The 121,896-nt window shown below is 38.2% G+C and overlaps 7 protein-coding genes across 11 annotated transcripts; 2 read left to right on the forward strand and 5 right to left on the reverse strand.

Annotated features, from left to right (window-relative positions):
• Nucleotides 1-8,895: 8,895 nt before the first annotated feature.
• Nucleotides 8,896-40,047, reverse strand: ahnak (AHNAK nucleoprotein). 4 transcript variants are annotated; one of them, XM_078954100.1, is made up of 7 exons: nucleotides 39,761-40,047; nucleotides 32,747-32,804; nucleotides 29,912-29,972; nucleotides 29,657-29,813; nucleotides 27,735-27,961; nucleotides 21,940-27,613; nucleotides 8,896-21,381 (listed from the first exon to the last, which is right to left on the reverse strand). In XM_078954100.1, exons 4-7 carry the CDS (start codon nucleotides 29,811-29,813, stop codon nucleotides 9,830-9,832), a joined length of 17,610 nt encoding a protein of 5,869 aa, XP_078810226.1. In that variant the 5' UTR covers nucleotides 29,912-29,972; nucleotides 32,747-32,804; nucleotides 39,761-40,047; the 3' UTR covers nucleotides 8,896-9,829. The 4 variants fall into 4 exon arrangements, with proteins under 4 accessions (XP_078810226.1, XP_078810225.1, XP_078810224.1 ...); XM_078954099.1 differs by having other exon boundaries at nucleotides 8,896-19,858; nucleotides 20,417-27,613; XM_078954098.1 differs by having other exon boundaries at nucleotides 8,896-18,004; nucleotides 18,563-27,613.
• A 12,313-nt stretch (nucleotides 40,048-52,360) lies between these two features.
• eef1g (eukaryotic translation elongation factor 1 gamma) lies at nucleotides 52,361-58,449 on the reverse strand. The gene is made up of 10 exons (XM_004073228.5): nucleotides 58,308-58,449; nucleotides 57,394-57,552; nucleotides 57,243-57,306; nucleotides 56,798-56,940; nucleotides 56,543-56,686; nucleotides 56,312-56,441; nucleotides 55,778-55,982; nucleotides 55,067-55,239; nucleotides 53,535-53,659; nucleotides 52,361-52,732 (listed from the first exon to the last, which is right to left on the reverse strand). The coding sequence occupies exons 1-10, from the start codon at nucleotides 58,317-58,319 to the stop codon at nucleotides 52,574-52,576; spliced, it is 1,314 nt and encodes a 437-aa protein (XP_004073276.1). The 5' UTR covers nucleotides 58,320-58,449; the 3' UTR covers nucleotides 52,361-52,573.
• A 47-nt stretch (nucleotides 58,450-58,496) lies between these two features.
• On the reverse strand, nucleotides 58,497-62,066 carry polr2g (RNA polymerase II subunit G). The gene is made up of 8 exons (XM_023959102.2): nucleotides 61,913-62,066; nucleotides 61,555-61,664; nucleotides 61,225-61,384; nucleotides 60,996-61,046; nucleotides 60,821-60,886; nucleotides 60,612-60,683; nucleotides 59,955-59,988; nucleotides 58,497-58,787 (listed from the first exon to the last, which is right to left on the reverse strand). Exons 1-8 carry the CDS (start codon nucleotides 61,922-61,924, stop codon nucleotides 58,774-58,776), a joined length of 519 nt encoding a protein of 172 aa, XP_023814870.1. The 5' UTR covers nucleotides 61,925-62,066; the 3' UTR covers nucleotides 58,497-58,773.
• Nucleotides 62,067-62,298: 232 nt separating this feature from the next.
• Nucleotides 62,299-66,842, forward strand: LOC101155778 (uncharacterized). The gene is made up of 5 exons (XM_004073229.4): nucleotides 62,299-62,630; nucleotides 62,704-62,871; nucleotides 62,963-63,062; nucleotides 65,851-65,981; nucleotides 66,070-66,842. The coding sequence occupies exons 1-5, from the start codon at nucleotides 62,562-62,564 to the stop codon at nucleotides 66,355-66,357; spliced, it is 756 nt and encodes a 251-aa protein (XP_004073277.1). The 5' UTR covers nucleotides 62,299-62,561; the 3' UTR covers nucleotides 66,358-66,842.
• A 5,363-nt stretch (nucleotides 66,843-72,205) lies between these two features.
• Nucleotides 72,206-105,188, reverse strand: LOC101162456 (neuronal acetylcholine receptor subunit alpha-7). Of its 2 annotated transcripts, XM_011480074.4 has the most exons (9): nucleotides 104,903-105,188; nucleotides 91,600-91,739; nucleotides 86,772-86,816; nucleotides 85,429-85,538; nucleotides 79,816-80,063; nucleotides 76,694-76,888; nucleotides 75,854-75,940; nucleotides 74,483-74,592; nucleotides 72,206-74,381 (listed from the first exon to the last, which is right to left on the reverse strand). In XM_011480074.4, exons 1-9 carry the CDS (start codon nucleotides 104,970-104,972, stop codon nucleotides 73,776-73,778), a joined length of 1,611 nt encoding a protein of 536 aa, XP_011478376.1. In that variant the 5' UTR covers nucleotides 104,973-105,188; the 3' UTR covers nucleotides 72,206-73,775. The 2 variants fall into 2 exon arrangements, with proteins under 2 accessions (XP_011478376.1, XP_078810227.1); XM_078954101.1 differs by lacking the exon at nucleotides 91,600-91,739 and having other exon boundaries at nucleotides 104,903-105,142.
• Nucleotides 105,189-113,353: 8,165 nt separating this feature from the next.
• LOC144994868 (uncharacterized protein C3orf85-like) lies at nucleotides 113,354-114,731 on the forward strand. Its single transcript, XM_078954102.1, has 4 exons — nucleotides 113,354-113,549; nucleotides 113,988-114,112; nucleotides 114,210-114,295; nucleotides 114,507-114,731. The coding sequence occupies exons 1-4, from the start codon at nucleotides 113,516-113,518 to the stop codon at nucleotides 114,583-114,585; spliced, it is 324 nt and encodes a 107-aa protein (XP_078810228.1). The 5' UTR covers nucleotides 113,354-113,515; the 3' UTR covers nucleotides 114,586-114,731.
• Nucleotides 114,732-115,172: 441 nt separating this feature from the next.
• Nucleotides 115,173-120,967, reverse strand: LOC101162690 (neuronal acetylcholine receptor subunit non-alpha-2). The gene is made up of 6 exons (XM_004073257.5): nucleotides 120,707-120,967; nucleotides 119,791-119,942; nucleotides 117,859-117,903; nucleotides 117,579-117,688; nucleotides 116,186-117,098; nucleotides 115,173-116,098 (listed from the first exon to the last, which is right to left on the reverse strand). Exons 1-6 carry the CDS (start codon nucleotides 120,771-120,773, stop codon nucleotides 115,931-115,933), a joined length of 1,455 nt encoding a protein of 484 aa, XP_004073305.1. The 5' UTR covers nucleotides 120,774-120,967; the 3' UTR covers nucleotides 115,173-115,930.
• Nucleotides 120,968-121,896: the final 929 nt, after the last annotated feature.

Consider the following 121,896-nt stretch of genomic DNA (forward strand, 5'->3'; position numbering starts at 1 on the left):
CTGGCCTGGGTGGCGGTCTTGGTCGCCCGGGGGGCGGTTGTTCCCTGCCTGTTCCCGTGTGGCGTTGGGGGAATTCCGGCTGCCGCTGCTGCTGCGGCGGGGGTCTGGGTGTGGGGGTGGCTGGGCGCTCCTCCTCCTTCTTTTCACATTCCACCATCCATTTTAGAAAAACATAAACACTCACCTGAGCACAGGTGTTAGCTCACCTTTGCACTTATAGTTTGCATGATTGAATGAATGAAAGATTTCACACTAGTTGGTTTAAAGGCATAGGTTGTTTTGTGTGTTTTGTGTTTTGTGTACATGTTGACATGTGAACATTTTTTGCAGCTAGCAGGTGTGTTGATAATATTTGAGTGTGTGTGAACAGGCCCCGCCCTTTTTGTACTACATTTGAACTGTACCGTAACGATAAACAACCAGTAAACCTGTCTGCTCTATGCTGCTTCATGGTCTTACCCCCCCCCCCCTTTCACTATCACCCCCCCCCCCCCCCCCCTCTGACATCCCTCCCTCTTCTTCCCTTCTTTCCTTTTCCGTCCGGTCCAACACCAAAGATTTTCAATCATGGTTGAAATGAGTAAAGTTTGGCCTCAATTACAAAAGGGGTTTGTTCAGTCACACCTTTGGTTTGTATGAAGATTAATAACCCCTCTTGTTAAAGTAAAATATGTCCAACACAAGAGGCCCTCAGCTCTCATCTGCCTGCCTAGCTGTTGGACAGGACAAGTTAAAAAAAATAAAAATAAAAAAAAAAATAAATAAATAAATAAAATGTCCACATGAAGAAAACAGTAATTAATAACATTTAAAAAATCATACACAATTAGTTTTATATAACGTCCATTTCTGTTAGAAGCCATGTCTCCGCTTTAATTGTTGTATTTCTGGTTTTGGTCATTTGTAACAGGGTTATTTTTTTGTAATTCGGTATTTATTTCAGGACTTGATTTGCTGTTGTGTTTCAGTATTTGCTGTTGTGTTTCAGTATTTGCTGTTGTGTTTCATGATTTGCTGTTGTGTTTCATGATTTGCTGTTGTGTTTCATGATTTGCTGTTGTGTTTCAGTATTTGCTGTTGTGTTTCAGTATTTGCTGTTGTGTTTTGTGATTTGCTGTTGTGTTTCATGATTTGTTGTTGTGTTTCATGGTTTGTTATTGTTTCATGATTTGCTGTTGTGTTTCAGTATTTGCTGTTGTGTTTCGTGATTTGCTGTTGTGTTTCAGTTCTTGCTGTTGTGTTTCGTGATTTGCTGTTGTGTTTCGTGATTTGCTGTTGTGTTTTGTGATTTGCTGTTGTGTTTCGTGATTTGCTGTTGTGTTTCATGATTTGCTGTTGTGTTTTAGTATATTTGCTGTTGTGTTTCGTGATTTGCTGTTGTGTTTCATGATTTGCTGTTGTGTTTTGTGATTTGCTGTTGTGTTTTGTGATTTGCTGTTGTGTTTCGTGATTTGTTCATTTGTACTGGGATTTGCTGTTGCTGTATCATACAGTAAATGTAAGCGTGTCTTGCACCTCTCGGCCACCGTAAATTACGGTTTGATTATATACTTTAGTTGGTTTTGGTATAATTGATAGTTTATTTCAAGTTTGTGTTTTCTCCAAAGTCTTTTAGCAGATCTACAACGTCTCTTCAATTGTTTAATTTCCTCAGTTCTCCAAGGGGGTGTGGCTTTGGTTCTTATCTTTTTAGATTTTAGAGGAGCAACTGAGTCGAGACTGGGTTTTAATTTACTGTTAAAATTTTCAACGAGTAGATCACAGGGGGCCGGCAAGACAGTTGGAGAGTGGGAGCGAACAGATGTAATAAATTTTTCGACCACTTCAAGAGTCAAGCAGCGTTTCTTCACCGTTCTCACAGAGGTCTCCTGCTTTACAATAATTAATAATTACTCATAGATGAGACGGAAGATGACGCGTTTCACAGCCTTTACTTGTTTTTTCTTTCTTTCTTTCTTTATTTGTTTTTTTTTTCTTTCTTTCTTTCTTTCTTTCTTATTTTTAAATCGTTATCTTCGTTTGTTCCTTGTAGATCACCGTGGATGTTAGATCACCTAACATTAGTGTTGAGTGACTGACAACGGAAATATGTCTTTTGGAAAACCGAGAAAACAAGAGGAGCAACTCATCGATAAAGGTATTTAGGCTGCTGTCTAAAATTAAAGTTTAAACCACTCTTTTGCGTAGAAGCTAGCAAGGTAGCTTCATTATTTACCATTTCTGTAGCAAATAGGGCTAAAATGTAAAACATGACTTATCATTCATTTTTAGGTCTTTTTTTTTATAAACCCCTCTGTGTGTAAATCAAAAGAAAAACAAGATAAAAAATGCTGTCAACCTTATACTGATTTTTCTTGGTTACATTTTACCCCCCATATTGTTGCTTACATAGAGAGAAAATGCAAAACTAAACCAAAATATTTTAGAGACAGCTCTTCTCCCCAACTCTAGGCTGGATCAGACTTTGATCCCACATCATGCCTCTTAAAAGGCCAGTACATTACTCACTCCAACTCTGCCCAGGTGAGTGATTTACATGTAAAAGGTTTTTGGGTTTATGATCCGAGGATGGAATGAACTCTCCAACTACACACCTGCCTCAATACCTGAATTCACTGATAACAATTAAATGTTACTGCAGGAAACCCAACAGAACTTTTAAAAATGATGACATTTGTCAAATTTAATTAAGCCCAATTTGACAGTGATACCTCACAGTGTAGATTAATTGGAATGATAGATTAAAATAAATGTAGATTATAATGACAGCCAGTATTCTGTAGTGTAGATCCAGGCAGGCAGCATAAAAAAAATGTATAAAAAAATAAAGGCTAGCCGCGCCCCCCGAGCTTGGCCAGCGTGAAGCTCACTGCTCCCCCCAGGGGATGGGTCAAATGCGGAGAATAAAATTTCCCAATTGTGGTATAAATAACGTAAAGTAAAAAAATAAAAATAAAAAAAAAGATAGCATCCAGCTCAGCACTTACCTTCTCCAGTGAAATGCGGCATGAAGCAGGTGAGTTCTGTTTATTGCTTTATGTGCTTGGGAACATTTTTAGTTAAGAAGGTTTTTTTTTAAATAAAGGACCATGTGAAATAATAATGCAGCTTTCTTTTTTTAATATTCATAATAGTAATAATTAAGATTACTACCATAATTTCCAGGTTATAGAGCGCACCCGATTACAAGCCGTACCCATTCATTTTCACAAATTAAGCTTCCTTCTTACATTCAATAGCCGCATCAGTATACAAACCGCATGGATTAAGCACTGCGGCCAATCTGACAATGCATTTCCTGACTCCCAGACTGGATGCAACTTTCAACCTCTCTGTGGGTGGAGTCATCAAAGTGTCATCTCATGTATTTGAACACACCCACATCTGCCAAACAGCATGCAGCTCACTTCTGTTCACAAGTTCCTCAGTTATGTTTTTTTTGTTTGTTTTTTTGTTTTTTTTTACTTATTGACAATTGAGGTATCATACATAAAATTACAAACAGTAACCATATAATCAACATTACATCCCACAGTTATGATGAGGAAATTTACACCCGCGATTCCCCATTTCCCATAAGTCTTAGGGGCTTAAGGTGGGGCTAACCTCCGGGTCGCCACACTGTTGTCAGTGTTTAAAGAATGAGCAAGGAGCAGCAGTGGATGGAGGGGAGAACGGGAGAGCAGCTCTCCTTCCGCTTGTGGGGCAGCAGCATTATGGTAGTAACGGGGGCTGGTTAAAAAAACACACCAGTAAAATAAAGCAGCCACGACTGAAAAGCGCGCGCCTCACCGCGATACACGCGCCTCTGCGCGGCGCGTGCGCCAGAAGTTTCCTTCCACAACAGTGACACACTGTTGCTCCGCCCCGCGGGCTCCTTGTCTTCCCTTCCTATCTTCTCCGACACCCCTCACGAGGGCGGCTCCAGAGAGGAGCGCTTCGTCCCCATTGTGCCCCGTCGCTGCGTGCGGCTGGTGGTGGACGGAGCAAATCGTGTCTGTGCAGAGCAATCGGACTTAATACTGTAAGTTTTGTGGATGAGGGGCGGATGAGTTGTTACGTGTGGGAGCCTTCAGACTGCCATCTGTCCCGCAGCTCTATGTGAACGAGCAGCCGAATTCAGGAAAACAATTCTCCATCCACACAGCAGCTTTGGGGCGGCGTGAGCCTTTCAAAGCAAAATTCCGCTCAGTCCTTATAAACTGTTCAAACAATCACGTGGATTTGTGTTTCCAGTCGTGTCCTGACAAAATAAAGGCTGATGTTATTCCCACATATTCACGTTTAGCCAAGCTGCAGATTGCAGCTTTTCCCGCATCGATTCATATTCATCCAGGCTAAATGTTGTTAGCGCCTGTTAGCCTTCACCTAACCGTTCTTCCGGCTTCGTTCTGCCACAAAAAAAGCACTGACCACACAGAAAAATAAAATGAGCGAACAGGTGCTTCATAATAACATAACAATAATAAAAGTACGTTTAAAAGATCATCTCGTATCTTATAGAGCTGCTAAATAGATGGGCTAGTGTCACTGTGACTCTGAGGTAAATTCACTCCATGCGCTGTTCTCTCCGTTGCGCAGCAGACCGGCTTTTCCAAACCCGTTGGTGATGGTGGATTTTTCACGCTGCTTTTAACGATTGCTTTTAACTTGAAAGCTGCGTCATATTGTAGTGGCGATCACGTGCACATTGGGTCTAATGGCACCAAAGGATTCTGGGATGCGGCTGGGCATGGGTGTTTTTTTTTTTGTTGGACCATGACTGAAGTGTCTAAGACCTGAAGTGAGGTCCATGCTGTTTGGCTGCCTAGAGGTGTATTGAAAGATAATTGGCTTGTTGCATGGAGTTGGATTACGCAGTCAGCCTCCGCTTTGAGAACGAAGTTTCGTTCAAGGCAGCTGCCAAATAAATGCATAAATTTGCAGCGTCACTGAATAAGCCGCAGAGCTGTAAGCGCATGACAAAAATAGCAGATTATAGTCTGGACTATTTTCAGTTAAACCCAGAGTTTCCTCATATCATAATCAGATCTTAACATATGCATATCAATAACATCCAGTAGCTGAATTCTTTGTCTCTCACCTCAGGGCCACAAAGTCATTCATCTTCTGCCGTTTTATCCCTTTTGGGGTCACAGGGCTGCAGAGTACACCCTGGACAGTTCGCCAGTCTGTCGCAGGGACACAATCACACCCATTCACACTCACACTCACATCTAGGGACAGTTTAGATTACCAAATAACCTATGAAGCATGTTTTTGGACGGTCAGAGGAAGCCGAAGACCCTGGAGAGAACCCATGCACGGGGAGAACATGCAAACTCCACACAGAAAGGTCTTAATAAATTCTCTTTTTAAAATAAGTGTTTAAAATGCAAACAACAACTTTATCACCCCTTGGTTTACTATAATTAATGGGACATTAAAATAGGTAATAAAGTTACACGCTTCAGGATTATTGGCTATTGTGTCAGGGTTAAAGACTCACTCCAATGAAAATCACGTTTCTGGTGTTTTTACCATGTTCTTGTGGCCTTTTCTCATGATGTTGGACATACAGTATATAAAGAAAATGAAGCTTAAAATCGCATTCTAAATATTTCTTTTTCAAATCTTTGTAAATCAGGAACTGATGAAAAAATTATGTCAGAAAAAGCCTTTAGCAGTGACATACACTATATTACCAAAATTATTCACTCAGCCATCCAAATGATCGAAATCAGGTGTCTTAATTACTTGGTCTGGCCACAGATGTATAAAATCTAGAAATGTGGGTTCTGGTCCTTGCCCCTGAGCGCTGGGCCTCACCAAATTTCCAACTATGGCCGAGCCTGGTCGGGCCATGTTTACAACACTTCTTGTGGACCGCCTCTTCCCCTGAGTGTACTCCTCCTGGGCGTGGGCGGCTGGCCCCTGCCTTGCTCCTTCCTGGACCAACCATGGGCCGGGTGGGTGGCTGGCTGGAGCGGGGGGCGGGTCTCCCTTGGGAGGTCCTGGCTCGTACCTGGGGTTGGGGCGGGGGATGCCCAGAACTCTTGGGTGGTGAAAAGGTGCTCGTCTTGGGCTATGGGCGCTCTTCTGGGGAGGGGGCCCCACGGTGGGTCCTCCCTGCGCAGCGGGGGGGGCTGCTCTCCTAGTTGGGCCGGAGCTGCACTCTATGTCCCCCCATGACTCCCTGCTCTCTGGCTCTGGGGGCCCCGTGACGGTCCTGTTGGCCCTGGCCTGGGTGGGGATGTGATCGCCTGGGGGGCGGTTGCACTCTATCTGCTACCATGTTCATCTCAGAACTGTTGGGGGGTTCTGGCTGCCGCTGCTGCTGCGGCGGGGGTCTTGGAGTGGGGATGACTGGGCACACTTCCTTCTACCCCCCCCCCCCCCCCCTCTCTAACATCCCTCTCTCTTCTTCCCTCCTTTCCTTTTCCGTCAGGTCCAACACCGAAGATTTTCAAATACTATTAAAATGAATAAAGTTTGGCCTCAATTACAAAAGGGGTTTATTCAGACATACTTCTGGTTTGTCTGAAGATTCATAACCCCTGTTGTCAAAGTAAAATATGTCCAACACAAGAGGCCCTCAGCTCTCATCTGTTTGCCCAGCTGTTGGACAGGACCAGTTAAAATAAATAAATAAATAAATAAATAAATAAATAAATAAATAAATAAATAAATAAAATCTAGAACTCAGGCATGCACGCTTAGAGCTGTGACAGTGTGGGATCTTTTATCTTTGATGAACCAGCAGGGGGCACGGTGAATACAATGGAAATTAATAATAAGAACGCAGTAAATTTGTCGTATTTCCTCGCGAGACAGAAACTTCTGTTGTAGAATGAGGATGTGTATGTGCTTCTGAAACCACGTGCGTGTGTGTAAGTAGAGGGAATGCGCCTCATGCAGTGCTGAGGGAGTGAGAGGCACGGCGCATGGAGTGAAGGAGAACAGTAATAAAAGGTTTCCCCCAGAAACCCTTGAAGTGTGAATACAGGACTAGCAGAAAAAGTAAATTATCAGCAAAGATGAATTTGTTTAATGTGTTTATTATAGTTCCTATGTCGCACCATATGCAGACCTTTAAAAAAAACTTTAAAAAAAAAAGTGTGGTGATGCGGTTATCGTCACACCACTATGTACACTGTTTTTATAAACATTTGTGAAAGAATGGGCCACTCTCAGGAGCTCAGTGAACTCCAGTGTGGAACTTTCATGATGTCCCCTGGGCAACAAATCCAGTGGTAAAATTTCCTCATTCCATAGTCAACTGTCAGCTCCATCATAACAAAATTCCAGCCAGCAAGGCCAAGTGGCCCCCATATAAGTGGGCAGAAAATGTGGGCTCTGAATGGGTTTGTCGTGGAGGCCCCATCTGTGTTTGCCCACATTAGCTTAAGTGGGCACTCGGTGGGCTGGCTCGCCATGCTAGACAGCTGCCCGGTGGACAGCTGTCCACCTCACCAACGCGCTTTTGGAAGAATGGTCAAAAATGGTAAAAAAGTCCTGTAACACACTCCTCAACCTTGTGGACAGCCTAGGAATGGGATGGCACTTCAGGTCATATGTGAGTCAAGGCAGGTAAGTGAATACTTTTAGTAATATATAGCAGGTGCTGCATTCGAATCTGAAAGCCACAAGTTCCCTGCGTTATTCCATTCTGATACAGCCACTTGTAGATGAATACATCCATGTACGACTTTGTCTTCCTCGTTCGAGCTGACATCTGGCTCCAAACTGTATGGCTGGATTCCTCCAACATTGCTTGCCATTTTTGTTGCACTGCTAATGTTAGCTTGGGTTTGTGAAGGGCTAGAGGATAGTGGGGAGAAGAGTGGAAACAAAGGGATGAGGGGAAACGAGGGAAGGCTTACAACTGTCATGCTGCACAAACTATGTCCTAGAAAACGATGCAGGTTATTTTATTTGCCTAAAAACAGCATAATCATAATTCATTTTAATCTGAATTTTCTTTATATATGTCCTACGTCATGAGTAAAATGCTACAAGTGCATGTTAAAAACACTAAAAACACTTTTTTCTTTGGAGTGCATCTTCTATATTGATTTTCTCACCAATTACTTGACAAAATTTCCAATTGTTTACTAAAAGATTAGACATTCTTGCACTGTAGTAGTATATACACTTTATCCTTATCCCCCAAGACCTGTTTCAACTCCTCCCTTGAAGCCAAAAAGCAGTTTTCCCTTTTCAACTTCCACACCTCTGTCCTCTTTTTTGCTTTTGTTCTTTTTATTTTCCTCATAACCACAGTTCTCAGAGACACCACCATCCTATGATTTCTTACTACTCTATTCCCAGGCTTGACTTCAGTCACTAATATCTTTCAGATTACATTTTTGGAAAACTCCTCCTTCAGGTCCACTCCTACTTCGTTCCTCTTTTCATCCCCACCACGATAAAACAGGTTGAACCTGCTCCAAATCTATAAGACTTGCTTCCATTTTCATCTGGTCTCTTGTGCAACAGGGTATCAAACCTTTTTCTTTCCATCGTGTCAGCCAACTCTCTAATTTTCCCTGTCAAAGTACTGAAATTAAAAATTCCTGCTCTATGTCCCAGACCTTTGTCTTTCCATTTGTCTCTGTCAACAAACACACTTTCCTTCTTTACTTCTTTGAAGGCTGTTGTTAATCAGGGGCACAACCCATATGAATTTTTGCCAAACCATCTGTGCGATCAGCAAAAAATCTGATTTGCTGTGGCGACCCCTGACGAGATGTGCCTAAAGGTAAACAACTACAGCTGAAGATATTGTTTGCACTTCTATGCTGTCAGTGGTGAACAAATTACATGTCTCACAAAATAGTATTTTAAGTGAATGATTCAGAAAAATATGTTAAAATCCTACTTGAGTATGAAGTAAGGCAGATAAGTCAAAGAAAATTGTACAGTTGTATAAATCTCTTTATTTAGTATGTTTAGCAAAATGCACACAAAAGAAATAACCCAAGAAAATCCGGATTTTCATTGTATTGAATCATTAATTCATCAATGTCCAACATTCTATCAACATCAAAATGCACTTGTTTTGTCATTTTTTATTTGTAAGTAACGTGAGTGTACATAAACAGCCTTAAAAAAAGATAAAATGCAGAGCAACATAAAACGTCAAGAAAGCCAGGAAAAAAATGTCTCTTTACAAGAACAAGGCTAATTCTTTTTTTTTTAGTTTTGGTGACGAGCATTGAAACTTGAAAAAACTTGAAAAGTACATAATCTTTTGAATCAACACAAAAAAGTACATAGCACATAAAAAGCATCCAAACAGGGATCATATTGCATTTGTTTTATGTACAAAATATTTACTCTTTAGAATGTGTTTAAAAATGACCTGCTCTGTGTTGTGGAAGTATATTTTTGCAGTGGATATATCATATGAAAGCTAAAATAACTCCATACATTAAAAAAATAGTTTTTAAAATGTTTTTGAATGTATAAAGAATATTTTCCTTCAAACTAACAAGTCTAAGTATACTGTATGTTATGTTTAGTAAACCCTTGAAAACATATATATCCCACCAAAACAGCCGGAAGCAGCGGAAACAACCCCTGCAACATTTAATCTGTGATCATTTGATAAGATGGCATCTGGTCAATAAATCTGGAATATTTACAGAAAATCTTCAATATCAATAAAATACAAATTAATCTTATTTACATGCTGAAAGGATTATAAACAATTTGACAATCTCATGTTCTCCAGTCTAATTTCTTAAAAAAACATATTTGTGCATGCTATCCCAGGTTTCAAAAAGCCTATAGTAAAGAATTCACACTTATGGGAGAATGTATTTAAGTGTAAGAATGCTTGACTGAATCACTTTTTGGGTGAAACAGAAAGCTCAAGTTTTGGGAATTTAAGGCCTGCTCTTGAACCACTGTCACTACTTGAGGATGAAGATAGTCTTGATTTTTTTGAGGGTGTGGAAACACTTGAGCTTCCCTCCATCCCTGCCTCATTTTCTCCTCCAAGTGTTACTTCATATGAGCCCTTTGACTTTGAACCAAAACCTCCAAATGTACCAAACTTTAACTTGCTTTTTTTCCCTTTAACCTTGTTTACTCCTAGGTCAAGGGAAACATCACAAGCCTCAGCTTCTAGGGTAGGAGAACTAGTTGCTGGTGACCCTTCATCGCTGTGGGACGAAGACCGATGTCTTGGGTTTTTAAATAAATCCAATGAAGCTGACTTGCTTTTAGATGACAAGGTGAGTCCAGTAGTGCCTTCCATTTCCAAGTTTCCACCATCATAAGAAGGTGCACATAGCTCTGTTGAAGCCTTATGCACTTGTCCACTTGCTCCTAATTCTACATCTGTGCCACGAAGATCATCTGTACTTCCTTTTACTTTCGATTTGCCAAAAAATTTTGGCATCTTTAACTTTATTTTGCCTTCACTATGACTCAGTTCAGGGCTTTGAATCGCAATATTATGTGAGCTGACTTTGTGACTGGCAGATTGGGACTGTGTGTTTATGTCTCCACCGGATAAAACTTCTGATTCAACTTTATTGTCACTATCCAGGCCTTCAAAATCAGCCTTTACAATACCGAACTTAGGCACCCTGATTTTGGAAAATGTTAATTTCCCTTCAGGATAGCGAAGACCACCACCTGACCCACTTGTTGCTGAAGAACTTACTTTCACATCTGGCCCTTCCAAACCAACATTTGCACCAGCAGTTCCAGAACAATCAAAAGAAGTATTTAAGCCAGCAGACACCAAATCTGTTTTAGATGATTTAACACCTTCAGCTAAAGTTCCATCTCCTTTCATTTTTGGGGATTTCATATCTAATTCAACATCTGGGAAGTGAATCTTACCAAACAAAGACTTCTTAGTCTTTGTCTCTTTGACATGAATGTGGGATGTGTCCTCACCAAGATCAGTGGCCAGTACTTTAGTGTCAGCTTTCTTTGCCTTTCCTTTTACTTTAGCAATTTTAAACTTTCCCTTTTTCCCTTTCACATTTATATCTGTGTCAGGGGTGTCAACACTGACTTCAGATTGTTGAAAACCAACATCTGTTGTAGACCCTTTTGCTCCCACACTTACTGCAGGGGTCTTAATTTTTGGTTCTGGCCCTTCCAATTCTAGAGATTTATTTACAAACTTGCTCATGCTAGCATTTGCACTAATATCATCAATATTCCCTCCTATTTTAGATCTACTTTTGGACATTTCTAAATTAACCTCTGGGGCTGTTATTTTCCCTTCCAACTTTGGAACTGGCATGTCACCTTCAAATTCACTTTTAGGACTTTTTAGATTTAAATCCAAATCGTGCATGGAAACTTTAGATTCTGATAAATCTGGCATACTGAATTTGGGTCTTTGAATTTTACCACTGGGGCTAATGTCAATGCCTATTCCTTTTATGTCCTTCTCGTTGTGTTCAATGTCAATGCGGGACTTCGGAAGGTTGACATCCACTTCAGACTCCTCAAATTGTAGACCTTTTTCCTCAAATGATGGCATTTTAAATTTTGGCATTTTTAACCTTTCGTTGCGCCCCTTAAGGTCAACTGAACTGTCAACTTCAATGTCTGATTTTAAATTACTTTCTGAAACTTTTGTCTTTGAACCCTTGAAACCAATCTTTGGCATTTTGAACTTCATTTTCTTTGTACTGATTTCTGGAATTTCAGATGACACCTCTGATCCCTTAATGTCAATGTTTGGAAACTGACATGATCCCTTAAAATCAGCCTGTGTTTCTGGAACTTTTCTTCCGACATCAACATCTGGCAAAGATACATTGGATCCAGAAACTCCTGCTGCTTTTATGTCTCCTTCGATCTTTGGAATTTTAACATCCAAATCTCCTCCAACTTTTGGGCCTTTTAGTTTAAGGTCAAACTCTGGCTTTTCCATTTTTGGACCTTTGATGTTGAGTGATGGCATTTTTACTTTAGGCATTTCAAATCCAGCCTTTGTCCCATCAATGTTGACATCTGGACCCTTGATATCAAGATCAGGAGTATTCATGTCTCCTTCTATCTTTGGTAAGGATGCGTCTATGTCTCCTTTGACCTTGGGACCTTTCAAGTTGAAATCCACATCTGGCATGGAGACATTCATTCCTGGCATTTTTGGCATGTTAAATTTAGGTCCTTTGAATTTGGCATCTGGACCCTTTATGTCAAAATCTGGTGCTGTGATGTCCACTTCTGGTGCTTTTACTTCAATGTCTGTAGAAGGCAGATTAACATCAACATCTGGGCCTTCCAATTTGTGACCTTTACTGCCAAAAGTTGGCATTTTGAATTTAGGCATTTTGAAACCTCCTTTTGCCCCTTCAATGTCCAACTCAGCTCCTCCAATGTCCACATCCGGAGCTTTTATGTCTCCTTCAATCTTTGGAACTTTAACATCCAAATCTCCTCCAACTTTTGGGCCTTTTAGATTAATGTCAAACTCTGGCTTTTCCATTTTTGGACCTTTGATGTTGAGTGTTGGCATTTTTACTTTAGGCATTTCAAATCCAGCCTTTGTCCCATCAATGTTGACATCTGGACCCTTGATATCAAGATCAGGAGTTTTCATGTCTCCTTCTATCTTTGGTAAGGATGCATCTATGTCTCCTTTGACCTTGGGACCTTTCAAGTTGAAATCCACATCTGGCATGGAGACATTCATTCCTGGCATTTTTGGCATGTTAAATTTAGGTCCTTTTAATTTGGCATCTGGACCTTTTATGTCAACATCTGGTGCTGCGATGTCCACATCTGGTGCTTTTACTTCAATGTCTGTAGAGGGCAAATTCAAATCAACATCTGGGCCTTCCCATTTGTGACCTTTACTGCCAAAAGTTGGCATTTTGAATTTAGGCATTTTAAAACCTCCTTTTGGCCCTTCAATGTCCAACTCAGCTCCTCCAATGTCCAAATCAGGTGTTTTTATGTCTCCTTCAATATTTGGAGCTTTAACATCCAAATCTCCTCCAATCTTTGGGCCTTTTAGTTTAAGGTCAAACTCTGGCTTTTCCATTTTTGGACCTTTGATGTTGAGTGATGGCATTTTTACTTTAGGCATTTCAAATCCAGCCTTTGTCCCATCAATGTTGACATCTGGACCCTTGATATCAAGATCAGGAGTTTTCATGTCTCCTTCTATCTTTGGTAAGGATGCATCTATGTCTCCTTTGACCTTGGGACCTTTCAAGTTGAAATCCACATCTGGCATGGAGACATTCATTCCTGGCATTTTTGGCATGTTAAATTTAGGTCCTTTGAATTTGGCATCTGGACCCTTTATGTCAAAATCTGGTGCTGTGATGTCCACTTCTGGTGCTTTTACTTCAATGTCTGTAGAGGGCAAATTAACATCAACATCTGGGCCTTCCAATTTGTGACCTTTACTGCCAAAAGTTGGCATTTTGAATTTAGGCATTTTGAAACCTCCTTTTGGCCCTTCAATGTCCAAGTCAGCTCCTCCAATGTCCACATCCGGAGCTTTTATGTCTCCTTCAATCTTTGGAACTTTAACATCCAAATCTCCTCCAACTTTTGGGCCTTTTAGTTTAAGGTCAAACTCTGGCTTTTCCATTTTTGGACCTTTGATGTTGAGTGATGGCATTTTTACTTTAGGCATTTCAAATCCAGCCTTTGTCCCATCAATGTTGACATCTGGACCCTTGATATCAAGATCAGGAGTTTTCATGTCTCCTTCTATCTTTGGTAAGGATGCATCTATGTCTCCTTTGACCTTGGGACCTTTCAAGTTGAAATCAACATCTGGCATGGAGACATTCATTCCTTGCATTTTTGGCATGTTAAATTTAGGTCCTTTTAATTTGGCATCTGGACCTTTTATGTCAACATCTGGTGCTGCGATGTCCACTTCTGGTGCTTTTACTTCAATGTCTGGAGAGGGCAAATTAACATCAACATCTGGGCCTTCCCATTTGTGACCTTTACTGCCAAAAGTTGGCATTTTGAATTTAGGCATTTTAAAACCTCCTTTTGGCCCTTCAATGTCCAACTCAGCTCCTCCAATGTCCAAATCAGGTGTTTTTATGTCTCCTTCAATATTTGGAGCTTTAACATCCAAATCTCCTCCAATCTTTGGGCCTTTTAGTTTAAGGTCAAACTCTGGCTTTTCCATTTTTGGACCTTTGATGTTGAGTGATGGCATTTTTACTTTAGGCATTTCAAATCCAGCCTTTGTCCCATCAATGTTGACATCTGGAACCTTGATATCAAGATCAGGAGTTTTCATGTCTCCTTCTATCTTTGGTAAGGATGCATCTATGTCTCCTTTGACCTTGGGACCTTTCAAGTTGAAATCCACATCTGGCATGGAGACATTCATTCCTGGCATTTTTGGCACGTTAAATTTAGGTCCTTTGAATTTGGCATCTGGACCCTTTATGTCAAAATCTGGTGCTGTGATGTCCACATCTGGTGCTTTTACTTCAATGTCTGTAGAGGGCAAATTAACATCAACATCTGGGCCTTCCAATTTGTGACCTTTACTGCCAAAAGTTGGCATTTTGAATTTAGGCATTTTGAAACCTCCTTTTGGCCCTTCAATGTCCAACTCAGCTCCTCCAATGTCCAAATCAGGTGTTTTTATGTCTCCTTCAATATTTGGAGCTTTAACATCCAAATCTCCTCCAACCTTTGGGCCTTTTAGTTTAAGGTCAAACTCTGGCTTTTCCATTTTTGGACCTTTGATGTTGAGTGATGGCATTTTTACTTTAGGCATTTCAAATCCAGCCTTTGTCCCATCAATGTTGACGTCTGGACCCTTGATATCAAGGTCAGGGGCTTTTATGTCTCCCTCGATCTTTGGTAAGGATGCATTTATGTCTCCTTTGAGCTTGGGACCTTTCAAGTTGAAATCCACATCTGGCATGGAGACATTCATTCCTGGCATTTTTGGCATGTTAAATTTAGGTCCTTTGAATTTGGAATCTGGACCCTCAATGCCAACATCTGGTAGTGCGATGTCCATATCTGGTGTTTTTACTTCAATGTTTTTAGAGGGTAGATTAACATCAACATCTGGGCCTTCCAATTTGTGACTTTTACTGCCAAAAGTTGGCATTTTGAATTTAGGCATTTTAAAACCTCCCTTTGACCCTTTAATTCCAACAGTAGCTCCTCCAATTTTTCCATCAAGTGCTTTAATGTCTCCGTCAATATTTGGAGTTTTAACATCCAAATCTCCTCCAACCTTTGGGCCTTTTAGTTTAATGTCAACGTCTGGCTTTTCCATTTTTGGACTTTTGATGTTGAGTGATGGCATTTTTACTTTAGGCATTTCAAATCCAGCCTTTGTCCCATCAATGTTTACATCTGGACCCTTGATATCAAGATCAGGAGTTTTCATGTCTCCTTCTATCTTTGGTAAGGATGCATCTATGTCTCCTTTGACCTTGGGACCTTTCAAGTTGAAATCCACATCTGGCATGGAAACATTCATTCCTGGCATTTTTGGCATGTTAAATTTAGGTCCTTTGAATTTGGCATCTGAACCCTTAATGTCGACATCTGGTGCTGTGATGTCCACATCTGGAACTTTTACGTCAATGTCTGTAGAGGGCAGATTAACATCAACATCTGGGCCTTCCAATTTGTGACCTTTACTGCCAAAAGTTGGCATTTTGAATTTAGGCATTCTGAAACCTCCTTTTTGCCCTTCAATGTCCAACTCAGCTCCTCCAATGTCCACAACCGGAGCTTTTATGTCTCCTTCAATCTTTGGAGCTTTAACATCCAAATCTCCTCCAACTTTTGGGCCTTTTAGTTTAAGGTCAAACTCTGGCTTTTCCATTTTTGGACCTTTGATGTTGAGTGATGGCATTTTTACTTTAGGCATTTCAAATCCAGCCTTTGTCCCATCAATGTTGACATCTGGACCCTTGATATCAAGATCAGGAGTTTTCATGTCTCCCTCTATCTTTGGTAAGGATGCATCTATGTCTCCTTTGACCTTGGGACCTTTCAAGTTGAAATCCACATCTGGCATGGAGACATTCATTCCTGGCATTTTTGGCATGTTAAATTTAGGTCCTTTGAATTTGGCATCTGAACCCTTAATGTCGACATCTGGTGCTGTGATGTCCACATCTGGAACTTTTACGTCAATGTCTGTAGAGGGCAGATTAACATCAACATCTGGGCCTTCCAATTTGTGACCTTTACTGCCAAAAGTTGGCATTTTGAATTTAGGCATTCTGAAACCTCCTTTTTGCCCTTCAATGTCCAACTCAGCTCCTCCAATGTCCACATCCGGAGTTTTTAAGTCTCCTTCAATATTTGGAACTTTAACATCCAAATCTCCTCCAACTTTTGGGCCTTTAAATTTAAGGTCAAACTCTGGCTTTTCCATTTTTGGACCTTTGATGTTGAGTGATGGCATTTTTACTTTAGGCATTTCAAATCCAGCCTTTGTCCCATCAATGTTGACATCTGGACCCTTGATATCAAGATCAGGAGTTTTCATGTCTCCTTCTATCTTTGGTAAGGATGCATCTATGTCTCCTTTGACCTTGGGACCTTTCAAGTTGAAATCCACATCTGGCATGGAGACATTCATTCCTGGCATTTTTGGCATGTTAAATTTAGGTCCTTTGAATTTGGCATCTGGACCCTTTATGTCAAAATCTGGTGCTGTGATGTCCACATCTGGTGCTTTTACTTCAATGTCTGTAGAGGGCAAATTAACATCAACATCTGGGCCTTCCAATTTGTGACCTTTACTGCCAAAAGTTGGCATTTTGAATTTAGGCATTTTGAAACCTCCTTTTGGCCCTTCAATGTCCAACTCAGCTCCTCCAATGTCCACATCCGGAGCTTTTATGTCTCCTTCGATCTTTGGAATTTTAACATCCAAATCTCCTCCAACTTTTGGGCCTTTTAGTTTAAGGTCAAACTCTGGCTTTTCCATTTTTGGACCTTTGATGTTGAGTGATGGCATTTTTACTTTAGGCATTTCAAATCCAGCCTTTGTCCCATCAATGTTGACATCTGGACCCTTGATATCAAGATCAGGAGTTTTCATGTCTCCTTCTATCTTTGGTAAGGATGCATCTATGTCTCCTTTGACCTTGGGACCTTTCAAGTTGAAATCCACATCTGGCATGGAGACATTCATTCCTGGCATTTTTGGCATGTTAAATTTAGGTCCTTTGAATTTGGCATCTGGACCCTTTATGTCAAAATCTGGTGCTGTGATGTCCACATCTGGTGCTTTTACTTCAATGTCTGTAGAGGGCAAATTAACATCAACATCTGGGCCTTCCAATTTGTGACCTGTACTGCCAAAAGTTGGCATTTTGAATTTAGGCATTTTGAAACCTCCTTTTGGCCCTTCAATGTCCAACTCAGCTCCTCCAATGTCCACATCCGGAGCTTTTAAGTCTCCTTCAATCTTCGGAACTTTAACATCCAAATCTCCTCCAACTTTCGGGCCTTTTAGTTTAAGGTCAAACTCTGGCTTTTCCATTTTTGGACCTTTGATGTTGAGTGATGGCATTTTTACTTTAGGCATTTCAAATCCAGCCTTTGTCCCATCAATGTTGACATCTGGACCCTTGATATCAAGATCAGGAGTTTTCATGTCTCCTTCTATCTTTGGTAAGGATGCATCTATGTCTCCTTTGACCTTGGGACCTTTCAAGTTGAAATCCACATCTGGCATAGAGACATTCATTCCTGGCATTTTTGGCATGTTAAATTTAGGTCCTTTGAATTTGGCATCTGGACCCTTTATGTCAAAATCTGGTGCTGTGATGTCCACTTCTGGTGCTTTTACTTCAATGTCTGTGGAGGGCAAATTAACATCAACATCTGGGCCTTCCAATTTGTGACCTTTACTGCCAAAAGTTGGCATTTTGAATTTAGGCATTTTGAAACCTCCTTTTGGCCCTTCAATGTCCAACTCAGCTCCTCCAATGTCCACATCCGGAGCTTTTATGTCTCCTTCAATCTTTGGAGCTTTAACATCCAAATCTCCTCCAACTTTTGGGCCTTTTAGTTTAAGGTCAAACTGTGGCTTTTCCATTTTTGGACCTTTGATGTTGAGTGATGGCATTTTTACTTTAGGCATTTCAAATCCAGCCTTTGTCCCATCAATGTTGACATCTGGACCCTTGATATCAAGATCAGGAGTTTTCATGTCTCCTTCTATCTTTGGTAAGGATGCATCTATGTCTCCTTTGACCTTGGGACCTTTCAAGTTGAAATCCACATCTGGCATGGAGACATTCATTCCTGGCATTTTTGGCATGTTAAATTTAGGTCCTTTGAATTTGGCATCTGGACCCTTTATGTCAAAATCTGGTGCTGTGATGTCCACATCTGGTGCTTTTACTTCAATGTCTGTAGAGGGCAAATTAACATCAACATCTGGGCCTTCCAATTTGTGACCTTTACTGCCAAAAGTTGGCATTTTGAATTTAGGCATTTTGAAACCTCCTTTTGGCCCTTCAATGTCCAACTCAGCTTCTCCAATGTCCACATCCGGAGCTTTTATGTCTCCTTCAATCTTTGGAGCTTTAACATCCAAATCTCCTCCAACTTTTGGGCCTTTTAATTTAAGGTCAAACTCTGGCTTTTCCATTTTTGGACCTTTGATGTTGAGTGATGGCATTTTTACTTTAGGCATTTCAAATCCAGCCTTTGTCCCATCAATGTTGACATCTGGACGCTTGATATCAAGATCAGGAGTTTTCATGTCTCCTTCTATCTTTGGTAAGGATGCATCTATGTCTCCTTTGACCTTGGGACCTTTCAAGTTGAAATCCACATCTGGCATGGAGACATTCATTCCTGGCATTTTTGGCATGTTGAATTTAGGTCCTTTGAATTTGGAATCTGGACCCTTTATGTCAAAATCTGGTGCTGTGATGTCCACTTCTGGTGCTTTTACTTCAATGTCTGTAGAGGGCAAATTAACATCAACATCTGGGCCTTCCAATTTGTGACCTTTACTACCAAAAGTTGGCATTTTGAATTTAGGCATTTTGAAACCTCCTTTTGGCCCTTCAATGTCCAACTCAGCTCGTCCAATGTCCACATCCGGAGCTTTTATGTCTCCTTCAATATTTGGAGCTTTAACATCCAAATCTCCTCCAACTTTTGGGCCTTTTAGTTTAAGGTCAAACTCTGGCTTTTCCATTTTTGGACCTTTGATGTTGAGTGATGGCATTTTTACTTTAGGCATTTCAAATCCAGCCTTTGTCCCATCAATGTTGACATCTGGACCCTTGATATCAAGATCAGAAGTTTTCATGTCTCCCTCTATCTTTGGTAAGGATGCATCTATGTCTCCTTTGACCTTGGGACCTTTCAAGTTGAAATCCACATCTGGCATGGAGACATTCATTCCTGGCATTTTTGGCATGTTAAATTTAGGTCCTTTGAATTTGGCATCTGGACCCTTTATGTCAAAATCTGGTGCTGTGATGTCCACTTCTGGTGCTTTTACTTCAATGTCTGTAGAGGGCAAATTAACATCAACATCTGGGCCTTCCAATTTGTGACCTTTACTGCCAAAAGTTGGCATTTTGAATTTAGGCATTTTGAAACCTCCTTTTGGCCCTTCAATGTCCAACTCAGCTTCTCCAATGTCCACATCCGGAGCTTTTATGTCTCCTTCAATCTTTGGAGCTTTAACATCCAAATCTCCTCCAACTTTTGGGCCTTTTAATTTAAGGTCAAACTCTGGCTTTTCCATTTTTGGACCTTTGATGTTGAGTGATGGCATTTTTACTTTAGGCATTTCAAATCCAGCCTTTGTCCCATCAATGTTGACATCTGGACGCTTGATATCAAGATCAGGAGTTTTCATGTCTCCTTCTATCTTTGGTAAGGATGCATCTATGTCTCCTTTGACCTTGGGACCTTTCAAGTTGAAATCCACATCTGGCATGGAGACATTCATTCCTGGCATTTTTGGCATGTTGAATTTAGGTCCTTTGAATTTGGAATCTGGACCCTTTATGTCAAAATCTGGTGCTGTGATGTCCACTTCTGGTGCTTTTACTTCAATGTCTGTAGAGGGCAAATTAACATCAACATCTGGGCCTTCCAATTTGTGACCTTTACTACCAAAAGTTGGCATTTTGAATTTAGGCATTTTGAAACCTCCTTTTGGCCCTTCAATGTCCAACTCAGCTCGTCCAATGTCCACATCCGGAGCTTTTATGTCTCCTTCAATATTTGGAGCTTTAACATCCAAATCTCCTCCAACTTTTGGGCCTTTTAGTTTAAGGTCAAACTCTGGCTTTTCCATTTTTGGACCTTTGATGTTGAGTGATGGCATTTTTACTTTAGGCATTTCAAATCCAGCCTTTGTCCCATCAATGTTGACATCTGGACCCTTGATATCAAGATCAGAAGTTTTCATGTCTCCCTCTATTTTTGGTAAGGATGCATCTATGTCTCCTTTGACCTTGGGACCTTTCAAGTTGAAATCCACATCTGGCATGGAGACATTCATTCCTGGCATTTTTGGCATGTTAAATTTAGGTCCTTTGAATTTGGCATCTGGACCCTTTATGTCAAAATCTGGTGCTGTGATGTCCACTTCTGGTGCTTTTACTTCAATGTCTGTAGAGGGCAAATTAACATCAACATCTGGGCCTTCCAATTTGTGACCTTTACTGCCAAAAGTTGGCATTTTGAATTTAGGCATTTTGAAACCTCCTTTTGGCCCTTCAATGTCCAACTCAGCTCCTCCAATGTCCACATCTGGAGCTTTTATGTCTCCTTCAATCTTTGGAACTTTAACATCCAAATCTCCTCCAACTTTTGGGCCTTTTAGTTTAAGGTCAAACTCTGGCTTTTCCATTTTTGGACCTTTGATGTTGAGTGATGGCATTTTTACTTTAGGCATTTCAAATCCAGCCTTTGTCCCATCAATGTTGACATCTGGACCCTTGATATCAAGATCAGGAGTTTTCATGTCTCCTTCTATCTTTGGTAAGGATGCATCTATGTCTCCTTTGACCTTGGGACCTTTCAAGTTGAAATCCACATCTGGCATGGAGACATTCATTCCTGGCATTTTTGGCATGTTAAATTTAGGTCCTTTGAATTTGGCATCTGGACCCTTTATGTCAAAATCTGGTGCTGTGATGTCCACTTCTGGTGCTTTTACTTCAATGTCTGTAGAGGGCAAATTAACATCAACATCTGGGCCTTCCAATTTGTGACCTTTACTGCCAAAAGTTGGCATTTTGAATTTAGGCATTTTAAAACCTGCTTTTTGGCCTTCAATATCCATCTCAGCTTCTCCAATGTCCACATCCGGAGCTTTTATGTCTCCTTCAATCTTTGGAGCTTTAACATCCAAATCTCCTCCAATTTTTGGGCCTTTTAGTTTAAGGTCAAACTCTGGCTTTTCCATTTTTGGACCTTTGATGTTGAGTGATGGCATTTTTACTTTAGGCATTTCAAATCCAGCCTTTGTCCCATCAATGTTGACATCTGGACCTTTGATATCAAGATCAGGAGTTTTCATGTCTCCTTCTATCTTTGGTAAGGATGCATCTATGTCTCCTTTGACCTTGGGACCTTTCAAGTTCAAATCCACATCTGGCATGGAGACATTCATTCCTGGCATTTTTGGCATGTTAAATTTAGGTCCTTTTAATTTGGCATCTGGACCTTTTATGTCAACATCTGGTGCTGCGATGTCCACTTCTGGTGCTTTTACTTCAATGTCTGGAGAGGGCAAATTAACATCAACATCTGGGCCTTCCCATTTGTGACCTTTACTGCCAAAAGTTGGCATTTTGAATTTAGGCATTTTAAAACCTCCTTTTGGCCCTTCAATGTCCAACTCAGCTCCTCCAATGTCCACATCCGGAGCTTTTATGTCTCCTTCAATCTTTGGAACTTTAACATCCAAATCTCCTCCAACCTTTGGGCCTTTTAGTTTAAGGTCAAGCTCTGGCTTTTCCATTTTTGGACCTTTGATGTTGAGTGATGGCATTTTTACTTTAGGCATTTCAAATCCAGCCTTTGTCCCATCAATGTTGACATCTGGACCCTTGATATCAAGATCAGGAGTTTTCATGTCTCCTTCTATCTTTGGTAAGGATGCATCTATGTCTCCTTTGACCTTGGGACCTTTCAAGTTGAAATCCACATCTGGCATGGAGACATTCATTCCTGGCATTTTTGGCATGTTGAATTTAGGTCCTTTGAATTTGGAATCTGGACCCTTTATGTCAAAATCTGGTGCTGTGATGTCCACTTCTGGTGCTTTTACTTCAATGTCTGTAGAGGGCAAATTAACATCAACATCTGGGCCTTCCAATTTGTGACCTTTACTACCAAAAGTTGGCATTTTGAATTTAGGCATTTTGAAACCTCCTTTTGGCCCTTCAATGTCCAACTCAGCTCGTCCAATGTCCACATCCGGAGCTTTTATGTCTCCTTCAATCTTTGGAGCTTTAACATCCAAATCTCCTCCAACTTTTGGGCCTTTTAGTTTAAGGTCAAACTCTGGCTTTTCCATTTTTGGACCTTTGATGTTGAGTGATGGCATTTTTACTTTAGGCATTTCAAATCCAGCCTTTGTCCCACCAATGTTGACATCTGGACCCTCGATATCAAGGTCAGGGGCTTTTATGTCTCCCTCGATCTTTGGTAAGGATGCATCTATGTCTCCTTTGACCTTGGGACCTTTCAAGTTGAAATCCACATCTGGCATGGAGACATTCATTCCTGGCATTTTTGGCATGTTGAATTTAGTTCCTTTGAATTTGGAATCTGGACCCTTTATGTCAACATGTGGTGCTGCGATGTCGACATCTGGTGCTTTTACTTCAATGTCTGTAGAGGGCAAATTAATATCAACATCTGGGCCTTCCAATTTGTGACCTTTACTGCCAAAAGTAGGCATTTTGAATGTAGGCATTTTAAAACCTCCTTTTGGCCCTTCAGTGTCCAACTCAGCTCCTCCAATGTCCACATCCGGAGCTTTTATGTCTCCTTCAATCTTTGGAGCTTTAACATCCAAATCTCCTCCAACTTTTGGTCCTTTTAGTTTAATGTCAACGTCTGGCATTTCCATTTTTGGACCTTTGATGTTGAGGGTTGGCATTTTTACTTTAGGCATTTCAAATCCAGCTTTCGTCCCATCAATGTTGACGTCTGGACCCTTGGTAGCCACGCTAGGAGTTTTAATGTCTCCCTCTATCTTTGGTAAGGATGCATCTATGTCTCCTTTGACCTTGGGACCTTTCAAGTTGAAATCCACATCTGGCATGGAGACATTCATTCCTGGCATTTTTGGCATGTTAAATTTAGGTCCTTTGAATTTGGTATCTGGACCCTTCATGTCAACATCTGGTGCTGTGATGTCCACATCTGGTGCTTTTACTTCAATGTCTGTAGAGGGTAAATTAATATCAACATCTGGGCCTTCCAATTTGTGACCTTTACTGCCAAAAGTTGGCATTTTGAATGTAGGCATTTTAAAACCTCCTTTTGGCCCTTCAATGTCCAACTCAGCTCCTCCAATGTCCACATCAGGTGCTTTTATGTCTCCTTCGATCTTTGGAGCTTTAACATCCAAATCTCCTCCAACTTTTGGGCCTTTTAGTCTAATGTCAACTTCTGGCTTTTCCATTTTTGGACCTTTGATGTTGATTGATGGCATTTTTACTTTAGGCATTTCAAATCCAGCTTTTGTCCCATCAATGTTGACGTCTGGACCCTTGATATCAAGGTCAGGAGTTTTAATGTCACCCTTTATATTTGGTAAAGATGCTTCTTTGTCTCCTTTGACCTTGGGACCTTTCAAGTTGAAATCCACATCTGGCATGGAGACATTCATTCCTGGCATTTTTGGCATGTTGAATTTAGTTCCTTTGAATTTGGTATCTGGACCCTTCATGTCAACATCTGGTGCTGTGATGTCCACATCTGGTGCTTTTACTTCAATGTCTGTAGAGGGCAAATTAATATCAACATCTGGGCCTTCCAATTTGTGACCTTTACTGCCAAAAGTAGGCATTTTGAATTTAGGCATTTTAAAACCTCCTTTTGGCCCTTCAGTGTCCAACTCAGCTCCTCCAATGTCCACATCCGGAGCTTTTATGTCTCCTTCAATCTTTGGAGCTTTAACATCCAAATCTCCTCCAACTTTTGGTCCTTTTAGTTTAATGTCAACGTCTGGCATTTCCATTTTTGGACCTTTGATGTTGAGGGTTGGCATTTTTACTTTAGGCATTTCAAATCCAGCTTTCGTCCCATCAATGTTGACGTCTGGACCCTTGGTAGCCACGCTAGGAGTTTTTATGTCTCCCTCTATCTTTGGTAAGGATGCATCTATGTCTCCTTTGACCTTGGGACCTTTCAAGTTGAAATCCACATCTGGCATGGAGACATTCATTCCTGGCATTTTTGGCATGTTAAATTTAGGTCCTTTGAATTTGGTATCTGGACCCTTCATGTCAACATCTGGTGCTGTGATGTCCACATCTGGTGCTTTTACTTCAATGTCTGTAGAGGGCAGATTAACATCAACATCTGGGCCTTCCAATTTGTGACCTTTACTGCCAAAAGTTGGCATTTTGAATGTAGGCATTTTGAAACCTCCTTTTGGCCCTTCAATGTCCAACTCAGCTCCTCCAATGTCCACATCAGGTGTTTTTATTTCGCCTTCGATCTTTGGAGCTTTAACATCCAAATCTCCTCCAACTTTTGGGCCTTTTAGTTTAAGGTCAAGCTCTGGCTTTTCCATTTTTGGACCTTTGATGTTGAGTGATGGCATTTTTACTTTAGGCATTTCAAATCCAGCCTTTGTCCCATCAATGTTGACATCTGGACCCTTGATATCAAGATCAGGAGTTTTCATGTCTCCTTCTATCTTTGGTAAAGATGCATCTATGTCTCCTTTGACCTTGGGACCTTTCAAGTTGAAATCCACATCTGGCATGGAGACATTCATTCCTGGCATTTTTGGCATGTTAAATTTAGGTCCTTTGAATTTGGCATCTGAACCCTTTATGTCAAAATCTGGTGCTGTGATGTCCACTTCTGGTGCTTTTACTTCAATGTCTGTAGAGGGCAAATTAACATCAACATCTGGGCCTTCCAATTTGTGACCTTTACTGCCAAAAGTTGGCATTTTGAATGTAGGCATTTTGAAACCACCTTTGGGCCCTTCAATGTCCAACTCAGCTCCTCCAATGTCCACATCCGGTGCTTCTATGTCTTCTTCAATCTTTGGACCTTTGACATCCAAATCTCCTACAGCTTTTGGGCCTTTTAGTTTAATGTCAAACTCTGGTTTTTCCATTTTTGGACCTTTGATGTTGAGTGATGGCATTTTTACTTTAGGCATTTCAAATCCAGCCTTTGTCCCATCAATGTTGACGTCTGGACCCTTGATATCAAGGTTAGGAGTTTTTATGTCTCCCTCTATCTTTGGTAAGGATGTCTCTATGTCTCCTTTGACCTTGGGACCTTTCAAGTTGAAATCCACATCTGGCATGGAGACATTCATTCCTGGCATTTTTGGCATGTTAAATTTAGGTCCTTTGAATTTGGCATCTGGACCCTCAATATCAACATCTGGTGCTGCGATGTCAACCTCTGGCGCTTTGACTTTCATGTCTGCAGAGGGCAGATTAACATCAACATCTGGGCCTTCCAATTTGTGACCTTTACTACCAAAAGTTGGCATTTTGAATTTAGGCATTTTAAAACCTCCTTTTGCCCCTTCAATGTCCAACTCAGCTCCTCCAATGCCCAAATCCGGTGTTTCTGGTGTTTTAACACAAACACCCCCACCTATACCTTCAATGTTATGTGCCTGTCTTTTTTTGTTTTCTTCTTTAAGGGTCACTTCAACATTTAGCTCTTGGTTACCTGGGAGGCTTTTGCTAAATGATGGGATTTTGAACTTAGGGCCTTTGGGTTCTTTATTTGTTACTTCACTACCTTTAGTAGAAGCTTTTATGTTTTCTTTTCCTTTTGCAACTCCGCCATTTAAATCCTCAACAATTTTTGGCTGTTTTAGTTGGATGTCAAATTCTGACATTTTGACTTCAGAAGTCTTAACATTGAATGATTCCTTCGTCTTTTTCTGCATTTCATTGGGTACCTTGGTTGATGTTTCTTTCTCAACCTGTAAATTCGAAGCTTTTAGGTTTGATTCTATGTCTGACACTAAACTTTGTTTTCCTGAACTTTTTGTCACATTAAATTCTTTACTTGTTTTCTTAGTGTCTTCATTCTCCCTTTCCAGATCAGATTTCATTATGTTGACACCTGCGTCTTTCACATTAATGTTTGCTACTGGAATTTGTACACAACTGTCTTTTTCTTCTTCTTTTTGGCTTTTTGTGCCAAATGATGGAATTTTAAATCTAGGAATGTCAGTGTCAGTTCTTTTATTCAAATCCTTGTTTGATTTTTCATGTATTTCAATGTCTTTATAAGGAATGTTAATATCCCCTTCTTTCATTTCAGTGTTTACATGTTTACCTGAAACCTCTACCTTTACCCCGGGCTTTGACACATCTGCCTCACCTCCTAATTTTCCTTCCAACATTTTTTCATCTTTCCTGATTTCTTTCATTCCTACTGAAGTTACCTTGATTGTTGTGCTTTTTGTACCACTCACAGTTTTGTCAGTTTCAGTATCCCAAATATTAGTGACATTTCCAGATACTTTCCTTTCTTCCTGTGCGCTTGGTAGGTTTACTGTTTGGTTGTAGCTTTTAAAATCTATGTTCTTCCCAGTGTCGGAAATTGTGCCTGACTTTGAGGAATATTCTAAATGAATAGTGTTCAGGTCAGTACCTGACCTGAGTAATCTCAGGTCTGTACCATTTCCAGATGTCCCACCAAGTTTTACATCAGATGTGCCTGCTTGCTTGCTCTCTGTGTTACTGATAACATTTTCAGATGTGCTTACTTTTGTTTTTTCATCAAAAATGCCTTTAAAACCTCCCATATTTGTTTTTCCTTTGGTTGAAATCCCAATTTGCATGTCTTTTTCTCGGATTGACCAACTACCTGATGCTCCGTTTTTGGCACCTAAGGTTGTTTCTGCTACTTCCGACCTTCCTATTGTCATATGGCTATTACCAGTCATTGTACTGTCTGATTGTGTCATGCTCTTTTTTGAAATCAAAATGCTTTCTCCCTCTTGCTCTGCACTCACTCTAAAAATTTCAGGGATTTCGCTGTCTGTAACTCTTGATGCAAGTCCTTTATATCCGACATCTGAACATTTCTGTTTTCCATCTCTTATAACTGTTCTTGTTTCAACTTCCCCTGGACCAGTGTAACTAAGATCGCTTGAATCAAATACTCCTTCCTCTGCTCCCACTCTACTTGAGAGGTTGCCACGCAAGATTGTGATACTTGGAGAGGAATCTCCAGACTCATGTTGTAGCCTTTTGAGGTCTGGGCTTGAAAGTTCAAGTTTCTCACTGATGTCACTTGGTACATCTACCGTGTAAGTAGTGATGCGACGAGTAATGGTGGTAATTGTGCTGCCATCGCTACTCGTGCTGCTGTGTCGCTCTGTGCGGACATCCACTCCTTCTGCAAGGTCTTCAGACTTCAGCCTTGGTTTTATCTTTTTTGTGTATATTCTCCTGTAGTCCTCATCATCTCCACTCTGTTAATCATATCACACAAATAAACATACAATAAATAAAAAATGTATACATATATATTATTCTATGATGCCTTAATTCAGAAGCCATCAAGCTATGACTTCTTTAAAAAAGTGTACTTACAAGGACTATGTCTGGACTAGAGCCTCCAAAGCTTGTCCTCCCTTCCCATGTGAGCGTGCCCATTGGTGAACGACATGGGGTGCTCAAAGGTGAGTAGCATGGGGATTTGTCTGCTTTATTTTGCAGTTTCAGTCCAACTTTGTGCCGAGCCAGTACTTTCATTAGATCTGTCTTCTCTTCTGTGCTCATGTTATCAAAGTAGATAGTGGCACCTACAATTTGGTCACCTAAGAATTAAGAAAAAGATAGCAAAAACAGAGTCAGTCATATGGGTTATTAGCCTTGTGTTATATTTTAGGCAGTTTATAAGTGTACTTATCATTTCAATTTAAGTGAAGTAAGTAAAGACCCTTTTATAGCCTGCTCAACAGTCTTCCCTTCCCTCTGTCCCCCTTTCCTTACTTAAAAGAAAATCGTCATTGCCATTGAACTTTAATGAAACATACATTATTCTATTACTTCAGGCTATTTACCAAGTGCCTTTAAATATGCCTATGAAAAGGTTCTGCTCTAAAAAAAACGTTATCTTGTATTTTCTGATGTCCAGTTGTTTTCACCAACTGTAGACAAACTTGAGTATAAATGGAATTTCAGTTTTAAGTTTAAAACTAGTATAAGATTATTTCTCAGGCAAAGAACAATGACACCACTTATGCTGGATTCACATCGGACGGGATTTGCACGTCAGGGGCATTGAGTTTTAACGTTAAGTCAATGTACGGACAGGTTGCCAGCTACAACGGGCAGATCCTGGGCGTCTGCTAGCTCCAGCTCCAGCTCCATGGGATCTGTGACAGGCTGGCAACCTGTCCAGGGTGTGTCCTGCTTTCGCCCAACAGTAACAGGGACCAGCAACTCCAACAAGCAGAGGAAGAGGATCTAGCGAGCGTCACTGCCCACGTGCGGTTGACTACCCGGCAGACGGAGAGCGGCCACGGGTGCCGTTGTAACAGCCGCAATTGCTCCAGCTCCATGGGCTAATGATCTTTATCTTATTTTGAGTGAGACAATAATAAAAGGATCCTCCAGTTTGGTTTTGTTTTATTCCCCTCTCGGGTCAATACTCAAACAGGACCACAGACAGACTGAAGTAACATTTAAAATGGCTCTAATCCAGGCGCAGCTCCGGCTGCAGGAGTGAAGTGCACCAGGAAAGACAGGATAATCTGGTGAACCCAGTTACGCCGATGTGCTTGCTGGCACCTCTATAGAGCTCTTCAAAACTTATAAACCCGAGGTACTCGCTCAACATCATCCATTTTCCCTAATGCGGCAACTTGATGATCTGGCAAGTCCAACAAAAAGTTGCTGATTTCTCCGCGCCCAGGGCGTGAAGGCTTCTAGGCGTCAAGGGCAGGCGTTGAGCAATAAATTTGACTTGCCCCAAAAGAGAGGCGGCAGACGCGAATTAGATGCTCCCGTCTGGTGTTAATGCAGCATTAGGAGTTTGTATAATCTTTCTGTACAGGGAAAAGTAATTTACTCCTCATTTACTCCTAAAGAGTAATTAACTCCTAAATTCTTGAATTTTTACCTTTTCTTGGGGATATATAATAAAACTTATTTTTTTATTTAATGGAACCAAATTTATTTTATGAATTTATTTATTTTTTAGAATTGACCTTTTGTGCCCTACTTTTTATGTTCAGTGTATCAATATTAATTTTCTACACAACTGTCAACTGTCAAGCCCTCCGTCTTTTGCCTTTCCTGCTGATCCAGAAAGCATTTTTAGTTAATTGTGACACCATGCGTCACTAATATTGAACTTTTTTTATATTGATATATTTGATACCAATAGTTGACAAAAAAGTTGAAATGTGTCAGTCTGCGTGTAATATTAATGTGTCAATTTTTTTGTTTCATTATCTTACTTCATTTTTGACAAAAATGAGAGTGAAACCGTAAGAACTTAAATTTACCTTCATGTACTTGTCCTGATCGTGCTGCAGGGGACTCCCCTTTCACCTCCTTGACAAACATTTCGCCTGTACTTGCATGTTCAATGGTCAAGCCAGTTTTGTCTGGACCCTCCCAGTCGGGGAAGAGCACCTCCCTGGTCACGTCTTCATCAGCCATCTATAGGCACAATCACAGACAATAGGTTAAGTAGGATAAGCACAACACAGTTAAAGTATTTTCTGTAGAACATACACATAAACTGTACATGAAAATACCTTGATTTTTTTTCTCCTTTTCTGCAACCTTGCAGTAATGGAAAAGCCTTTATTGTATTTCCTGTTGAGGGGAACATTAAAAAGAGGCAACAAAATCAGTAAATGAGGATTTTTGTTCAGTATTTTTTTAAATGTTTCCAATGTCAGTTTTTTCCCTCAATTTCTATGACTAACATTAGCATTCCAGGTTTTGATACTCAAAGGTGACCACTAGAGGGGGGTAAAACTCTTCAAAACAACACAGCACTCTTCCCTCGAAGCTTTAATTTTAAATTCTCTTCATCTGTGTTTTAACTTAAATCTGACAATACAGTACAATACAATAATTTTGTGCCACCTCATTCAAGGCAAATAAATTTTATGGTTGGTGATCTCCCAGAACAGGTCTGCATATTCTTGCAATGCATTTCATCACGTTTGGTTAAGGTATATGTTGATGACAGATATTTCTGTTACCAATTTAACAATCAGTTATCCAAGAATAAACAAATTGTGCACATAAATGAAGGAAATTAATCCAAAATTTCGTAAAACTATACTTTTTTCATATTTTAATATTATATAATGTTCATGTAGTTATATCCACTTCCTGCCACACCCAGTACACGTTTTAGCAAAAACAGTCTGTGGTTCAGAAATAATCATAGAGCATTTCAAAAGGAATGGTGGTGATGAGATGCATGTTCGATCATGGGTATAAAAGAAAGAACACCTTTGAAAGGAAAAGCTATCCCAGAGACCTGGTAAGGTATATGAGATGTAAATTCTAAAAATCCCTACTTAAATATGAACACAATATATTGTGTAATTATCAAAAACTAATAATAATTTATAATAACAATTTTTTTAGTTCTCTTTTGCATCAAAATTACATCATATAAAAGTTTTACAAATTATGCAGCAAACTTTTTTTTGTTTCTAACTTTTCCGGATGACAAATTATATTATTATAAGCCTGAAAAAGTGTCATTTTATTAAAACATTAAATTCAATCTTTTTTATTTTATATTATTATTATTTAGCTTTTAAAAACTGCCAGTAGAAATAAATCTAAAGAAATAAACAATTACAAATAAATTATAGGTAAGGTAAAAAGGACAAATGCTGTCAAATTGCTGCTTTTTTTTGGCAGATCAACAATTTTAGTCTGTTGTTTAAAGAAAGCAATAATACATCTACACATCTGAATGGTGAAGGATTAGCTGTCTCATCTTTCAAGTTTGTCGGATTTAGACTAGGGGCACATAACAGGCAAGACACAAATTAACACAAGTCAATAAATAGACTGTTTTCATTTGGTTGGGAATACTGGAGACTGCTTGCAATGCCTTGAAGCATGATTCTATTCTCTAAATAGCTTGTACACAGTGTTCAAAATAACATTTTGTAAAGTTTCTGGATCAAATATCAAGTGCTGGGGACACTACAAAACGTAATAGAATGATACAGCAGCATCTGGTGCAGACATTTACACCCTAATTTTCATTCTTTTTGTTTCTCCTTCCTTATTCCTCGCATCATTGTTGTGTCTGTTATTGCGACCCAACAGAGCCTGAAACGAGTTATCAAAAAAATCAGGCTCCAACATTTTATACCCAACTTATCTCCACCTGCTGAACTCTAAGTAGCATGAAATGGCAGTGGCGAAACAAAAAGAAAAATTCAAAAAATGTAGTTTGCATTGCCATAACAGAAAATAGGAGAAAGACATAGAATGACAAAAAACACCATGGAGAATAAAGGAAATGCTCATGAAACTATGCAAAAAAATTGGCTTACTGGCTAACAGTGAAGAAAAAAAATACACTAAAAAATTCAAATGTTGGATTCATAGAAAATAATTTATATGAAGGTCTTCTTAGCTGAAATAAGGTTTGACACCATAAACTATTCTTGCAGAAACAGCAATGAATAATTTACTCTGTCTAGAAAGATCATATGACCTGCCATGAACTGTGATGCATAAACAGGGACTGAATACTTTTCCTTTTGTTCTTAGAGTCATAAGGCAATTTTGCATTCTGTGACTCAGAGTAAACAAAGGAATATGTCAATGATATAGACCTCTATTCTTTTGCGTTTCTTTCTCAAAGAACTTCATGTAACCATTACTGCAGATCTTGCTGTATCTGCAACCTTGACTAGTGAGCCCTTGAGAAGAACATTTAGACAAAACTAACAACAAAATCTGACTTTTGCTTGAAGATTAAAACTTTGAAGGAAACCAGTAATGGTTTGCAGAACATAGAAGGGAAAGTGCACAGATCAGCTCATTTGTCTGTCATATTTTATTATGGCCTGTTGGGAATAAGAGGCGTGGGGACAGAAGGCTTGACAAAAGCTTATGCTACTAGGGAGCGACCGCAGAACAATCTCTGGGTTGCCAAGACTTGTCATTGACATAAAGAAGCTGTGCACAGTTTTATAATGCAATTTGTACTTGCCTTTTTTTCTTGTGCCAAAATATATAAATAATGTGCAGTTGCTGACAGCAAATACTGAAGAACATTGTGAGTCTGTGAGGCCTTCGACAAGGTTTCCTCATAAGAAGGTTTTGAGAGAAACAGGTGGTCTTTAGGGGTGAGAAGAGGAGTGCAGTAAAAAAAGCACAAGGGGGAAAGCCACTAAGTGCCAGGTTCTCACATAAAGGTGATTCACAGCTGAAAAATAAAGGAGCAACAGTACTGTGCTGTTTGACAGTATACTAAGTTAAATGCTCTGGGGCAGCAGGTATATGGTCCAGATTTGGGGTAATGTGCAGCTATTGGGATAGTCCTTGCAATTTATTTTGACACTAACATATTTGTTTCTATGGGTCCAAAATGTGACACTTACCTTGGATTGCTCAAGCAAAGCCAAGGGCTTCAATTTTTGCTTTTCTTCTTGGTTTTCTCTGTTGAGAGAAAAAAGCAGAACAAGATTTGAGTTAGTCTTTCACAACTAATAATGTCTTTGAAAATATTTAAAGTCAATACTCTGACAATGTTCTTGAAGTAGTCATGCCTTTTTCTCTAACAACCGAGAACATTTCAACAACCAAGAACATTTCTTACAAATGAGTCATCCTTTGAGAGATTTTTTGATTTATTAAGTGTGTACACATGTTTCTCACAAAGTCAAGAATACCTTTTACTTTATAGATATACAAAATCACCTCTACCAACCTTCAAAGGCTTTGGTAATTAACCAACTACCAGTAGCAGTGCTGACCCAGGTCAGTAACTATGCAAAACTCCCCCAAAGTAAACACATCCAGAAACATCTATTATGTTTCCTCTGCAGAAGATGAATAGACATGTTCCCAGTAGATAAGATCAGATGTAAGGGAAACTTGAAATGAAGAAGCTGAAGAAAAACCTAGAAACCCATTGCAACTGCATTCATTATTTGCGTTGTAAAACTTTGTCTTTATGCCAACGTGTTCTCATTTCAACCCAATTTTACAGGCTCAACCCCTTGTGAGTCTTAGAAGGATTACTGTGTCGACGAAGTGACACAATGTGAAACAAAGCACTCTGTTTGTCAGTAAAAGTACAATCAGAGCCAGAACCAATGTGTGTGCAGACAGGCATCTACCGGTGGAAACATGTCCTCCAAAAAATATTCTTCTGACGCAGCCTTTCCAACCGTATCATTAACTTCCTCTTGCACAAAACCCTCTATTTAATAAGCCAAGGTGTTCATTACCTTAATAACAAATATCCACTAGATAGAAGCTATAACAGTCAGACTCAAACAAATGTAGAGCTATAAAAAAGGAAATCTGTCAATATTTTTAGTAACAACCAGCTGTTGTTGATTGCACCATGGTTTCATATTAATTTAGCTGAGATAAAAAGCAGCTTGAACATGGCTGTCATTATGTTTGTGTTGAGAGGCTTGAAACAGAGCAGCTGTGTACACTCTTCAACACTTTGTTACAAAGAAGTGCACATACTGATCAGACTACAATGCCATGAGGCATTCAGGTACCAACTGACTCTACTTTATTTAAAGGTACGAGCAACAAGCTTGAAGTGTAACGTGAGCCAAGATGTGCTTTGAACAGGGGTGCTGAAAATTAAATAACAAAAAAGACCACAGTCTGTTAATGATTACAATTTCCCAAATGCAATGCATGCATCTTAATTTTTGTTTTTCTTGAATTGAAGAATATGTTAAATTATTTGAAAATATAACAAATAACGCACAAGTGCACTCATAGGTATTTTGGCAAAGGATCTGTGATAATTTAGAGGGGGTAAAAAAAATTAAAAACACATGCTGCAGACAGAATGACTGCATGTGCCCCCACTGCACAGACTAATGTTTTGCCCCAGTGCCTTGCTGAAAGGGGAAGCAGCCCTCTGAACTACCCCACCCAGGCCTCCAGTCAAACACATTCCTTGATAGAGCTGTCAGACCAGCTGGAAGGGAGCCCAGCCTCTCCCCACGGTGACTAACTCCAAAGAAATGTCCTCTTTCTGTCTCCCACTGACTTCAGATTGATTCTTTTTCGCATACCCTGCACCCCACCTCAATACCATTACTCCACACTCTCTCAAACTCACATTCTGTACTCTAACAACCATGCCCCCAAAACCACCAGGTTCTCCTCAAAAAAAGCAGACACCACATTAAGACATTTAACAACAACCCGAAACATGTCCAAACTGAGAAGGATAAAGGGATTTCACTGTCCATGTTGCTGTGGTTACCATCGCCCATGGTTGTGGTTGATACAACAAACAAAATTGACTGTTTTTGGTTGCATCCCATCGCAGGGCAAGGTATTTACTTTGACTTTTTGGATGTCAAGCTTTGTACTCAAGTAGGTCACAATGAGCTGAAAAACTGAACTGTCAAAGGGGCTAAAGTTGGTCCACCAAGTTGATTGCCAAATCCAATCAATTTGGTGCAGAGAAAAGAGGAGCAGTGTGACAGTTATTAAATCTCACCACTAAAGCACACCAAGCACAGTGGTGCTGGTGAGTGATAAGATTTGATTATGAGCAAATAAGAAGGCCTCAGTGCAGCAATGCACAGTGGGAGGGAGTAGTGGACTCTGTCTTGTCAAAATAGAATAGACGTGCTGTTCTCCTCACCGCTTTGCAGCTTCACACAGCGAGGACAACACATAGAAAAAGAGATACAGCGGGCCTCAGTCCTCCCTCAAAAACGCAGATAGGCCTTTCATGTCTGACGCATGCAGAAGGAATGAGCGTCAAAATAAACGGCTCTTTTTTGTGTCCACATAGTCTCGAACCAAACCGCAAGTCCTCCATAAGACCAGAGTCAGCCCACTGACGCCAACTTAGCCTGCTTCTGATTAAACGATTGTGACTTTGGCAGGAATCAGGCAACAAATGGAAAAGCGAAGGAAAAATACTCTTGGTTTTACGAGAACACAAACAAGACCAAGAGTTATACTCTGTAAGCACTTTAACTCCCTTTTAAGGAACTGCATCACGAACGGACAGAAACCTATGAAATAATGTGTTGTTAGCACAGTAAAAAAATTTATCTGAAATGACTCACATCAAAAATAATTCTTCTGAAGGGAGAAGTGATCTTGGGCTGTTGCCAACCTCCTGCTTCAAAACTTTACAAATTAGGTTGCATGCAGCATTATAAATCAAAGAAGCACTCACATGTTTGCCCGAAATGTGAAGAAAGAGGATTAAGTTTTGAAATTACATAACTAGTTACACCCAAAAAAGGAAAAAAACTCCCTTTAATCCCATCTAAAGGTAAAGGGGAGTATGAGGCTTAAAAAAGGCATGATAAGTAACGTAAAATGGCATAATGTGTTTGTTACCAAACCTCAAGAGAATATCTGCAAAGATTTAACTCAAATTGGTTTTTAAAGTTGTTGTTTTTTTTGCCTATTTGATCAAGAATCTATGTTAAGGAGCTGCAGAATGAAGGGCTCTGACTGAGTTAAATAATAACGTTAATAAAATCCAAATTTATCTAAGACTGTTGTTGGACATTAGCATTTTTTTGAGTTTTAGAGATCTTTAGGAGTACCATACTTGAGCATCATGTTCAAGATAAATAACACCTAAACAAAGCTGCACGTATTTCCACGTTTGCATTCCTGGCTCTGCTGCCTGACATTCTGGGCCCCCACTCCACATAGTTTTGGTAACATACATTCCTTGCATGGGGCAACATTGCAGGGCAAACATTGAGAGCCAGGTAGATTGTGCAAGTTATTACAGTTGCACAAGATTTATTGTTTTTGAATAGTTCTGTCTAACAGATGCTTGAAAAAAACAGTGAAAAAATGTGTTTGCTTATCAGAAAAAAATGACACACCCTTTTTTTTCATCCCTGTGCCTGCAAAAGCTCCCCTAAACATAAAGTGAGTTTTACATTGCATGCACATGCATGGGTGTAACTCAAAGGGCATCATTGCACTTTTCAAATCTCTATTCTTTTTTAAATCAAATAAAGCATGCAACAGTAAACACAGAAACCCCATTAGCAGAAGTGAAATGCAACCAGTACTTAAAGGAACTGGCTTCAGGTGCTAGAAAGGATTGTGTAAAATGATGATTTTTTTGTTGTTTTTTAGTTAAACAAGCTTCAAAACTGAGTGAATTCTAGTTTATGTTATTTGCAATGATTTAAAATAGAGTTGGCTAAAAGGCTGGATGTTTTGAGATCCTACGTGAGTTGTAAACTCAAAAATGTGACGAAAAAAAAGGATAAAAGTCTCCATATTTCCCCAGTTAGAGTTGCATGTTCAGTCAAACTTCTGTAACAACAAATACAACCGTGTTTCTGTTTGGTCATCTTAGACAGGAGGATTGCCTCTACATTTTGAGTCTTAGTTGTTTAAGCAAAAGCAAGCGAAAATAATACCCGACAACAGCTTCCTCACATAGCTGCTTTCATGTGACATTTAAGTATTGGTGTTACACAAGTGGTGCACAATTATAGGGATTACGCCGATTTAGCTGTGAATTTTTGCTTTATAGAGGAAAATGATGGTGCTTTGAAATTCTTTGATCACATAATGTGAAACTTTGTTATTTATGACTTTCTCATTTAGGTCTTCTTGCTACCTTAAAATATAGTTTAATTACATAATGAGCTACTAAATAGAGTTAATCCATTTTTCAGCCGCAGGTTTCCAAAAGTAAAACATAACACATCAGCTCACATCTTCCCACATTTTTCCATGTTTCTGGTCCCTTCATCATTGTTGTAATTTTTTTTTTTCATGTTTGTATTTACTCTTTCAGTCTCCAGTATCAAAACTATTGAATGAATCCAAGTCAATCCCCTTTAGTTAGCTCTACTTCCTTTGGTTGGACTCTAAAGATGTCCGTTTTGCAACACGTTCTTTCAATTTGTTATGAATTGATTGTGATCGTTTCTTCTTTCAGGCCTCTGAGAACATCCACAGCCCTCTTTTGTCAACCCCCTCCTTCCATCCACCCACTCAAACTCACGAGGAAACGGTGGAGGAAGTCTGTTAGAGCACAGTTTCCTTGAGTTTTACTCTGGCACGCCTAAGTTAACACCACAGCCTTCGTTCGCACTGTCAATCATCAGAGAGAGATTATGCAGCTTGCTCTGATGGTTGACAAATATGTTCACACAAGTCAACTCTTCAACAAGCAATGAGTCATAGCTTTCTCATCAGTCTTATAATTTGCTGCTTGCCACACAGGCGGAAAGTGCAACGACGCAAGCTCTAGGGGCAAAGTGAAGTGCCAACAGTCATTTACGACCACCAAAAGTCTTTAAAACTCAAAGTACGCTCAAAAGGCTCATATAAGTTTAGGCAATATCACCGAGTCGACTTGGTTCTGCTCTACCTGAAAAACCCAACGGTTGAAAGAAAATATGTTGTCTGCCTCAGGGTAGTTAACTGAAATTTCAAGAAGTGACAGGAACAAATCATTCATAAAAAAAACAACAATAACTTACAATGGACGGTAATAAAAGAAAGTGAGGTACCTAAATGCCAACTATGGCATGGATATAGGAAATTTCAAGAACGCTTGGAGCATAAATACCTTTTACGTCTTTGTGACAATGTCTATTTAGGCAGCTATCAAATAAATTGCCTTGACGAGAGTAATTTGAGATGTGCCAGGCATTTACAGCTGCAGGGCTCTAAAAGTAGTTTAAGTGCGCATTGTGAAAAGACAGAGTACCGTAGACCAAAACACAGCTCATAGTTTTGGGTGTGGCAGGAGGGAGCCGCAAGGCAGGCAACTGAATTCAGCAAAATCGGACTTGAGTCCCCAAAGACTGCGTCTGATCTTTTTGAGAGCTTTTTTCACAACTTAAACACACACTTTGTGTCGCACAAACCCCACAATAGTATATAAAACTCCTTAAATTCAACAAAGTGACAAAACTTTTCTGAACGTTTTTGTTTTTAAAATGTGTATTTTTCTTTTTTGTCTAGAAGTGAAAAACTCTAAACTCCCCCGTTCAATGCATCAAACCTGGTTTCAATTAGCTCGTCTTTCCAAACCACTACATTCCATAACTCCCCTCCTCACGCCAGTCCCGCCCATCCCCCCCTCGCTCCCTCACTCTTTTCCCTGTCTTTCTCCCATCTTCTGCCCCCACACACCCTGGCAGTGAGCCCAGGTTGAGAAACCCAAGGTAAAAAGAGAGACAGGGAGATCGGCCTCCGTTCAAGACTGTAAAAAAAAGTACGTCATAACAGAAAAACATGCCTCAGGGCCAAGCAACCACGATTACCTTCAACGTTCTACTAAGTAGACCAAATGAAAAAACAAACTTTTATCATCTCGTAGAACCCACTTTTCACATATTACAAAGGTATGCCCACTTAAAGAGAGCATTGGAGTGTTACCAGAAGCACAAAAGAATACCACACACTATATGGGCAAAGAGAACTTCTGAAGTTTTCATTTGGCATTCTTGCCCTTACTGAGTTGGGACTTTTGAAGGTATACACGGGGTGTACAGAAACTGCTTGCAGTGCGTATGTTTCTTTTCCCTGCTGTAAAGGGTGTGCCTCTGTGAGGAGGCAGCAAAGCAAGGAGTGAGGGAGGAAAGAGAAGTAGGGGGAGGGAAATGAAGGAGAGGGATCCACACCCAAACTTGTAGCTGCAGGCTCTTTAAGGGAAGTACCTTCACTTTTTAAACTCCCAAGCCTTACCAAAAGGGCGTTGGGCTGATAAAAAAACATCATCCATGACATGATCACATAACCCAGTTTCTTTATCCTCCTTTTAATTCTTCCATTTGTCTTAAAAATGAGGATGATAAAAAAAGTTTGCTTTCTTTACTTAGGACTGCTGATTATGTTTTACCAACCCTTGAAACCCTATTATTACTTTTCTAAATGCTGCCTTGTGTTTTACAAACAAATTTTGAAACATAAATCTATTCGAAAACACTTATTCACTAGTTTCATGCGTGTTTGAGAACCTTTGTTGCAGCTGAATTGAAGTGCGCAACATCAGTCAGGTCCGCTGCATTTATGTGGCTGTGGGAACACACCCACTTCTCATGCAGCGCACTGGTTCGTTTCAGCATTCAAATGATGTCCACACAAAGTGACAGCTGACCCTCAGAAAAATAGAATCCCAAAAAACACATCAACTGTCTAAACACAAAAATTTCATTTAGAAAACCTTCGCTTCAGTAAAGTCTAAAGAAAGTATAGCAGATACCTGCAATAAAGTAGGACAAGATAAATGAACCTTGCAACCAACTCAAAGTTTGTTTCACTAAAAAAAATGTGAACACTTCTGTGTTTTTCAGCCCATTCTATTCTGATTTGACTTTCCAGAAATCTTTTGCAGATAAGAGCTGTTTGACCATGAAAAACTCCTTTTTTTTTAACTGAAAACAATTTGTCATATTTACCTGTGCGCAAGCCTTGCGCGCGAGGAGCCTCACACCAGCTTGAGCATCCTGGAAATCGTGGCTTCTCCCCTGCCCTAGAAGAGCACTTCAACTCTGCCACAACTTTTCAGTCTGGTAGGAGTCTGTCACTCTTTTCCTATTTCTTGGTCAACCAGATTTCCAGGGCGTTTTCTTCCCCTCCTCCTGCCCCCTCCCTTCTCTGTTCTGGGTTGATCTGAAGCTCTTTTTTTTGTGTGTGTAGTTGCTCCAGTGGGCTGTGTAGAGTGCTTGCTTAGGGATCTGAGTTGGGCTCCTAGTTTACAGAGGGGAGGGAAGAAACAAGGGAGGAGACCGGCATGAGGGGAGTGGTCCCTGACAGTGGGACCACCCACTGCTCCACGTAGATGGATGAGAAAGCTGGCTCAAGAAAACTGAGCTTTACTTGAATAAACTCAGAGTAAACTAGTTGTGGCTATTTTTTCCATTTAAATCATGTTAAATAAATAGCGGAAGGAGACATTTCTTTGTGCTATTTAACACAGCAAAATTAATTGAAAAGATTTCTTGTTGTTTTTGACTCTTACTTCAGAACAAGAAGAAGCTGCCATATACTGTGCATCATGTAATAGCAAACAAGAATGATATGATACTATAGCATTTAAGATTCTGCAAGCAAATCAGAAAGTCTTTAACAAAATGACTGTAACAATCAAAAAAGTTTTTACTAAAGGCTATGTTATTTCTCTCTTTTAGGTTGATTTTTTAAAGTTCTCTTATTTTTCAACTAAATAATTAACAATAAAATGCAGCATTTCTATTGGATGTTTCTACAAAAGTCTGTGGAAATTATAATTTTATGCTATGATCTTGCAGTTCTTTCGAAGATGATCGCTTTGCTTTATACATTTTTGTTGCACAACAGGAAAACACTATCTAGCTTAAACCTACTTTTTTTTTTTTACATGTTCTAGCAAACAGTGCTTCAGTGTGATGGAAAAACAAGAAAAAGATACAGTGTGATAGCTTGTTTAAAGTGAGTCATGCTGGGTGGTGTCTGAGACAGATTCAGCCTGGAGTTAAGGGTTTAGCTGGGCCTGTGGTTTGATCACAGATGGAATTGTCGGATAAAAATCTTAACGCAGCAGCTAAAAGAATGCGGCACTGTTAAATCCTTGCTTTTCGTTTTACCCGCAGACATGTCAGATGACCTGAGGTGTCCTGATGTTTACTGCATCGACCTTCAATATGTGTTGATTTGAACTAACAAAGGTAGATATTGCTATTATCTTTTAGTTTAATGAGGCTACAACAACAAATACTAATATTTTTGCATTTGCACTTGTTGATACGGTTTTTGTTATTGATTTTTTTTTACATTTGTGTCGTCTGTTTACCCTTGACTGCATTTTTACGCACTGGTCTGAATATCCCTAATCAAACAGTCACATCTTTTCTGATTAACAAATTGATTCTTGGTCACTTAAGCAGTTCTTTCCACATACTTTCTGGCCTTTGGTCAATAATCATTGATGTGGTCTTACGCATGCATCCGGCTTTACTAAAGCAACATCATGTGGGTTAAATTTGTGCATGTGTTTATGTGTCACTCTCATGTGCTTCCCTATTTCTATTACAAGTTTTTTGCATCTTTAGAATGGCTCTTTTAGCTGAGTTCTTCTATCACACCCTCGCTCATTGAAGTGCAGCAACAATCAGCACGAAGGGAACAGGAGCACAGGAACTCAATGTGTTGCTTTGTGCAAAGGGAACAGGGAGTGGCACATCCCTGTTCCCATGTGTGCACATATTTTAATATTGCAACATTACACAAGCCTGTTCACAATCAAAACCGCTTGGATTTTGTTTTATTCAAAAAAAAAAGGGTGCAGCTCTGCCACAACTGTTTTTTGTTTGTTTGTGTTTAGTGAGCACATGTTGAGTTGAAAAGCAAAATGGAATATCAGTGAGAACGCTGTGTGACGAATGATATTTCTTTGCTCTTTTGTGTTTTGAATAAAAAAAAACATGTGCAAGGCTCGAGGTTTGGAAACTGGTGTTCAGGTGAAAACATAATGCATGCTATCTTAATAATAAGTGGTTTACTTTGTAGAATGTTAGGCAAAACTTCCATTTTAGCCACAGCCTTGGTAATACATCTGTTGGGGCTTCTCTATGCAAACTCAGGCAAGGCACTGGCTTCACATTCATTCATTCATCTTCTTCCATTTATTCCTTTTCGAGGTCACGGGGCTGCTGGAGCCTATCCCAGCCACTTACGGGCGAAGGCAGGGGCACCCTGGACAGGTCGCCAGTCTGTCGCAGAGCCAAGCTCTGGTTCACTGTTCTGAAAAACATTTGTAGACAGACTGCAATATTTCAACATGTAAGCAGCAGATTTCTTGTCCCAACGACTTTTCAATAACAGCTGAATATTTGTGGTTTTGTAACAACCAAACTGAAAGCAGGTATCATGGAGTTCAAACTATCTTAATACCGTTTTCCTCAAAAACCTGTTTTAAAACCAACGAGGTGACTTCTTAAGTTGCAATGTTTTTAGAATTGTTAGATAAAAAAATTACATTAGGGAGGATAAACATAACTTTAGTTTTCCATTAAAGTTTACACGATGCATAAAAATAAGAAAATCAAATGGAGCAAACAGAACTCTTTGGGCCTGCCGCTTTGTGGTGGCTCACTTCAGTTGAATGCAAGGATATGTGGGAATGGGTGTGTTTCCTGGTCCTAGGTGTGTCAGCTAGTGTGAACCAGAGCAAACAGCTTGGATCAGACGTTAGATGAGTCACAGCCGATGACTACAATGAAAACAGGGGTGCTCAGACTGCAGAGGACTAAAATCAGAGGATTAGATGGGCATTGACGGTTGAATGCAAGATTGCACGAGTGCATGACTTTGTGATTAATGTCTTCTGCTAAATGAAATAAATCACAAGGCACTAGCCAGAGAAAAACTGTAACTTGTTATATGGTAGCAGAAAAAAAAAAATTCAATATCTACTGCAAGATTTTTAACCGGTGACACAACGGCAGGGATTTTATTTTCATGAAATCACCCCTGGAAGACTGTTGCCATTCCATTCCAAAAAGGCAGAAATACAAAAGGGTGTGTTGCACATTTGACTGTGTAAAACAGGTTAAATGGGACATGAAGAACCACATCCTAGTCCTTGAACCACAAAAATTAGAAGTCTTTTAACATTAAAAGCAAAGTTTTATATACAGCTAAAGAGACAGAAAAAAACTATTAGGCTAACACACTGTATTGGGTTAAGAAGATCAGTTGCATGATTTACTGAGATAATCCAAATAGTTGTTTAATCTAGCTAAAGTTTAATCCTGTAATAGTTTCAACATTTTTACTCTTTTTGTTGTTTTTGTTGTTTGGTCTTTGACTGCCACTACAAAAAAAAAGGTATCATTAATATGGTTTTATTGTAACAACCTTTGCTGCTCTACACATGTTTACGAAACTATGATATCTGGACTAGAAACTCTGCACACAATGCAAACATTGTTGATTTTGTCAGGTGTTTAGCCAGCATCTGCTGAAGCTCCAGTCATATGAGGATTGTCGAAGAGGCACTGTCAACTTTTGAAATATGCCGAAGCGGACAAATAACTCTGCTCATGCTTTGGGTGAATAAGTGCAGGCGATGGATTTCTTTTTTTTTTTTTTTTTTTTAAAGGCTGTAACTTGAGATGGCACAAACAAGCAATCTCTGTATATTCTCCCACTACCCTTTCAGTGTAGGTAACACTAGAATCCTTTGATGTTTACTTGGCCTCCTTTTTGTTTCTTTCAGATTTTATTTTTCTGATACTTGCAAAAAGATTAAACCAAAAACTCATTAAAATCTGAACTGTGTTTAAAGAGAATCCTATGTTTAACCATGTAAAAATAATACATGTGAATGAAAATGCTGTTTTAATGGACACAAAACAAATACACAAATTGAGGGAAAAAAAATTACAAACACCTGCAATGAAAAAAAGGGTTTGGCCTGACTTAAATTTTTTACATTTTTTTGCACTGGTATTATTGGGGTTGGGGGTGTGAGGCGCTGTAAGCTAGCGGGAGAGAGTGTAAACAGAGTTATGGGTGGGGTTGCTCCATGCCAACAATACCGTCCACAACTGTGCGGCAAATTTCTAATGAACTACTGCTTCTCTGCAGAAACGATGTCCTAGAAAACGACAGATTTTTTGAGATTGGCTAAAAACTGCATAATAATAATTAAAAGATCACTGAGAAGGCTTTTAAAGTAGCTCAAAAGATGATCTGAGCAGATCTTTAAGACTAGAAAACAACTCTTGCTCAAAATAAATTTTGGGACTATTTTTTTCTCCATATATACATCATTTGAAATGCACGACATTAATGATGACAACAGAGGACAAATGATTTAATGTTGTGAAAGCTCTGTTTTTGTTGTGCACTGCCTGAGAATGCTTTATCAATGTTTAAATTCTCTAAAATAGATTTACATTTTGCTTTCTAACTGGAAAAGTGATTGTTTTCTTACAATTTACTGACACAGAATTGCTCTACTCACACATCATTCACACAGTTGAGAAACTTGTTTTTTTTGTTGTTAGTTAGACCTTAGTTTTGCTTGGTTTCAGAGGGTTTTTTTCTCTGAAAAGAAGAAAAATGGCCACTTGTTCATCAGGGAATGTAATTGAGTTACCTGTAATTGTTTAATTAAGAGCTATATGTAATAAATGAGATTTGTTTAACCAGCAAGGCCTTAAATAACCATCCATTGACATTTTATTGCTCTCACTTACTGTTTGCTTTAACAGTAGTGAGTTATTTCTTGATGCTGTTTTAAAATCGCAAAAAACTCATAAAAACGTCAAATTAAGTAAGAACCCTTATTTTTTCGTCTTCACATTTTTATGTTGTTGTTGTTTTTTATTTTTTTAAGACCTTCTAACATCGGTTTACCTCAGTGTTTCCCAACCCTGGTCCTCGGGGAACACTGTCTGGCATTTCTTCAAGTCTACCCTGCTCAAACACTCCTCCCTTTAATGGTTTCCATTGTCAGGCTTGTGCAGAGCCTGATGATGAGCTGAATCAGGTGTGCTAGAGCACGGCAACATGGAAAACATACAGGACAGTGTACCCTGGTTAAGCTAACAGAAGTTCATTATGTTTTTATATTTTTCTTCACACATTTGGTCAAATTAAAGGTGTTAAATTGAAAGACATTATGACTTGACAGATCCTTGATCTTATGCGTTATCTTCAAATACTTTGATGAACCAAAGTATTTGTTTTATTTATATTCCTTCTGTGAAGAAACAAAGGGAGAACACTCTGAGCACATAACCATTCCTTCACAGGCTTCCAATTTCAGTTACCAAAATTTGATCAGTAAGTTATAACTGAATTTTATTCATCTCGTCAAAACTATGTAGCTAGCGGACTTGACCTCAGACTTACAATGTCCCATGATCACCATGTCATCCTGTTCCTTGAAGATTCTTGAACTGCACATTTGTGATGTTATCCTTGAATGGCCCTAAAAGCCCAGCGGGTGTGCAGACCAAAGAACGGTGACGTGTCAGTGGATCAAACGCAACCACAGAAAAAACAGGGTATCCATGAAAAAAGCACGACTACAAAGAATCCCAGTCAGTTAATGACAGCATGTAGTGCTTTTGATAAACTATCTTGCAAAACATAGGTCACTTGGCCTGGTATTTGAAATCACCATGGTAACTCATCATTATTTATCTTCTCAGAATCCCCCAAACCACATGCTTCCTTGCATACTCAGAAGTACATATCATGCAACAAACAAACTTATCCTGATGATTCAGATAGCCACATTAAAAAAATGTAGGTGGAAAAAAGAGAATGACCGGCAGACTGAAATGCGGTTTCCACAGCAAGCTATGAGTCATGAACACGAAGGAGGGGCCAAAAGGGAAAAAAGGACTATTCTGGGATGGTTACTGTAGCAACATAATAAGCAAGAGGGCATAAATGTTTCCATAGCAATGCCCTGCGTGTGTATGGATAAATATCACATGCCACAAGGCATTTGGTAATTTAGATAGGAACCCTGTTTTACTTTTTGTGCACAAAGTTTGTTGAATCTGTTTTTTAAGAGGATTACCCCACACAAGCACACCCACAAGTACACACACATCCAGAGTTTTCCTGTTTTTAGTGTGTGTACACAACAGTCCAGACTGGAATGCTTTTCACTGGTTAGATCTTGCCTTGGTTGCTAAATTGTTCAGCCAGTGATTACCTTCAGGGGTATAAATGTTAGCCAATTGTTTTAACCGCCCTAGTCTGATGAAACACAGATGAATAACACATCCCTCTGTACTTAGAAAACAGCATGCAAAGGTGCCTGAGGAGCCCCTCTAGTTCCAGGCTGTGTTTCGACAGAAATGGACATGACCCTACAGACTCCCACAACTGAATACCATTGGGTGTTGTTTGAAGGTGATTTTTTTGTTTTTTTCAATCACTGAGTGTCAATTGAATGATAAGATGTCTCTCCTTCATGTGACCTCCCATCTGCGGTGCCTCAACATACACAGCCTGTGCATTCCAGTCATAGCTATAAATGTGTTAACACTGCAGCTCTTTCTTTGAGTGGATGTCCTACCGCAGCAAGTCAATACATGAAAACCAGGTCGGGGTCTACGCTTGTTTACTCCTTCTGGCTTAAACTGCTTCTCTCTTAACAGAACATTTAAGGCCACTCATAAATTTGTAATAAAGAAGCAAAATGCAGTAAAATGAGTTTTATGAAAACAATAAAAGACTGCTTTGGGGCGTTCATACAATGTGAATCAGTAAAAACTTAAATTATTTCAATATTTATGGTAACATTTTTCACTTTTTCATTTTTAAGATCAGATCAATGTTTCATTAAGTAAATGATTATCTTTTTTTAAAGGTATTGTAGTCAATATCTCTGCTCCTGGTCGTCATGGAAATGGAATTTTTACTGTTTTGCTGTAGTTTGACAACATGCCCCACCTCTTGATTCTGGCACTGTAACATGAGCCGCAAGCTGCTCTGGGGTTTCAGGCCCAAATGTGCAGGGGTTGTCTGTTTTCCCCTTCAAGCTGTGCTCTCCTTCTCGTGCCTGGCTTCATGCATTTCCCCAACACTCATTTGTTTCTACCAGCACAGCTGACCAATAAATAACCAGGAAACGGTCACTTCTCGTGACATTTCAGATGTCACAGCCAGTTGCTTCTGCGCAGGCACGTCTGAATGGTATTACTAATTCTACTCCATCTCTTCTTTCCCTGCCTTCTTCAGCTATTTCCCTTCAGTAGGCTCACCTTTGACCTCCTTCATTCCATTCCAGTGCTGAATTACTTTGCTGTTTCTGTGCCGGTGAAAAATGTGGAGCGCACACCCTTTAAGTACACTGATGGCAAGACATGTTTCTGGTCATTTTCTTTACTGAAGTACCAAGACACCCAGAATGTGAACACTTGTTGTTAAAGTCATTTGAAAGTTTCACAACTCCTCTGCATTTCAAACATGTGATGCTGAAAAGGTTTGGCTTTCTCATCTCTGGCTGTACACCAAATGATCCATAACACATTAGGTGGAGTAGATGTTGATTTGAACATCTGGTTGACTTGAAGTTTCAGATGTTAGCTGGAAGAATCTATTTCTTAAGATTTTGCGCGTGTCTGTGTGTGCACATGTATTAACATACTTGTGAGGAATAACTCCTGAGCCACAAAGAACATTGAAGACACCCGTAGCTGAGAGGACATCTGGCTTTGTCCAAACAATGTAAAGGTCATTGTTTGAGACTTCATTTTGGAGTGGCGTTAGGGCTCACCAGTCAGTTGGGATCGTTTAAGTTAGGATAAGAGGCTAGGAAATTCATCATGTCAATGGAAACCCCCATATAGATACGAAAATTTCTGCAAGTGCATTTGTCTGGCAGAGGGAGGTTAACTCCCATAAAAATTGGAGGGTGGGACTGTACATGTGTGGTTTTGAGAATGCTGTTTGTATTTACCAAACCCAACGATAACATAGATCCCCTCTTATTTTGATCTGTGTGTCTACTATTGTAATAGCTCTGTTAAAGCGAACAAGATTACTAGCAGTTCAGTCATCCCTATGGGATTTTCTAAAAGTTTAAAGTCCAGATGAAATTGATGCTAGTGTGTCATTTGGTGATTGACAGATAAATAGTTTCCCCGGGTTTCTTTGCTGTAATTTACTTTGTTTGTTTTTAATAAACAAAATCCTTCAAGTTCACAGATATGAGTGTCAGTTAACAATTGTGCCTAGTTGATTGATAGCAGTAGTATACATTTTACATATATGCTTCATTTAACATCATACTTTTCTAAAACAATTACAGGCCTGACTCCCTATTTATCTCTATTCTACTTTGTGTGCATGTTACTTGTAACTTAATAAAAGAAACTAAAAACTTTGAGGTTGGCTATAGTGGTTAGCACTGCCACTTCACAGTGAGAAGGCCTTGGTCAAATTCAGACTTGGTCCTTTTGTGTGAGTTTGCATGTTCTCCTTGTGCATGCAAAGGTTTTCTTTGGATACTTAATCCAACAGTCCAAAAACATGTTTGACAGGTTGATTGGTGACCCTGACTTGTCCCTTAGGTGAGAATGTGATTGTGAGTGGTTGCTTGTGTCTGTGTGAACCAGAGGTAGACTGTCCAACATTCCAGGGTGCACCAGGTCTTTACATGAAAGTAGCTGGGCAGGCTCCAGCAACCCAATGACCCTGAACAAGAATAACTAGGTATAGAAAATGGATGGATACAATTTTTTACCTAAAAAAACAAAGAAGCTTTGTTCCCTCCAAAGCTCCAATATCAGAGCAGCATCATATATAAATGTTTTGGAGAACTTTTCTTGACCACCTTTAATGACATGCTGATTTTAACACCAAAAATTTATTTAAGAACAATGCGTTCCCTATGATTGACCAGCAAAAATCATTTAAACAAAACATCATAGAAAATCAGTGCGATCCAACAAAGTAAAAGGTGCAAGATCTGAGCCCACAAAGCAGAATCAATGGTCATCATCAGTACTACAGACAGCCTCCATGCAACACCACATTTCCTAAACTAGGCCTTGAAATTGAGCAGTTACATCCACATTGACCATAAAAACGTGTATTGCAATGCAAAATGATAGATGTGGATGTAGTCTCTTTCAATACAGTCCATAATTTTCGTAACATGGGATTGATACAGAACAATTTATCAATCTTTACCTCCTGCTTAACAAAGTTATACCAACAGTCTGCTGGAGCTTCTCCTAGCTGCTTTAAGGTAGGATTCACCCTGGACAGATTCCACATCCATTACTGTGCCACATGAAGAACAAACAGCCACTCACACCCAGTTCACAGACTCTAATCATCTTAATCTGCTTTTGTGCTGTGGAAAAAATCTGGAGTTGTGTGCCAGATACTGTTTCAGCTATGTGCGTTCATAGCACATTGTTTTGCTTTTAGTTTTGCTTTAACAGGGAAACATGCTATGAGTTGTGGTTGTTTACGGTAACATTTTTTATTAGTTTTGGATCATCAACCAACAAAGACGTTTGTGCAGAGCAGGTCAGGCTAGTTTGAGTTGCGTCATGTACACATTGCAGGGATGTGCGTTCAAGGTAAGCAGCTGAGGCCCTGCTTCAACAGTCATTATTCTAATGGTAAAATAAATATTTGCCCATTGATCTGTGCTGCAAATGCAATTTCTGTGGGATTTTATTGATATTTTATAATCAAATTCTTATTTTGCGTATTTCAAGTTCAGTTACGGCACAGGCAGTAATGTTAGCTTGCACCAAGCTCTACCTAATGTTAGATGGCACAATTCTTTACAAACTGGGTTGAGCTTTGCTAACTTAGTGTATGCTACCAATGCTTCATCAAAATAATTATATGCATTGGAGACATTTTTATTGCATACTCCCACTTTCCATTTAATAGGTAATGAATTTCATTCATTTCCATCATTTATTTAATGTTTTGTTCTGATAGGAACAATTTGGCTGCATTAACTGAATGTTTACTCAACAAAGGGAACCTTGGTTTACTGCAGTGTGGGTTTGGATTTGTAGGTCTTTTATACAAACTAACAAATTAACGTAGCTTTTTTTCAAATGACTTGTCAACAAAATTGACTGTAGCTGAGCAGAAGCCAGGCTTAAATTGAAGCAACATGCAAGACACATCATGGATAATCAAAAAAACTCCAAGACATAAAAATGAATAAATCAGCACATTCCATCATAACCTCAAGTCTCCCCATAGAGCCACAGAAAAATGAAAGTTAGAGAAGAGGAAGTTAACGAGTTTCATTCTGCAATGTGCCACAGTTCTTTAGAACATTTTGATATGTGACATCTCACTTTTTACCAGCGTGCACCAAGCCCTGCGCTGTGCCTGCATCCCTTTCCCTCACATGTGCATGCTGCTGGAGCAGATGCTCTGCACATGCATACCATGCCTAAAGCCTCCACTGAGGGCTGACAGCTACACACACTCCATATGTGGACAAACAGTACAGCCTGTCTTTGTGTTTGACCCTTACCAGTGCTCCCCAAACACTCATCATGGAGGAACGTACTAGAAACGCATGGAGACTAAGGATTCGAGGAAGGAAGGAAAAGCCACCGAGTGTGTGGTCAACAAAGAAATAAAGACCAGAGTTGGAAGGTTGGCAAGGCTGGAATAGAAAATGTTGCTGTTGGCAATTGTCAGCTTATTGTTCTTGTGTCTTACTAAAGTTTTGCATTTTAACTCCTGATTTCCAAATTGCAAACATGGAAAAGAAGAAGTACTCTAAGTAAGTATACATGACATTTACACATCGAGATATTTTAATCTACTTTTTTTCAATAAAACTGAGCACATTTTCATTAAGCATTTGCTTTATGGCAAGAAGAGTTTTGTAACTGCTCTCCTTCAGCATTTGAAGGGTTATCCAACTGCTGTGTTGTAACAGCAGCAGTCCTGTGGGACAAGTCGAAGTTATTTGCTCGAGTTACAACCCTCTTCCACCGTGATCCGCAGGATGGGTGGGTGAGTCCTGCGTTCAAGGACTGGAGAGCCTCACTGTTGTGGGAACATTTTCTGATTTCCATGAGACCACAAAAAAAAACTGAAATGGCTTCCCTGACTCAACACTATGGTGGGAGATGATTGTACCAATATGACCTTGACTCACTTGTTAGAACGGAAAATATTGCACATCTGAGTCACTGGGAAATGAGAGTTCCGCCATCTCTGTGGATCGGATAATAAACCTCAAAACACATTTGGAAACTTTTAATCTGAAAAAAAAATAAACAAAATTACTAAACTAACTACAATCAGCTGTAATCCAATGCACTACGCACATTTATTCATTTAATTCGTCAAGGATTCTGAGAATTCATAAAAGTCTTTGCGTGTGCTTTCCAGGTGTTCTGTTTTTCCTGCAGCACTGTTCAGCAAACATTGAAGCACCAGGTACCGGTTGTGGGAACGACTAATAAAAGATCAAATGTATCATATGGACTTTCGTAGAAAGTTGGGTGTGTCAAGTAAAAGTACAATCTTTATCCTCACAGCACAGAGATCCTAACTTTAATATACAATAAAATCAGAAGGTTTTTTTTTCTTTACTGCAAGCCTTTGCTTGTCAAAAAATGCTGGAATGATTGTCAAACACACAGAATATAATAAAACTCTTTTCTTCTTGCAGAAGGCTCTGAAACTACTCATTTCAGCATCTCAGTAGGGTGTGGTCAAGCCAGTCACATCATGCCTGTGCTTTAAGTATAGTGGAAATAGATATCCTACACGTTTTGAACATTCAAGAGTTTAGGACTGAACGAACTTTGAAATTTTAAGCTCTGCTCTAACGAACAGAACGACTAAATTACCCTGCAGTTGCTGAATAAGACACGAGTTAAGTTTTCTGCACCGGAAGATTTTATGAAACCAAATTTCAAATCGATAACTTAAAAAAAAAAAAAAAAAAAAATCTGTTTTTTTTATTTTATTTTTTTATAAAAAGAACATCCAGGAATTATAGTTTGAAACTGATTCGATTTTACTCTACAACCTGCTCTTTCAAGATCAAAAAGTCCTCCTCACCTCACTGGTAAGTCTTCTTCTGCCCCCTGCAGGTATAATAGAAAAATGCAACACTGGCATTTTAATTGTTCCACACAATTTTAGGTGAAAAAGCCGATTGTTTTAAATTGTAAATTTGTCTAAAAGTTCAAAACTACTTGAAAACCTTAATGGCATTCGCTTCTCCATGTTTTTCTCTTTGAATGAGAAATAGAATATTAGCTCACATTACAATAGATCTGTTGAATCCATTCTTAATGTCAAAATTTTTAATTTGATTTAATATGCAGATGGACACTTAAAAGCTCAATAATTCACATCTGATGTCAACATAATGTCCATTTATCAATATGAAGCTTTTTTTTATGTTGTCAAACTCTAGAAGCCCATTTAAATTAAATTGCAATTTAAAAGTTGTTGCAATACCACACAGAAGTATTGACAACCAAAGGACAATCCTTAAACGGCTCACTAAGGATCAAAAACATACAACACAGAAGTGAAGTTGTCTCAATAGCATTGAGGAAAATGCTTTATTTCACAGGTCAGAAAAAACAGAAAACCAGTTTTGGAGGGCCCATTGAGAAAAAAAAAAGTCTTTGTTTTCAAACACGGTTATTCAAAGTCATTTCTGCTGCAAAGTAAGCACATGTGGCTGAAAGTCCATAGTTTTGATGGGGGGGCACAGAATTCCTCTAAATGTCAGCATCCTCTCACTTGAAGATCTTCCCCTGGTTGAAGGATTTCCCCACATGTTTGAATTCTCCCTCCCAGGCAAAATACTCTTTGACCATGGTCTTGCACTCATCGCTATCTGGATCCAACTTGCGCCAGTCGTAGGATTCGTAGTCAATCTGCCAGTCTTCAGAAAGCTAAGAATGACAGGAAGCACATGTTTATCCAGAACCCCAGCATCTAATCTCTGAATCAATAAACCATTTGTCAGATTTTAATAGTCTCCTTTAGCCACACATCTCTGTACCTTCAATGCATTAAAGGGCTTATTTCATACAAACTCAACTTTTTTTTAACTTTTAAGGGCATTATAATCTTCATTCCTCACGAAAAGAAATCCTAAAGTGGTACTTTGATAAGTTCAAGCATTTCTGAGTATTCCTCTAAAAACGAGCGGGTCTTCACGATCTGACATACATAAGTGATCAACAGCACTTTCTAGGAGGAGTCTGCGCTGCCAGCTCCGCCTCCAGGCTAACACACACACACACAGTGGAGCTAGCATTGGTCGGCAAAAACGCTTTCCCATTACATGCACATATAATAATTTGTTCTTTATGATCATACCCATATCTATGGATATAGTTTACCCTGAAAGGCCTAAGAAAAAGTAGAATTACAGACCCTTTAGTGCAGATATAGGTTGAACAGATTCCACTTGTAGCAACAGCATGAACCAGTCTAACTCACTGAATCAGAGATGACTGGGATGAATGGAGCTATTATTTCTTTTCCCCAGTCAGATTAAGACTTAGTGCCATATCTGGACACCGCCTTGCCCAATGACAGGGGAAATACAACTCATCTCGTTTTTGCCTTAAACATTCAAAGGAATTTCAAAGGCATCCGTTTCCCTCCATACATGTATGCAGCATGCAAAATGAATATTTTCTGGAAGCTTTCAAATCACAATTCTGAAGTCTATATTTCTGCACTTACGGTGAAAGCCAGCTCCTGTCCTCTGAACACCCAGATGCCTGAGATGGAGCTGTCATTGTTGGTGCCAAACAAGATGACACTGGCAAAGGCATTCTTTCTCAGTTTGTCCAGGCGTTGGAACATACCTATGAACACAGAGTTTTTAGACATTGTGGCAGCGTTTTCACAGAACAAAGTCATAGCAGAGTAACTGCAGCTGTGGGTTTAAGAGTAACGTCTGCAGTAATCTACACAGACTTGATCAACACCAGAATATTGTACAGAAAATAAACGGTACAATGTGACCACAGCATGAACCAGCTTGTTTCTCACTGAACCAGAGATGACTGGGATGAATATGGTCTTCATTTCTCTTCCCCTGACAGATTAAGGCTGAATGCCAAAACAGGACACTGCCTTGCCCATTGACAGGGGACATTTTTTCATCATTAAACATGAACCAATGCAATACATGAAATATGTACAAATGCATTACATTTCAAAAATTCACTGTATTGATTTATATATAAAAAAAGACGTTTGAAACTATACCTTTTTTTATTTCAGGGATGTGTTTACAGCATTTAAGCAAATGAAATAAAAGATTAAGATCTGTTGTAAAAAGTACATATTCATTCTGTAAAGAGTAAAAAATCTTTAAAAAAAATGTATGCAGGTATTTTCAAACTAAAATAGATCATGATATTTACAAGGTTAACAGTGAAACTACTGCTATTGTTTAAAGCTGAGGACTTGCAAAACTGTGTTAAACTTACAGTTCTACATTTAAAGAGCAAAAGAGAGGGTTCACACACACATCCATTCCAGGGTGAGGTGTGTACAAATATTTAAGTGATTTGGCAGGTCTTGAAGTCCCGTTTAAAACCAACACACCCATGGCTTTCCCAGTACATCACTAGACTCACCGGTCATTGTTTTTAGACAAACATGCAGGATTTCAACACTAAAAGAAAAGTGGTAAAGGTGTGTGTAGATATCCATTTGGCAGGCAAACATATTTGAGAATACAGGAAGTGATAGGAAATGGGGCCAAAATACAATTAAAAACATTTCTGATCTTACTTTTTCAACAAAATAAACTTTACTATCAGTTATAACACATAATCCAGAAACCGTTTGAAGGGTGCAGCTCCTTTGTGTTGATCAAATAGATATACAGAATAAGCCTACTAAACTTATCCCTGCATTTGATCCACCCTTTGGACAAACCAGTTTTAAAAACCAAAACTGCAACACATTCACTTCAAGGGATGAGTCTAAAAACTAAAGGGTTGGTGCCATAGCAACATCACCATTTAAGTTAAAAATTGATTTGAAAATAAATGAAGAAATCACCAAAAATATCAATGCTTAGAACAAGTTCTTAAGCGAAGAGTGTTATGCACAAATTTCTAATTAAAATGTTACACTAAAATCCCCTACATGGTCTCCTTTATCTTCGTGTTACTGACTAAACAAACATTCCACTACTTTTATGGAAGATGCAAAAAGTAATGAATTGACAATACACCAGCCAACCCCTTTGGTCTCACCTGTAATAAGGTTGCAGCTCTTGAAGGTAAGTGTGAGTTCTTCTGGGTATTTGTACTGACTGTACCAGATGGAGTAGCCCTCGCGGTCAAAGTGCTCCCAGAAGTGAGGAATTGCTACAGTCAAGGTGTCCTCGTTGGAGTACTTTCTCTTGAACTCGTCAAAGACAAATGTGCTTTTAAAACAGAAACAAACAACACGGAGATCATTGTTCTGCTCTTAACTAAAGCAGAATTAAGACAGCAGACCATAAATGCAATTACAAAAACATCAAAACGAAGCCCAACATGATGAATGTCTACCATTGTTTTACATTTACAACAAACAAATGTCAAAATAAATGTACCATGTTTCAGCATGACTTTACCGTTATCCCAACACCATTTCACATTAACCAGATTTTGTCCCATCAATGCAAAATGTGAGGATGTGAAAGTAAAATAAAATCAGAGGTAATCTCAGGTTTAATGCACTGAATGCTTTTGATATACAACATGTGGCCACAGCATGAACCAGCCTTATACCCACTGAAATAGAGATGACTGGGATGAATGTGGTCTTTTCTTTCTTTTCCCCCGTCTGATTAAGACGTAATGCCATGATTGGACACAGTCTTGCCCAATCACAGGGGATAGAGTACTCCAATTACACGTTTGAAACCATCTATAACTACTGGTACAAAGTGATTGAATGCAACACTGGACACTGGGTACCTTTTTGGCAGGTGAGCAAAGGGATCCTTTGCTTTAGGCTCTGCAGCCAAAACAGCATCACAGTCATCCATTTCTTCTTCTGGGTCAGGCTTGCTCTCCTCCTTTTTCTTTTCCTTCTTCTCCTGGGGCTTGGCTGCCTCTTTTCCTCCCTTCTCTTTTTTGGCAGGTGCTTCCTTCTTAGGTTGCATTTCAGCAAACTTCTTTGCTAGAAGAAAAGCACGGCATGGATTATTCTATGAAGAAGATGCTTGAGTCAGATTATTAAAAAAAGTTGGAAAATGAAAAGATATCTTCATGTTATGTTTGGATTAACCAGTGACGAGCATGCACCCTGCATGACCAGATGTTTCTGCTTTATTCAAACTTTAGTAACCATGTTAAAAGTTTAAACAATAAAGCTTTCCGGGGGGAACATAAGAGATGTCAGTTCACCTTTGAAGCCAAATGTTGTGCAATAAAACTTATTGGTATACAAAGGGAAAATAGTTTTTAAATGAATCCAGGGTTCTAACAAGTACATTCTTGTTGACTCACCATCAAACTGTGCCATCTTTTCACACAGCTTGACATCCCCGAGGACGGCCTTGAACTGGGGCTGGTTGACACAGGTGACAAACCAGCGGGTCACGTTAACATAGGGCTGGCGGAAGGAAGGCTCCAAGACCTACAAAAGATAAAACAGGTCAGCTCATTTATGGAAAACACACCAGCTCAAATAATGCTGGAGGTTCCACTTAACACAGTGAAAAGTGTCAAGCTGCATACTTGTTTGTAGAGCCAGAGCAGGGAGCAGGCCACCGTGATGTCCGCAAGGCTGATTCTCTCACCCACAAGGAAAGTGCGAGTGTTCAGGTGTTGGTTCAGGACGGTCAGGATCTTCTTTACATCTTCTTTGGCCTGCTCTGTGGCCTACACACCAAAAAAAAAAAAAAAAAAAATAGTTTAAAACTTAACAGTTAGCCAGTGATTTAGAATCATGTCACAATAACCAAATAATCCAGAAAATAAAGACTTGCATACCTGCTTGTTGAACTGCATAATTCCCAAAGTAGGGAAGACCCATGTGCTTGCTGGAGGGATGATCTCAGAGTCAGCAAAGCTCACCCACTGCAGCACTTGCGCTGCTGCCTGAGGCGTGGCACCGCGCAGGGCATCATTGCTCACTGTAGGCCACAAGCCAGAAAAACAACCGGTTGATCTTTGAAAACCAAAAGCCTCATACAAATTCAAGACAAATGAGTTTCCATGGAATGAACAAAGCAGTTAGTGGATTTATGAAAACACGAAATTTAAACAATTCATAAAACCATACTGCAAAACCCCCAAATTTAGCAACATTTGCTAACAAGGCTTCACTATCGTTTTGCCTCAACTCAATAGAATTGATTTAGAGAATCTGGATAACAATTAAAGCAACCTGTTCTGACCGTTTAGAGAGACTAAGAAGTAAAAAAATGTGACTTACAGTAGTGAGCAATGGCATTACTCTCAAACAGACAGAAGCCGTCATCTCCCTGGTAGGCAGGTACCTAGAACCACAGGATTTGATGCTGTGTGAAACCCAACTAGTTAATGAGGAAAAGAACAAGACTTGAATGTGACTGAGCTGCCCTCACCTTGCCCAACGGGAAGTTATTAATAAAGGCAGGGGTACGGTTCGTCTGTCCGAAGGTGAAGGCAGGGGGGGTGCTGGCGATTTTGATGCGAGCACCACTGTACTGGGCAGCGATCTGGGCTTTGAAGGCCCGCCAGTTCTCCGGGTATGTGTAGATAGTCTGAAATACAGGAAAACTTCTATCAGCTTGTGACTAAATGTATTGAATCCATCTAGTTATGCAATCTCTGTGCACGTTTCTATGATTAAACTGCTTTAATGCAGGTCCAAACCTAATTTAAACTGTATTGTTTCATATGAGAAAAGGTTTAGACTGAGGTAATGTGATAACGATGCCAGCTGTAGCTAATCCTGGCTAATGAATGAGCATATCAGAAACGGAGCACTTTTAAAAAAGATTTTACCAAAAGTAAATACATATGGAATACCAATAGGCTGAAACGCCTCTTAAACTTAAGTGGCATGGTTACATTGTTTTAGAAACAAACTAGAAGTAAGCTAGCTTAGCGCGACTTGTGCTTTTTGTAAGACTAGCAAACCACATCTGATCTGTTCACTTATTTGATTGGTTCGATCAAAAGAATAAAGAGGATCTGGGGATTTTTGTTTTAATCATTCTAAAAAATGCGTCGGTCATAAAGTGGCATGGCCACGGAAAATTTAGGAGCATCATCCCCAGTCTCACGAAATATTGTAACGTGGCACAACCGAGTTAGCCATTAAACAGGCAGGATTGTTAGCGTCTTCTTAAATATAAATGACAAATAAACCCTCTACCAACTAAAAAACAGCAACATGGTCTAATGTGTCTATTAAACGACACAATAACAGAGCAGATGACATAGATACGAGACGGATTGTGACGAAAAGGTTGAAAGAAAACTCCATTGTTGGCCTCCTCTCCATCTTACTCACCCCTGCCGCCATCTTCAGGACGAGAGAAAGAAAGAACGACGGCGCACATCAGTGACGTATTTACGACCGTGACACGTGCCCATCCATTTTGCTGCGCACGTGACTGAGTTTTCAAGTGTTAGAAGATAAATATTGGACACTCCAACAAATACTTTGTCGACGTATGTGATTAAAAAAATGATACAAAGATAAACGAAAAAGTTAAATCTTTTATTACAAAGTACAAAAATGATACAACTAAATTTGAAGGTATGTATTCCACTTAAACCAAATTTATATATATATAAAAACACAAAACTGCAGAATTAATCTCTTGACACCAATTCAACTAACTAAAATAAAGAATGTTAATTTATTGGAAAAAAAACAGCAAGGCTTTGACTAAATCCTACCATAACATGAATATAAATCATGAAGTTATTACTACATAAATTGTCCCAGGTGGTGAGCACTCAGCTGAAAGAAATCAGCTCACGAGACCTTAAAAAAAAGAAAAAGCCAGGGTTAGTTTGATATAGAATCTGTAAACGGCATAATATATATATATATATATATATATATATATATATATATATATATACACACTTCATTATGTGCATTATTCTGTAACCGTGTGGACGGCCTGAGGATGACTAATTTGAACATTGTTTATGACTGACAACATCAGCACAATCTCCACCCGAGTTAGACAACAATTAAAATAATCAATTATAAATCGAACAGTGCTTCTGGTGTTCGACATTTTGACTGAGAAAATGCTTCAGGTTATAGAATTTTTTATTTTTTTTTAATTGTAGATGAACGAGTTGGGCTGGGTGGCAGTTTGGGTTACGCTAAGTTTGCCTTCAAACTTAAGTTAAAATTATATTTTTTATTCAGCAAAGCATTTGTGTTACCAACGTGTGAAAAGTGTTTTAAAAAATAATTTGATTTATGACCTATATCACTTAAGCATGATTATGCATATTCAATGAGTTTTGGTCCGTTTTATTTAACAAGAAGAGCAGCCTCTTTCGTGAAATTTATTTTGAATTCTTCTCTTACATTTGGACAATATTTTATTGCTTATTAATGCCATTTATATGCAATTTACAAACTGAAATCTGACAGATTTACTTTCTGAGTAATACCTTTTCAAATAATAATCACTGTGATTTAAAAATATGAAAATATTATTGACCAAATGTTACCATTAAATCATAATACTGCATTGAAAACTGTACTAAAACAAATGACAATTGTATACTGTGAGGTATCAATTGCGTTGAAAATGTACTGTTTATGGTAAAGAATCACTGAATATTTGGAAGAATTAATAAGTTATCTATTTTGTGAGATAAAGGAAGTTGAAGATCATTTTAAGAAGGTCCTTCATGTAAAACTAAATCCTAAACTTCAGTGTATAAAATGTTGTACGTATGTTTGAATATTAGAATTTCCAAATGCTGGCACTGAATGAATTTGATGACAGTTAAGAAAAATAATACAACACGAATGAAAATAAATTTTAATTTAAAATAGTAACCAAACATATTTTAGATTCTAAAGTATGTGTTCTTTTTATATAAAGATCATCATCGTCTAGTTATGTTGTTGTTTGATTGAAAAAAAAAAAAAAATAATTCTGACTTGACATTTAATACTCACCCAAATAATCATCCATCAGAGATCCGATGGCAAACTAGAAAACAAAGAGGAAACTTGTTTCAATGAATAGTTTTGCACAATTCTTTACATGGGTATTTCGACAAGCAGATGTTTTAGTGAGGTTGCTTTTATTGTAATCAGGCTTTTGACTAACTGTCAAACCAGATCCTGCTGTATTCAAACTAAGCTTGTTGTTCTTCTTTTAAATGGTTTGAAAAAACACCAGAAAGTCAAAGAAAGGAACATTACAAGAATCCATATGGACCTAAAGTCCCAATCCAATCATCTTTTGATCTATTGTTAAATTGTTCCCAGTGGTCTTTTCATTAGGATTGTGCTGCTTTTGGCCAAAAAAAACAACAAAAAACTGTGATGTTCTCTGGGACATAGTTTCTGCCGAATGGTAGGAACCTTCATCAGAGATTCACCTCTGAGTTGTCAGCGGGACTATTGGTGCAAAGTAATCCTGCGCTAATTTCGTATCAATCCTCCGTCTACACTCTTTCCCACTAGCTTACAGCCCCAAGATGACAATAGTGCGAGGAATTTTTGGAGCTATCCAGTCCTGGCAGCTCAGTCAAGGAAAATGAAGATGTTAATGGATCTGTGTCGCTACTGGTCAAAAGATCAAAAATAATATTTATGGAAAAAACTTACAATGTCATTCTTGTCCACTCGTGTTCCCACAATCTTCAGTCGAATCTCATCATCTTGCTGGATTACAATGTCCTAATAAACACAATAAGAAATGTTCATTAAAATCAAATGTATCACAAGGATTAAAAACTGAAAGAGAAAAGTAGCCTTCAATGTCTCTGCATGCTAAATCTACTATTGCATAAAACAGACAGAGTAATGACACATACCTCGTCAACTGTTTTATAGCAAGGTGGATTGGAGTTGGGATCAAATTCCATTTCTGAAGGGATCGACTGGGAGAATAAAAAAACAATAAAATACACAAACAATAATATAAAAACATACCTACATATTAGGTCAAGATATATATATAGTAAAGTGTTAAATGTTACATAAACTTACATGGCGAGAAATGAAGCAGGACATGGGACCAATTTCTGTGAACAAGCCAACCTGCAAAGAACCCAAATTTTGTTAAAGGAGGATAGAAAATGTATTTAAAGAGACTGGAATTCAGAAAAACAATTCATGAATCTACGTTTTCCATGTGAAAAACAAGCGTTCAACAAAAGGATCTATTCCATGGCAAACATCTTAGAAAGGCCTACAACAGGTACTTATGGGTCCTTACCTTGTTAACCTGCGTGACCACAGCATCCACCACTTCTCCTTTGAATGGGCGGAACACAATGGCCTTGTACTTGACTGGATAGAGTACAAAACCTCTACCTGGCTGGATCACACCTGCCCCAATGTTGTCAATAGTAGTGACAGCAATGACAAAACCATACCTGGGAGAAGGGACACAAGCAGGAAATACTGTAGGGATGCAGTTCTAAGCTTTTTTATACAAACCAGCATTACAGAAAAGTGAATGCAAATGCTTGTTATTTTCAGGACAGACTAGAAACTTACAAAGTAATCACACTTATGCACTTATTTATGATTAGCTGTTACTCACTTGCCAGTGCAGGTACCTTCCACTTCCGTGAAGAGTTTCTGTTTCACTGTGTTGAGCAGATTTGGACCAAAATACCGTGGATGTAGTAAGATTTCATGTTCCAAAGAAATCTGTAAACACATCATGATCATGGCGTGGTTATGATCGTGCTAACTTAAGAGGAAAAACTTTCCAAATAACATTGCTGTTACAAGCCGATCCAAACAATGGAAGATAAAACTTCGCTGATATATTTGGTAAAAGGGATTTGAAAAAAGTTGTGTGAAGCCGCCTCATTATCGCGCAAAAACCGAAGACGAAAACCTCCCTTCATATCTATTAATACTCTCATAAGGGGTGGAAAAGTTCAAGTACTTACATGATAAAACATATTGTTGTATATAGATGTAGATTCTTTCTTTGATTGTTTTGCACTGTTTTGTCCAAATTGTGTTTCCCTTATGCTAAAACAGCTAGCATGAAGGCATCGGTGTGTCAAAACGATCTCTTCCGGGTCACATGAGATAGTTGCCCTTTCATTGTTTTAAAAGAGAAGAAATGGCACCCTTGTATTGTTAATATATAAAACCCACAGAATGTAAAATGTATATCGTGAAAATCAAATGTGTGGTTATAACTTTGAATTTGTATTTTTAAGAAAGGTTACCTCAGACCATGTTCAGCACTCATGACTGCTGCCCCCTACTGGCGAGGAGGAGCCGACGCAACAGGGCGTACTAAAGAACAGGCGTCACTCAGCGGAGCTTATTCATTGGATGATTTCAACCGATTTAAGATCTGACAAACACAAAGCTAAATAGCGTCTGTGTGGCCACACGCGACGGGAAATCACCCCAAACAAGGCTCATGTTTGGACGGCATTCAACTGTAGCTTTTTCGAATTATAATATCTGTAGATAGTAATGTGTGAGATTTTTATTTTTTAAAGTAAATAATTTTAGGAAAGCCCTGGAGTATTTGAGGCGACTAAAAAGCGTAAACCAACCACAAAAAAGCGGTCTGCATTGATGTGGAGTGACATGGCAGGCAAACTCGTCTCCAAGTTGTTGTTTCGGTCGTCCTTACTAACTCAAGCTGTGAGTAGTTGAAAAGTCTTGTGTGGTGTTTGTTGAGTCGTGCTTGTTGCTGATTCCTTCGGTGTCCACTAAGGCTCCGCCCGCGTCAAGCCTCTTACTCCAGGGGAGATCTGGCGGATCAGCGGCGACCAGACAATCCTCCAGCGGCGGTCCACCGGAGAAAATAAGTCGTTACCCGATTCCCTACAGAAAAAACCTCCCTTATGACATAGTGGAGCTTATGGAAGAGGTTGAGGCAAAGGTAAACGCTCACAAATAACGAATTCGACGTTTAAATTAAGGTTTACACTGTGAAAATGTACATCTTTCTTTCTATGTTTTGCTTCTCACAGGGAGGTTTTTTGCCCAATGTCTTCAAAGTCCTGTCTCATAGACCAGCTGAGTTCAGAGCCTTCTTCGCCTACTACAATGAGTTAATGAATAAAGATACAGGTGGGTGTTGCCTTTAAATTACCCCTTATTTTGGAAGGACGTGAAGATGAATTCAGAGACTCTGACACACACACACACACACACACACACACACACGTTCAAACTGCAGTTCCTGCTCCGCTCCGTTCACTTGCAGACAGATCCATGTCCGTCTCTGTTTTCCTCATCCCAGCTGGTATTTGGCTCAAAACTGTACGGCTGGATAGCTCGCCGTTTTAGTTGCACCACTTATGTTAGGTTGGGCTTGTGAGGGGCTGTAGGCTAGTGTAAACAGATTGGTGACGGGAAGTGGGGGCGGGCTTACTCCGTGCCTAGAATCCCGCCAACAACCCAGATGAATTTCTCATGAGCTGCTGCCGATGTGCAGAACATATGTCCTAGAAAACGACACAGGTTTTTGATTTTGGCTAAAAATGACATAATCATAATAAAAAGACCAGCGGTAACACTTTAAAATTGGATCAAAAGATGGTTGGAGTGAGATTTAACCCAGAGGTGTCAAACTCATTTTCACTGAGGGCCACTTCAGCATAGTGGTTGTCCTCAAAGGGCCAGATATAACTTATACATGTAACTAAATGTAATGAAAAATAAATGTAACTACTCCTTAATGTTAAATAACTCATTATTTATTTGTTATAACTTTTTAAAATTACAGTTGCATAGAAAACATGTTTGCTTGTTACTCTAGCACAAATACTTTAGAATTTTGTCCGCTTATTAAAACCCATGATCAAACTGTCCAAATAAATGAAGAAAAATAACATGAACTGAGCTAGAAAGAACATGTATTACACATGTAACATTTTACAAAGAAAGGCTGCACACAGCTTTGCATCCAACTGATGGTTTGATGACAACAATTTGTCTGCACACACATAAGACCTGCAAACGTTGAATAATTACAACAAAAATAAATTATTTTAAGGAATTAAAAACTTTTATTCTCTCCCGGGCCACATAAAGTGACATGGCGGGCCACATTTGGCCCCCGGCCTTGAGTTTGACACGTGTGCTTTAACCATTCACAGTGGGTTTGGTTGGATGTGGTTCTAAGTAGTAGTCTAATGTTTGTTGTAGTGGATGTATTTTCAATCTTTACTGGAAAAGATTTATATTTCCTACTATGTTAAGCTGACCCGCTACGTAATTGATACACAAGTTATGTAGCTTAAAAACATTCAAACAAGCTAATTTGGCCTCTGTCACTCGAAGCCGACTTCTCCTCTGTTGCATTACACAGGCCCCGCCCCTTTCTCTCAAGGCTGGCTCCGCCCTTGTCAAAATAAAAAGGCCTGTCCCTGCTACCCAAGGCTGGTTCCATCTCTGTCACACCAACCCAAATATCCTGTTGATGCATATGGATGGCTCCACCCCTTTGACTGGATGTGAGAACTGGTCAGAGCAAGTGTGACATCATCCATTAAAAAAAATGGCTTACTTCAACGAAATGAAGTCAATTCAGTCACCATTATCTTGGGATTTGGACGCCGCCATGTTGGAGCCAGATGACGTTAGGAAACAGTGATTGGTTTGAGTTGGTCTGAATCATCGTTTCCACTCTCACCAATCAGCACTGAGCCTATTGGAAGGCCACACCCCCACCAATTGAAAGCAGGCTCTGGAGAATCTGTCACACGTTTCTAACTTTCGATGTGAGACCAGAAAAAAAAAATAATGGGGAAAAATATAGGATTAGCAAGAGGAGAGAAAAAGTAGGATAGAAGAATGATTACAGCTGTTTCTCTATAGAAGTCTATGGGATTTTAGCCTCTTTGAGCCGACAGGTACTTCTTGTTTAGAACGCGAGGGAGGAGGGGTCACAGTTCTCATACATAGTCAATGCTCCACCCCCTGGCGCATGAGAAAGGCTCCGCCCCTGCCACACAGAGCTGGCTAACCCCTTGTGTTGCTTCTTGGTTTGTTTGAGTTTGGTTAGAGGACTTTATCAAAGTTACCACCATGATAAGATATCTTTACAATCACAGTTGCTCAAAGATTTGCTGACAGAAATGAATCAATATATTTTAGACAGCTGGCCAAACACAAAAACAATTCATTCTGTTTATATTGTATTACATTTTTGGTGTGCAAACAAATCAATTTACTGTAAAAAATGAAGAAGAAAAAAAAGGTATCTCTCTACCAGTCCGGGGACTCCATGAGTGAATGTAGACGTGCATGTATTTAAATGTGATGTCATGACTGTCATGATGTATTGTGATTTTAATGCATTTTTCTGTTTTGTGAAGCACCTTGAATTACTTTGTGTACGAATTGTGCTATACAAATAAACTTGCCTTGCCTTGCCTTGCCTATTGCTCATGCTAGCTCCTGGTTCAGCAATCATTTCTGAGACTGTTTGTCCGTCTGGTGATCCTTTAATGTCTGCACTGGGGAGGTTGCTCTGATTTATTCATTCTGTCTTCTGTGATTGGATAATCTCTTTTTGGAAAAACATTTGTTCAAATCTGGGATCAGAAGTGATGCATAAACCAACAAAACTGTGACTTTGTCAGGTTTGGCTACAGTGATGAAAAGAAAACAAACTCTATGTTTTTTTTTTTTTTTTTTTGCTCCTTTCAATGATTGGGAAACAGTAAAAAGTTTGAGGCTAGCTGAGGATTCATACGACCTTTTATGGAAAACCTTTTTTATTTAGAGAAAAATGTATTTCATGTCTACCTAAATCAACAACCCATAAGAACAAACACTTTAAAATAATGTTTTTCTTCTTTTATGTTATTTAACTTGATCATAAGTGTGATCTTTTAAATTTTCTTTCCAGGCAACATAACCAAGGCAGAGCGTGAGCTAATAGTAGTGGCCACCAGCATTCACAACAGGTGTCTTTACTGTGTGGTGTCTCACAGTGCTCTGCATCGAATCTATTCCAAGAAACCAACTGTTGCTGATCAGGTATACATATCTCATACTTAAAAAAAAAAGGTGTGAAGGTTTTTAACTAACTTGTTCCAAAACTGCTACACTGTTCTGTTCTTTGTAGGTGGTAGTCAACTATAAAAACGCAGAGCTTTCCCCTCGGGAGCTGGCGATGCTGGACTTTGCGATGGCCGTGTGTCGCTGTGACACCATCACAGAGGAACATTTCCAGTCCCTGGAGGAAGTCGGCTTTGACCGTGAGGACGCCTGGGACATCGCGGCCATTGCTGCTTTTTTCGCCATGTCTAACAGACTCGCCCACTTAACTGACATGAGGCCCAACCTTGAATTCTATAATATGGGCCGTGTGCCGCGGGACAAACACAAGGACGAGGCCAAAGATGGTCATTAAGGAGGGAAGGTTACATGATTGTCTGAAAGCACAAGATAAATGGGAGATTGGTAGTTTCCAAAAACACCAAAAACAAAAAGAAGTTCTGTTTGACTTCCACTCTTTTGTAATAAGTTGTATTATGTATTCTCTCAGACCTGCTGGGAGCCATCAAGGCTGGATTTTAACAATGTGTTATGCATATTTAAAACTAGAAAGTTTCCCATATTTAGCAGCTCCAGTAAAAAGTTAAGCAGGAAAAAAAATGTTTTGCAGAAAATATGATTATTTTTTTTCCAGCACAAAATCAAAGGAGGATGAATGAAAAACATAATGATGAGATTTGGATTATGTTGGGCTCATTTGCACTTGATGACATTTTAGTTTTGCTGTTCATTTTCTTTCCTCACATTAGAATTTATAAGTTTATGGATGTACTAAACTGCAATCATTGCTTTGAGCCAATCTTATGATGTTTAACCTTTAAATAAAATGAATATCTTATACTCAGAGACTCAAAATGTCATTTCAAATGCATAATTTCCTTGCTTTTTATAAATGTATTATCCAATAAAAGTGTTACTGCTGCCAGTTACTGCTGTTAAAAATGAGTGAAGAAGGTAATTGTGTTATAGTTGTTGCTGTTGAAAGATTGCATTTACGAAGATCAGAAGAGTCTTCTCACCACCAGGTGGCGCCACATTCAAACATCTCAGAATTTAAAGAGACGAAACTACTGACTACAGTCCACAAAGAGCTGCAAAACAGAAACAACCCAGCTGCCACTCATGTGAAAGTGGAAGAATTGCATTAAAAAAATGGAATAGATTTTTCTTTGAGGGTTTTCTTTTTGCATTTTACCCATAATTCTCAGCAATGTTTACTGGTTACCACTTCTGCGGGCATCTTGGTGCAGGGATATTCCATCAGCCACCCCAGCAGAACATAAACACTCACTCGAGCACAGGTGTCAGCTCACATTTGCACAAATAGTATATGTGACAACTGAAAATGCTTTACATGTGATGGTTTGCATGTTCAAGTATGCGTGCGTGAGCTGTAGTTGGATTCTGTGCATGTTGACATGTTTGTATGTGAACATTTTTGGTGTCGACAAGTATGTTTGTGACATTTGAGTGTGTGGACAGGCTCCGCCCCTTTAGACTAACATTTACACTTGACAGTTATAAACTACCAGCAATTTGTTGCTTGTTGCTTTATGATTCTATCCCCCTTTCTATGATCATCCTTCTATTTCCTTAACCCACTTTTTTCTCTAAGTAAAGTTTAGCTTAAATTACAAAATGGGTTTATACAAATATACACCTTGTGTGTCAGAAGATTCATGACCCCATGTTGTAACAGTAAAATATGTCCAAAACAACTCTTACCTGTTAGCTCAGCTGTTTGACTGGACAAGTTTAAAAATAAATAAATAAATAAAGCTGTCTCTTCTTTCTGGAGGAGTAACTTCTCTCACTGGGCCTGACCTGTTCTTAATGCTTTGAAAAAGTGTCACATAAAGCTGCTTCGATTATACTACAGCTCCCTGTTAAGCACCAACTTCCAGGACCTCCACGTCTCTAGCCACCTGCAAAAAAGACAAACCTACGATCTGCAGCTGACCTCCATCACTCAGGTGATAACTCTTCTTCAGCAGAATCACATTAGAAAGCAAAGAAAATGGTTTTGAAATACTGTTAGTGAAAGAAGAAACTTGCAGGTAACAGCTTTCATATTGTGGCTTTCATTCACGTTTGTTTTGATGGAGGAATCAATAAAGTTTTATGTCCAGTTGTTGCTGGAGGGGAAGTCTCAGGTTTGTCAGCGTCTTTACTCTTCTGCTAGAACTGATTTAGAAAACCATAGAAGAAACACGACTTTAAAAAAAGACAGACAAGAGGAAAGCAGGCATCATTTATTACGGTAAGATTTGGAAAAGACGACTATATAAAAAAAAAGTGAAATAAATGTCTTCATTAACACACATTGTGATCTGAGAGGGGAAGGTAAAAAATACTCATAAAAGTAAAAGAAATAAGCATTTTAAGAATTTGTGCTTAGCTCTTTTTCCCTTAGCTCCTACTGCTTTGCTAGTGTTGGTGCAACTCATAATTTATAATTTAAAGCCAGAACAAATCTATAACAACATCTACAGTGAATCTCACTGTCCTGCAACGGTACACTGCACCACAGCACACCAGCATATCAGGTCATCTCCATCAAACACTCATCCAAATGTACTTCTAGAGAATCCTTTTGAACATTTACTCTGGAAATAGTACAGTACTGCCTGCTGCATGAGAAAAATACACTAACAATCGAACGTTTTGTGTCTAATGTTTTAGAAACATGCAATTTTCAACTAAATTTCTCCAGTTTTAAGTTTGACCTGAAGTTTCAAGACTTTGACTACTTCTTAAAAACGTGCACACCTTTTAATGGATTTTAATGCATGGAGGTATGATTTTAATAGCTATACTTTTTAAGAATGTTTATTTTGTCTTTAACTGGAAACATCTTTCGTAAGCAGAAGGGATGCACTGCCACTTTGACTCACTGAAGGCAGCAGGAGGGTTCTAACCAAGAGAGCAAATGATGGAATGTTTGCAAATCGAAACAAAGGAGTAAACATTTAGCTCCCTGTGTGTCACTTTATGGGAAATCAACGTCAGAAAGTTCCTGTTTTCTTGCATTTCAGATCTGTGGTCGAATATGGAGATCCATTAGTTTATCATCCATAAAAATACTTAAACTCATCCAAGATGCTAAACACACACAAAAATACACATTTGTCTGAAAGAGATCACAGAAAACAAAAGTGTGCCAAGTTTTCGACAAAAGGAAAAAAAAGGTGTTTTAAAATATTTAAACTACAGTCAAACCATGACATTTAAATCACTTCGGTTCAATCTAATCCAATCCTCAATGGAAATGAATGTTACATTTTCAAAATGTATATATATAAGCTTAAAATGCAAACATTTGAAGGAAATCAGTACCCACGTTTTCTCAACAAGAGGTTAAAAATGTGACATTTAAAATGTACTAGTAATGGTTAAAATCTGCGATTGTGTGTCCAGAATTTAGAATAATAAATGTCTTAACATTTGTTGTAACTTAAAACTGCAATTCTGCATGTCAGAATTGAGGCTTTTCCTGATCGTTTTACATATGATCACTACATTCTGCCAGGTTATTTCATGTCTGTGAAAACAACTTTAGCAGAAAGTAGTACACTAGAAGTGTAATTCAGTATGAGTATATACTATCGACATGTACAGCATGTGTAGTGTAGGAAGTATACTAACTGAATACTTCTTCAGCATAAATTGGAACATTTTAAGTTTGCTATAGATGGTTATATAAAGTAAACTTCAAGCATCCAGCCTCATTTTTAACATTCTCTTAAAAAGACTACTTTTTGTTAGAGAAAGATATGTATCATCTCATGTTTGGTGCTAAATTGGAAGGATTTGTGCTTTCATCCACTGAAGTTTTTGAAAAATTTGGATGCCCTTGCAGTTTAAAGGACCAGCTTCTACAGCTGTCTCATGCAGTGTTTTTCCAAAACCTTGAATGTGCTGAAACAAAAGGCTACAATGTTAAATAGAGGACTATTCAGAGACTGGTTTGTTTTATGGGTTTGGTCTCTAAAACTTGGCAAAATCATCATTTGGCAGCTTGTTTTACTCTGCTGTAAAAGCTGAGCTCATGTGTTTGTGTGTGCCATGAATCTGAATTGCAGTCACACATGCATCAGGTGCAGAATTGTGGCCTTTTCCACAAGAATTCCCAGAGAAGAGGAACAGGAAAAAAAAAAAGATGAATTGCCAAAGGGAGGAAAGCCAAAGCTGCTCTCTCATTTGGCAACACCTCAGTTTAGCAAACAGGTTCTTGGTTTTTCTCACCTGCAGACATAAATCACAGTTATTAAAGCACTAAAGCTATTATGAAAGGAATATTTTCAGTAATTTCATAGCATTTCAATGACTTGAGTCATTTGTGTTTTCACCTGAAAAATATTCCTCAAGTTTATTATTCCACACTGCTGAGAGCCAAAGTAATCATCATTACTTTGACAGATTAAGACAAAATTATTGAGATTATGAAATGGAATAAATGTTATCTTAACACATAGAAATGGCCGGAATTTATACAAAATCAATTTTAACCTGGGAAGCAGCTGGTGACATCTGCCTCTGAAAGGTACTTTATAAATAAAATGTAATTTATTTTACTTGCTATAATTTTCAGTAAAATGTCTACAAACTCTGATATTTAGCATTTTTAGAAATTATGCACAAGTAATTGTGCATAATTTAAAAAAATGACAGGGCAACAGAAAATTATAAATGGAATTTAGGATCAGTAACATGAAAAATGAATAAGCAAAAAAAAAGAAGAGGGAAAGTAACCCAAAATCTAATACAACAAAGAAGGGTTTAATAAAGACAAAAGGGTAAAAAAACTCTAATTGTGGCATAAAAATAACAAGGAAAAAGAAGTTTTGGTAAATCAAGCTGAAAACAGTTTTAAATTTGCTTACTTTGTTGATGTTTCAGGTCATGATCAGTAATTTTGTTTTTATTATTTAACTTTACTAAATCATATTGACCTGCACTTCTGCTGTTTAATTTTTTACAAACATTTGGACTCGAAATAAAAACATCAAAATTAAGAGTTGTTCAATAACTTATGAAGCAAGTGCAGTGGAGGAAAATTTGAAGAGTCATAAGAACCCCAACAAATCTTCCTCTCATGCATTTCTATGCTTATTTCAGCAGCTGGATGTGTGCTGTAGCCTTTGATTATTGCATGCTTCAGCTGGAACGATGATGCTTTATTTCCTAAATCTACAGCCCAACTGTACTTTGTGCTGAAAGAAATATGCTTTTAAAGTACTGAACAGAGCTGGTGCTCTTTGATCTTCTTCTGTCATGAACTGGTTCACTCTTTTTATTCCCACGGTACTTTAATAAATTATTACAAAGCAGACTCACTTTTAACTTGGTTTGTTAGTCTTCAAGAAGTTTCTTATACTTTCAGCTTATCTGGTACTTCTATCAGTTTGTATATTCTTCTTATGGGATCAAAAAACAGAGAGCAATACTATAAATTGTTGAGGCTGATTTTGAAATGATTTGATGTGTAGCTGTAGTTGTGGCATGCATGGCTTTTATATACATTATGCTGCAGAACTATTAAACTTTAAATTTAAATCACAGCTTCAAATTAAGCCTTAGTTCTAGTCAATATTGACATGTGTCCAATAGTTCTATTTGATAAAAATGTTTTGGCTTTAGCCCTTGTGCTATCCTATAGGATAGGCACTTTAACATTGGGAGTTGGGTCATCTAGACCCACTAGACAGTGCTCTGAACCTTTTTTCTTCAATGATTTGTGATCTTTTCTGCTGTCCATGGATTACATGAAATCTTTCCACCTTAATCCACCTTTGTCATGGTAGGAATAACATGTCAAAGTAAGGGTGGGGCCATCTAAGATAGCACAAGGGTTAAGTCATTTTTAAGGCTAAAACTGTCACTTTCTCTGTTAGAAAGTCAAGTCTCCTCAGAAATGTTGCAGAAAAAATAACATGAAGTGCTAACAAAGAAAAATGCATATACACGTCCAAGTAGAGTCAAGAACACTTAATGTGTGTCATGGACTTATTATTATGACAGATGAGTTCTATTAAATGTAATCTCCCCTTTACAACACTTGTATCAAATAAGGCCAGTCTATCTAGTTCAATTCAAAACACAAATGCTACACGTGGATGTATGCATGTGAACAGGAATCTTATTATAACGAGTGTTTGTTAGACGATTTTTTTTTTTTTTTTTTTTTACAAATAGCCAGAGTCTTTTATTCAGAGAATCCTTTTTTTAATTATCAACACAGACTCAAAAATTCCACAGAATGACAATAAGACAGTTACGTTACTGCAGCGAGAACAGCTTGTGGGAGGTGGAGGTTTGGGTGGACACACACAGTCAAACTCCATCTCAGAAGCAGAAATTGGTGCTCTTCAACAACAAGAGGAAGTTTTCCAGTTTAGCTTCAAGCCATTTGTGGTATTTGAGGTTGAAAAGCAAAACATCCATCTTGATCAGGAGTTCAGACGGGTAAAGCATTTGGTTGCATCATAAATTTAAGGGGAATATGGAGCCGAAATGTTGGAACGGAAACTGCTGTCCTCTTAACCCATTTGACGCCTATTTATGCAAATACGCATTAAGCACTTTGGGGCCCGGAATGACAATAATTTAGTTTTACATGAAAGCAAAAGCATCAGTAATTTTATTTTTTTATAACTGGAAACATACTCAGGTGTCATGGAATTTAAAGAACATAGAAGTGCTTTTGCATCAATATCATGGTAGTATTTTAGCCTTTGATTCATTAGGCGTAGACAACACAAGAGAAAGGGGCAAAAAGTGTGTAAAAAAAAAACGTTATTCTTTTAAAGAATTGTCAGCAATGCTGTCTTAATTCTCAATAGTTTTTCCAAAGATTCTGGACAATGTTGTCTTTTACCCTAAAACTTTTTTTTTTTTTTGTAGAGCCACTTTTAATAAGCATTTGTGGAGCTGGGAGGAAACTATACCATTTCACTTAAGTCCGATTTTGTTTTATTTTAATTTCATTTAAAGTGTTTAAAGACGTATATACACCATGTCTCAGTGCATTTGAAAAATACAAATAAAAAAAAATATTTGCTTCTACTTATGACCTAAATAGAATACCCTGAATAGACTGGGTACTTTTATCATTCTTAAAATACATCACTTACTTCACAGATGCTTCATTTTAATATAAGCACACAAGACAAAGTTTGGAGGGGAAAACAAAAACTGCATATGAACATCTACCATGTTTGTGTGGGTACATTAACATCGTGTCTAGAGTTCTGTTACAGCAGAAATGGGAATTTTCACAGTGAATCTCATTATTTGAAAAGTTCTTTCAAGTTGTTCCTCTGAAAAAAAGATACCTTTCCTACAATTTTAACTTCTTTCTCGACCTCAAGGAATGACTTCATAATCACGGTTGTGTCACATTTTAATACAGTGGTGTCTATATTGGTGATTTTTGTTTGTGTTTCTGATGTTTAACGTTTTCTAACACTTTTATATTAGGACAAAACATTCTACGGTGAAGTGTTTCCTTTTTTGCAACTGAGCAACCGATATTACAGTGGCTAGAATCAACCGATAACACTTTTGTTTTCATATACATTTAACAAAGCATACTTGTTTTGTAAACTGAAGTTGTATTTATTTTCCACGTTTTTTGAGTTGCTCAGATACTTTAGTGACGCTTCTTATCTTTGTGTAAATGCTGTTATCACATCAAGTCTCTGATGAAGTTCACCTCCTCACAAGAATGTTTGTAGGGGATTTTTTTTCTTTGCTTTTTCTTGTTGCTGCCAGTTATGTGAAGTCCTTGGAGACGGCTTCGATGAAGTTTGGTGCTGACATGAGGATGGTGACGGTGCAAATGATGGAGAACAGGGAGAAGGCTACCAGGCACAGGCGGTCCACCACCGCTGCCGCAAACTTCCACTCGCTACAGATGGCCTCAGCCTGGTCCTGGTCCCGGAACCTCTGGGCTATGTATGACACCTCCTCCAGGATGTGCTGAATCTCTGGCGGGGGGATACTCACCCCCATGCCAGGACCTCCTGCCCCGCAGCTGACTCCTCTTGTTGGCTCCGCCTCATCACTCAGAGAACCATGGGCCTGTCCTCCAAGAGCGACTCCTGAGTCGCTGGATGGTGGGCAATGTGGGCTGTCCATGGGGTGGTAACTACCATAGTAGAGACTCATGGAACCGTTGGAGGTGCCTGTTGGGCAAGGTGGGCAGGACGTCTGTGACAGAGGGATGGAGAGACTTGGCATAGTGCCCATTTCTATGGAGCTGGTGCTGGAGTGGTGCTGGGATGCGTGGCGGTATTGATAATGACGCTTCTTGCGCTCACTGCCAGGTTGCTTCATACGGAGAAACCAGGCACACCAGTTCAATAGAACAACCCGGACCTGGAAAGAAAAAAACAACATTCGTTTGAATCTATGGAATCTTGATTTTCAAGACCGACTTAGACAGAATAACTGATGACTAATGAACTCTGGTTGCTCACCCATTTAGGCATCTTTCCTCCATGGGGATCATGATGGTGGAACTGCAGAACAATGACAGTCACCACTACGGACATCCCCACTATCATCATGGTACTGGCAAAGTACTGAGCTGTTTAAAAACAGACAAAAATCTAAATTCACCTTCACTTAAAACATCCATCCTTAGGCTTAGTTCTTTTTGGAGACATGGGGTTGATGGAGCCTATCCCAACCATTGTTAGGTGATAGTGGGGTATAGCTTGGATGTTTTGCCAAACAATTGAATCAGTTAGTTCACAAGGGGCCCAAGTCCACAATTTTTCAAAAAAAGAGATATTATATGTTCTATGGTCTTAAAAAAAAAGCTATCTGATTATGTGCAAAAAAAAGTCCCAAGTCCGTTGTAATGTATCGACTATGCTTGACATTTAAAATGCATTAAGTGCAAAATTCCTGGACTTGGGCTTTCTTGCATGTTCTGCTTTATCCCATAGATGGCAGCACTAGTTATCCAATAAGGCAGCACCCTGTTTAATTCAAGAAGGGCCCAAGTCCAGAGACTTTAGTTTGCTTGTTTTCTGAAATTATAAAAGTGAGGTGCTTCATATTATAGCATTTGTAAGCTATGAACTGGTGCTAAATCTGGGTAAAGTATTAATCATTTGGTGTAGCCTCCCCTTAAGCTATGCAATGAAAATCATTTCCTGGAAAAACAAACCTCTTGGACTAAGCGATTCAATTGCACAAAACTACACACTTACAGTAATACACTGGGACAATTTAGAATCATCTATCAACCTATGAAGAATGTTTTGGACTCTGGGAGGAAGCCTGCAGATATCCCATGCATGGACAAGGAGAACATGCAAATTCCACACAGAAATGTCCCAGCTGGGATTTGAACCAGAGCCTTCTAGCAGTAACACAAACACTCCACCACCGTACGACCCCTTATACAACTCAATTTCGACTTTTATTTTAACTTCAGTGTGACTCTGGCTAATCATTTGTCACATTCAGCATTAATAGTCATCACAAAACAGTTACTTTTACATAAAACAAAAGTCTAACGCATTTAATTGGACAAAAACACGGTAAAAAATAAAGATAGAAACTACATAAAAAAAAATACAAAAGTGTATAGTCAAGGAAAACCAATTTTATATTCAAATGTTTAAAGATCCGTTTTTAAGAAGTGTAATTATTGTCCATCAAACAGATTATTCAAATGTTACCTTTTTTCTGAGAAACAATTAGCCGTTAACAGAAATAATGAATGAGGTTTTGCTGACAAGAAACATGAGTCTGCATATGCTTTTTTAAGTCAGTACCACTTGCCTTAAAATGCACTTTAAACATTTTAGATCTGTAAACTTCAGCATAAACCTCACCAATGAGAGGCACAGAGTCAGACGTGGCAGGCATGATCTCTGCGACTAGAAGCATGAAGACAGTCAGTGAAAGCAGCACGGTGATCCCTTGAAATAGAGAAGCAGACAGAAGCAGACGACATTAATGTGACAGAAATGTCAAAAATTGTATATCAGTGGCCCTTCTTAAAAGTAAAATAATACATTTGTTTTGTGCTTGAAAAGATGATAGTATTTTCTCTAACAAGAGAAAAAAGCTTTAATTTTTCTTAAACCAGATAATCTTGCGTGATTTACTTATTTTAAATATTTTATATGAAATTAGGCATTTCCAAAACTCTAAATGTGGTAATGTACATTTTATCATCTGTTATTCCAAATATATCCTTATTGAGGTTAAGGTCATAGAAAAATATCATTTAAGTTGGGATAATTTTAATTAGGTAAGACCCCTTTGTTGGGTTTGTGAATGCTTAGAATGGACACTTCTTTTTTTTTTTTTTTTTTTTAAAGGTATTTTAGGTTGTGTTTAGAATGAAAAAGTCTGTTGGTCCCGACCTAGTCTGCTTAATTTGGTCCAGATTACAAGGGCAGGGCATTCATTCATTCTTCTAAACCCCTTTTGGGGTTACAGATATGCCGGTGCCTATTCCGACCACTTGTGGGCGAAGGCAAGGAGACACCCTGTAACTTCTTTTTTTGTCCCTTTCTCAAAAGATTTAGCCTTTTTCTAGACCAAAGTTGAAAATAAAAATATGCTCTTAATTTGTCTTGCTTGTAAGATTGAATAAAAATAAAATACAAAAGTGAACCAGTGACATCTAAAGTAAGGTTTGTGTCTGTTCTAAATGTCCATCTCACCGAGGGAAATTTTTTCTCCAGAGTCAGCAGGTAAGAGGAAGACTAACAGGGCCAAGCCAGAGATCAACACGCAGGGAATGAGCAGATTTAGTCCATAGTAAAGAGTCCTGCGGCGCATCGTGACGGTGAATGTCACGTCAGGGTAAGGTTCCTTACAGCACTCATAGTACAGCTCATTACGCTTGGCTGGCACCCCTGTAAAACACACACATGCATGTAGCTTTGAGGAAAGCAAAATGGATTCAGTCTAAGATGTTATATTAAATTTAATGTCAACTGGAATGCATCAATAAATGAAAAAGAAAGTTAACACTGTGATGGTAATTTAGCTGTCAGTGTCAAAAGGTGAAATGAGGGAACAAAAGGATGAGTCCCTGTATATGAAGGGTATGATCACAAATGCATGACTCTAGGAGTCATTGAAATGAATCTTATCTCTTCAACCTTAAACACTTCTACTGGACTGGTTCTGACTCTGACCACTCTTGGAACTTTGCCTGACCTTATTTCAACCTTTTATCACAAAATTATATCGCAAGGAGGTCAAAATGTTTTTCAAAAAGCATAAATCTCTGGGCTACTTTTTCTTTTACTTGGCATCAATTTTGTGTTAAAACGTTGAAATAAGGACGGGGCAAAGTTCCAAGAGTGGTCAGAGTCAGAACCAGTCCAGTAGAAGTCAAGTCTATACATATATATAGCATATATATCAGATGAAATTAAACCACATTTTTATCAAACGTTTTTTTAAAGTTATTTGTTTTAAATTTTGTCAAATAATTAAACTCTTAACAATTTGCTGTCACAATATCAGATAGAAAACAAATCTTGTGATTTATTAATGAGAGGAAGATAAAAAGTCTGGCCTTGTCTGGTCCTAAAATAGACCCCTGAGGTACGCCACATTTCATTTTATTTATTTCTGAATCATAACCAATACATATTGTATACCATTTGTCACATTCACATAATTGTAAAGCCATTTATGAACTAGTCCTCAAAAACCATATTTGTTCAATTTGTCCAACAATTTCCGTGATGCAGTGCATCAAAATACTTTTGAGAGATCTCAAAACACACCAACTGCAATTTTACTGTTGTTTAAAGCTGTGTGTATTCTGTCAGTAAGTTCTACCAACGCCATGTGAGTAGAGAGTTTTTTTTCTGAATCCTTATTGATGTTGATATATTATGTACCGGTATGTGCAAAAGTTTTATAATCTAGTATAAATTAATTTTTCCAAAACTTTTGAAAAACGTGGTCAAATAGAAATGGGTCGTTACTTTGTGAGCATACTAGGGTCACCTGTTTTGTATAAGGGACTAACTTTTTTATTATTTTTTGTCTATGCTTTTTTGACAAATAACCAGATTGAACTACTTATTAAAGACAGCTGTCTTTAATCCAGACATCTTTAACAGTCAGACTGCAACCTCCCCCCTCATGACCAAGAACAAAGAGCTGTCGGAGGACACCAGGGACTAGATTGTAGATCTGAACAAGACTCGGATGAAGCAATCTACAATAAACAAACAGCTTGGCGAAAGCAGGCTTTTTTTTCTTTACCTTCCGTCTCTCTCAGGTGAATTGTATCTATAAGACAATTCACCTTGCGCAAATTGGATTTACGATAATAAATTCACTTAATGGAAACGTCAATTTTAAAAAAAACTCGCATTCATCAAAAAAGATTTTTGAGCTTGGAGGAGGTGGTTTCTGAAGCATATCGAAATTGACATATTTTGCAAAACTGCAATGGAAACACTTTTCAGATAAATGAGTCACGTGACCAACAACTCTGCACAGGTAGCCAGATTGTATCCATTTTTCCCAACCCGCTGGGGCCGCCAGAGACTTTCCCAGCTTCTTTTGGGCAAAGGAGGGATACACCCTGCAGGTGGCCAGCCTGTCCCAGGGCCCATGGAGCTGGAGTGATCACACTCACTGCGCCGGATCCAGGCATAGCAGCTCACTATGCTGGGCGGCGGAGCTCGTTTGCTTGCTATATTGGCCCCTGGGAGGCTGGCTAGTTGGCAGACAGAGAGCCGCTGTGGGATGGGCAGGCAGCCAGCTTGGTCCTCTTAAATCTTATGATCGTTTTCTTGTTTTTCAAATAATAAAAAGATCCTCTAGTTTGATTCTTGTTTTTATTTTTCCCCTCTCTAACTAATGTGGGTCACAGACATGGAAGTAGCGGCAGAAAGCGGCTTAATTGCTGCAGGAGTGAAAGTTAACTATTCTGGGAGAGACTTCATGAATCTAGACATGGAGATGTGATTTCCGTTGCTTTTGTCGAGCTTTTTAAAATAAATAATGCGATCTGTTCACATCCTCCATGTCTTCTATGCATTGTACTGAGATATACACAAACAGAAAATTCAAAGCATCTGCTGCAAATCAAGGTATTGTTCCCATTAATGTCTTTGAATGACTTATAACGTAAATTGGTTTGTGTGTTGTATTTGCATAATTATGATTTAATGGAAACAGTGTAATTGCGAAATTGTGCTTTTTGACATTTCTACAGACCTCTCAACTTTTTAAGTGGGTCACCCTGGAAAATTGGGGACTGCAAAATACTTTTTTTACTCAGTATGTATGTTGACAGCATAACGGGTCAAAAGTTAGTCCTCCTTTTTTCCATATTTTGAGAAATTTTGAGGTATAAAAACAGGAAATAGAATTTCAGATAAATCAAATAATTTAAATTTCAGAAAATATGAGGAAATATCTGCCTCTCAAATAGAACTGAAGTTGATTTTAAGTGTTTTTTATTGTTTTGTATGACAAAAACCAAACACAGAAATAGGCTTTTCTTTTTTTTTTTTTAAGGGGAGAGCCAATGATTTATGATTGTTTAACCACAGGGTCATGTGAACATAGTTTGGCTTAAATCATAACAATTGAGCAGCAAAATAAACATTAAAGAAAAATACATATTATTTCAGAAAAATATGTTTTTTTCTTCATGCAAACCTGGCAAGGGTTAAAAAAAGTATGTTTTATTTGGAATATTTTTGTCTGAGCATATTTTTCTTACGCGGTTTCGTACTAAAAACAAAGAATCAACCAAAACAGTAAGAGAGGGCACCAACTGTTTTCAAGGCTGCAGCTTTCTTACCAACAAGATCCCACTCTCCATTAGATATGTATGTAGATATGTCCACATCAAGCATCTGGAGGTCCAGAAGCCAGCCGTTGTGTGTCCAAGATCCAAACTTCAAGTCGCATTTCTGCACATCAAAGGGGAACCAGCGCACGTCGATGTAACAGGTGCTCTTCAAGATGCCAGGGGGGATGTACTGACAATGGCCCGAAGCATTCACCAGAACGTTGGTGTGGAACGTGGCATCAAACCGCTCATCAGCACTGCGAGAAAAGAACAAACCTGACAGTTTAGAGAATGCTCTTTTCAACTACGCTTTCTCACAATTGTAAATAGAAATAATGAAATAAGAAAAAAAGAATGCTGGACATCACATAAATTCTCAGCAGCAATTTCAGTTTTTGTTTTTTAGCAGCTTGAGACAAATTTTGGAAGGAAGTTGTTGTTTGTAAAATAAAATAAAAAAATAATTTCTGATAAAGTCCTATTATTTAGTCATTTTAAACTATAATCTCCTTTATAAGATTTGTGAATTATGGACAATAGGCATTGTAAATAATTCAAACTTTTTGAAATTACTTTTAACAAGAAATAACTTGACAAACCCAAAATACTGAAACCAATTTATAAATTACTCTAAATTGTCCTTAAGTGGTAATGTGAGTGTGGTGATTGTGGCCCTGTGACACACTGGCGACCTGCCCAGGGTGTCCCAAGCCTTCGCCCGCAAGTGGCCGGGATAGATTCCTGCAGCCCCGTGACCCCGAAAGGGAATAAACGGTTTAGAAGATGAATGAATGAAATCTGAAGAACGTTTTGAATCAAGTTAAATTGTGACCCTTAAGACAGAAATCTTAATATAATAACAAGGCATGGCCAAAATTAGGAAAGAAATTCAATTTTAAAAGTTGGGCCTAGAATTGTATTCAGTAAAAAATGGCAACCACTCAAGAGAAAATCCACCAAATTAATGTACAAAAGAAGAAGGCATCAGAATTCTCTGTGGTTGTGAACTTTCCTAAAGGAGGTGAATTGTGCCAGTTAGTTTGGATTGTGTAATCTTTTTCTTTTTTTTAGTTTTTTTTGTTAGTTTTTGTTTCTTCTCTTTTCGAGTTTTTACTTTTCTTCAGTCACAGTGTCAGCTGCTTCCATTGGATAATCCTGCACAGTTGTTTTGGTTAAATCAATCGTCTTTAGTGTATTTAGGTGTGCGGTTTTCAGCTCAGCTTTGTCAGTTCATCTGCTTTCGTAAAGATTTTTGTTTTCCACTGTGTAACAGGTTAGTCATGTTTAACTCTAATCGTTTTATGTCGTGTTTTAAGTTTATCTATGTAAGCATTTAGTTTTTGATGAGCCTGGACTACTGTGGCTTCAACACCACCACCCATTCATAACTTGAAACAAAGAAGCATGAAAGTTGAAGACAAAGAAAAATTCAAATTTTCAGAACATGAGAAAAAAATTAGCAAATTCTTTACAAAATACTTTTAAATAAAAAAAATAAAGTGCACATACAAAAAAACAAAGACAAAGTCAGTAAATACTATGAATAAAAATGTTAAAATATGAAAACTGAAGAGATTAAGAAAGCAACTTTTTGAAATGAATATGAAAAGTGTTCTACAAAATAAATGGTCTTTAAAAAAATATATAGTCATTAGGTAAATACAAATCAAAGCATTTTCTTTTTCAAAGTTCACACAGCATGAGAAAAATTATGGAAATGCACTAGATAATGCCATGTCTCCATGGACAAATGCATAGGACCAGTGCTTAACATTACACATAGAAAAGGCCTCCTCAGATCTAATTGTGACAGCATGTTCACTATAAAGGCCCTTACAACACACAAGCACACACCAAGAAACACATTATGCCATACACAGTCTTATGTGAGTGAGATAACATGGGTCTGCATCATTCACATAAAAGCATTTGAGTGCGTGCTGACAGAATTCAGACACATTTTATTTGTGCACTTTCTTAACTTGACAGATTTATGTTTTTTGGAGGGTTGGGTGTTCAAATTTATTTTTGCTCCTATCAGCTGTGTCTGCAGGTGCAGAGGGTTGGATATGGAGGCAATCAGGTGACTGAACTATTCAGGCTTTTTACTTGTGTTATATAAAAGTGTGCACTTTTGAACATTTTCACAGCAGAGCTTCTGCCTATTTTATGGTATTTTACATCAGAATGCAAAACCTGCTAACCCTTTGTGTACATCTAAACATTTTTTATCGACTTGGCTGTATGTCTGTCACTTTGTAGCCTAATAGTGAAATTGGTCATGTTTTACACACATGGATCAGTCCACACTTGTCTGCATGTGTGTGTTTAAAAATCTGATTCCTGAGATGTACACATTGCATTTATTAAAATTCATCCAGACAGGTGATATCCCTGGGAGAATGGGAAGTGGTTATCATTGTCACACACACTAAGAGGAAAGGGCACCATGGGCACGTCGCAGAACAGCAAGAGAGAAACAGACACCATTCCACGATGACAATGGTGGCAGTGACAGCTTCTGCGCCATGGGAAATGAGTCACCAAGCTTTCCTCTTACTCACTCAACACCTGCTGCTATCCTCACAAAAGCACCAATACAGACACATATGCATGAAGTTCTTGACATGAGGCTCTAAAATGCACCCAATACATTTACTTAAAGATTCTACTCTTCATGAGTATGCAGGCAGTAAACCATCAATTACAGCCACACATAGCAAACCACATTTCCTGTAGCATCACTTTTAAAAATCTCTTGTCTTTAATTAGAAATATGAAGGAAAGAAGAGCATTTTTCCCCATAAGAGGGGTCTTCCTTGAAGCTTTTAGCTGTTTACAGTTAAGAGCTAATTGAGGCAGACACATCAAACTCAACACTTCGCTAAAGAGAGACCCACACAATTCTGCATGTTATGTAATTTCCCACAACCTCAACATCGTCAATGAATTCCGACAGCAGCTATTCAGTTTGACAGGCTTAAGCTTCTAAAATTACTCGCCGGGCAAGGAAAGTGCAAGCGCTGGGGGGAGGTCAGGCACAACACAAATTTACAGTGAAACATGAATATTTTTCCAGGAAAGAAGCATGTCAACACTGCATGGGCAACAGGGTAAGAATCCTTGAATCATTTAGACAGACAGCAAACCAAGAGAAAAAAAATAGTGTCAGATTCATATAAAACTAACATTTTTTTTATATGTATTTTTTATATATGTATTTTGCCCATACATTTAGTTATTTTCCCACTAACAACCAGCAGAGGACACTTTAGATGTGTGTATGGGTATTTGCTGCTGACAGCAACCCACAAGAAGAAGCGCCTCTCAGTATCTCTCCCACAAGTGACGGGAGCGTCAAATTTGTTACCACAATTTTTGAAAATTACCAAACTCTAAAAAGTGCCAGCAGACGCGAATTTGACACGTGAATTGTGTTTGGTGTAAATACAGCATTACGCTGGGCTTGGCAGAGTTTTTCAGAGCAACTTATACATTATTTTCTTCTTTATTTTGCATTTTTCGGCTAGTTTTTGCATTGTGTTGTTCTTATCCTCACTTTTTTGTCTGCTTTTCATAAATATTCTTAGACTAAAATGAGAACTGTTTAAGGTTATTTTCAAACCCGCAAACAGATCAACTTTATAAGAAGATGCACCTCAGTCAAAATTCCTCTGTGTGTTTGCATTCACCTCACATCAACCCACGAGTTGTCCATCTTTACGACCTGTCACACAGCAGTGTCAGAGTCATACCTGACTCTGACAGAATCAGCATTCAGCTGGATGTCCTTTATGTGCCTCATCGATCTCCAGTCAAGTGAGAACATTGAATTTTATTTTTATTAAAAGAAGGAGTCGACAGCTTGAAAACCCACACAGACTGTGCGCAAACAGCCACAATGACACATAACAGTAAGGAATTAGCATCAACCTTTTGGTGGAAAAATTGAAGCCAACAGAAAATGTATAGTTTTTAACTTGTCCCTATGGATGAACTTAAATTCATCTTTCTCTTTATAAAAAAAATTATTTCCACTTGTCAGAAAATAAATCTTTTAATCCTTAAAAATCATATTCTCAATTCTTTATTCACCTTTTTTTCTAAATAAATTATCGGTATTTTAAGTTTATTTTTTTAAGCTAAAAATTTAATAACTAGGCTTTGTAATTCTAACGGTCATAGAAGCCAAAATTGCTTATGTACTGAATGATTTGTATTTCTAATTCTAAGAACAGAAGCATCGAGTAATTACAAGCTATTTTCTTCAGGCACTGTGCATGAATGCATGACTCAGTATAGATCCCTCGTGCATGAAAAGTGATTGTGAAGCAGCATGAGTCAACATCATTACACTATTCCAAAAATAGAAAAGGCAATGTAAAATAAATTTGAAAAATACAGCTTCAACATTGTGATTGTATGGGCAGAGCGACTTATTGTGCATGAATCTTTTGTGAAAAGTGGAACAGGCAGCAATACTGTAGAGGAGAGCTGCTTTAGGAAATGAAATTTCAAAGGTACGTCTTTATTCCCAGGAATTAAAGAATTGAAGTACAAGACAAATAAACGCTAGCACATTATTTAAGGTTGGGCTGCACGGTGGCACAGTAGTTAGAACGCTTGCTTCACAGCAAGAAGGCCGTGGTTCTAGCAGGGGGGAACAGGGACAAAAAATGCTTCATGGGTTACTTGTTTACTCTAAATTGTGAATGTGAGTGTGTATGGGTGTGTGATTGTGGCCCTGCGTCAGACTGGCGACAATCAAGGGAATTAGAAGGGTGGTGATATGAAAAGATGTGCCGAGAGACAAAAATAGAGTGTGATGAAAACAGGGATGGTAGGGCTGGATGATGGTGGGAGGGAAGGGAGGTGAGTGGAAACTGACAGTAAAAGGCATAGATGGGGAAAAGTGATGGGCGAGGGCTCAGAGATTATGATGGGTAATCCTGGCAGGTCTGAGAGCTGAGCTTTTAAAATTTGGGTTAATACTCGTCAGCCTTTGTTTTTTTTTACATATTCCATTTGATTTGCATGTAAGAGTGTGTGTTTAGGGTGTGTGCTTGTGAGGGAAATACATGCATGTAGAGAAGCGTGCAAGGATTTTTTTTTTTCTGTCACAATAAAATCTTTAAGGTCGATGTAAACATTGATCGGTTCATGAGGAAAGCTTTTTATTCAGTTTCAAAACATCCATCTGTCGCTTGACCATATATATGTGATGCAGTGCTTTCATCTGGATCTGTGACTGACCTCTAATCAAAGTTGGAAGAAGAGAACAAACATGGCCTGAATTTTAAAATGCAGTAACCTAGCACTATCTATAACATAAACTTCTTTTTATACACTTTGTTTTAATTTTAATAAATAATGTGTTGAACATTTTGTTGGAATCATTGGGGTTTGTGTGTGTGACTGTTTACAACTTTGAGTTAACAGCGTTCCTGATACATTGTTGGCTTTAAAAGATCAGAAAAAGAATACTGTGAAAATAATGACATACATAAAATATTACACTTCTGTTTTATTGAAACTAGAAAAAAATTAATATTACAGCAGAAAAAGATGACTAAAATATTGATGATGCTTTCGGAATAATGAGTCTGAAAAGGCAGTTCTGACCTGTTGTACAGGAGGATGTCGGGCGTCCAAACTTGGTCTGATGGGAAACGTAGGTTCTGAACACCTGGGTAGTTTTCTGGATTCCAGGTCAGGTAGATATCGGTCCAGTGCTGAAACACAGAGAAGAAACTGGATGATGGCCTCTTAGATCATTCATCTTATTAAATGAATACAGAACATCTACTTCTCTGCAAAATAACTTTCTGTTTTATGCAGAGCTATGCCATTTCTTTTGTCTGTTTTGTTCTTAGGCAAATAGCTTTAGTATGATGCATGATTTTGATTAAAATGACAAGTAAATTAGCATTGAAAAAAGCCAAAAACATGTTACTGATGATATTTTACCTTTTTTTTAAGCTCTTTTGCCTAAATCCACTGTCCTTTAAAGCTTTAATTAAATAAAAATGACAATCTCTAGAGCATTCCACAGATGCTGCTACTCTCTGATTTATTAAAAGCTTTTCGTGATCAAGCTCTTAAAAGCACTAGCTGAGTTCCTGTCGGACATTGCTGAGTTAAAATCAAATTTGGTGCGAAGCGTTAAATCTGTGTGTTCACTTAAAATTTTCATTTGGTTTTATGAAGTTTCTCTGTAAATGTGATGTTGGTTATGGTGACGAAATAAGCCTACCGGTAAGTCCCAATTGCAAATGAGATTTTTTTTTAAATTGACATTAAATTGTTGCTACAATTAATCTGATTGTCAAGTTTATAGATTTTTTTAATGCACAACTCATACAGCCAGCATACTCTCACATTTATGCTATGTAATCATTGACATTGGCTTTAAGCCAAAGCTCAGTTACTACAAAATGCTTTAGCAATTATTTTAAAAAAAATATTGTTTTATACTGAGGGTTTACGTTTCTCAGACTTGCTACCCTCCTTCAGGTTGAATGTATAAAACCTAAAAAAAAAGATTTGTCAATCATTGCTATCTTTGACCAGAAGAAGTGTATTTTTTAAAAGCATTTTTCAAAGAATGTCCTGTTTTAGGATACATCTTTTGATTTTGATGAAAATGAAGTTTTTGAGGCATCAACTATCAAGCATATTGCTTCATCAAAATGCTCCCATCCCTCTTCCATCTCTGCAGCTGTTTGGCCTCTGCTGATGATTTCAGATGAAAAATGTGGAAAAGCACAGGCAATTCCTTTGGTGGGAACATTAAATACGTACTGCAATCAACTAAAGTCTGTAATTTACATTAAAATAATATAAATGTATTGCTTGTCCCTCGTTGTTTGGGAAGTGCAGTCACAACCCTTACAAATAATCATGTCAAAAAATGAGTATAAATACGTATTGTTGGTATAATAGGTGTCCCCCTAAAAAAAACTCACCAGCTGCAGCCAGGCATTTGTTATCAACACTTGGTTCTTTTCATCCTGCAAAGACACACGTGACAAAAAAAGAGGAGAGGTTTTCTTAGAGATCAGAGAAGTCAACCAAACCAATTCATTTTTGATAAAGAGGAAACTGCCTTTGTCATCAGCAAGTCAGTGCAGCTGTTTGCATTTCTAAAGACCAACAAAGCAGATTTGGTGAAGCAGCTTTACCAAATCTGATCAAATTTATCAAATCAAATCTACCAAATTAGAGCTACTTCTGACTTTTGAGTGTAAATAAAGGCATTTGTGGGACCTCTATGTCAACGCAGCATCTATCACTGAGGTCATTTGTAAAAATTTTACAACACTTGTAAATGTGTACCGTTGGGTCATTGCTTCAATGTTTTCTCAGCAAAAAAAGTAAAACTACCACACTGTTTACTGTCATCTTTATTTCTTTCAATCTTCAGTTTTATTAAGTGTTTTTTTTCTCACTATCTAAACATTTCTAATAGGGAGACAGATGACCCAGAAAAAAATTCAAAGCTGAAAATATTGGCTGTGAATGCTGCCTAATCCCTCAGCAGAGTACATACCATTCTATGAAGGAATTTTCAAAACTCCTGAACAGTCCGTGTTTTTCAGAAGCTCTCAGATGCAACAAACTGATAATACAGAGTCTGACAAGAAATATTTCCTTTCTAAATTGAACTTAGAATAAATATTTTATGTTGCATTTATTCCCACAGTAAGTCATGTTAAGTTGAATACCCAGGGATGAAATGAGCATCACTTTTAAGTCGTTAAAAGCAAATTCCTGTTGCTGTGCCGCTTAAACTTTTAATAAAATGGAGCAAAGACTTGGCACATCCACCGAGGACCCGTTTCTGAAAGTTCGAATTGAATAAAATACATTTTGGAAGCTTTGGTGTGGCATTCATAAATGATGTGCATTGTGGTTTGTGCGACAAAAAGTATTTATTGACATTTTGTGAGTGTTAGTTATGAATAAAGAAATTCCACTGAAGATTTTGATGGAGCACATACACCCTAGTTTTATCCCTATGAGGGAAGGTTGAGTTTTAAAGTGAGATGGTAGGTTTAAACTATTAAAAAAAAATTGTCAAAACTGGTCATTTGATTTATGAACTTGATACTTAAACTTGTTTCTTTAGGTATTTTCATTAAAAAATTGAAATTACTGATTAGGTAAAGTTTGATTTTTTCATAGTAAAAGAAAAAACTTTATTTTATATTATTGCAATTTCTTAAACAATACACCAAATAATGAAAATCTTAATCATCTTAGTTACTCTCTTATTCTACATGTCTATTCATATATACCGTACTTTTTAGTATTTTTTTTTATCAACAACATTAAAATCTCCGAAAGCAACTTAAACAATTAGTAGATGTGTTAGGCTATTTTCATGTTTTGTTACCAAGTCAAAACTGTGATTGTAAAAAATCATTACTTGTTACATATGAATGAAAAAAGAGGGTCCATCTGAATTCCTGCACACATATTGAAAAGTATAAAACATAAAAGGCACTTTTCTGCCTTTTTATTGGACAGTTAAGCCAGACTGTTAGCCATTTGTGCTGAGGCATCAGGTTGTGGGCTCAATAATATGCCTCAGAACATCAATATGTTTTATGAAAATTTACTTTTATAACAGGGGAGCTCCTAACTCACATTTTTTGCTGTCTAATTTCAAAATATTTTCCTTGTGCTCATTTGTTCATCAAGTAGAGTCAACTTTGCGGAGATCCATGAAGGTCGTTCCAAAAAACCTTCAACTGCAGCATCAGGATGGACAGGACACCCAAATGAGGCTGAAATGAGTCGCAGTCAATCAGGCTGATGTAACTGGGAAAGTCTTTTTGTTTTTGGATGAGGGAGCACTTTGGTGCATTTCCAAAGTAAGACGCCAAAGCAATTTCTCTGTCAAAAAGGGGGACAGTAAATTTTCTTTTTGTCCCAAAATAATTTTCACCTTAAGGCTTAAGGTAAAAATATATACAGGCTTTTCTTGACAAAAAAAATAAAGCTTTTTTTCAAACCAAAACTTTTTTTGTAGTAAAATACTAACATTTAACAAATCTTAATCAGAAAAAGACTCATTTCTTCAAATAAAAGTATATGCAGGAAGTGCCAACCATTTGATAATCGATCACAGAGGATAAATTAATAATGGGGTTTGTGTCCGGGCGGAATTGTATGACAAAAAGTCTTTCATATCGGAATAGAGCTGTGAAAGAAAAGCCTAAAGCGCTGCTTAGACATTTCGTACCCAACCTCTTCCAACTGTGAAGACATGGGTTAGTATCGGGTAGCGACAAACCTGTGTGAACACTACATGCTAACAGCCTGTTCAACACCCGCATTCAGTCCGTTCTTGAACACTGCACACAACCCCAGTGTGTACGTAGCATTGGAAAAACAGATCAGGCAGCTGATTTTGCTGTTCGAGAACAGCTGGAGCCCCATCAACAGCTATAGCAGATTTCGACATGCGAAACGTTTGCTGGTTGCACCAACACGCACTCAGCGGGAAGTTGCAGGAGACCATCTTCTAAATGTGATTTTATTACTGACATGATTATTATTAAGGGGCCGCTGGCTCACAATTTCTTAAATCCATGCGGTCAGTGCTTTTTTTCATCGGTGCAAGGACCCGAAAGACGGCCAGCATGAGGCTAATATGTGCTAAAAACATTAGCCGTGGAGGTACCTAAAACTCTGAACGGGCAATGAGTATTTTGGATGTAAATATGTGGGAATTACATCATCCTTTATTTTGTTCTGGACACCACTGCAAACACAAATTCATATGATAGTTTAGTTTCTCAGATCTGCGTAGCAGGACTTCTGCCTTCGACGATCTGGAGCTTCGGATCGTGCTTGATTCGCGCTCCGCTATGCGAAGGCGGCTGTTGGTCCGAAGACGAAGCTAGTTCCTGGGAAAGTTTCGACGAACGCGGAAATGGTGCTACGTAGTCCTGAGAAGCTGTGTACAATCATCAGGATTGCACATCCATCACAAAGCCCTCTCATCTGCCGCTAACACAAGGCTACAAGCCTGTCCGCACTGCTCCTAGACATGTCTGTTTCTCTTAGCAGCCGGACACACGGAGATAGCACTGACGTCATCGCCCCGCCTCCCCTCACGAAATGCTAAGTCGAATTGAATTATGCGACACTATTCGCAGGGTGGATGTGAAAATGAAAATACCATCCCCTTTTTGCATTTTCATTTTAATTATGACAGAACAAGCGTTTTTTAAGTTGAAATGAAAAAGTATTTTTAAGTATTGATTTTTCATTTTAATTTTGATTCATTTGATGCAGTTACATTTTGAAAATGACAAAGCATTTCTGTTAATCCATTTTAATTGTCAAATTAGACATTTCTAAAGGAATTTTGCTACACATTTACCAGAGAACCTTTTGAAAATGAAATGTCAAATACCATTTTCTTTATCATTTAATTAAGTGACAGTATAAGCATTGTGGAGGAAGAGAAGGAAAAAGCCTTTTGGTGGATTGCTTTTTCATTTTAATTTTGAGTCAAAAACTGCAGCTTCATTTTGAAAATGAAAAAGCATTTTTGGTTTTGACTTTTATTTTTTATTATGCTACAGAAACGCTTCCATGCTATTGGTGCCTTCAGCTCTTTTACATAATGCTTACAAAATGCAAGCAAAAATGAAAAAAGTCTTTAAATCGGTCTTCTTTAAGGCAACATATTTTCCAAAATAATTCACCACAGTTATCATCAAGACCATTCATTGTGACAGTCTGCACAGAGTAAAGCCTGATGAGAAAGAAGTGTGTAGCAACTAAAAACAGGCCTGCCTGCCTGCAGGAATGGGCAACTATGTAATAATTTAAAGACAAAAACAAACAGAAAAACGGCGAAAAAGCACAACTAATTCATTGTTTTGGAACTTGTTACAGACCTGCAATGCGGTACTCAAAAACTGCTAAATTTAATGATTCCTCAAGTTTTGATGTAGTTTTGAATTAAACTTCTTTGTTTTTTTTCTATTTCTGTGCTGGACAATATCTGTCAAATTACAATTTGTGTATTTTTGTCTAACTCTGCCTTTACCAGCTGAAAAATGTCTCTTTTCAGACTTGCCACATAAACATGCTAGCTGTTAAGCAGACACACCGTAAAAAGCATCAGACCCATGTGAGACAAAGCCCTGACATGGATACAAGCTGTGTTCTGGGCCAACATCCTGTTCAAAAAAACTGCACTTAATTCTAGCCTGGAATGAGCTGAATGACAAAAAACAACATCAACAGTCTGTCAGTGAGTCCTGGGTTTGTATACAGACAATATAAATGTCTTTTTTAGCTCATTAAAGATGTATAATCCTAAAAGATAAATAGTGCAGCAGCTTTTGAAAAAGTCTTTGTATTTAAATAAATTGCATAAAGAGCACATTTTCATTGTAGGGGGAGGGGTTATTTAGTCTAAAGATTCTCCCAGTCTCAACCACCAATACAGACATTAAATTACCAGTAAGTATGGATTTATTTATTCATTTATTTTTAAAAATGTTTCTACTTTCACTGTAAGTGTTTTTTTCTGAAAACACATGCAGTGTTTCCGGTCAGTATTCCCATAGCCTGCCGTTACCTGGTAAACTGTGTAGATTTTCTTAATCTGCTTTTAATTACCAGTAATTTTGTATATTCCAGGACAAGAGAAAAATGTCCGTCCTAAGCTTTCATAAAAATTAAAAAATTAAAATTGTACTTTGATTCTTTAACAGGACAAAAGGTACATATCTATTTAAATGTTGAACATGTACAGAGTTTCCTCACCACATCTATAATCTGCAGTAAAGTGAAGCCCAGTTCCACCAGGATGGCAGCTGAATCATTAACAACAGGTCTCTCCAATCGATTGTAGTTTGCCAGCAGCTCCTTATACAGTTTCCTCTGATATTCTCCCTGCATAGATCCTGAAGAAAAGGAACAAGAAAGTTTTTTTTTTTGGATATCTCTTTTAATACAGTCCATCAACTATTGCATTTCATGCACAAAAAGATTATATAATGAATATATTTCACGCTCGCAGACAGCAGTCATATTTGTGCATGCTTTTATCCTTTCATTTGTCGACACACACCTGTAACCCGATTTTAAGTTATATGGCTGATTTTCAATCACGCTGTCACACAGACTGTTTAGAGCATGCCATTGAGCGCCAGAGGTGGACCACAAGTTTTGAACAATAATGAGTAGATGAACTCATGTTGACTTCTGCAGTAATATTTGCTGACTGTGTCAAACAAAAAAGCGGAGAGAGGCAAGACCATCACAGAGATTTTGTAGTCTTTAGAATAAGGTGGAGGAGGATGATTTGTTGGTTTGATTTCTTTCTCACCTCATTATCTCTCCTTTGACACTTCCTTTGAGTTTTGTGTTCGTTCCACATTAGGAGGCCAACTGTTCTCTGTGCCACTGTTAACCTCTTGACACCCATTAATGCAAACATGCATCAAACCACAAACTCTCACTAACTCCACTAACCCTAACTCTCTCCGGCGGCAAGCGAAGTTGCAAAGACAGAAGTGGCAGCTCAGAACCCCCATATTACAAGAAAATAGGTTCAATAGAATATCAGAGGGATTTTGTAGCCACATTTTTTCTGGTATCTCTAACAGAAATGTATTATTGTTAATACAAAAAAAGAAGAACAAAAAAACCTAGAAAACAGTGGGGAACGTTTTATTACGAGGCTAAAAGGGCAGGTGCTCAAGCACCCCTAGGGCTTATGAGTGCACGTGCCTGGCCAAAAGGATGACTAAGAAGGTACCCTGATAAGTGTTTAGGACATATATATTGGGGGGAAAACAGTGAGAACCAATGTGTGTCACGTTAAAAGTTGTTTTAATGAGCCTGTATTCATCCGACCACATTTCAATGAGTTGGTGTGTCTTCTCATTGTGCTATTATGGGATTATTTCTTAGAGAATTCTGTTAGGGAAACAACAAGGTAGCTTTTAGGATGACGTCATGTGTCCAGTCTGAATACACCCTATGAACCATTAATTATAAAATCCGATAATTATGTCAAGTTGGAAGTTTTATCTGTGCTCAAGGTCTTTCCAATGAAGTGTCTCTAGATACTGCTGGTTAAACGGCTTGTTTTTTAGATTCCACAAGTCTCATACAATTTTAACAGCCAGAGTCGGAGCAGTCTTAAAATAATCAGTGCGCCTGACAGGAAGTTTGTTTAAACACTGCATCATGTATGATTCTGTGGGAGCCAAAGGTTTTGCTCCTTCATACTGTATGTACAATGAAGTCACTACAAACCAGTCATAAGACAGCTTGGTGTTGTATAATAGCTTTAAACATTATTGCTAGCTCACACATTAAAGGTCATAGCTCAGGTCACCAAGAAGAAATGTTTGTATTTTTAATACAAATTCCCTGTATGCCCCACTCCAATCATCTTTTGATCTCTTGTAAAAGTGTTCCCAGTCGCCTTTTAATTACGATTTTGCCATTATAGCCAAACTTTAAGAAGCTGTGTGTTTTTCTAGGACATAGTTTCTGCAGAGCAGTAGTAGTCTCTAAATACTTGGCAATATTGCTGGCAAAGAGGAAGCCCGCCCCTACTTCCTATCATTCATCCGTTTAAGTGCTCTCCCACTATCTCACAACCCCAAGCTAACATTACCGGTGCAAAAGAAAGTGCCAGGATGGCAGCTCAGACGAGAAAAACAAAGACATACATGGATTTAGTCTTCTACAAGTGGATGCATACATTGTGGCTTGTTGTATGAGCTTACAAACTTTTTCCAACGGCCCTTTTTTGCCTGCTCCTGCTCACAACGACTTGAATAAAGAAATACTCCGAAATACAATTTTAAGATTAATTTTCTTTACAAATGTCCTCCATCATAAGAAAAAGGCCATAAGAACATTTAAAAAACATGATATTTACTGGAGTGGGTTTTTAACTTTGTGACTGCATAAACAAATTGAAGAATTCATTAATAAAGTTTAATTTACAATTCATTTAAATATTAATCTATTTTTTAACAATTACATCCAAAATCATTTACATTTTGGAATTCATGCACATAAAAAACATGTTGAAAACAGTTCTGCCCCCCTGAACCCCTGAACAAAAGAACAAAAAAACAAAAAAACAAAAAAACGTAAGAAAAATCTATTCACGGATTTGATTAAGCCTTCTGTAAGTTAAGACTATCCATCCATCCATCCATCCATCTTCCTCCGCTTATCCGGGACCGGGTCGCAGGGGCAGCAGTCTAAGCAGAGATGCCCAGACTTCCCTCGCCCCAGCCACTTTCTCCAGCTCCTCTGGGGGAACCCCGAGACGTTCCCACGCCAGCCGAGAGACGTAGTCTCTCCAGCGTGTCCTGGGTCTTCCCCGGGGCCTCCGCCCAGTGGGACATGCCCGGAACACCTCTCCAGGGAGGCGTCCAGGAGGCATCCGGACTAGATGCCCGAGCCTAGTTAGTAAGGACTAATTCAATTTCAATTATTCATTGTTAAAACTTAGACATGCTTTCCATCTTTTGCAAACAGAAACTGTAAATTAAAGGTATGACTTACTATTTGACTTACATAACTGCCTAACTAACCTTTTGCTAACAGATAATTACCAGTCCACTTAAAAGACTATAATTGTTTTTTATGATTTTTTTTTACTGTTTTTAAGTTCATTCATACAAAAAAATATAGACATTCAGAGAAGCAGGGCTCAGAAATCCCTGCACATGCTTTGGTCTTGCGTGGTGCTGAATGGCCCATTAACTCTGTAGTGAGCTGAGTTATGGCAAAACTGATCAGTTATAGAGGTGCTATGATGCTCAGCACTGCAAACTCATTTTAGGTGCCAAAGAAAACAGAAATCCCTTATGTAAGCTAAAAACTTGCTTTTGACACTCTCCACATACACAGTAATAATGGAAATAGCACCGTAAGTACTTGTTATTTAACTAGATTAAAGGGTTATTTGTTGTTCCAACGAAATGTTCTAAAATTTGTTTTTTCCTGCGGATTCTACAGATTATCAAAGTAATAGCTCTTGTCATGCATTCTTTATAAAAACTGAATAAGCATACAAACTCTCAGATATATTCTCATCTTACCACTATCCTGCTAACCCTCTTTGCTTTTGTTTTTCTCTTGCGTTTTATTACTGTCTAATATGAACTAACATCCAACAGATCATAAACCAATAAAAGAAGACGAATGAAAGCAGCCTCTGTTAGCGCTTATCTCATAAAACTGCATTCAGTGGGAATTATGCAATCAAAAGAAATCAACCAGAGTTCCAATTTCAATTTGGATGGTGTTAAATAAAGATTTTTTTAATCATCCCACTAATGAAACTGATACTGATCTTTAAAAAATACTTTGAAAGCCATAAACAATAGCTCCCAGTAGAAGGGATAAAAACAACTTGAAGATTTGTGAACATTCCAACAAATTTTTCTCTGCAGCTTGTGCAAAATCACACTACATTCATTACCTGTTGTCTGGTGTAACCGTGGAGATACAAAATGAAATGCTTTTTTAAGAAAAAAGAAAACAGACTGTATACATATATATATATATATATATATATATATATATATATATATATATATATATATATATATATATATATATATATATATATATATATACATATATATATATATCTATATATCTATATACATATAGATATATATACATATATATATATATATACATATATATATATATATATATATATATAGATATAGATATATATATATATATACACATATATATATACATACATATATATATATACATACATATATATATATATATATATATACATATATATATACATATACATATATATATACATATACATATATATACATATACACATATATACATATACATATACATATATATACATATATATACATATACATATACACATATATACATATACATATATATACATATATATACATATACATATATATACATATATATATATATATATATATATACATATATATATATATACATATACATATACATATATATATATATATATATATATATATATATATATATATATATATATATATATATATGTATATATACATATATATATATATATATATATATACATATATATACATATATACATATATATATATATACATACCAACATACCCCTACTCTGAGGGGAAAACTAGGAAAACCTAGCTTGTGCAGAACTTCATAATGGAATAACCAAACAACCACTAGACATGAGGTTTTACTCATCACAGGGGGTTCTCCACCTTAGAAAACAAGAAACTTATTTTACAGTTAGAATGGACACATTTCTGACAGAAATGACTCATTATTTTTAAGGGAGAGTGAAGGAAGCAATTTATGGTAACAATTTAAAAGGCCTCCTTGAGCAGAAATGGTGGACTCTGTCATAATCCTTTTCCCATTAACAATGCTGTCCCGACATTACAGCAAAGTCAGACCACTTCACGCAGCTGTTAGACAGGCTATGCATATGCAACACGGATTACAAGCCCTAAATGACTCACCAAAAATATCATTGTTACTATAATCCTCCTTAATTCCTCTTTACCAAATTTAATCCAGACTGAAAAAGTCTAGGATGAGAAACAAAACATTTTAACTCTACAAGAAAAAGTCCTTGTTTGCACCATTAAGTTCTCAGGTAACTCCAGGACAAAGACCTTCATCTAAAGAGAACAAATTTGTTACCCTTAGAAATCCAGACATTTTAAACATTTACGACACTGGAAATAAAAAATCTACATCTACAAACGTTTTTATTTGGAAATACCATTATGAATTATACAAACAAACTTCTCTTAGTATAATCCATGTCTTGCATAAAACACACAAATGATGCCCAATTGCTACAACTCTGTTTTTTATGTTTGGGAATGTTCTTAGTCATCCTGGTCATGTTGTCACCAAATTTTATTCTTCAGAATAACTAGACTTTATGTTGTTTTAAGTTTTCTTCTTTCTTTTATAACTAGTCCTGTCCAACAGCTGAGCAAACAGATGAGTGCTGAAGGCTTCTTGTGTTGGACATGTTTCACTTTTTAAATACTGGGTAATGAATCCTCTGACACACCAGATGTATATTTGGATAAACCCCTTTTGTAATTTAGGCTAAACTTTATTCATATTAACTATGTTTTTAACAGTTTTTTGTTGGCAGAAAAAAAAAGGGAAGAAGAGAGGGCTGTGGGGGGGTGGGGGGGGGGTAAAATCCTAACATTTACACAAGCTTACTTATGCATTCAGACAAACACATGTGAAAAACTTCATTCAGTCAAGCAAACTATTTGTGCAAAGGTGAGATGGCACCTGTGCTCAAGTAAGTGGGAAAAGCAATTTTGAAGACTCAAAGATTTTATGTGGATGTTTCTTATTTTATTTCATTTAAGTAAAAATGTACTCCAGTGGATTTCTAAAATTATTATTTTGATCCAAGAAGATCTAGTGTTGTATGGACAGAGAAAAAGAAAAATGTCTCAAAACAAACACTGACTAGTGTTGACAAAACCCCAGTGTGTGCTCTAAATCAGAATTTTACTAAAGGTCATGCTTGGAGGAGGAAAATGAAGTACAATAGCTACACCTGTCTCGGTGAGAAAGGTCACAAATGTATTTCATACTCACAGCTCCATAACCCACACACTTCTGCTGAGCCCACACTCAAAATGGAGATATATAGATATATAGATGATGACACCACTAAAAAGTTCTACCTGAGTAAAAGTCAGTTTTTTACAGTATGACACCAGTGGGCTAATTTTCCTAACATGATGGTATTTAAACAATAGATGATAACACAATATATATTTGAAGACGAAGAGTGAGTGATTAATCCAGGGGGTAAAACGATGGTGATAAACATGAGAGGAAAATCCAAAGGAGTGGTCCAAGTCCAACAGCTTTGGTCCAATACACAGGTCAGAAAATCACAGGTCTGGTGGGACAAAAATCCAAGTCCAGGCACAGATATGCTGGATTCCTCTTCTTCCAGGAACAGAAATGTAGTCGGAAACATACGGCTGAAACCTTGTAATGAAAAGGACCATAAAGGGGGACCAACAACAAACTGGCAGAGAAGCAGATTTGAGCGAAATAACACAATGGGCTCAAACCAGGTAATGAAGCTAATGAGGAATGGAGGAAGCATGGCAAATGTAGAGTGTTAAAAGCTGCTTTAAAATGAGGAATCAACATAATGTAACGCAAAGATGTAAAGGCATAACTGCATGGGGAAATCATGACGTTATGTCGACAGGACCCCTAACTATTGCTGACGGAATGATGGATAAATAGATCGATGGGAGCAAACTCTGGCCTTAATCAGCTTGCTGCATTAAGTAAAGTAAAAAACATTTTCAGATTCCCTGCCTCTTCTTAGCATTTTGTATACTTTCCAATCTTCCCATGTCTTCATGTCCCATTACATTTTTCCCGTAAAAACTGACTATATTTTCTTTGCAGAGCGGCAGTAGTCCATTAGAAATGCGATGCCGAGTTGTGGGCGATACTGTTGCCGCGAAAGTAACGGTCTTCTGATATCCCATCATCCCTTTGTCTACATGCTCTTCTGCTAGCATACAGCCCCTCACAACCCCAACCTATTACTGGTGCAACAAAAATGGCGAGCAATATTGGGGCTATCCAGCCATACAGTTTAGATCCAGATACCAGCTCAGACGTTGAAAACAAAGACATTATGGGTCTATTTGTCTGATGTAACAGAAGGAAATGTAGCAGGGAGCTTAAGGCTTGTTGATTGTAGGTTGTACATAATTGCAATCTTTTTCCAATATTAATTTTGTCTGCTCGTTATTTACCATCATTGGAATAAAGAAATACTCAGAAATTGAAATTTAATCTTAATTTTCTTTACATATGTGCTCCATTATGAGAAAAATGCAAAAAGAACATGTGAAAAACACCAAAAACATGCTTTTAATTGGACTGGGTCTTTCAGTTGTTGGTATTGTTTGTAGTGGAAGATCTTATCAAGCAAAGACATTGGAATTAACATTTCTACTGAATCTACTGGGTCAACATTTAATCTCCAAGAAAAGGCACCTAATAAAGAGTCTCATCAAAAAGGTCATATAAATATTGATAAAGTTTTGGAGTGGCACTTACAGAAATGAGAATTTCCTATGTCTGAGCAATTCCAGCATATTTAAATATTTTCATGGGTCAAAGACTTCAGATGAGACGTCCAAGGGATGCTCACCAGGCTGCACACAAACACCTTGGGGAGTCTTTGTCCCTCTCTCTTTCTCTAACACCACACAATTTAGACATAAACCCAAACAAAAAGACAGGAAGGCTATTTTAGGCAGAGGGCTAAATCACCACATTGTACCTCACAGTGTGTTTGTACCCCTGAAGCACTCAGCTCAACTCTGAGTTGCTCTAAATCAGACACGCACAGAATAAACATTACATGTTTTGAATCACTGTAAACAGAACACTAATCTCACTTTCATTGGAAATTCCTTTATAGATTAAATCCTAATCATAAAATCTTAATAACAAAGTTGAAATAAAATTCATTAAGTTCAAATTACCGGTATTGTGTTTCACTCAAATGAAAGGAGGCCCAGCATGACCTCAGGAAGATAATTTTTCAGTTATAATGTGTTCCTAAAATATTGCAGATAAGTGCAGATTGTGATTTCATTCACCATGCTTTGAAAATGTCAGAAATCAAAAACAAAAACAACAACAACAAAAATCTATGCTTTGTATAAGAAATGGAGAGGTCTCTGATCCCAGAAGGAGACAGAGGTATGTAAAGGGTTTGGTTTAGAGCGATACTGCTGCTGCAAAGACACCACTGACAGACACCACTCCCTGTAGACCTGCAGAGATGACAGCATGAAAAATGCTTCACATCTGAAGCCTTTTTAATGCAAATATGAAATAGGTGTGAAACGTAAATAGATAAATCAATAAAATGTAACACAAAATCAAATGTTGGCAACATGAGGGTGGATTGTACAGCAACAGCTTAATTGTTATGAGTGTCTATTTCTATGTCAGTGGGGCCAAGGTCTTAGATGTTAAAGGTGTAAATAAAGCAAAACTTCGAAGCTCTAAGTCAATTTTTTTGTTTTTTCCTTAACTGCAATGATATTTCATGCTTATTTGCTGTGAAGCTGATATGCACCAAGTGTGCAGAAGTGTTCTGTGTATGAGGACAAATGTCTTGCCGTTGCAAAACTGATGATGTGCATCTGATCAATGCTTTCAGAGTTAAAAAACAAACTTTTGGGTCTATAGTATTACATCGTACACATTATGCTGTATGTATTTTTCTATTCTTGTTAAATGCGTTGCGTAGTTGTGGAGCATTGAATTAAAAATATTATTTTCAATTCAATGTTTACTGATTTTTTGACACCATGTGTATTGTCTCCATCTGAAAATGTACAATAACTGTGAAATTTAGACTCATATGTAGAGAAAGTGCAGTATGACTTCTGAACACGTGAGAGATTCTGGACTTTATCATGATCATTTGTGAGCACCACAGATGTCAGTGCTGGTGTGGCTATCTTGCATTTTTACAGAACCCGAGGCAGACCGCATGAGATTCTATGATTAGGTTCATCTCTGTGCAGGTGAAAATTATTTGATCTATTCTCAAGCAGCTCCAGGGGACAGCAAAGGATTGTCATGGTGCAGTCAATCCAGACGGAGCTCTGGTCTTTCCCAGGAGAATATGTTTAAAATTTCTACAAATGTCCATATCTGTTCCAGCTCTGTGAGAAACAAGGTCAAGTATGATCAGATAGATTTATAATTTTACTCCATTGATCAGATAATACAGAGCGGTTTCTGTAAGTTTCTTCTTTACGGTTTACACTTTGATGCTGTTGCGATCAGTGCTGCCCTCTGATCAAGTACTTGATTACAGCTGGTGGCTGACAGAGATTGTTATCACAATATTCCATGCAACCCCTGCACACATGTCATACCAGGAACTGGGGGAATTTGGTCCATCAAATGATAACTGCTGGACAAACAATTGATTCTCATGTAAAAATACACACCTTCTAAATACTGCACATTTATTGATTTATTGATTTGTGGCCATCCATCCGTCATCTTCTGCTTGATTTAGGTTTGACCTTCTAAAGGTTTGTTGCTTCAAAATAGAAATCTACTTTTTTGACCAACTATGTTGTTGTGTTTATTTATCATCATTCTAAATTATATTTTCTCCATCTTAAAATTGTGGCAAATCACACAATTAAAGAAATAAAACACATCTCATCAATCTTGTTGGCAAGACCCTAAAGCTGTACTCTTAGATTTAGTTAAAGGGGGGTTTATTGGCTTACATTCTTCGGCAAAATCACTTCAGATTAACCGCCACAAAGTCCATTTACTTTTTGACTAGTAAAAGAACGACAGGGAACAATCCAATGTAACATTTTTTTTTCTTGATAAAACAGTAGTACACTTGCAGACAGTTTATTACATTTTTTTAGGTATTGGCAGGCTTCTTTACTCTCGTCAAACCAACATCTTCATTAAATAAGCTTAAAGCACACCTGCTTTTTAAATAAATAGTACAGAAAATTGATGCATCGATGATTACGGGGTACAATCAGAAGGGTGCACAAAACAAAGACAACTTTCTCTAGAAGTTAGTCACCTGGTTATTGGGGAAAGTATTCAGTGTGCAGCAGTCTAAATTGAGGTCACATCTACCGTGGCTTTTGACCCACATCTCATTATTTCACTATCAGCCACTTGGAAAGGGATTGAGCCAATTGAGGGAGGTCAGGAGTGAAAAACCCAGATGTTCTGGTGATGTAAGGAGCTGACTAAAATTCAGATGGAGACACTGAGAAGCGAGTCAGAGAAAGTAGCTGAGCTAATTAGGCTCAAAAACATGAACTGAACACTGAAGAAAGAGATGCATGAAAAGAGAACTAGACGAGGGAGAAAAGAAGACCATCAAAGCTCAAATTTCTTATACTGACTGCAAGTTAAACAAAGTACTGAAACTTAATTAACTTTTTATGCTTCAGTCTGTTGAGGTAACACTCACACATTGGGCTGTTCCAAACTGTAGAAGGACAGAATGCCTGTGATACAGGGTGACAAGAACATCTTTTTAAAAACTGGAGTAGAGAAATAATTGACAAATCTTGAACTAAAATTAAGAAAAATATTTGATCATGCGTGACTTAAAATGTCTTTTCGTGCAACTTTATAGAAAAAAAACTGATTCTAAAAATAAACGACAAGAAATATTTTTACCAATTAACACATTACCAGCCTTGTAAATGTGCTGGGATTACAGGAAAAGTGTTCATGTTTAATGGAGTTTTTAAAGGATTTACAATCTAAAGATTTATACCAATATGTCCTAAGGGAGCTTAATGTGTAATCCTAATCCAAACTGTAGGACCTGTGCTTGGGGGCAACACTGAGTGCACGGCTGCTGCATCTCACCCATTTTAACATGACATTCTAACACAGCTAAAAGGAAACCCTGGGGCTAATCAGGATATTAAAGTTTTATAACTATAATATATGTTGCTTTCAGGCATCCAAATATGACATTACACTTTTTAGATAAGTTAAAATGACGGCAGCGTACTTAACCCTTTTGCCTTTCACAGGCAAATGGAAATGTGGCTGAGAAAAACATACAACATGCATTTTACATGACGTTCACAATGTGAGTGTATGGGGACATGTGTATGAAAGCAAAGAAAACGATAGACGACTCAGCAGGAAACTAACAGGCTTACATAAACAAAAAAGAATTGAAATAAAATGGAGGGATGATATGTTGCTCTGAAAATTAGATGGGAATTGTTAGACTTTCAGTATTCTGGAATGTGTGTTGCAAAATTCAAAATTAATCTCTTACAGATTTTATGAAAAAACATGTATAGGACAAAAAGTTTGGACATTTTTTAAATATTTTATGCAAATTTAATTGTCTCACTGACATAAGCTAAGTATAAGGACTAAAATAAAAGGAAACTAACATTTAATTTTTCTTATGTTAATAATCTTTTACTGCTTCCTCGTATTAAGAAAGCTAAGTTGCAGCCACATGAATGCAACTAAAAAAACTAATAAGCCAGGCCACTAAAAATGCAACTACTGGTATTTTAGCCAGTTTACTCAACAGCTAATAGAGCATATTTACACTCAAGCATGGTAGTGGGAGGATTATGGTTTGGGGTTGCCCCCTACCACAGAAATTCACAATGAACTCCAATTAAAATCCAGAGATTATTAGATGCTGCTTAAGCCCACATGTGCCAACTGGTCCATGCTGAGTTATTAAACCACAATCCAAAAAACACCAGTAAATTTATCTCAGAATCTATAAAAAAAATGTTTTTATTGAATCCTAACTCAACCGGTACAACGCTGTGACAGAATCCTAAGAGGTACAACAACAAATAAATAAAAAAAGAAAACATTTCTGAATTTAGCAAATATTTAATTCCTCATTAAATGTTTATTCCTCATTCAAGAAAAGTGATTGCAGTGGTCTGGACTGCAATATGCATTGATTATGGTACTAGGTGTGTGTGTAACTCACTAGGATGAGCAATCATGCAACAATCAGCTGGTCAGGCGTTCAGATCCCAGGTTTGATAGCCCTTGTGTCCTTGTGGGAGATGCTTAACCCCACTTTTTTCAATTGGCTCAATCAAAGTGCTAAATAAATTGTTGGTCAATCCCAGATCACCTATCCATGAGCAGCTTCAGAGCTTCAGCTGAGACTAAAGCAGAACTGCAGGACCTAAACAAAACAGTTCATGTTAGCGCACTGCTTATATTTTGGATGTGTAAACTCCTTAAATTAATGTTTTCTGCATCCATTTAATGAGCAAAGTACAATACACACTATGAAAACATTAAATATTTCATTTCATGGTTTCAGTACTAACAATTCACAAAACATTAATCACCAAAAAAAGTAAACCGACAAGTTTCCGAAAATTATCGTTTTGCACTTTTAAGAATTTTTTGAGTATACTATATGTCATAGCAACTTAAGGAAGAGCACAACACACTTCATCACTGAAATATAATCCATTGGTTAAAAAAGTGAATCGCTCAGTCAAAACAGAACAGCAGTACGTGTTAGAGAGTTTAAAAATGAACATCCCTGTGGCATTTTAACACAATGTGTGTTGGAAAGTAAGGCAAAAACTAATAGCAAATGCTGGCAGATCCCTTATCTCCCTTTTTGCTTATTATTTTCTGTTTCCCTAGACAGACTAAAGCTGCTTATGTGTGCTACAGTGAATGTGAATTCTGCTTGTGTCGTAAGAGTTTATCAATAAAAAGCTGCTGAGCTCACCTAGTTAGTCTTTTTTTAAGATTTAAGAAAAAGCAAGGAGACAAAAAAGGCATTCTGTAGCTTTTTACGTCCATAACGGTGTTTCTGAACAAAGACTGGAAACAGATAGAGGAGATGATGTGAGAATAGCTAAAACCTTTGGTTTATCAATCAGTGTCCGTTAAATTTACGAGGCCCCCTTTTCTAGCCTGAGTTTTTTGACAAAGTGAGCTCAGGGAGAAGCAAGGTGACAGGTCTCAGTCCAGGAGGATGGAAAATACAGCTGCAGCTAAACCTCCAAAACCCAACAGGTGATGATGACACAGAATATAGGGACAAGTAAAATGTCACCCATGCAGATCTGATCTGTTAGGAGGTAATTAGACAATTGATGGCATACATGCTATAAGCATATCAGTCTGGATTTCGTTCTCCAATGCAAACAGGGGTGCAGAAAATCCTGTTTAACAAAACATGCACTAATCTTTATTTTTTTAAATGAAACATGTTATTATTTAATGATCCACTTGCAATTTATAAACATGTAGATAAAATACTGTTAAAAACTGGTTTGAACTTTTTTTGAACATGGAAAATTGTCTAAATCACTACAAGTTCAAGTCTCTTGGATTTGAAAATGAAATCATAATATTGATAAAATGTTAAATACGGAGACATGTTTTGGTATCAGCAAATCTTGATCAACCCTCTGGAACACATTCGGGTATCTCCTCTCACACCTACCTTTAAAAAGAAAAGCCGCCCAGATATAAAGTCCCACCGAACACGGAACCCAAAACTTGCGGCTCCGCATGTTGGCACTTCGCTCTGAACTCCAGCAGGGCTCGCGGGTGCGTGTGCTCTGCGCGTGGATTCCGCTGCAGCTCCGGGGTGGAATGAGCACGAGGACAGGGAGAAGGGGGCGGCGCGTGCGTCTGTGTCTGTGTATGAGAGAGAGAATGAGAGGATTGACAGCAGTGATTTCAGATTGGCGCGTTCTCGCCAGCGTCAGGTGTCCTTCAGGCGCGCCCCTACAGGTGCGCGTCCCCGACTCTCAACCTTTAACAGCTGTGGGTGCATTCAACTTGAGACAAACTAAACTACATTGAAATTAGTTTCTATGTCTTAACAGCGTTTTATGTCGAAATTGCGTCCAAGAAACCTAAAAACTATTTACAATCAAAAGGTGCAATGAGTGGTTGATTGATTTCTTATGCAAACAAATTTGAAATCATCCTCTTCAAAATGTTTTTAAAGTGTTTATCATTGCAGGGGTGTCCAATCGTTTTTCAAAAAGGGCCAGTTTTGGTGAGGTGAAAAGTTTGATTCTGCCTGACATTCTTTGAACTATTTAAATAACAAATGCAAATGAACAATTTAATGAACCTTTTTTTGTGTTTATTCACATAAAGAGCAAATAATTTTAAAATGTTTGACCAAAATTGTGCTCAGTGTTTTGCACCATTCATGCAGTGGGCTTGTTGCAGTTTGCATGTCTTGTCTGGTAGTTCCTCTTGATATTGACCTCTTCAAAAACAGCCAGTCTCTTGGTATCAGGCACAAACATTTGTTCCATATTTCACTGAAAACGTATGGCAATTTCCACTTGTGCTGGAAGCGGTGGCCCTCACTGTTAACTTTTCTTTTTTAATTTACAGTTGTTACATGCAGAGATGTTTCACTGGGGGGGTCTAAGGGCAGGGATGTCCAGTTTAGTTTAGTCAGTTTGTTAGTTCAATTTTGTATTTTCCTATTGAATTCTATTCATTCATGATCCTTTTGATTTTACGTTTAACTTTTTCAATTACCGAAACAAAGCCCATCGAGAGGACTGTTGTTGTGGACTTGGGCCATACAAATAAAATTGAATTGAATTGAATTTCCTTTTGTCCTTGAGCTAAGTGAAGACACCTGGTGGAGGCCTAGCGAGCTGTCCAACCAGGTGGTGGAGGCCTAGCGAGCTGTCCAACCAGGTGGTGGAGGCCTAGCGAGCTGTCCAACCAGGCCCCAGTGCCTGCCATCTAGAAGCTCACAAGGATCTCTGAGAAAGAGGCTACCTCTTGCTGCCCAATGCTTCTTGTCTATTCTTATGTGCAGCTCGGTCCTGTGTGTGGGAAGTCTGTGGACAGGTACGATGGGGTATCCTGTGCACCTCATGTAGTTTATCTTAGGTATGCATACTTTTTTGGTGCCGCTGATTGTATGTTTTGGACCCCATTTTGTAAAGAAGGCCAGTGAGTCTTTTATCTTACTGTCTTTTTTTTTGTTTTGTTTTGTTTTAGTAGGCTGTGTTTTGTTCTATTGATTTCATTCCTTTGGCCCAACCTTGGACCCCATACCCCCTCTCCTCACTTTTTGTCAAATAAAAGTAATGAAAATCATAACAAATGTCACAGAAAGGTAAGGCTCCCACAACAGGGTAGATACAGATTTACAAAGGTTTATAAAAGAATTTAGCAATTACAATCAAGAACTTGTACACAGTTTTGAGAAAATGCCTGGGGGTCTGCAGATTATTGATTTTACGACAGAAACCTGTGGGCGACATTTGGCCCACGGGTCGGGCTTTGGACATGTATACATTAGCATTAAAGGGGTTTCTACCAAATTCAGGCAGGAAAATCTTTTTATTAGTGGTCGTGCCTGGAAAATAATTTGACTCCAAATTGCAAACCAAAAAAAAAAGGCTTTAAAAAGGTTCCCATGGACTTTTCAGTTGAAGATGTTTTGCCTCCATCTTTTGCTAATAGGTTTTGCTAAGCCCAGATGACCCTTTATAAAACCTTTTCTGCTGAACCATCTTTAATAAATGAGCGCTTTTGCAGAGATTTAACTGGAACTGCAGTGTAACCTTCTCTTTAAAATATCTTAAATATTTATGTCACACGTCACAGTTTCTGTTTATCTGCAGTGTCACCCTGAAGTGTAATAACAAGAAAAAGAAAAAAGTAATTTTAATGTTTCCCAAAGTTTTCACACAGTTTTGTGAAATGGTTGGGAGGTTTATTAGATGATTATGAGTCTAGAAGCAGAGAGGAACAGCTTGTGGCTCTGTTTCCTTTTTTTGTGTTTTTTTTGTAATTTCTCATAAAAAATATTTTACATAATCAAAAAACTATTGAGACGTGGAAAAAGAAGGAGTCAGATATTCCAGAGGCAGAAGGGTAACTTTTTTCTTCTTTATTGTCTTTTTTGTTTGATTGGAAAAGATAAAAAAAATGTTTGAGGTACCTGTGTGTGTACTCATACAGATTCTAGTATATACTTTGTAACCTCTAGAAATGTCATCAATATTTGTCATTTTAAAAAGTAAAAGGGATTTTTTACAACTTCAATTTAAACTTTTTTTTCACTATAAAAGAATTTCCAACAGAAATAAATGCCACACAATTAATTTCCTGTGTTTCAGGGAACATTATTTCTAGAATAATAATTTTTAAAATGACTATTGGTAATAACAAAAGCTGTTGCAGAAAGATGTTCTGCACACATCCCACAGTTATCCGCTGTGCTCATTTTTTCCTGGCCTCTGAAATAAGCACAGATAACCAGTCAACCCTCCGCCTCTTGCAGCTGCTGGATATATTCTATCAGTGAGCCATGTGCTACATTCTGATTTCTTGCTTCCTCATAAACAAAAAGGCTCATCAAGTACGTTTACATCATATTTGTATCCTTTTTGTGCCAAGCTGGCTCATAATCAAGTGACCCATTTTTTCCAGTCCATAAATAATTGTAGTCACAAACAGGCAAAGGAGAAGGGGGGGGGGGGGGGGGGGCGCATGGGTATCCAAATGTTCATTCCGCCTGGCTTCAGTTTTCTAAATGGATAAATAGTAATCAGCTGTTTCTAATTTGCCCCAGAGAAATACATCTTTGAGATGTACACATGTAAGATTAGATAAGAGTTTAAAGGCTGCAGATTTTCATATCTTGTTTTTCTGTAGATTGACTTGAAGTCGTATCTGATTCCTTCCAATTTAGCTTATATTGGACAAACGTCAAATACAAGAACTGTACTTCCTCTTTGCACAACACATTGCTGCGTGAATATGAAGATGCAGGCATGGCACAGATGTAGAGGGGTGTACTTCTCATCACAGTTCCCACAAAGCCTCCGATTGTGTCGAGGTGTCCATGGGTAAGACACTGAACCCACCACTGCCTCTATCAGTACATGAACATGTGTGTGAATGGATAAATGTGGTCGTGAGTTGGAAAGAGTTTCAGTCCTTAAAGAAGATATTGAAGAACAATGCCATTAAGTAAGTACAGCTGGTTAAAAAACAAATGTGAGGTGAACTGCTCTGCTCACAATAGGCAGGACATTTACAGGAGGATGAAGGTGGGGGGGTTGTGCGTCCTTGTCAATAACAGCTGGTTCACTACCATAATCACCATGTTCAGCTGGGATCTTAATTCTTCTACAATAAAAGTCTAAGATAAAACGTCCCACCGGGATTCTGCTCGATCCAGTCAGAGAGAATTGATTCGTGACTGCTAAAGCTTCCACTTGTCCACCTTAAAGGCAGAAAGGGAAAAAAAAATCACTGAAAAAAAATTCCTTAGAGTTGAGGGAATCTAAGGGACTCGATTTGGTTTTCCCCAGAAGGATGAACTGATTCTTCAGTTTGCTATCAATGTGTGGCCTTGAAAACCTGAGCTGATTTTAGCAGGCGTTTCAGTGGATATGATGCTTTCCTATCTATATAAGCTGGTCTGTTGCAAAAGCAGAATATAACTCTCTTTAAAAGTAAAAAAAAGAAAAATTTCAAGTGCTTCTTTGATTCCGTATAGTGCAGATTGCCCTTCCTAACTTCCACTAAAACTCTTGTTTTATTTTGTCTCTGTCTACTGCATCCTTATGTTCTTAGCATAGACACATTGGACCACCAATCTTCAATGTCCCCATAAGATTCTAAAAAAGTCAAAATGAAGCCTGGGGGAAAGGGGGGTGACCACTTTATTTGCTCTCAGCCTGCAGGGGTTATTTAGGAAACTAATGCAACATTTAAAACTTTCAGTTTGATAACCAATTAGGGAAAAAAATGCTTGCTGCTTATTAGTGAAGGAAATCAAAAGACAGATGACAACTTTACAATTTTTTCATACCAATGCGAACCTTAAGGGAGGAGCAAGAGAAAGATGAACATCCATCAATTTTCAATTTTTCCCATTATTCCTATTATTTGTTCAAATCCCAGCAACTGGATGGCTCAGTTGGGATATCAGGGTTCGATAACCAGGATACGCAATGAGCTTCATCCAGTGTGGGTCCTTGGTCAAGGTCCTTTGTGGTACTGCCTGACCAGCCACAAGGGGGCCCAAGTCTGGATCCTCCAGCTGATAAAATACAATGTTGTGTCAGGATGGGCATCCGGCAAAAAAAATCTCTGTCAAATCAGTGAAAGCTGATTTGCTGTGACAACCCTAGAAAGAATATGCCAAAAGATGAACAAAGCCCAGCCAGGTTTTGAACAACGGTCCCCTTTTTCTTAGAGGCAAGGGTGCTAACCACTACACCACACTCACTCACCCTCAAGGGGCAGTTTGGTAACACTTCATAATAAGAGTCCTTTTATTAACGTTAGCCAATGCAAAATGAAGCATTAGTTAATTATTGAATATGGTGTTAACAACTCCTTTTATGCACTAAGTGTATTATGTGTTAGTTAGCAGTTAACTAATGTTTTTTAGGTAAATGAACTGAACATTCCATGAAACACATTTTTGGACTGTAGGAGAAAGCTGCAGCACCTGAAAAAACTCATCCATGCAAAGGGACAACATGCAAACTCCACATAGAAAGAACCCAGCAGACATTCAGACATGAGGGGACAGTGCTAACCCTTAAGCCACCATGCAGCCCAGAAAGATGAACATATTAAATCTCGACCTCTTGAACCACATCAAATATAATTTTGGGGTGGAAAGGTGTAATAAAATAAAGAAGACATGTAAAATATGCTAGAGCACTCTTAATAAGTGTTTGAATTAACCTTTAATAAATGAGTTATCTTATTATTAATATTTATTAGCCAAAGTTGGAGTTTTCACTCACAGCAACTGTTTTTGTTTTGTTGATTTGCCTCAATATTTTTCTAAGCTCCTGTTTTATGTGCTTCTTTTCAGATTTTCCATTGCAGTTTTTAATCTTGGCATATTCATGGTTTTGTACATTCGTTTTTCATTTTTCCTAGAAGAATTATCAAAGTAGTCTGCTTCCCTGAAGCCATTTTCACATGATTACAGCCCGCTTCTCATGTTTATTAAAGTAGGCTAATAATGTATTCAAATGTTTAACAAATAGAAAGCACAGTGTGGATTTTGAGTTCATCATGACCTCACTGTAGTTGAGAATCTTCCCTCACTTTCTGAATTAGGGCAGAAAGGATGCGGTTTATGCAACTAAAGGAGAAGCACAGGAATAAGTGTGAATACCGAGGCCAGCTGTTGATTCTCTATATTTTATAAATGAGTGTTCTGTTAATGCATTTAATGTTGCAGATTTAGCATCGCTCCATTGCCTTATATCTATTTTTAGTTTGTTTTTTATTCCCCTCCAAACCCTTGTGGCATTTTTCCACAGTGTAAAAGCAAATATAGCATACATAGCAACACAGAGCTGGAGCATGTGAGCGTCTGAGAGTGTACACAAGCCACTCAGACTCATGTTAGTAGTACAAAAAGAAACAATAAATTGTTATCTTTGTATCATCCATTATTAAAAGTCTAATCTGCATAATCCTGCTTTTTAATACAAAATATTTGCCTGCAGGGTAACCATATGTTCAAGTGTTTGATAGAATGGGGTCACATCAGTTTTAGTTTGATTCAAACCTCCACCTTTGATGTCTACATGCCAAGGTGTGCATGTGTGTGTGTGTATTTTTCTGTGTTTACGTATCAAACCTTTTGTAAATTCACATTTATTTAGATAAACAGTGTAGTTCATGACACATTGCACAAGTTGCAAAAAATAATTATTAAATTTTTAAAAAATAAAGACCCTGCATTTTGATTGGATGCAGGCCGTCCAAATGATGAGCTGCACTGTGGGCTTTAAAATAAGGCTCCAGCCCTGTCTTGACTGTACAAGTGGTGACTCGGTTAGTTATGGAGAGTCAGTGGAAGGTCAAACCCGTCACACGCTTGTCTGTTTACAGTGAAAAGGGTCATGAGTGCAGTTATTGCTGAAGGAGTCACAAAGTCAAACGGTCTTAAATACAGAAAATATAAAGACCTAAGAGAGGGGAAAGTTAGGGGAAAGATAGTAATTTTAATAAGTTAAACGAGCTTATATTGATTTCTGCACAAACATGTACTAAAAATGCTTGCAGTCATAGATGATCTTAAATATTGATGTATTTTTCCCCTTTGTTTTGGTTGTTGTCTGTGAATTTCCATTTACCCTAAGGTTAACTTACGCAGGTTCACTTTCATTACATTATAGAGATAATATCATAAAGGGAGTACTACTTGTTTAAAAGACTTAATAATAACTAAAAAATACACATTCTTGGGATTTATACTCAAATTTTTGATTAAAATACTAAAAGAACATTGCTCTGATTTTCAGATTAAAGTATTTCTGTGATGTACTCGGAAAAAGACACACCTCAGGTTTGTGAAAATGTTTTCAGACTTATGTGGCCCAATGAGCCTTTCAGCTGAAAATCACCTAAAAAAAAGCTTCCAATGCAAACACAGTTGACTTTTAAAAATTATATTTTTCAGGTCAGTTGGGGCAAGGCAAGGGCTGTTTAATGTTACGCAAGATCATTTGACAGTAAGAGTAAAATTTTGATTTTGGGTTTGACTCAAAGTGTCAAGAGTCAATATGGGTTTGACTCTTTGGACCCAACCATAGATTTGAAATGACAAACTCCCAGTTTCGGGGGGGTTACTGCCATTTTTTTGTGGGTGTGGCAAGGCATGCTGCCAGACAGATGTTTTTTAAATTAAATGTGTAATAACGGATCTCTGAAAGCAAAACTGATACTTCAAATCAAGAATAACTTGTTACCAAAAAAATCTGAAAATTACCCTAGAACAATTTTTAAGGCATTACAACTTCAAAAGAGCCCTGGTGACAGCCATTGTTTGCAAATGGAGAATATGTTATACCTGTGACTAAACCTTCCTGGAAGTAAAGGTAAAATTAAAAAAAGAGAGCAAACTAGCATTGCATGTGAAGAACTGAAACCCTTTACAAAAGCCAGAGGCCACAATTCTTTTGTGAAAAAGAGACTGTACAAAAATCCATTATGAAAGAGTTCCACTGACAAACACACTGTTGACCAAGAAGAACACAAAGGCTCAGCTGACGTTTGATTTAAAAAAAAACCTCTAGGTTGTTGTCTATAAGTTGGACTGACCAAATATTACATTGTCTGAAAGTGTGCATCCTGTTACATAACTTTTCGTTAACAAATAATTGCAATGAATAACAAAGTATGTGGTGAATGAATATGTGTGGTCAGTGATGGTATTATCTGTCTATCAATCAATCCATTCATCGTATGACCTTGATGAACTGCACTGTCAACGGTCAGTCCATCCTTCTGCTTTGTCTAGGACTCCACCTGGTGGAAATAATGTTAATATACACTGACCAGTTTGCATCTGTGGTAAGAGTTTACAATTTCCAAGTCTTCTATGTTTTAAAAGACAGACTGGAGAAGGAGGGTTAAATGTTTTAAGTGGGTTTGAGCAAATTGAAGGATAAGAACAGATAGTAAAGCAATACATGAAAAACTTTATGTTTTTAAATGAACATTCATTTAGTTTGCATGGCCAACAAAGCTTAGAGTATTTGAAGAAAATTGTGCAGATTCCTTTAAATCTTTCGTCTGTAATAATTAAAACCAAATACATTTTTCAGTTTATTGTTTTTGCATAAATGACTTCAAATTTAAAGCTTGTAGGAGAATTTTTAGGTGTCTGCTTTTCTTGAGACTGAGGAACTTTTCTGGATTCATTAGTTTGTTTTTTTTCTTCTGATTTGAGCCAGTGTCTGTGTGTCAGTGTGCTGGTGTTTTCCTTGTTAACTGCATGGCCTGTTGGAGACCTGGCAGCAGATACTTTGAGAGACCAGCTGCCGTAATGCTTGACTCCATTCATTCGTCTTTGCTTCCACATAATCTGATGAAAGGAAGTCTTGTTCACTTTCACATTCAGCCAAGAGATTCCAAACTGTGAAAGGGATTTGACTTACACATAGTTCAGTGCTCACACTGCAGGTAAAAATTGCTCTGCATAACTTTCAGTATTTCTTTCTTTATTTTAAAGAGAGAGAAAAAAAATCGAATTTTACGTCCTCTTGATATTCTTTGGCTTAATTAACATTTTAAAAACATGAGATCTGTCATCCTGATGGCTGTTTTGAGTGGTAAGTCGTGTTTTAATTTTTTACATGGATTTTATAAAAAACATGCACCTGGATCTAAAAAAAAAGTTTATTTTAAATATTCAGATTCACTTTTCCTCCGCTTTCAATGTTTAACCCTTGTGCTATCCTATGGGGTCAAGATGACCATTGACGGTTATTCCTACCATGAAATAGGTGGATAAAGGTGAAAAGATTTCATGTAATCCATGGACACCAGTGAAGATCACAAATCATTGCAGACATTGTCTTGTGGGTCTAGATGACCCAACTCCCAATGTCAAAGTGCCTAAGATAGCACAAGGGTTAACTGAGACCCTGCATTTTGGTTCTATGTTATATTGTTTGTTTCTCATGTGTATTGAATGTTTAAAGGTTCCCGTTTGTTTTTTCAATCCAGCAGCTTTTAAGTTTTTAAATGCAGAATTCTTGTGTTTTTAGGCGTTTTTGCTGCCCCAGTTATGAAGGAACAAGAGGCAAAGCAGTTCATCAGGCTGAAGAGACAAGCGGGATACTGGGATCCATATCACTCTCAGAACCAGTGGGGTTTCACCATTCAGGAGCAGGTCGCCTTGCACTATCGCTGCATGAACATCAGCATCATTTTATTCTTTTGCCTGCCAGACAGGGGCGTGCTATAAAAAATGATGTCTGTTGTTTCAGGCAAATGAGTACTGGACCGCCCTTAGGACGGGGGCTCAGTACTACATGGACATGGCTAACATGATGTTTGATCCCTCTGTGGCTGAGTGAGTAAATTCCGTTTTGTCCACTGTGCTTTGAAAAGTATGACCTCTAATCACTAAATGTTACACAGGAGGACTTGCCTAAAGTCAACCCCATCTGGTTCTCTTCTTTCTGGCTGAAACTTACTTCAATTGCTCTTGAATTACTTTTTAAAGAATATATTAAGTTATAGAATTCACAAATTGGACTGATATTCTTTTGGTTTTGTTGCAGTGAAAACAGAAGACAATACATGGAGATGTTACGCAATGCACAAGCTCACCTGGACATGCAGACCCGTCGACAGAGTTAGAAGATCAACATGAGGACTCAGCAGATTCCACTTCACACTGTGGACATTATCTGTTTCCTGAGTAAAGCAACACTTTTATCCGGTGTGGTTTTAAAAAAATAACGCCCACATTTCTGCTTGTCATGAAGCTTTCACTCATATTTTGTGTTTTCCATTAAAAGTTTTAGTAAAAAATGATTCAATGAGAATTTCAGGTAGTTTTTCCCTTTTGCAATGATGTCTTGTAGTAAATTCATTATATGTATTTGATTTAAAAAAAAGTTTAGTATTCTTATGAAAATTAAAAATAATAAAGTTAATCTATATACACAGAGATTTTTCTCTGCTTTTTAGCCCTTGGTACCAGTTTGCTTTGTTTTGTTTTTTTTTACTAAAAATGTAAATATTTTTGTGTCAAATGAATTTAAAAAAAAGGATGTTTCATCTGTGTTGTTTAGCGGAATCTCCCATCTGTCCACTAGATGACACTGCAGACTTTAACAGCACCTCTAAATAAAAATCCCTCTAAAAAAAACCTTGCTTTTGCTGTTTTTGGTGGCATGTTTTTGCTAAAATTAGAAGAGCAGCTCATTAAATCCAAGTCGTATTCCCTGATGTATTTATTTACAGCTTTATTGGTTTAGTAAAATGTTAAAACATTATAATTTTACTAAAGTTTTACATCTGACAGGACACATAAAAGTACATGTTTATGGTTATGGAAGTTAACTAAACCATGTGGAAAAAAAAAGCATGATCGTCTTGTCAACTGCAGTAGCAGAAATATGAGCTGCTGCAGTGCCTCATGGTTCACATGCAGTTATTATCAAGAAATGTTTCTAAACGTGTAAAAAGAACCTCAGGGTTCTTTCAGCAATGTTGCTGCTCAATGATGGTGCCATGATGACTGAAGGTAAAATGAAGATATATTTTTGTCATTTGTGTATTTTACAGTAAAAGTCAAACAAAAAAACCTTTACGTCAGTGAAATGTAAATCCATAACAATTGAAATAGTGTTTTCCAGCCATTGCTTTAGAAAAAAATAAAAGAGTAAAGAAAATGATCAATAATTAGGTTAAACCTTCACTGACAATAAATCCCAGATGCTTTTAATTAGACACAATGAAAAAAGCTAAAGTTGAGGGCGCTTTTGCTCCTTACTTTACGGCTAGAATAGAATTTCTGTTCTTTTAATGATGGAGAGAGCTCAGCATTAGTGTTCAACAATTTTACTGCTGACATAGAACAAACATCGCTGAACTTAATGAATCAAAAGAGAAGGTCAAAAAATGCCTCTTAAATAAATCCACAGTTCTTGCTCAGTGCCAGTGTGTTTTGTGGATTCCTGAAGGATTGCTGTTACTGTCAATGGTTAATAGGTGGCTCCTCACTTGGAGCTGGAGGAGGGATCTTCATGAACATCTGCAGAGCTGGAGTGAAGATGAGGATGGTGCCTAGAACTGAGACAGACAGGAAAATCCACAGGAAGATCCTGTCCAACACCTGGGCCACAAACTTCCAGTCCTGTACAACCTGAGGAACACACAAATCGTACAGGAAGTAACAGTAAACTGAAGTTTCTATGATCGTTACTCATTTCTTGATTAATGCAACACACACCTCACGAATAAAGTGGTCTTTCCGGATGTGTCTGCTGATGTAGCGCACTGAATAGATGGCCTTCTCCAACATGGTGGAATAGGCCTCTTCTTCTTTCCCATCATACGTTGACTGTTGGCCTCCGCTGCTCATCCGCTGGATTCCTCTCCGGCCCCCAGAGCGAGACTTTAGCGCTGGGCTTTCAGGGGCCAGCTCTGGGTAATGATAGCGGTCGGCGTGTCCTCTCATGCACAGCAATCTGGGCAGTTTTTGAAGGAAGAGGCTGCGCACCCACGGTGACATGGGGTGGTATGTGGCTGAGGAGCGGTGGTGCACATTAATGACAAAGACAGTGACAATGATGGAAAGGGTGACAAAGATCATGATGAAGAGCAGGTATTCCCCAATCAGCGGGATCACTTTGGAGGACGAGGGTATTATTTCTTCAATGACCAGGAGGAACACAGTGAGAGACACAAGGACAGAGGTAGAGAGCGACAGCTTCTCTCCTTCATCTGAGGGGAGGTAAAATACTAGCACAGTCAGAAAAGATAAACCCAAACAGGGGATGATGAGGAAGAGCGTGTAGAACAATGGCAACCTTTTCAGGATGAAGGAGCAGGTGATGAAGGGGTAGAAATACAAGCCATCCTTCCTATTTCCTTTGGCACCAGTGGCACTAAGTATTTCCCACTCTCCATTGTCAAAGAAGTCTTTTCGGTCAACCTGGCTATCCATTAGAACCAGATCCACCATATTTCCATCGTACGTCCAGGAACCAAATTTCATGGAGCAGTTCTGCCGATCAAATGGGAAGAAGGTGACATCCATAGTGCAAGCTGATTTGTAACTAGCAGGTGGCATCCATGTGACGGCGCCGTTAAACTTCACAATAGCTTTGGTCATCAAGGAGCCCTCGAACTTTCCATCAGCGCTGGGGAGATTCAAAGACAGCAAAAGAGCAGAAACTTCTTTTTTTTAATATTTTGAGAACAACCATTCCACAAACCACATTCCTCTTTCTTGCTTTATACGGTAACTTCTATCAGTGTAATAACAAGCATGAAATAAAACACGCAAATTGTAATTATGTATGAGTTCAACTTTATGTACTGTAACTATCGGTTTAATGTCTTTTATGTCATTTCTACTGAAAATGTTAAATAAAAAACCTTTATTTATAAAAGTAATATTTAAAAAGGAAATCTTTAGCATCTCAAATTAATTTTTTTAAAGCTTTCAGATGCAATGGTCGTCCATTCTGCTCTTCTTATTTGCCACCCTACCAAAGTCGTGTGCACCCTCCCGCCCCCCATATAAAATGTTTTGCTCCGCCACTGTATTTATAGCAATATATATGACTGTTGCAAGTGCACTTTATAAGCTTGTTGGATTTTAGGGTCAGTGCTCTTACTTTTCATACAACACTATGTCTGGCAGCCAGATATTTTCTGAAGGAACTCTGATGGAGGTGATTCCACCATATTTATCTGGATTCCACCGCAGCTTGTAATCAATCCACTCCTGGTCAACATGCATGCGAAACAAGACATTAAAAACATTAAAGAAATGAGATTTTTACCACTGAAGAGCAAAAAAAATGTAGGAAACATATTAAACTTAAATCACTAAAGCATACAACTCAAAGCTGACATTAATACTTTTCATCACATACTTAGTTATTTTTCTCATACCTGACGCAGCCAAACATTAGTTGTCATAAGCTGATTCTTCTCATCCTGATAGAAATGACAACATAACAGAAGAGATAACAGACAGTGACATTAATATGCAAAGACATTAAAATCAAAACAAGACGAAATATTGCATGGACTTTGGAGGATCTACAGTGCATGTGTAGTTTTTATGTCACATAAAGATGTAAGAACAGGATGAAGCAGATCTGCAGATGTATATAGATTGTCTAAAGAAAGAATTTGATTCTATGCATGAATGTTGCTCATGTAAAGGAATTTAATAGAATCAAAAAACTCATTTTAACCCCTTAATGTCTACATTTATTTTCATGTAGGAAAACAAATCACTTATATTTTTGCTTTTGTGTAGGTGCTAAATTAAGGTAATTTTGGACCTTCTGTAGTTTGATGTAAATTTGCATCAATGGGTGTCAAGGGCATAACTATAAGTTTTTCCTTTTGCAAAACAACAAAAATTCAATCTTCCTTATACCACTCCTTTAAACCATCCAAAAGAGACTGAAACTATTGGCAGTGAACCAGAATAGGGGAATATATTAAGCAGGTGATAAACAGAAGAAGACAGGAACAGAGAAACAAACTCAGGATTATTTCCACATCACTGAAAATGGGTTTCAGAAGCAGAAAAAATACTGAGGGGAAAAGACTGTTGCAAAATAAATGCGATGACAGAAAGAGAGCTGTATTCAAAGCTGGAGAAGCTCAACGTACCCAGCCCAGGCCTCAGCTGTCAGACTGAGTTGGATGCTTTGGTGATCACATAGAACAGAGGTGTACCATAATCTAATACACAGCCATGAAGCAGCCCAGACAGACTTGGGGGGGGGGGGGGGGGGCAGCATAAGCTGTCGTGTTTACTATAAGCTCTCTAGTCGTTTTTCTTCTCAAAAATCCAAAAGATTAACATATTTATTTTGCTGTGATCACTGAGAGCACATGCTTTATTCTGAACAAATCATCTGTAGGAGAGGGAAAAGGAAAGAGGACTTTAATGTTAACTGGATACGATGAATATTTCACGCCAAGAGGAGTGGTTTCTAGATTATTCTCAATGTTCCCCTCTGAAGACCAAAACCACTCAGCTTGCCCAAGATAGCTACTAAAAAATGAAGAGAGCACTGTGAAGAGTTACTCTGCATTTGAACGTGTAGAGTGTCCCAAAACATGTTATGACCCTCAAAGACTCTCAGCTGTTCTGTAAAATGTGGTCACTTTACTTCAGTACCACAGACAGCGTCTGCATCAAAGCTCAAGCTGCTCTGCATTTATTTTCTTTCTTCTGTTTGAGCAAAGCTTTTTTTTAGGGAAAATATGATTAACATGGGAAGAAAGATAGTAGTTACACCACATTTTATCTGTCACAGGCTGCATTACAATCAATCTGAGTCTTATTTAGTCGATCCTACATCTTATTTTGTCAAAGCTTCAACCCTTTAATGTTTTTTTAAATGTAATTCAACATAAAGCACATGTCTATTATGTCATGAGAAGTATTGTTAAAACATTTTCACTTATTATACATCATTAATTTTCAAAGCTGTCAGGGGCCACAGTCTTGTAGAAACCAAATAGCTCCAGCACCTTTGAGAGGACAAGCGGAAATGTATTTGTAAAATTCTAACACTCAACACTAGTGTGTGTTCTTTAACAACTCTTAATGTTGGACTCAATAAATGAGCATTGATTTGTCTGCAATTGAACGTTTTAGCCACTAGATGGCAGCCCATGCTTTAAGTAATGTACTCTAGAAATAGAAATCAACATTTAAGCCTAAAATTAAAGATTTTCCTTTTTTTGTTGTTGTATTTTTGGTAGGAACTCAAAACAGCAACTTTTAATAAACTAAAACAACATTTGAATTGTTTGTTTTTATTTTGGTATTTATATATTTATTGACAAGTGCCTTACCACATCAACCAGCTGGGAGATCTTGAGTCCAAAACGAACTCTGACGGTGTCGTTGGGACGCTGAATGGGCCTCACCCATCGCTGATATCCTTGGAAAAGGTTCTTGAGCAGATCGTCCTCCATTTCCGCCAAGGACACAAACCTTTTAGGAGCTACAGAGAGAAATGGACATGTGTGAGACATCAGCTGTTTGACACATATCTTTAACTTTTTATCAGAAAGGGACAAATAAAAAACTTTTGAGAAAGTAAATGTCCTTGCAATTTTTCAAAAACTACCTCATATGTTGCTGGAATTATGTGTCTGTATTTTGTCAGATTTTGGTTTTATGCCAGACCAAGGATGTGTCCAGAATCTAGAGAAACCGCTGGGGCTTTATAAAGTTTACTGGAAAACTGTAACACAAAGAAGTCACACAAAGCTGACACCACTGTGGCGTTGGAGAGGAGGAGTACAGTTCCAAATGTTATTATCATGCTTGTGGGTAAATAAATGTAACATATCCGCCAGCTAAAATTTCCCATTGCTTAGCCTTTTAATTCTGTATGCTCTGATTGTGCTTTCAAGGTCGAATGCAGAGCTGAACACTGATATCTGACTCCTGTCTGATGACCAATCAACTTCTGCAGCACCCCACCTCCTCATAATCTTATGAGAGAAAATAACACAAATAAATAAAAAAGAAACTTTGTTGCAGTACCAGAACTGTTTTAAATGAGGAAAATGTTAATAAAAGTTGGATCCTTTTAAGTTATTTTAATGGCAGAAATAAGATGAAGTCTTGGAGGTTTTTATCACTTTGTTTCTTCGAATCTTCTGTAGGTGTGAAATCCTCTCCAAAAGCAGAATTAACAATTTACAACAGTAATACGTGAGAATCTAAACACCAGTGATGTAATTTGGTTTGAATTCTCACCTGTGATGGCAGCGAAAAGCTGCGGACACGCAGAGAGGAGGAGGAGGAGGAAGACCGTCAACTTCATCCTTCAGTCGTGGTTCCACTTCACGGCCGTGTTCGTGTCGGTTGTTCTGCTGGGGAAGATCGCACACACCGATATGAAACACGCCAAGTCTCCCATCCGTGGTCGGGTGATGAGCGGATGAATGCGCGCTCTTGTCGGGTTCCAGCACGCAGAAGCGGCTGCATATGCGCGGCGCGCGCGTGTTGTGATTCCCGAGCGCTGGGCGTCAAGCAGCGCAGGAGGAGATTCCAGGGGGAGGAGAAGGAGGAACGAGGGGAGGGGAAATGGGACCCGGAGTCCTATTTTAGCTCCCCGGAACGAAGAAAATGTGGAGCCTTTAACAGTCTTAGAAGTTACGGTTTCGTGTATTTAGGCCGTGTAGAGGAGTTATCGTTTGCGCATTATTAATTCATTTTTTTAAGATAAACAAATTCATTTTCTGGGTTTACAGGCAAACAAAAGCTATTCACGTGCCCACCTATCTAACAGCATTTTTGTTGGTGCTTTGTTTTATTCGGCATGACCTTAACCACAAGATGTCATTTTACATTGAGTGTGGGTACATTTTGGTTGTTGTACACCAAAGTTTTTGGCAACTTGTGATACCCGTTTGTTTGTTTTTTACACATTTTATGCTCAGGGGTTTCTCAACAGTGTAACATTAACACTGAAGATCCCAGCTGGGGCCTTTCTGTATGGAGTTTGGTTGTTATCCCTTAGGGTATCCTCCAGGCCCTCCGGCTTCCTCCAACGATCCAAAAGCATGTGTCATTGGTTGATTGGTGACTCTAAATTGTCCTTAGGTGTGAATGTGTGAGTGTGATTGTATGGCCCTTTCACATAATGGCAGCCTGTCCAGGGTTTTTGCTCAGCTTTTGCACAATATTAGCTGAAATACAGGATAGAAAATAGATTTTAAGTGTTGTTGTGTGTTTTTTTTTTCAATTTATCCAGAGTTTTAGTATTTTGAGACATACCATAGCTTTTAATGAAGGCAATGTGTCAAACCATTTCAACTATGATCTCTGATAGATTCACACTCAGTGAGTTTGACTTTAATGACATCATAACAAGGCAACCATGGAACCACTGACCTTTGTGGCATTTCATGTGAGATGACAAAATCAAACCTCAAATAATATTA

The sequence above is a fragment of the Oryzias latipes genome, chromosome 10 (assembly GCF_053564925.1).
Source record: "Oryzias latipes strain Hd-rR chromosome 10, Olatipes_Hd-rR_3.1".
NCBI lineage: Eukaryota > Metazoa > Chordata > Actinopteri > Beloniformes > Adrianichthyidae > Oryzias > Oryzias latipes.

What these genes read in the sequence shown, in the direction of transcription:
- polr2g (XM_023959102.2), bottom strand. An exon ending in CCTGCTTCATTTCTCGCCAT is followed by an intron (nt 60,887 to 60,995) that starts GTAAGTTTATGT and finishes TTATTCTCCCAG; the next exon opens with TCGATCCCTTCAGAAATGGA. An exon ending in GCTATAAAACAGTTGACGAG is followed by an intron (nt 60,684 to 60,820) that starts GTATGTGTCATT and finishes TGTGTTTATTAG; the next exon opens with GACATTGTAATCCAGCAAGA.
- eef1g (XM_004073228.5), bottom strand. An exon ending in AAAGATGGCACAGTTTGATG is followed by an intron (nt 55,983 to 56,311) that starts GTGAGTCAACAA and finishes CTTTTCTTCTAG; the next exon opens with CAAAGAAGTTTGCTGAAATG. An exon ending in GACAGGAGCTGGCTTTCACC is followed by an intron (nt 52,733 to 53,534) that starts GTAAGTGCAGAA and finishes TGTCATTCTTAG; the next exon opens with CTTTCTGAAGACTGGCAGAT.
- LOC101162456 (XM_011480074.4), bottom strand. Translation starts at nt 104,972, where the DNA reads ATGCGGAGCCGCAAGTTTTGGGTTCCGTGTTCGGTGGGACTTTATATC. An exon ending in TACTGCAGATTATAGATGTG is followed by an intron (nt 86,817 to 91,599) that starts GTGAGGAAACTC and finishes GTGTCTTTGCAG; the next exon opens with GATGAAAAGAACCAAGTGTT. An exon ending in TGACTCTGTGCCTCTCATTG is followed by an intron (nt 74,593 to 75,853) that starts GTGAGGTTTATG and finishes GTTTTTAAACAG; the next exon opens with CTCAGTACTTTGCCAGTACC.
- ahnak (XM_023959100.2), bottom strand. Translation starts at nt 29,813, where the DNA reads ATGGCTGATGAAGACGTGACCAGGGAGGTGCTCTTCCCCGACTGGGAG. An exon ending in ATCAGGACAAGTACATGAAG is followed by an intron (nt 27,962 to 29,656) that starts GTAAATTTAAGT and finishes CTTAATTCTTAG; the next exon opens with GTGACCAAATTGTAGGTGCC. An exon ending in CTAGTCCAGACATAGTCCTT is followed by an intron (nt 27,614 to 27,734) that starts GTAAGTACACTT and finishes TATGATTAACAG; the next exon opens with AGTGGAGATGATGAGGACTA.
- LOC101155778 (XM_004073229.4), top strand. Translation starts at nt 62,562, where the DNA reads ATGTGGAGTGACATGGCAGGCAAACTCGTCTCCAAGTTGTTGTTTCGG. An exon ending in CGTCCTTACTAACTCAAGCT is followed by an intron (nt 62,631 to 62,703) that starts GTGAGTAGTTGA and finishes GTGTCCACTAAG; the next exon opens with GCTCCGCCCGCGTCAAGCCT. An exon ending in TGGAAGAGGTTGAGGCAAAG is followed by an intron (nt 62,872 to 62,962) that starts GTAAACGCTCAC and finishes TGCTTCTCACAG; the next exon opens with GGAGGTTTTTTGCCCAATGT.
- LOC144994868 (XM_078954102.1), top strand. Translation starts at nt 113,516, where the DNA reads ATGAGATCTGTCATCCTGATGGCTGTTTTGAGTG. An exon ending in CCTGATGGCTGTTTTGAGTG is followed by an intron (nt 113,550 to 113,987) that starts GTAAGTCGTGTT and finishes TTGTGTTTTTAG; the next exon opens with GCGTTTTTGCTGCCCCAGTT. An exon ending in TTTGATCCCTCTGTGGCTGA is followed by an intron (nt 114,296 to 114,506) that starts GTGAGTAAATTC and finishes GTTTTGTTGCAG; the next exon opens with TGAAAACAGAAGACAATACA.
- LOC101162690 (XM_004073257.5), bottom strand. Translation starts at nt 120,773, where the DNA reads ATGAAGTTGACGGTCTTCCTCCTCCTCCTCCTCTCTGCGTGTCCGCAG. An exon ending in CTAATGTTTGGCTGCGTCAG is followed by an intron (nt 117,689 to 117,858) that starts GTATGAGAAAAA and finishes CATGTTGACCAG; the next exon opens with GAGTGGATTGATTACAAGCT. An exon ending in AAGACCACTTTATTCGTGAG is followed by an intron (nt 116,099 to 116,185) that starts GTGTGTGTTGCA and finishes TGTGTTCCTCAG; the next exon opens with GTTGTACAGGACTGGAAGTT.